Source organism: Saimiri boliviensis, chromosome 10 (genome assembly GCF_048565385.1).
Source record: "Saimiri boliviensis isolate mSaiBol1 chromosome 10, mSaiBol1.pri, whole genome shotgun sequence".
Lineage (NCBI taxonomy): Eukaryota > Metazoa > Chordata > Mammalia > Primates > Cebidae > Saimiri > Saimiri boliviensis.
Window position 1 is genome coordinate 92,650,653 of NC_133458.1, and position 143,423 is coordinate 92,794,075.

General features: G+C 42.9%; 4 protein-coding genes, 1 non-coding gene and 3 pseudogenes across 16 annotated transcripts in view; 5 read left to right on the forward strand and 3 right to left on the reverse strand.

Annotated features, from left to right (window-relative positions):
* The first annotated feature begins 2,996 nt into the window (after positions 1-2,996).
* Positions 2,997-4,189, forward strand: LOC101045184 (nucleoporin NUP35 pseudogene; annotated as a pseudogene).
* An 18,476-nt stretch (positions 4,190-22,665) lies between these two features.
* Positions 22,666-55,201, forward strand: NFE2L3 (NFE2 like bZIP transcription factor 3). Its single transcript, XM_039473046.2, has 4 exons — positions 22,666-23,521; positions 46,005-46,184; positions 51,296-51,379; positions 52,091-55,201. Exons 1-4 carry the CDS (start codon positions 22,952-22,954, stop codon positions 53,312-53,314), a joined length of 2,058 nt encoding a protein of 685 aa, XP_039328980.1. The 5' UTR covers positions 22,666-22,951; the 3' UTR covers positions 53,315-55,201.
* A 2,113-nt stretch (positions 55,202-57,314) lies between these two features.
* Positions 57,315-67,714, reverse strand: HNRNPA2B1 (heterogeneous nuclear ribonucleoprotein A2/B1). Of its 8 annotated transcripts, none has more exons than XR_745816.3 (13): positions 67,489-67,714; positions 64,861-64,896; positions 64,652-64,762; positions 64,345-64,491; positions 63,834-64,044; positions 63,589-63,690; positions 63,434-63,514; positions 62,892-62,954; positions 60,967-61,086; positions 60,589-60,711; positions 59,873-59,955; positions 58,437-58,509; positions 57,315-57,842 (listed from the first exon to the last, which is right to left on the reverse strand). XR_745816.3 is itself a non-coding variant. In XM_074379628.1 (12 exons), exons 1-11 carry the CDS (start codon positions 67,492-67,494, stop codon positions 59,894-59,896), a joined length of 1,062 nt encoding a protein of 353 aa, XP_074235729.1. In that variant the 5' UTR covers positions 67,495-67,714; the 3' UTR covers positions 57,315-57,842; positions 59,873-59,893. The 8 variants fall into 8 exon arrangements, 5 of the variants coding, with proteins under 5 accessions (XP_074235729.1, XP_003935192.1, XP_074235730.1 ...); XR_012512177.1 differs by having other exon boundaries at positions 58,437-59,716; XR_012512176.1 differs by having other exon boundaries at positions 58,374-59,716.
* A 693-nt stretch (positions 67,715-68,407) lies between these two features.
* On the forward strand, positions 68,408-82,370 carry CBX3 (chromobox 3). 4 transcript variants are annotated; one of them, XM_039473044.2, is made up of 6 exons: positions 68,408-68,495; positions 69,854-69,905; positions 72,897-73,039; positions 75,884-76,046; positions 79,981-80,075; positions 81,109-82,370. In XM_039473044.2, the coding sequence occupies exons 2-6, from the start codon at positions 69,882-69,884 to the stop codon at positions 81,233-81,235; spliced, it is 552 nt and encodes a 183-aa protein (XP_039328978.1). In that variant the 5' UTR covers positions 68,408-68,495; positions 69,854-69,881; the 3' UTR covers positions 81,236-82,370. The 4 variants fall into 4 exon arrangements, with proteins under 4 accessions (XP_039328978.1, XP_074235732.1, XP_003935193.1 ...); XM_003935144.4 differs by lacking the exon at positions 68,408-68,495 and adding an exon at positions 68,672-68,760; XM_074379630.1 differs by lacking the exon at positions 68,408-68,495 and adding an exon at positions 68,680-68,764.
* An 18,826-nt stretch (positions 82,371-101,196) lies between these two features.
* LOC101046759 (ufm1-specific protease 2-like) lies at positions 101,197-102,498 on the forward strand (annotated as a pseudogene).
* Positions 102,499-116,352: 13,854 nt separating this feature from the next.
* Positions 116,353-116,592, reverse strand: LOC120365356 (U6 snRNA-associated Sm-like protein LSm6 pseudogene; annotated as a pseudogene).
* An 11,853-nt stretch (positions 116,593-128,445) lies between these two features.
* LOC120365563 (U4 spliceosomal RNA) lies at positions 128,446-128,593 on the reverse strand. Its single transcript, XR_005580467.1, has one exon. It is a non-coding gene; the product is annotated as a U4 spliceosomal RNA (small nuclear RNA).
* A 2,175-nt stretch (positions 128,594-130,768) lies between these two features.
* Positions 130,769-143,423, forward strand: part of SNX10 (sorting nexin 10) — an 85,948-nt gene continuing 73,293 nt past the window's right edge. Inside the window, exon 1 of one of the 2 annotated variants that reach the window (XM_003935146.4) lies at positions 130,769-130,992. The gene's annotated coding sequence lies outside the window, so the exon portion shown is untranslated. Of the gene's footprint in view, positions 130,993-131,412; positions 132,065-143,423 lie in introns of those variants that run through there. The other variant, XM_074379633.1, reaches the window with a different exon arrangement.

Here is a 143,423-nt window from a genome sequence, read left to right on the forward strand (position 1 = left end):
CCAAGACCGGGCCATTGCACTCCAGCCTGGGCAACAAGAGTGAAACTCCATCTCAAAAAAAAAAAAAGAATGTTTCAGGTAGCAATTAACTGGGGCCAGTGGCACAAGGATAAAGGAATTTACCAAGACAGTCATAAGTAAAAAAGGCAGATTTATTAGAAGGTATAAAAACATGTTGCAAAGGTGCAATGGGCAGATCAGCAAGAGAGGAGCTGACTGCCAGGAGACAAAGGTTTGGTGGGGATTGTGCTGGAGAGGGCTGTGTGCTGTACTGAGGTTGCGGTGAGCTAACTTTCATTTTTCTATCGGCCGAGGGTCTGGTGATAAGTCAGTGCAAGAAAAGTGTGAGTTATTTGTGCAGGAGGACCACGTGTCCAGGACCGGGAAGAAAGGCAGGCTTACAGCTTTTCTTCTTTCCCTTTTTGCTTTCCCCTGCTCCCACCAGCCTAACTGCCTTTCCCTCATGAGGACTCCACATAAATAAAATGCTCGTAGTCAAGTGAACTTGGAAAATACAGAATCAAACAAAGCGAAATGGGCTTCTTTTTTTTTTTTTTTTTTTTTTTTTATTGCATTTTAGGTTTTGGGGTACATGTGATGAACATGCAAGATTGTTGCATAGGTACACACATGGCAGTGTGCTTTGCTGCCTCCCGTCCCCTCACCTGTATCTGTCATTTCTCCCCATGCTATCTCTTCCCACCTCCCCACCCCCCGCCCCTCCCCCATTTCCCCCCAACAGACCGCAGTGTGTAGTGCTCCCCTCCCTGTGTCCATGTGTTCTCATTGTTCAACACCCGCCTATGAGCGAGAATATACGGTGTTTGATTTTCTGCTCTTGTGTCAGTTTGCTGAGAATGATGGTTTCCAGGTTCATCCATGTCCCTATAAAGGACGTGAACTCATCGTTTTTGATGGCTGCATAATATTCCATGGTGTATATGTACCACATTTTCCCTATCCAGTCTATCATCGTTGGGCATTTGGGTTGGTTCCAGGTCTTTGCTATTGTAAACAGTGCTGCAATGAACATTCGTGTGCACGTGTCCTTGTAGTAGAATGATTTATAATCCTTTGGATATATACCCAGTAATGGGATTGCTGGGTCAAATGGGATTTCTATTTTTAAGTCCTTGAGGAATCGCCACACTGTCTTCCACAATGGTTGAATTAATTTACATTCCCACCAACAGTGTAAAAGTGTTAAGAAAGCAGAAACAGGACCCCTTCCTGACACCTTACACCAAAATTAACTCCAGATGGATTAAAGACTTAAACATCAGACCTATTACCATAAAAACCTTAGAAGAAAATCTAGGCAAAACCATTCAGGACATAGGTGTAGGCAAGGACTTCATGACCAAAACGCCAAAAGCAATGGCAACAAAAGCCAAAATAGACAAATGGGACCTAATCAAACTCCACAGCTTCTGCACGGCAAAAGAAACAGTCAGTAGAGTGAATCGGCAACCAACAGAATGGGAAAAAATTTTTGCAGTCTACCCATCTGACAAGGGGCTGATATCCAGAATTTACAAAGAACTAAAGCAGATCTACAAGAAAAAAACAAGCCCATTCAAAAATGGGCAAAGGATATGAACAGATACTTTACAAAAGAAGACATACAGGAGGCCAACAAACATATGAAAAAATGCTCTTCATCACTGGTCATCAGAGAAATGCAAATCAAAACCACATTGAGATACCATCTCACACCAGTTAGAATGGCGATCATGAAAAAATCGGGAAACAACAGATGCTGGAGAGGATGTGGAGAAATAGGAACACTTTTACACTGTTGGTGGAAATGGGCTTCTTTCCTGCAGAACCGCCCGGGGCAGTGGCTTTGGAGTCTGCGGCAAGAGGAGTCCATAACAGGCAGCTTTCTCCTCACTTTTTGGTCAACGATCCCCCTTCACCTCCACCCCCATTTTTTTCCCCTCAGAGAGTCCCATAAAGCAGCAAAACAGAGCTGCTTTAATGTTAACTAAAAGCAAAATGGTCAGAGCATCTCACCTCAATGAAAAGCATGCTGCTGGAACCCTACTGCAACAGGCAGTGACTGTCAATGGCAGCTAAAGCTGTTAGATGGAAAGTCCCACAGGGAACTTAATCATAAATGGATCAGGCTGATGCTAACTGAACCCACCCATCAGTCCTAACATCACAAAAAGAGAGGCAGCGAGGCAGGATGCCTCCAGATGGGATGCCATGAAAAGTTCCCAGCACCTCCTATGAGGTTTTCTTGCCAAAAAATCCCACCTGATTACACCTCTAGAGCTGACTACTGTCTGTAGGAAATATAGAGGGAAGTAAAACATAGTCACCAATGCCATGGGGAATGCATTCAACAAAATCCAAAAGCAGGGACATCTAAGGAACAAATGGCCAGGTTTCTTCAACAAATAAATGACAAAAAAGAAAGGCTGCCTGGCAAACATGGTGAAACCCTGATCTCTACCAAAAAATACAAAAATTGGCTGGGTGCGGTGGGCCAATAGTCCCAGCTACTTGGGAGGCTGAGATATGAGAATCGCTTGAACCCAGGAGGCCGAGGTTGCAGTGATCCAAGATCATGCCACTGTACTCCAGCCTAGGCGACAGAGTGAGACCCTGTCTCAAAAACAAACAAGCAAACAAAAGGACAGTAGGGTAAATAGTCAAGTTTAGTCTTTTTAGATTTATAAGACCTATTCAACCAAATGCAATATTTGAATCTTGATTTAAACAAATCGACAATTTAAAAAAACACATATTAATAAAACAACCAGGGAAATGTCATAACTGGCTGGATTTTTGGTGATATAAAGAAATTATAGTTAAACTTTTAGGTGTGATTTTGGTAATGCAAAAAGAGAAGATTTTATTTTTAGAGGTACCTACTGGAGCATTCATGGATAAAAAGATGTCTGGGATTTTCCTCAAAATAATTCAGTGTAAAGAAGGGAAAGAAAATGGATGGCGAGAGTTTCCACCATTTTTGAAAATTGGGAAGGTCCTGGTTTTTAACTGTAGTTGCCAACGCGATGGCAGCCTTTGCCATGGAACCCCAGGTGCCGGCGCTAGGATCTGAACCAATGATGCTGGGTTCACCCACATCTCCAAAGCCAGGAGTTAATGCCCAGTTCTTACCTGGATTTTTAATGGGGGATTTGCCAGCTCCGGTGACTCCACAACCTCGATCAATTAGTGGCCCTTCAGCAGGAGTAATGGAAATGAGATCACCTTTACTTTCGGGTGGGTCACCACCACAACCAGTTGTACCAGCTCCTAAAGATCAAAGTGACGCTCCACCACTTAGAAGTATATATGATGACATTTCTAGCCCAGGACTTGGATCAACACCTTTAACTTCAAGAAGACAGCCAAACATTTCAGTAATGCAGAGTCCTCTGGTTGGAGTTACATCTACTCCTGGAACAGGGCAAAGTATGTTTAGTCCAGCAAGTATTGGTCAGCCACGAAAGATGACATTATCTCCTGCCCAATTGGATCCTTTTTATACTCAAGGAGATTCTTTGACTTCAGAAGATCACCTTGATGACTCTTGGGTGACTGTGTTTGGGTCTCCTCAAGCATCTGCTTCCTACATATTGTTACAGTTTGCACAGTTTGGGAATATCTTAAAACATGTGATGTCTAACACAGGAAATTGGATGCATATTCATTATCAGTCTAAACTGCAGGCTCGGAAAGCCTTAAGCAAAAATGGGAGGATTTTTGAAGAATCCATCATGATTGGTGTGAAACCATGTATTGACAAAAGTGTTATGGAAAGCAATGACAGATGTGCTTTATCATCTCCATCTTTAACCTTTACACCACCAATCAAAACTCTAGGTACACCAACACAGCCTGGAAGTATTCCTAGGATTTCTACCATGAGACCTCTTGCTACAGCATACAAAGCTTCTACTAGTGAATGTCAGGTTATTTCTAACAGACAAACACCAAAAAAAGATGAAAGTCTTGTATCCAAAGCAATGGAGTACATGTTTGGCTGGTAGTAGAAGACCAAGGAGGAGGTTGCTACACTAAAACAGAGTTAGCCGAGTGCTGCTGGTTTCTTCAGTTCGTTATATAACCATTCCTGCAGTATTGGATGGCTATCTCATGCTGCTTTTAGAAAGAAGCCTTTTTCATTAAGGATACAGCCTATTTGTAGCTTGCACTTTAAAAGATGCTTGAGATACGTTTTAAAGAAAACTCAAAATCCCCGTAAATAGGATTTTATGCTTTCTTTAACAGTGCATGCTTCAGCACAGAAAACTCAGCATTGATTATTGTTAATTAAATAACTGAAATTGTGGTGAGGCTTCATTGTCTTCATGAAAAGACAGGGGTGAATTTCATGAAGGGGAACTATAGTTATTTCTACCAAGACACAAAGATTATAATTGGCAATTTGAATTATGGTCTTTTAATTTAGATAGTATTTAATATTTTAATTATCCTTGTTTGTATATATCCTGTCACAGAGTGTCCTCTTTGTGTATTCTAAAACCAACATTCTTTTAAAAAATCTACAAGTAAAGTTTCTTGATAATAAACATTGTCAATGATAAAAAAAAGAAAAGAAAAGAAAAAGAAATGGATGGCAGATAGAAGAAACAAGAATAGCCTTGAATTCATAATTGCTTGGAGCTGGCTGTTCTATCTAATTTTGTATTGAATTTGAAATTTTCCATACTAAGTTTAAACAAAAATACATTGCTGAGCAGCAAAATGTAGAGAAGGACCTAAAGTCTTGGACATATTAACTTTCTAATAATCCAACCTCTTATAGATGAAGGATGTTGGAATTCTGTTCTGTCAATTTTAGAAAAGACGATACCATTAGAAAAAGACAATGCCATTTATATAAAGTAGAATGCATAGCTCCTTTAGAGTCAAGGAAAAGTAAAAATTAAAGCTAGGCTTTCTTCAGTCCTCACTGTGTGTGATATATTGTGTTTTGTATGCATTAATTTCCTGTTTAAAATCCTCTAATAGCCTGAGCACACTGGCTTATGCCTATAATCCCAGCATTTTGGGAGACCATGGCAGGAGGACCACTTGAGGTCAGGAATTTGAGACCAGCCTGGCCAACATGGTGAATCCTTGTCTCTACTAAAAATAAAAAATAAAATTAACCAGATGTGGTGGAATGCATCTGTAGTCCCAGCTACTCAAGATCCTGAGACAGGAGAATAGCCTGAACCCAGAAGGCAGAGGTTGCAGTAAGCCGAGATCACACCACTGCACTCCAGCCTGGGTGGCAGAGCAAGATTGCATCTCAATAATAAAAAAAAAAAATAGATAAAAATAAAATCCTCTAATAGCATCCCACCCTTCTCAGAATGACATACAAATTCTTCACCATAGTCTGTGATTTTCAGTGTGACTTGGTATATAATACAGATTTCCTTCCTTCTACACTGGCCTCTCCCCGTTCTTCAAACATGGTTGCTACTCTCCTGCCTCAGGGCCTTTGTACTTGCTATTCACGCTACCCAAAATACTCTTTCCCCCACCAATAACTGTGTGACTTTCTCTCTCTTTCAGGACAGACATTCCCTGCCTACCTCCCTGTGTAACACAGGTAGATGATCCCATCCACACACCATCACTCTCCTCCCCTTCATTTTTTCCCCCTGCTTAATTTTTCTTTTCAGCACTTATTATCCCCTGGAGAAAAAAAAAAAAATCTGTTGTCTGCCTCTCCCAAGTGGTCTGGAGCTTAGTTTTATTCGTGGAACAATGTTCTCAGATCAATGCCTTAAATATAGCAGGTGCTCATGAAATATTTATCGAATTAATTAATTAACTTAGCACATACAAAAATCTGTTTGGTAAACATGCCCATGTATGTTTGGAGACTGGAATTATGTGTTTCCATGGTGGCCAAGATCCCCATAGATTAGCTGTACCTAGTTAAGCTGGGCTAAGATGTCTGCAGAGCAGCTGAATGCCATGCAGTGAAAGAGGACACACACTCCTGGTCTATTTAACCTAAGGGAGGGACAACTGGGGGAGCTGGCCTAGGGCCCTGGCTGAGGCTGGGATGACTGTTCTTTTCTTGGGAAAAGTGAGATTCGATGAAGGTCTAAATAAAGGGCGTCAGTATCTGTAGGAAATAAATTGGGAAGGAATGGCATAGCTAGATGGAGTATTTGAGGGCTTCAAGAATGTTGTGGAGTCAGACTCTACAGATGGTTTGAGGTTCCCAAATTAATTCATTTTCAGGGAAAGCTGGAAGAGACACAGACAGATAGAAATGCTGAGCGGCAAACATCCCACTGAGCAATACACTGTAGGAGGAAAAATGGGCCCTGAAAACTGTTTAATGCATCTTGAAGAATTTCACTCTGCTGAAGTCAAATGAAATATAGAGAAATCTCTGAAATTAAAATGTTTTATTTGGGAAGAAAGAATTGCAATTTGGGCCATATGCACAGACTGGGTGGTCTTCAGTATGTCTGAAGAACAAAGAGAAGGTCAGAAGTTTTCTTTAAAAGGACAAATGTGACATATTGCTCTTTGAGAAAGTTCATTGGCACTAGTCATGTTTTAGGAAGCTGGCAAGTTTTGATTAGCCAATGACAGCAACAGGTAAATGATTCTTAGAGACACAGGAGGTAGTTTCAGCAGCTGGTAGATAAAACTGATTTTAGGCTTCAGCAGGCAGTTTCAGCAGGCTTACAGAGAATTACACTCTTGGAGCAATGTTATGTGCCCTGAGGGCCATCTCCCCTTGACCTCTCAACTCTGTTTTAGTTGGGTAGAACAAAAATGACCCAGTTTATTGATCAACTTTCACAACTCCTACCTGAGATGACCTTTTGAATTATTCTTCAGGTTATTACTCAAAGGAATCTGAGTTTTCTCCAAAGGAATCCAGGTAGCTAAGCCCCTCCTTTGGAACTCAAGTCAGATAACTGACCATTCTCAGAAGCATGTTGAACACGCTTGCCTCCTAAAATGAAAGGCTATTGATGATAGGGGTGAGATACCAGCGTAGACCTGGGGACTGCAACACTCTGAGGTGCTGGACTGTGTGTTATGCTTCAGCCTGAAAACTGCATCAAAACTGTTTCCATCTGCAATAGGAGAAAGTATTTGCTTCAGAGAAAGCTTATTTGCTTCAGAGAAAGCATAGGTGAAACAATAAAACCATGAGAGGGGCCTTATGTTTTACCTATCAGTTGCTCACCTTCTAAAATGCTGTATAACAAAATAACTTGTTAACGATCTGAATGTTTAAATTGATTAGGTAATCCTGCTGATTAAAAGCTTCCTATGGGAAATAGTATGGTAAATAATCTCTAATTTATAGTTTTAAAAATGAAACACATTGTTATACTTCCAGTTTTCACATAGCAAAGCACCCCCTCACTCACTCCTTCCCTACTTCCCTCCTTTCCTCCCTCCCTTCCTCCCTCCTTTCCTTTCTTCCTTCCTTCTCTCCCTCCCTCTCTCACTTGCTTTCTTTCTGTTGGAGTCTCACTCTGTCTGGAGTGCAGCGGCGTGATCTTGGCGCACTGTAACCTCTGCCTCCCAAGTTCAAGCAATTCTCCTGCCTCAGCCTCCCAAGTAGCTAGGATTACAGGTGTCTACCACCATGCCCAGCTAATTTTTTGTATTTTTTCTGGAGATAGGGTTTCACCATGTTGGCCAGGCTGGTCTTGAACTCCTGACTTCAGGTGATCCACTCGCCTCAGCCTCCCAAAGTGCTGGGATTACAGGTGTGAGCCACCGTGCCCAGCCTATAAAGCCAGTTTTGGATCTGTAAGCCATCCTGCTGAATTCGTGTCAGTTATGCCAAATAATCATCTCTTGGCTGGGAAAAGATTTTCCAGCAGGCCCTCAAAGACAAGGACAGATGGCATTCTATTGGGGATACTCTTTGTTTTAACAAATATTGACACTTTTGTAGGAAACTGATCCAAATCCTGTTTCTTCCTAACTCATCTTGGCAATCTTGAAGGTTTGAAGAGGTATAGCTCAATAGAATTGTGAAGATGCACTTACCACTGGATTATAAAAAGACATACATCCTGAAGAATAGTGTTCATGGTTAATTGCTGCTTGTAAAAGTCACAAAGGAATAAATAATACTGGGACACTGTGATCACAGAGCACTTGAAAGCAGAAGTGAGACAGGAAAGAAAGGGAGAGAGGAGAGGACAGAAGAAAAATGCTTCCAAAAAATTCAAATTGCTACATGAAACTTTTTACATTTTTATTTTTATTGTTTTTGAGACAAGGTCAGCTGTCACCCAGGCTGGAGTGCATTGGTGCCATCTCGGCTCACTGCAACCTCTGTCTCCTGGGCTTAAGTGATCCTCCCACCTCAACCTTCTAAGTAGCTGGAACTACAAGTGCACATAACCATTCCTGGCTAAGTTTTGTATTTTTTGTAGAGATGGGTTTTTGCCATGTTGCCTACTGGTCTTGAACTCCTGGACTCAAGTGATCTGCCCACCTCAGCCTCCCAAAGTGCTGGGGTTATAGACATAAGCCATACCCCCAGCCTGAAACTTTTTTTAAAAGACTCTTTCTAACCTAGATGTTAGTAATATCAAGGTTATGGTAGTTTACCTAGAATCAGGGAATATTTACTGTAATTCAAAATTAGTATATACTATTTTGTTTGTTTGTTTGTTTTTGAGACTGAGTCTCACCCTGTCACCCAGGCTGTAATGCAGTGGTGCAATATCAGCTCACTACAATCTCCACCTCCCTGGTTCAAGTGATTCTCCTGCCTCAGCCTACTGAGTAATTGGGATTACAGGTACCTGCCACCATGCCTGGCTAATTTTTGTATTTTTAGTGGAGACAGGGTTTCATGTTGGCCAGGCTGCTCTTGAACCCCTGACCTCAAATGATCCACCCACCTCGGCCTCCCAGAGTGCTGAGATTACAGGCGTGAGCCATCATGCCTGCCCAATAACTTATAAAAGCCTTAGGTTCGTGTTTTGCTGCAGCCTTGTTGGGGGTGGGAGGAGAAGCATAAAATGAGGATGGTACAGGTCAACCTTGAAGGTGAGACAGGAATAGAAGAAAGGATGCAGGTGGTCTTCTCAGACAAGACCCCACTGTCAGTGCCAAACCATGTCCTGTGTTCCCACTGTGCTGGACAAGTGCTGGCCATGAGTGGCAGTGTCTCAATGCCCTGCTTCAGCAGTATGCCCTCCTTCACCTTTGCTTAAGGCTGTCTTGAACTCAGCAGCACCCAGAGTCTCCCTGTTTTTACTCAGGGAAAGAGTTCTTTTTTTTTTTTTTTTTTTCAGTTTTACTGAGGTAAAATTGACAAATAAAAATTATATATATTCAAGGTGTACAATATGACTTGATGTATGAATACATTGTGAGATGATTACCACATCAAATTAATGAACACATCCATCACCTAACTAATGGAGTTAGTTACCATTTATGTGTGTGAGTGTAGTGAAGACCTTAAAATCTAGTTTCATTGCAAATTTCAAGTTAACAATACAGTATTATTAACTATTTGTCATCATATTGTACATTAGATTCTCAGAACTTACTCATCCTATAACAAAGTTTGTACCCTTTAACCAATCTCCCAGGCCCTGGAAACCACTAATCCACTCTCTGCTTCTATGAGTTTGACTTTTTTTTTTTTTTCAAAGATTCAACACATTTAGTTGGGTGCAGTGATGCACACCAGTAGTCCTAGCTGCTCAGGAGGCTGAGGCAGGAGGATCGCTTTGGGCCCAGGCATTTGAGGCTGCAGTGAGCTATGACTGCACCACTGCACTCCAGCCTGGGCAATAGAGTAAGACCCTGTCACTAAAAAATTTTTTTAAATTCTACACATTAAGTGAGATCATACAGTATTTGTCTTTCTGTGTTTGGCTTATTTTACTTGGCATGATGTCCTCCAGATTCATCCATGTTCTGCCAAATAACATGATTTCCTTCTTTTTTGTGGCTGAATAATATTCCAAGACTGGACATGGTGGCTCACACCTGTAATCCCAGCATTTTGGGAAGCTGAGGCAGGAGGATCGCTTGAGCCCAGGAGTTGGAGACCAGCCTGGGTAAATAGCAAATCTTCATCTTTACCAAAAATACAAAAATTAGCCAGTGTGGTGGCATACACCTATAGTCCCAGCTACTTAGGAGGCTGAGGTGGGCCCAGGAGGCAGACGTTACCATGAACAATGGAAACCGCTCTATTGTCCTCCAACCTGGGTGACAGAGCCAGATCCTGTCTCAAAAAAATATAAAATATGTATGTACACACACACACATACATATTCCATAGAAACAGTTCTTATGTAACAAGAACAAAACAAAAAGGGAAGGAAAATAAAAAATATATCTGTGATAGTTTCCCTGGAATGCAATAATAAATGCCACAAACTTGGTTGCTTAAGACAACAGAAATGAGCCTGGCATAGTGGCTCATGCCTATAATCCCAGCACTTTGGGAAGCTGAGGCAGGTGGATCACCTGAGGTCAGGGGTTTGAGAACAGCCTGGGCAACATGGTGAAACCCTGTGTCTACTAAAAATACAAACAATTAGCCGGGCATGGTGGTGCACACCTATAATCTCAGCTACTCAGGAGGCTAAGGGAGGAGGATTGCTTGAACCCAAGAGGTGGAGGTTGCAGTCAGCCGAGATCACACCACTACACTCCAGCCTGGGCAACAGAGCAAGACTCCATCTTGGAGGGAAAAAAAAAAAAAAGACAACAGAAATGTATTCTGTCACAGTTCCAGGGCCCAGAAGTCTGAAGTCAAGGTGCTGGCAGGGCCATGATCCTCTGAAGGCTCTGGGGAGGATCCTTGCTTGCCTATTCCAATGTCTGGTGGCTCCTGGGATTCCTTGGCTTGGGACAGTATCATTCCAATCTCTTCCTCTATCTTCATATCACCTGCTCCTCTGTGTCTTTGTGTGAGTTTTTCTGTCTCTTATAAGGCACTCTCATTAGATTTGTGACCCACGCTAATCCAGTATGATCATATCTCCAGCCTTACGTTAGGATTATATCTGCAAAGACCCTATTTCCAAATAAGTTCACATTTTGAGGTTGAACTGGATGTGAATTTGGGGATGGGAGGTATATTCAACCCACTACAATAGCATGGACACAATTATTCAACAAATCAAAATTATGACTAGCATTTACCTTTTAAGAAAGCAGATAAAAGGCAGGCAGAGGTTGAGGGGGCTCAGAAGTCAGCCTAGATGGCTGAGTCCCACCTTCTGTTCTGTTGCCTTCTGACAATCAGAAGGCTGCTGTCTGGTTAAAATCAGATAGTGATTCCACAGAGCTGATGATAAAACTAGGAATTAGATAAAGACAGCAAGGACTAAGAAACAGTTGAAAAGAAATTGTTTAATGATGTGAATTACTGAAGACAATATTATAGTTGCTACCAAAAATATAAATGTGCTCAAGGGAGATGATTAAACAATTGAGAGAATTCAGGTGCTAAACTAATGGTCAATTCAAATATAAAAACCCATCAACTAGGCCGGGCGTGGTGGCTTGCTCCTGTAATCCCAGAACTTTGGGAGGCCGAGGTGGGTGAATCACCTGAGGTCAGAAGTTCGAGACCAGCCTGACCAACATGGTGAAACCCCATCTCTATTAAAAAAAAAAAAAAAGAAAAGAAAAAAGAAAAAACCATCAACTTTATTAAATACTGATCAGGGTCGCTGGCCTCAAAACTAAGGTTTTTTTCTAGCAAAAGAGCAATAATTAGGTCCTCTGTAGAATGTGCTTTTGTTAGTTTTCAGTTACTAGTGCTTGGGTCTTCTACTTTGTAAATAATCAGTGACTTTGTCCACAGTCCAGCTTACTTATGTACTCCTTTCCTACCATCAAATAGTGTGCAATTAGGGAATGCAGATCAATATCAGTGTCGTGCATTCACAATGTCAACAGGCAGATACAACATACAAAAAGAGTAAGATGCATCCCAAAACCAGAGAGAGGCCTTTCAGATTCTTCCTCCAGACGGAGATTTAATCAAGAGTAGAGTGAAATATCGTCTGTGTTTTTGTTTTGTGTTTTGAGACAGAGTCTTGCTCAGTCACCCGAGCTGAAGTGCAATGGCGTGATCTTGGCTCACTGCAACCTCCACTTCCTGGGTTCAAGCTATTCTCCTGCCTCAGCCTACCTGGTGGCTGGGATTACAGGCACCCACCACCATGCCTGGCTAATTTTTCTACTTTGAGTAGAGATGGGGCTTCACGACGTTGGCCAGGCTGGTCTCAAACTCCTGACCTCAGGTGATTCACCCACCTTGGCCTCCCAAAGTGCTGGGATGACAGGTGCGAGCCTCCGCACCTGGCTATATATTCTGCTTTCTTTTCCAAGTCTATATGGTAGTGCTTTTAGGGCTGAAAGCCACAGAGTTAAGCAAGAACACCACAGTTTGGTCATTATCCGGCATAATTCTTCACTTGTTGCCAGGGCTTTCAGAGACACTCAAAGTGTGAAGGGAACTTAGAAATCTGTCCAGCTCAAGTCCTCACTGTGAAGGTGAGTGGCTCTGAGGTCCAGAGATGTAGTAGGTGTCCCTTCTAAAATGACTTGCTTGTGCCAAACTAGTATGAGATGTAAACCCCAAGCTCTTTCCATGATATGCCCCACTTTGACCATCCTCACCAGGCAGCATTTCCTAAACACCTAGACTGTCAAGGTAAACTGCTGCTCTACCGTAAAGAAGTCACTGAGGTTTGTGTTAGCGTATTAATTCACTATGAGTGGCTAAAAGAGTCAAAAAAGAGCAAGATAGCCAGTAGTTGTTGAATAAGTGGTTTTCAAATAAATTGAATACAGAATAAAACCAAAGGTCAGTAACTTACCATGTGTGCAAAGATAGCCATCCACACTCTCTTCTTGGTCTTGGGCACAGCTGGGCCCTTCTTGCAGCCTCCCTTTTGAAGAGTCTGCAGCAACTTCAAATCTTGACTCCTCAGAATGCAACCGAGGGGGGCACAAGGCAGAGTGAGAGACTGAGGCAAGTTTTAAAGGGGGAATGAAAGTTTATTAAAAAGTTTTGGGGCAGGAATGCAAGGACATAAAATATACTTGGAAGAGGGCCAAGTGGACACCTTGAGAGATCAAGTGCATGGTTTGACCTTTGACTTCGAGTTTTCTGCGTTGGCATGCTTCTGGGGTCTTGCCGTTACTTCTCCCGATTCTTCCCTTGGGGTGGGCTGTCAGCATGTGCAGTGGTCTGCCAGCGCTTGGGAGGGGCCACACGAGCAGTGTTTACTGAAGTTGTATGCGTGCTCACTTGAGGCCTTCCTAGAGGAAGATCATATAGTAGTTAAATGCTGGCATTTTGCCTCTTAGCGTGCATGCGTGAGCCCACTCGCCCAACTCCTGAGATCTTATCGGGAAGCTGCTGATCACCAGTTTCAGGTTTTTTCTATCTGCTGGGAGATGGCCTTTCCCTGGTGTCGGCTGTAACCAATTATTATTTTAGAGAGACAGTTAACCATCACCTGACAGTCACCTGACATTTCTGGTGGGGAGTGGGAAGCCCTCTCCTGCCCTGTTCATATCTGACTAGCTACCTACTGTAACACCTCGCCATTTAGGTGTGGCCTTGTGGCCCGGTTCTGGCCAATGAAGTATGAAGTGCAAGTCTCGAGCACCACTTCCCAGCCTGACCCATACAATCCTCCTGTGCTTGATTTTCACTCGCTCCACCCACTGGCTGAATGGACAGGACTCTGAGGATCCAGAGGAGTCCAGAGCCACAATAAGAAAAGATACTTTGTCCTCAAATGACCTTAAAGGGCACTGTTTCCCTTTATCTTACACCCTTTTTCTGAACTGTAAAATAAGCAAGAGGCCAGGTGCAGCAGCTCACGCTTATAATATCAGCACTTTTGGAAAGCCAAGGCTGGAGGGTCACTTGAGCCCAGGAGTTCAAGACCGGCCTGGGCAACGCAGCATGACCTCATCTCTATTAAAAAATATAAAACTTAGCTTGGTGCAGTGGTGCACGCCTGTAGTCCCAGCTACTTGGGAGGCTAAGCTACTTGGGGGAGATGACTGGAGCCCGCAAGGTAGAGGTTGCAGTGAGTGAAGATCGTTCCACCGCATTCCATCCTGGGTGACAGAGCCAGACCCTGTCGGACTAAAGCACTGATATTTGGGGATTGTTATAGGGGCTATCCCATCCTGACTAGTGCACTACGCTTGCGTGGGTGGTTAAACAGAACCAGATCCAGCACTTTGGATCTCGTGGACAAGACAAAAGTTGGCAATGGTAGTTCCCCTTTGCCTCTAAATGTGTATGCCGTAATCCCCACTGATCGGCCTGACTCCAAAGTCCCCTAGACTCCCTTTTCATAATTCCCTTTCCATCCCTGTGCACACGTGTGAACACACACACACACACACACACACAGAGAGAGAGAGAGAGAGAAAGAGAGAGCACGCAATCACAAACCCTCGAACCTTAACCTGAGTATAAGAATTCGAATTCAGGGCCTGGCATGGTGGCTCACACCTGTAATCTCAGCACTTTGTGAGGCCGAGGCAGATGGATCACCTGAGGTCAAAACTTTGAGACCAGCCTAGGCAACATGGTAAAACCCCGTCTCTACTAAAAATTCAAAATTAGCCGGGCATGGTGGCACACACCTGTGATCCCAGCTACTCAGGAAGCTGAGGCAGGAGAATTGCTTGAACCCAGGAGGCATAGGTTGCGGTGAACTGAGATCGCACCATTGCACTCCAGCCTGGGCAACAAGAATGAAACTCTGTCTCAAAATAATAATAATAATAATAATAATAATTCCAATTCACACCAAAAAGACTAGGTGGGAGGTGGCAAGCCTACTTAGCTTGTGATTTCCTGGGATAGGCCTGGTCCTAAACATGTTTCTCATATGAGGAGTCCCAGACTCCTCAATCAGTGGTGTGCAATTCGCCATGTACACATCCTGCTTCCCTAATAAGACCACAAGCTCTTGCCTTGACACTGTTTGCATCCCAGGGACTATCACCCATGGATGCTTAAAATACGTCTTTGAGAGTAAACAAGGCTGGCATGAATCAATAGGAATCAAAAGTATGCAGGAACTACCAAAGAGCCAAGCAACAGGACAAAGTGCTGTCAACACAGTTGTTTTTGTGTGAAAGATCAAGAAATAGAGGCATCATATGAAGGGGCAAAATCCACTGCTTCATTTCTTCTGACACTTTGCAGAGAAGAGAAGTTGTTGGCAGATTTTACACTTGCCAAAGCTGTGGGAAGAATGCTTGATTGAAGAAGGGCATTCTCTCTGCAAAAGGAGGAGAACGAATCATAAATAAACATGCAAAACAGTGCAAAGGAATGGTGGACGGCAGCAGAAAGTTGACAGATTGTGGATTTCAGTTCTGACTCTGCTGTTTACTGAGGGCTTGTCCTTAGGCAGAGGGTGGCATGTCCCTGAGCCTCGGTGTCCTCATCTACACTATATCAAATGGAGATGATTTTAGGAGCTCTAGCTGGAGCTCCTAAAGTTACCCGTGTAACTTCCTGAGTAATAAGTGATAAAAAGCATCCCTTTTTTTTCTTTTTGAGGCGTAGTCTTGCTTTGTCACCAGCCTGGAACACAGTGGCACAATCTTGGCTCACTGCAACCTCCTCCTCCCAGGTTCAAGCAGTTCTCCTGTCTTAGCCTCCTGAGTAGCTAGGACTATAGGCAGATGCCACCACACCCAGCTAATTTTTGTATTTTTAGTGGAGACAGGGTTTCACCATGTTGACCAGGATGGTCTCGATCTCTTGACCTCGTGATCCACCCACCTTGGCCTCCCAAAGTGCTGGGATTTACAGGCATGAGCCACCGCGCCCGGCCAAAAGCATCTTTTGATATGATACTTGGTTTTTGTCCCTGGCTACCCTACTTTACAGAGATGCTGTAAGGAATAAATGCACAAAAAGGGCCCAGCACAGAGCAGGGTTCAGTGCGACATAGCTGCTATCGTGAGTGCTGCGTGCAAGAACTCAGTAATCATTGTAATAATGTCAAAAGCAACTTTAAAGTCAAACTTTTGGAATATTATAAACTAACAAGGAAAAAGCATAAACTCATCCTCTGCAATAAGTATCAGTTGATTCATCACCACCAATATCGGTATTACACAGCAAATCAGGTCATTCATAAAGATATTCTCTTTTGCAAAAGCCTTTGGCAAAAGGTCCGAAGAAATTTAATTCTCGTGATTATGCCTGCTTTAAAACTAGCTAGATGTAATTCTCTTTCCTAGATGATACAATTTATTTCTTAATTTATGTCTTGGACTTTAACAGGCTATTTTGTTTAATCCTGGAATTTCTACCACAAATTTAAATTTCCTGTGGCTAATATTAACAGGAACTTTCTTTAAAAAAAAAAAAGGATGTCAAGGTTTTGACCTGTTTTCTTTCTTGCTGATTTTGGATAGATGCTGTGCTCTTGTGATATAATGAGAAATATACCTTTGGCTAGGTGCAGTAAGCCAAGATTACACCACTGCACTCCAGCCTGGGTGACAGAGAGAAACCCTGTCTCAAAAGAAAAAAGAAAAAACTCAAACCCACCATTTATACATATGTCTTTGGTCTTTGTCTCTGGCTTATGGCCAGAGGGCCTAAAACCCTTGTACTTACAAGGTAATAAGATTGGGAAAGGAAAAGCACTAGAGATTGAATTCAGTCCCCAAAGGCTAATGGATTAATCAACGATGCCTACAGGCCTGGTGCAGTGGCTCACATCTGTAATCCCAGCACTTTGGGAGGCTGAGATGGGCAGATCACTTGAGGCCAGGAGTCCAAGACCAGCCTGGCCAATGCGGTGAAACGCTATCTGTACTTAAAAAAAAAAAAAAAAAAAAAATTAGCCAGGCATGATGATGGATGCCTGTAGTTCCAGCTACTCAGGAGGCTGAGGCATGAGAGAATTGCTTGAACCCAGGAGGTGGAGGTTACAGTGAGCCGAGATTGTGCCACCATACTCCAGCCTGGGCAGTAGAGCAAGATTCTGTTAAAAAAAAAAAAAAAATCATCCCTACATAATGAAAACTTCATAAAAAATAAACAAACAGCCTGGTGAGGTGGCTTATGCCTGTAATCCCAGCACTTTGGGAGGCCATGGCGAGCGGCTCATGAGGTCAGGAGTTCAAGACCAGCCTGGCAAAGAACCAGCCTGGCCAATATGGTGAAACTCTATCTCTACTAAAAATACAAAAATTAGCTGGGTGTGGTTGTGGGCGCCTATAATCCCAACTACTTGGGAGGCGGAGGCAGGAGAATTGCTTGAACCCAAGAGGTGGAGTTTGCAGTGAGCCAAAGATCATGCCATTGCCATTCAGCCTGGGCAATAGAATGAGACTCTGACTCATAAATAAATAAATGGACAGGGTTTGGAGACGATCTGGGTTGCTGCACTCATAGAGATGCTGGGAGGGTGGTGTACCCAGAGAAGGCATGGAAGCTCTGTGCGCCTTCCCCATACCTTGCCCAATGTGTCTCTTCCATGTATTGCATCTTTTATAATAAACCCGTAAACATGAGTAAATGTTTCCGAGTTTTGTGAGCCATTCTAGCAAATTATTGAACGTGAGAAGGGGGTCATGGGAACCCCCAACATGTGGCCCATCAGTCAGGAGTTCAGAAGGCACAGATGAGATTGGCATCTGAAGTGAGGTCTGATGCTAACTCCAGGCAGATAGTGTCAAAATTGAATTGAGCTGGAGGACACCCAGAGAATTGGAATCAAAGAATTGCTTGGTGTCAGAAACCTACACATTGGTTGTCAGAAGTGTTCTGTTAGCGTATAGAGAGGAGGAAACAAGTTTTTGCTATTTAGATGTCTACAAGAAATTTCCATATTGTGTTCATCTCACACCAGCTGGGATGGCCATGTTTTAGTAGTTACTATCTTTCATGGCAAGTTATAATTTTTTTTTTTTTTGAGACAGAGTCTTGCTCTGTCACCAGGCTGGAGTGCAGTGGTGTGATCTTAGCTCACTGCAACCTCCGCCTCCTAGGTTCAAGCAACTCTCCTGCATCAGCCTCCCAAATAGCTGGGACTACAGGCACATGCCACCACGCCCAGCTGATTTTTGTATTTTTAGTAGAAACGGGGTTTCACCATATTGGCCAGGCTGGTCTCGAACTCCTGACCTCATGATCCACCTGCCTCAGCCTCCCAAAGTGCTGGGATTACAGGCGTGAGCTACCACACCCAGCCAACAAGTTATAATTTTACATTTAAAGAGTTAAGCCCTTTAAATACATCTAGGGACTAGAAGGTACTACTGTAAAGTTACTTCCTAGTTACAAATTATTCATTGACTATATCATTAACTGTATAGCACAACGGCAGTTGCATTTTCAGCTCCTTCTACTTGACTGATGTCTACCTCTTTTTCTTTTTTAAATAGAAACAGGATCTCACTATTTTGCCCTGGCTGGTCTCGAACTCCTGGGCTCAACTGGATGTCCACCTCTGGCACAAGGTATACAAGTTATCTATGACTATGTAGCAAATTACCCAAAAATGTAGTGACGTCAAACAACATTTATTATCTTAGATTTATTTTTGGGTCAGGAATCCATGTGCAGTGTAGATATGTCCTTTTGCTCGGGGCCTTTCACAAAGCTGCAATCAAGGAGTTGGTGTGGGCTGCAAGCCAACTTGGTCACTTCAAGCCTCAACTGGGGAAGGATCAGCTTCTAAGTCCACTCAAGTGGCTGTTGGCAGGCATCAGCTTCTCTCTCACAGGATGTTGGCCTTGTCATATGAGCCTCTACATAAGACTTCTTAAAACATGATAGCTTCCCTGTGGACATGGTGGCTCATGCCTTTAATCCCAGCACTTTGGGAGGCCAAGGTGGGTGGATCACCTGAAGGCCAGGAGTTCAAGGCCAGCTTGGCCAACATGGTGAAACCCTGTCTCTTCTAAAAATACAAAAACTTAGCTGGGCATGGTGGTGGGCACCTGTAATCCCAATTACTCGGGAGGCTAAGGCAGGAGAATTGCTTGAACCTGGAAGGAGGAGGCTGCAGTGACTTGAAATCACACCACTGCACTCCAGCCTGGGCAACAAGAGCAAAACTTTGTATTTAAAAAAAAAAAAAAAAAAAAAGAAAACAAAACAAAACATGGTAACATGGTAGCTTCTTTCTCCAAGAGTGAGGGCTCTAAGAGGGAGAAAGTGGGAGAAAGGGTAAGCGCGATAAAAGCCACTCTGTGTTTTTGTAATCTAAACTCAGAAATGAATGAAAGCCCACCATGTTTGCCATATTTTGTTTGTTAGAAGCACATCACCTGGTCTAGCCCATGCTCGAGGGAAGGGAATAATCACTGGATGTTATCTTAGGAGTTGCCTACCCTACCAGGATGCCATTTAAGGCAGTGCTTCTCAAACTAACCCTGGTGAAGAACCAACTTAAAAAAAAAAAAAATTCAATTTGTTGCAAGACAATACTTTTGTAAAATAAAACAGAAATTCAAAGAAAAAATAGAAATTCATTTCTAGGCCTGGGCGCAGTGGCTCATGCCTGTAATCCCAGGTCTTTGGCAGGCCAATGTAGGTGGATCACAAGGTCAGGTGATTGAGACCATTCTGGCTACCAACATGAAACCTTGTCTCTACTAAAAATACAAAAAATTAGCTGGGCATGGTGGCATGTGCCTATAGTCCCAGCTACTCAGGAGACTGAGGCAGGAGAATTGCTTGAACCAGTGAGGTAGAGGTTATAGTGAGCCAAGATCATGCCACTGTACTCCAGTCTAGGCAACACAGCGAGACAATGTTTAAAAAAAAAAAAAAAAAAGGCCAGGCGCGGTGGCTCAAGCCTGTAATCCCAGCACTTTGGGAGGCCGAGGCGGGTGGATCACGAGGTCAAGAGATCCAGACCATACTGGTCAACATGGTGAAACCCCGTCTCTACCAAAAATACAAAAAAATCAGCTGGGCATGGTGGCGCGTGCCTGTAATCCCAGCTACTCAGGAGGCTGAGGCAGGAGAATTGCCTGAACCCAGGAGGCGGAGGTTGCGGTGAGCCGAGATTGCGCCATTGCACTCCAGCCTGGGTAACAAGAGTGAAACTCCGTCTCAAAAAAAAAAAAAAATTCATCTTTAGAAATATAAAATGAAATTACAAAGGTATTGTTTTAAAAACCCAAAACCATGGCTTATTTATTGATGTGGTAATGATGTCCAATTCCCATAAAAATTTCTTTAGGTTGGGCATGGTGGCTCATACCTGTAATCACAGCACTTAGGGAGGCTGAGGTAGGAGGATCGCTTGAGCCCAGGAGTTCAAGACAGGTCTGGGCAACACAGCCAGACTCCCTCTCTATGAAAAAAAAATTCTTTTATTCTCAATTCTATTACTTATCTTATTTGGATCAGAAACAAATGTTTTACGTATGGGCCCCAGTTTCCGGTCAACCTTTGAGTAGCACTGATTTCGGGATTTTATGAATGCAGATGACTTTTCAAGGCTTTTACAACACAATGGTTTGGACTTTTCACTTGGCTATCTCTAGATGGAAGATTCTAGAAATAAATCTAAATAGAAGTTTTTCCTTCTAATTTCATTCATCTCTCTCCATGCTCCTAAAAATGGGACTTTTTATTGTGAGTAAAGTCAAGGTTATGTAGGATTAACACGCTCCTCCAAGGTCTTTTAGGGACTTCGTTCCCACCAGTCAGAAGCCACAGAGTTAAGCCACCCTTTTGAAGTGTGTGGTCTGAAAGATATTTAACACAATGATTATCAATTCACCTTGTACAATAGTGAAGGGTCAGCCCACTTCCCAACCAATGTTAGAAGTTTGAATGCCCTTCCTATTCCTAGTCTATTCATATTATCAAAATACATCTCAAGTGTAACCTCTTCAATTCAACTAATAAATAGATTTTTTGAGCATCAACTGTGTGCAAGATTCTGGAGGGCACCACCTTGAAGAAGGAACTGCCTCTACTCTCAACTGGTTTATAGCACTCCCTATATAAACCTTGAAGTAATTTACATCTAAGTATTTTGGCAATTGAGTACATTATTTCTCTTGTTTCTTGGTGTTTCACAAATTTTTAATTCATCACCCTAATGAAACCATAAACTTAAGGAACAAAAGTACTCCATTTCCTATCCTTCCTGCCTCCAGCACAGCATCAGGCAGTCAGCAGATCCTCAGTAAAAAGCTGAAGGCAGCGTTTACTAGGCCAAGACTCCCCAAGAGTCCCCTGTTCAGAGACTAAATGCTGTCAGTGGGGTCTTGGTAACCTCACAATCACCTTTCTTCATCCTCTTTACCACCCCAACCCATCCTCCAAGGCTTAACACAGAAGAAGCAGCTTAAGAAGTCGGCTTCTGCTGCCCTGGCCCCTATTCTTCTTCTCTTCTTACTACGATAGTCCAGGAGAGAGAAGAGAAAGCCAGGTGGAGGAAGGGGCCTTTTAAAACAAGTCTTGCTCAACTTATTACACAACTGCCCACTCTCAGTTGGGGATCCCCTGGTATCCACTTTTCTTCCAAGGAAGGGAGCTAAAGTTAGCAAAACCTATCCTGGCAAGTCCCAGTGACGGGTACCGTGCATGCACAAAGGTGAACCAAACAGGTTCCTTGCCCTCAAGAATGTACAAATCAGACCGATTCTCATCTACAACACAGAGTAGAATGGGGCCAACTGTTACAATGTTGGCAAACGGAGAAAGCACTGTGGAACAGATGGGGGAGAGATTAATGCCAACTTGTGAAAATTCAGAGGATGTAGCTTTGGAACTAAGCCTTGAGGGTGAGTAATACAAACAACGGGTAACAGAGAGGACTTCCTACCTATGCAGTGCTGTGGTTGGTAGTCCACATGCATTATCTCATTTGGGGTTCACAAAAGGTCTGCTGGGGAGGTGTTATTATTAGTCTCATTTTATAGTGAGGAAACTGAGGCACAGAGACAAGGAGAGATTTGTCCAAAGTCCCCCCTCAAGTGGAGGGGGGACTTGAACTCACTCAGGGTAACTGTAGAGCTAGTGCTCTCAATCCTCAAGGAAACAATCGATAAGGAGCAAAGGATACCAGGAGATCTAGTAGTATGCAGAGCACGCCCAGAGAAGAGAGGTCTGTGAGGCTGGGACAGGGGTGTGCAGAAGGGTGGGGTGACTGATCCCAACGGCAACGGTGGAATTTATATGTGAAACTCCTAACTTAACACAAAATATTTCATCTGATCTCATCACATCCCTGTTTGACAGGGGCTATGATCCTCGTTTTACAGACAAGGGAACTGAGACAGAGCGGTTACTCTTGCCCACTGTGCCTGCCAAGTGTCCTCACGTGGGTGGAAGCCTTTGCAAGCTGCCAGGCGCCTCGCAGCTGCCCAGTCACTCTCCGCCCAGTCTACACATCCTGTCCCTTCCCACCCACCTAACCCCCCCATCGAGACCCCCACCCCAACTCCCGCCCTTGGCTTTCAGCTAGGATGATCCAGCTCACGGCCACAGGGTGGTAAGGGGCCACTTGGTGCCCAGAACAACTTCTGCTCCCAGAAAGCCTTGCGTTCCCTGGACATAAAGAAGCTTTGAGCTCGGGGAGCCCCGCCCCGCGCGGCCCCTCCCACGGGCACGAGCCCCGGGCAGCAGGGGGCGTGTTCCCGGAGGCAGCGCCCGCGGCCCGGGGCGGAGCTTGGCCGCAGTATAGGTCTGCGGGTGGCCGGGCGAGGCGCTCGGCTCGCAGGTGGCTCCTCCTTCGCTTTTCCCGATCCCCGGACGCGCCAGGCACCGTGCCGGGTGGCGCGGGAACGCCTTTGTGCCCGGTCTTGGGAACGCGCAACAGCAGCTGCGCGTCCCGGCTCATTGCTCCGCTTCTCCCGGTTCCCGGCAGGTGCGGACGGCGCGCGGGATCCGCACGTGTCACCGCCGCGGCTGGGGCGCGGGGACTCGCGGGCGCCTGCAGGGGCGTTCCGGGGAGCGCGGCGGGCTATGAAGCACCTGAAGCGGTGGTGGTCGGCCGGCGGCGGCCTCCTGCACCTCACCGTTCTGCTGAGCTTGGGGGTGCTTCGCGTGGACCTGGACCTCTACCTGCTGCTGCCGCCGCCCACCTTGCTCAGTGACCAGCTGCTGCTCCTGGGCGGCCCGGCCAGCTCCGCCTATGCGCTCAGCCCCCTCCCCGCCTCGGGAGGGTGGGGGCGCGCGGGCCAGCTGCACCCCAAGAGCCGGGACCTGGACCCCGCCGCGCCGCCCGAGGGCCAGCTGCTCCGGGAGGTCCGCGCGCTCGGGGTCCCCTTCATCCCCCGCACCCGGGTGGATGCCTGGCTGGTGCACAGCGTGGCGGCAGGGGACGCGGACGAGGCCCACGGACTTCTAGGCGCTGCCGCCGCCTCGTCCGCCGGAGAAGCCGGCGCCAACGTGGACGGCGGCGGCCAGGCTGTGCAGGGCGGCGGCGGGGACCCCCGAGAGGCTCGCAGTGGCCCCTTGGGCGCCGGGGAAGAGGAGACGGCACTCGCGGAACAGACGGCTCCGGTGCCGGACACCGGCGGTTGCGCGAGCGAGGTAGGTACAGAGCGGGACGCGAGCGAAGTGCGGCGTCTTCGCCGCCGGGAGACCCCGAGGCTTGTGTCGGACCTGGGCAGGGGGCACACCCGCTGTGTCCTGGCACCCTTAGCCCCTGAGCGTTGCGGGTTCGCAGACGCTGCTGCTCTGATTCCGAATGAAGAGCTACTAGTGTTGTCGCTGTGGATTTTAGGTTTTTAAGGAAGAAGTGGACGAAATCATCCGTTAACAACTTTCCTTGTGTTTGATGGCTGACAAGGGTCGTTCGGGGATGGGGAGGGGAGAAGCAATGCCCAGGGCCTTCGCTCAGCCCTTCGTGTACACTGGGATGTCGTTTTCTGGGACCCGTGCCCGACCGGACGATATGAAGGAGGCCTTGACTCTGGGAGGATGCACGTTTTTACGAACGACTCTCCCGGCCTAACACAAGGGCCCTTTCCCTGATTTCAACCCAGTTAGTGTTTGTTTTTGCTGCTTCCCTGGATTAAGGTGCCATGGTGAGGGTCTACTCAGAGGCCAGCTGGCAGGCGGTCCCCCTGTGACCTAACCATCCCCTCCCCCCGCCCCCCCCCCACACCTAGCAATCCTCCTTCCTGGAATTTGTGTAACCTCTTATTAGCATAAAGAAAACAGGTACTTTAACAGTCACCTAGTGACTAACAAGTTCCCTTTGGTTTATGGGTGCAGACCCTCCTCTGGCTTCACTTCTTTGTGAAACCAAGTTTACCTAGGTCTGTTGAAGTATCTGGTGCTCCCCATGGAGAGTTTGAGTTCAGTCTAACGACACTTTAACACCAATTTCTGCAAAACCATTTTATCCAAAGTTTCTTCCAGGAGACTTTTAAAATTCTTCCTTGGCTCAAACTTTAGTGTTTACAGCTGGTTTCGATCAACAAGTGGTGATCAACAAGTGTTCCTCCGGTGTTGTTTTTGTGGGGTGCATTCTTATGCAAAATGGGAATTGGGGCTGAACTGGTTCGTTTGCTGCTCTTGAGAATTGCTGTTTGTGTAGGCAGTTGCCCGACTAGCTTCTCCACCTTCTCCTGCAGGGGTCATTGTTTGGAAGTGCTTGGTGATTCACTGTTATGCTGATCTGAGCCCTTCCTCTTCCTGGGGACCAGAACTAATGGGGTGCGGGCCAGTGTGAGTCCTGGAGGGATCCTTCTGTGTTCAGAATATACAGTGGGAGTTTCTTTCCTGTTCACTCCTCCATTCTGGACCCTATGGGGTCTGTCTAACCTAAATGGTCTGCCCTCTAATAAGCGGGTACCTGCTGCACTACCACCTTTCCTGGTTCTGTAACACAGGGTTGAAATCTAGGGCTGGATGCTGTACCAGATGGCACCCTGCCTCCCATACCCGAATGCCAACCTGTGTGCAAAGTGTAAGGGACCTGGAGGGAAGAGAGAGGAAGCTGTTCAGTCCTCAGAAACTTCCCTCCTGGCATCACCTGGGAGACAAGGTGGCCTTCCTTCCCTTCGTTGTTTTTTGTTTGTTTTGAAGACAGGGCCTTGCTCTGTCACCCAGGCTGAAGTGCAAAGGCGAAATCACGACTCACTGCAGCCTCAACCTCTCCTGCTCCAGTGATCCCTCCACTTCGGTCTCCCAAGTAGCTGGTACAACAGGTGTGCACCACCACTCTGGCTAATTTTTTTGCAGAGACAAGTCGCACTGTGTTTCCTAGGCTGGTCTCAAACTCCCTGGCTCAAGCAGCCCTTCCACTTCAGCCTCCGAAAGTGCTAGGTTTACAGGCATGAGCTTACCAAGCATGGCCTAGACAGGCAGGCCTACTACCTTTGAGGCAGCTCTTGAGCCTGGGCCCGCCAAATCACCTTGGAGGCTCTTAGTCCAGCTTTCCTCAGGGAGAAAGTGAAGCTCCCCCAGAGCCACTCTCTTGGCAGTGCCTTCCTGGCCGGGCTGGCATGTGTGCACCATGTTCACTGCTGGGATAACCTGGTTACATGCAGTCTGGCAAAAATCAGCTGTCAGGCACTTGAAGTTCTCATGGCCAGTTCATCTTTCTTGCCTTTTACCTCAACCTTGTGTGGTGTGCTGGCCAGGCATCCTTAGATCCAATTTGTACCTAAGAAAAAGAGGACTGTGTGTGGTGGCTCACACCTGTTATCCCAGCACTTTGGGAGGCAGAGGTGGGCAGATCACTTGGGGTCAGGAGTTCGAGACCAGACTGGGCAACACGGCAAAACCCTGTCTTTACTAAAAATACAAAAATTAGTTGGGTGTGGTGGTGCGCACCTGTAGTCTCAGCTATTCCCAAGGCTGAGACATGAGAATCACTTGAACCTAGGAGGCAGAAGTTGCAGTGAGGTGAGATTGTGCTACTGAAATCCCGCCTGGGTGATGGAGTGAGACTCGGTCTCAAAAAGAAAAAGAAAAAAGAAAACTAGAAGCCCAGGTTAGGGATTTGGCAAAAGCCACATGTCAGTGCCAAAAGAGGGACCAGAGTCTGAGGCTCCTGACTCCCATCTAGTACCTACACTGTACTCAGGCTCTCTGGACATCTGGGACACCTCAGTGCATCTGGGATGAGGTAACTCAGTCTCCCACTGCCCAGGCTAACCACTCTCCAGTGCTAGACTGTGCCATTCATAATGAAGAGGTTGCAATTTGGAACCATGACTTCGAGAGAAAATGGGCTGGAAAAACATCAGTGGTCTTTGCAGTCTGCTAGACCTGGGTTTGGGAGCATCACTGGCTAGCATGCCCTCCCACAGGCTGCTTGAATCATTCCAAGCCTCAGTGTCTCATGTCAAGTGGGAGAGGAATGTGTGCTCCAGAGGGAGTTGTGCTGACTACGTGAGAAAAGCCCATGGGAAGGGCAGCACGGTGCCTGGATCGGTGCCTGGATCGTAGCTTCTCTCTTCTGCCCTCTGTCTTTTTTTTTTTTTTTTTTTCCTTTGAGACAGAGTCTTACTCTGTCACCAGGTGCCAGGCTGGAGTGCAGTGATGTGATCTCGGCTCACTGCACCTCCCGGGTTCAAGCAATTCTCCTGCCTCAGCCTCCTGTGTAGCTGGAACTATAGGCACGCGCCACAACACCCAGCTAATTTTTTTTTATTATTTTTTAGTAGAGACGGGGTTTCATCATGTTGGCCTGGATGGTCTTGATCTATTGACTTTGTGATCTGCCTGCCTCAGCTTCCCAAAGTGCTGGGATTACAGACGTGAGCTACCACGCCCGGCCTCTGCCCTCTGTCTTTAACCCACCCTCCTTCACCTGTCCCCCCTCACTGGATTCCTTTTTGCTTTTTTGCCTAAATATCTAGTTTGGTTGGTTATGAAAGGAGTGGGGTGTGCTGGAGCCAGACTGCCTGGTTTTGAATCCCAGCTCTGCCACTTCTGTGACCTTGGACAAGTTGCTTAATCTTTCTGAGCTTCATTCTCCTCCTCTGCACAATGGGAATCAGAAAGGTGCTTACCTCAGAGGGTTGATGTGAGAATTAAAAAGTACATTCCATGTAAAGGGCTTAGAACTTGCCTGTCACTTGAGTGCTTAGTGAATTTTAGCTACTGTTAACTTCAAAGAGAGGAAGTGCTTTGTTCCATAGGAACATAATTTTTTTAAAAAATAGATAATTCCAGTGGCTTACATTTGAGTTGCAGGAGCTGTTTCATACTATAATTTTCCATAATTTTTGTACATATGCAAAAATATTTTGGAGTAGGGGCTTTTCCAAGTATCAAAAGGAGTACTGCTGTGGTTTCACTTCTTACTGGGGCTTATCATTATCTGAAAACAGACTCTGGAATTCCCCAGGGCCAACAGGCTTCCCTTCATAACCACAGTTATTCACAATGGATGAAGCATGCATTCTTCAAAGTAACACACAGGTTCAACAAAGGAACAGTTTTTGTAGAACTGAATGTATAAAAGTACTTGAAGATGGAACAGCTACCTATAGCCAGCTTCAGTATTTCAGAGAGCTGTTGCCACTTTGAAACTGAGAGGGCTTATGGTCATTTTGATGTGGTTTTCTATCCTGGTATGGAGACTTTGTGCTGGGTGAGGGGTCTGCTAAGACCTCTTGATTAACTGCTTGAAGAAACTGTTGGGCTGGGCCGGGCGCAGTGGCACACACCTGTAATCCCAGCACCTTGGAAAGCTGAGGCAGGGTGATCACGAGGTCAGATCTAGACCATTCTGGCCAACACAGTGAAAGCTCGTCTCTACTAAAAGTACAAAAATTAGCTGGTCGTGGTAGCATGGGCCTGTAGTCCCAGCTACTCGGGAGGCAGAGACAGGAAAATCGCTTGAACCCAGGAGGCAGAGGTTGCAGTGAGCCAAGATCATGCCACTCCACACTGGGCAACAGAGTGAGACCCCACCTCAAAACAAAAAGAGAAACTGTTGGGCTGGTTTCTTCAGGGCCCAGAGAGAATCTGATCCAGTCAAAAAAAAAAAAAAAAAAAAAATATATATATATATATATATATATATATATATATATATATTTTTTTTTTTTTTTTTTTTTTTTTTTGAGGCAGGGTCTCACTTTGTCTTCTTGAATAGTGCCATCACAGCTCACTGTTACCTCAGCCTCCTGGGCTCAAACGATTCTCCCACCTAAGCGTCCCAAGTAGCTGGGACTACAGACCTATACTGCTGCTTCTGGCTAATTTATTTTTTTTAAATAGAAATGAGGTCTTTCTGTGTTGCCCAGACTGGTCTCAAACTCCTGGGCTTAAGTACGGGCATAAGCCATTGCACCTGGCTTCAGTATTTAATTCTAAGAGTAAAGGAAAAAGAAAGAAGGTCCTTGATTGTTAAAGTAAACATTGTTTTTCATTTCAGAATAAAAAGTAGTCTCAGCCGGGCGCGGTGGCTCAAGCCTGTAATCCCAGCACTTTGGGAGGCTGAGGCGGGTGGATCACGAGGTCGAGAGATCGAGACCATCCTGGTCAACATGGTGAAACCCTGTCTCTACTAAAGATACAAAAAAAAAAAAAAAAAAAAAAATTAGCTGGGCATGGTGGCACGTGCCTGTACTCAGGAGGCTGAGGCAGGAGAATTGCCTGAACCCAGGAGGCGGAGGTTGCGGTGAGCCGAGATCGCGCCATTGCACTCCAGCCTGGGTAACAAGAGCGAAACTCCGTCTCAAAAAAAAAAAAAAAAAAAAAAAAAAAGTAGTCTCTAATGCTTGGGCAATTGGACAAGAGATAAAATTTCAGACATTTACCTGTTTTTAACTCACAGCTATGTCACGGAAATAGTCTTATAATTACATACATTGCAGTTATGACAAGAGTTCACAGTGGGGATTTTCATTTTGTTTACTAAATGACGTTGTAAAGGAAAGGCTGTCATAAGTCATTGTAATAGTTTGCTAGGGCTGCTGTAAAAAGTACCTTAATACCAAAGTTGATGGATGGGTTGATCTATGCAATAAACCACCATGGCACACTTAAAAAAAAAAAAAAAAAAAAACGAAATTTGTTCTCTCACAGTTCTGGAGGCGAGAAGTCCAAGATCAAGGTGTGGCCAGAGTTGGCCCTTCTGTGGGTCATGAAGGAGAATGTGTTCCACAGCTCCCTCCTGCCTTTTGATGGTTTGCTGGCAATCTTTGGCATTCCTTGGTTTCTTCTCCATCACCTGATCTCTGCCTTCATCTTCACATGGGGTTCTCCCTATGTGCATGTCTGTATACAAATTTCCTTTTTTTGTTGTTGGGTGGTTGTTGTTTTGAGATGGAGTCTTGCTCTGTCTCCCAGGCTGGAATGCGATGGTTGCAATCTCGGCTCACTGCAACCTGTGCATTCAAGCAGATTCAGTGGGTTCAGAGGATTCTTCCGCCTCAGCTTCCTGAGTAACTGGGAGTACAGGCACCTGCCCCACCATGCCCAGCTAATTTTTTAAATTTTTGTAGAGACAGGGTTTGGCCATGTTGCCCAGGCTGGCCAAATTTTCCTTTTTATAAGGACATCAGCCAGTCATTGCATAAGGATCTACCCTCCTTCCTATCTCAACTTGCCTAATACCCTCCTATCTTAACCTGCCTAATTATCTGCAGTGGACTCAGTTTCCAAATAAGCTCACATTCTACGTACGGGGGTTAGGAGTTCAACATGAGTTTTGGGGACACAGTTCAATCTATAACAATCACCGTCTCCCTTCCATCAACTCTTGGGGTGTTCAGCTTGCTTATGATTAAAAGCTAAGTAAGCTGTTTCTGAAGGCAGCTGGTCTATATGGAGGATCATTTCATAGGACTTTGTATGTGCTCATGAGAGTCTGGGGTTTTGCTGGCTGGATGTACAACCCTGGGGAAGCTTCTCTCAAACCATCTTTTTCCAGTCAGTCTTTCCCCTCGATTAGTAGGTTAGAGAAATCATCTTTGCTAAGTATCCTTCTCCTGCTTTCCATGCTCCCTACTTCTCAACCTAGACAGTGGAAAATTAGCATGGAGGGCTCAAGCGCTGACTTGAGGAAGGCTGGTCTAGGGGGTCTTTGGTGCTGGCCCTACAGTCAGACTAGCTGGGAAGATCCCAGTGCCACACTGGTTGCGTGATCTGGGGCACGCTTCTTACTGCTCTGAGCCTTGGTTTCCTGATCTGTACAATGAAATGGTAAGAGCACCTTAGGAAGTGGTGAGGATTGAGTGAGGTAGTGCTAGTTGAGCAGGGTTGGTACGCTGTTAATCATTCAGGTGGGGCTTGTACTGCTTCCTCCCCAATGTACTCCCATCCATTGCATTGTCAAGTGCAGGTTTTCAAAGCACACCTTGGTTCATCTCTGCTTTGTATGGGATGCCTCCTCTAGCTCCCCATTGCCTACCTATTCAGTATTTTGTCATTCAGAGCCGCCCTTGTGGCTTATGTGACTCAACCCCCCAGCTGCCCTTGCTGGGCCTCTCCATGTAGCTTTCTTTCCAGCAGAAAACTTTCTCCATCCCTTTTCCCAAACAACCCCATGCTCTCCTGCCCTTTACTCTGTTCTTATGTTTGCCTGGGATGCCTTCTTTTCATTCCTCTTAAGTCTTTTACTGTTAAATTCTCAAACTCAGCTCAACTGTCACCTCATCCATAAAACATTTCCTATTCTTCCCTTTGAGCCCTATTGCACTCTGTAACATTTCTTCTGTAGGACTTAGCGTCCTCTCCTTTGAACTGCAGTGGCTGGAGTGTGGAGACTGGGTCTTGGCTCTCACCTGCAATAGCACCCAGGGACAGGGTTAGGAGCGGAGGTCAGTTCAGCCCGTGTCTGTCTGTTGAGCACTTAATCGTTCATCACATTGGCTCTGCAGAACTTCCAGAGATACCACAGGTGTGAAGGTGTGTTGGGTCCTTCAAGGCCTGAGTCTCAATTAGAAAGTAGGTCAGATCTGAAATCCTGATGGGCCATCTGACTATTTAATGCCAACTATCTGAATAGATGAGGGCAGTGGAAAGCAGACTTTCAGGCTGGCATTATAATTAATCAAGTGGTGAAACTTGGGATTGCCTAAAGTTATATAGCAAGTTAGTGACCTTGCTAGGAATAGAACAGGTCACTGTTGTTAAGCACTGAGTAAACCATACCTCCTGCTCACTATAAAACTTCAAAGGTAAAAACAAAAGTCTCTCCCATTCATGGCAGCCTTGTGGTAGGAAGAGTTTATTCTCAAACTCTTGTCTTTTTTCTTTTTCCTTTTTTTTTTTCTTCTTTTTTTTTTTTTTTTTTTTTTTTGAGAGAGTCTTGCTCTGTCACCCAGGCTGGAGTGTGCAGTGGTACAATCAGGTCTCACTGCAGCCTCAACCTCCGGGCACAAGCCAAGCCATCCTCCTGCCTAAGCCTCCCAAGTAGCTGGGACCACAAGCATGCACCACCGCACCTGGCTAATTTTTTGAAAATTTGTTTGCAGAGACAAGGTCTCACTATGCTGCTTAGGCTGGTCTCAAACTCCTGAGCTCAAGCTATCCTCCTGCCTCTCCTCCTAAAGCGCTGGGATTACATGTGTGAGCCACTGAGCCCACCTGGATCTATGTTAGTATTCAAATAAAATTCTGGGCAGCTGAAGCCTTCCTAGGCTGAGGTACATCCCTGAGTTTTTGGTGGAATTGAAGGTGGTTGGCAGAATGGGGACAAGTCACAGAGGCAAGATGGGGAGAACTGGGTTCCTATCTGTATCTGTCAGAGTTCTCCAGAAAAAACAGAATGAATAGAATATGAATAAATACATACATACAGATTTATTTCAAGGACTTGGATGACATAATTGGGAAGGCTGGCAAATCCAAACTTTCCAGAGCACCCAGAAACACTGAAGTCTCCACAGGAGCTGCGATGCTGCAGTCTCCAGGGAGAATTTCTCCTTTCTCAAGGAAACCTCAGTTTTGGTCTTAAAGCTCTTCAGTTAATTGCATGAGACCCATCCAGATTATTGAAGATAATCTCCTTTACTTACAGCCAGCTGGTTGATTGTAGATGCTAACCACATGTGCAGAATGCCTTCAGAGCAACACATGGGTTAGCATTTAATTGAATGACTAATAACAATAGCCTAGCTCATTTAAAATTGACCATCACACCATCTAGCTCCATCCCTATCTGGGAAACCATGGTTTTGGTAAATGGAGATTTACCAGATTGGTAAATGGAGAAAATTAACATCTTTCTTGAAGAGTCCTTGTGAGGATTAAACGACACTCTTATGTTTAAGGGCTGGTACAGTTCCTGGCATAGTAATAGATGGTCAACAGATGAATCCCTTTTACTGCTTCTGAGCTCCAGATCAAACCTCCATGATACCCCTGTCTTCTAGAGGAAATTACCGAAGACTGGAATCCACTCCAGCATGAAAGGAATCCTTTCCTCCCCAAGGGGTAAGTCATACTGGAAAGGGTTGAACAAACTAGGGCAGTTCCATGCTGAGGAGATCAGACTGAGGAAGGGTCATAATCACCAACTGCAGATATTTGAAGAGCTGTTATGTGAAGGAGGCCTTCGACTTGAGGAGGCAGAACGCCAATGCCAGCTAAAGTTCTGCTGAAGCTTAACCACAGGAAGAACTTCTTAATTTCTTAGCTTTTCTCTCTAGAGTTCTCTAAAGAAACCCGCCTTTCTTTAGAGTTTTTCCAATGCAGATTGCTGGGCCCACCCATCTACCACCAGGCTGACTGAATACCTCTGGAGTTTTCACAGCCCCAGGTGGTTCTCATGCCATCCCAAACTTAAGGTCCTCTGCCACAGCGCTCCTCCCCCAGGGCTCCTCAGTGTCCAACAAGACCTGAATGGGGAGGGAGTGTCTGGCTGAAAGCCCTTCTGTAAGGCCGAGAGCAGTTAAAAAATTGGTCCAAATTGATTTACCAGGTATTGCAAAGTCAAAACCCAGTTTCCCTAGCTCCTTTTATTATTGCCTCGTGTATTTTAAAGAACATCTCTCTGGATGGCGGTGGAACAGGGAATGGGAATTTAGCATTCAAAAACAGTGAAAGCAGAACTAGCTTGCACGTGTGTGCAGTTTAAAATTCATGTACTCTGGATGGGGGTGGAGGTAGGTTTCAGAATGGGGATCTAGCATGCAAAAACAATGAATACAGAACGAGCTTGCACATATGTGCAGTTTAACATTCATGCTTAAGGCCAGGAGCAGTGGCTTATGCCTCTAATACCAGCATTTTGGGAGGCCAAGGCGGGCGGATCACTTGAAGTCAAGAGTTCAAGACCAGCCTGGCCAACATGGCGAAACCCTGTCTCTACTAAAAATACAAAAATTAGCTGGGCATGGTGACATGCACATGTAATCCCAGGTACTTGGGAGGCCGAGGCACAAGAATCACTTGAACCTGGGAGGTATAGGTTGCAAAGTGAGCCGAGATCACGCCACTACACTCCAGCCTGGGGGACAGAGCTACACTTCTTAAAAGAAAAAAATTGTTGTTAAGCTCTAGAACAGACAAAGCTGAGCTAAAAGTATCAGCAGGAGAGAATTTTCTGAAATGTTCTGTATAATGGTTGGGGTGTCAGCTTTATGAGTGCCTCCATTTGTCAAAGTATACACATAAAGCTTCTGCATTTCTTCGTGCATAAATCCTACATAAAAACTATTAAGAATTGAGTGGGGAGGGGTGGAGGCATTGATGATAAAAGAGTGCTGATCATGGTTGCAACTGGGTAATAGTTACATGGAAAGTGCACTGTATGATTCTGTATTCTGTTTACATATGTTTGAAAATTTCTGTAATAAGGAAAAGTACAAAGACATCATGTATTTTGAGGACCACGTGGCCTATTCTGCCTGCTGGGATAATCTAGCACTAAATAAATGAATCATTAGTGATATTCTTTACTGCCGCCCCCATGCAACATGGGCCTCAGGTGTTAGCTTCAGCTACCTAGAGGATGTCTGCCAAGTTTTTCAGCTGTTTCCTTGCCTTTTCCAGGGGACCTTAGAAGTAAGTTTAGACTATTTCACTTTTATTTTTTTTGAGACAAGGTCTCACTCTGTTGCCCAGGCTGGAATGCAGTGGCATAATCAGAGCTCACAGCAGCTTTGACCTCCCAGGCTCAGGTGATCATCCCACCTCTGACTCCTGATTAGCTGGAACTACAGGTATTCACCACCATACCTGGCTCATGTATTTTTTGTAGAGATGGGTTTCACCATGTTGCCCAGGCTGGTCTCAAATTCCGTGACCCACGTGTTTTGGCCTCCCAAAGTGCTAGGATTACAGGCCCACATCACATTTCGTTATGGAAAATGTCAAGCATATATTACTAATGGAGAAAAATCAAGATGGATAATGACCCCCCTCCCCATCATGTAGCTTCAGCAGTTACTAATTCATGACCAATCGTTTCGTCTTTAACTCTCACTCCCTCTGTCCGTCCCTCTATTCTTTTGAAACACATCCCAGACATTTCTTATCAAGGAGAAAAGCCAAGCATTGTTCCTTTCTTACCATTCCACTACCTTTATTGACTCAAAACCTTCTGTAAATATTTCAGTCTATATCCTCAAATCATCAGGACTCTTCTAACCATAACCACAATCCCATTAGCACACCTAAAAGAAATTCACAAGGATTCTTTTTTGTTTGGTTGGTTTTTCTTTTTGGGATGGAGTTTCACTCTTGTTGCCCAGGCTGGAGTGCAATGGTGCTATCTTGGCTCACTGCAACCTCCTCCTCCCAGGTTCAAGCAATTCTTTTGCTTCAGCCTCCCGAGTAGCTGGGATTACAGATGTGTGCCACCACACCCAGCTAATTTTTGTATTTTTAGTAGAGACATGGTTTCACCATGTTGGCCAGGCTGGTCTCAAACACCTGACCTCAGGTGATCGACCCGCCTTGGCCTCCCAAAGTGCTGGGATTACAGGTGTCAGCCACCGCACCTGGCCAGGATTCTTTAATAGTCGTCACATATCCAGTCACTGTTCAAATTTCCTGTTATCTCATGAATAATTTTTCATAGTTGGTTTGTTTGAATCACATTCTGACAAGATCCATATCTTGCATTGTATCCTGCTGTTTTTGCATGATAAAGTAATAATATTCAAGCAGATAGAAGCTTCATTGGATGTGTATGCAGTCAGCTCCTGCCAGCACCACCTTTGTAATCTGTGTGATGCAGTGTGAATCGAGCTGTGGTGGGGGGTGGGGGTGGGGGTGGTAGCAGGAAGCAGAATTCACCCTGGATAGCTCAAAGGAAGAGACTTAAATGAATGACTTCTTAACAGCCATGTGGTCAGGGCAGACAGGGACATTGGAGTGCCCAGAGGCTCCCAGTAAAAAGGGGTGGAAGGAGTTGCTAGAGCCCAGGATGAGGGGCTGTCATTGTGGATCATGGAGGAAGTGCCCTGATCTCCCTGTTGGCTACCCCTGTGTTCTGCTCTAGCCTTCCCCTGGTGACCCAGCTGGACGCCAGCTAGCACAGGAGCCCTAGAGTTTCTTAGGGACACACATGGACCTGGAGGGGCAAACAAGAACCAGTACTGTGGTTAAGAGCTGGCTGTGAAATAAAAATGCCTGCCGCCAAATCCTGGTTCTGTCATTTACTAGCTCTGTGACTTAAGGAAAGCTGCTTAAGTCTCTGTGCCTCAGTTTCCTCCTCTGTAATAACAATACATACCTTACAGGGATGCTGAGCAACTTAAATGAGATAATGTACATAGGGCCTGGCTTATAGCCAGCGCTGAATCAACACAAGCTGGACTTATTATAAACTGCTATTAAACCACCCAGGCCAGGCAGGACACAGTCTCTCTTTATCTGGCTCCATGTTTCTCTCTAGCCCTGATGACTCCAGCTTGCCTCCAGCCTAGAGACAGGCCTCAGAGTGCTTTGGCCTCACCACTCTCCCTCTGATGTCATCCTTCTCACAGACCACACTGTTCTTTGTCTTTGAAGGTTCTTCCAACCCTAGAGGTCAAAGCAGGTCTCAGTCCTTCCTCCTCCAGATGAATAAATGAAAGGCCTAGCTAAGGCTGCTGAGGCTGTTCACAAAGGGTATTTTCAGGGGCAAACCCTCTACCATGTGACTCAGATCCCAGTACAGAATAAGCAGCACACTTGCCGGTTGACAGGGGCTTCAGAGGTTGCAAGGAGAAGAGAAAAGCCCAGCTTTGCTCCTTTCTTGCCCTTTCCACTGTGTTACTTGATTTAGAAAACCTTTGCGAAATACTCTTCAGCTCTGCTCCTTACATAGGTGGCAAAGGTGAATGGCTGGAGGGCAGGTTTCAGGTTTGCAGCTAGTAGGAAAGAAGAGACCCATATAATTTGTGATTTTAGATAGACGGGGATAAGTGCTGTAAGAAAAAAACCTAGAAGACATAGGATTTTAGAGACAGGAGAACCCAGTTTGGGTTAAAGGGCCCAAACTGAGAAGGTTCTGGATCTTTGCAGAGCATGGAGGAGTCAGTTCCCAGCACAGAGGGATGTGGTGGGGCAGGCCTTTCTACCAGGTGCCAGTTCTGTACAAGTCAGTAGGTTTTTAGTTGTGATAGCTGTGACTAAGGGCCCTAGCTCCGAAGTTTATGATAGCTTCCTGTGGCAGGTGTGAAAATGTACTTTTTCTTTTTTTTTTTTTTTAAATGTCCCAGCCCCACAAGAGGAAAAGTCACCTGCACACAAATAAAAAGTAACTTAATGATGGGTTTAACTTGCCTATTATTTAAATTAAGAGCATGAACTATAAACCTCAAGTATATACAACAGTACTTGTAAAACATACTCTGTATCTCGGCTCTATGTGATTGAGTTGAGAAGAAAAACAGGAAACAGAGCAGAGATAATAATTATTGGCTACCAGAGCTGGGCGGTTTGGCTTTCTCTTGAAATCCGGATTGAGTTATTGGCAGTTAATCATTAATCGTAAATCTTCAGGATCAAAAAGCAGTAGAAAGGAGTAAATTATGTTTATATAGCAGCTTACATATATGAAGGGGCTGTTTCTAACATGTATATCTGATTTTCTAATTTTTAATTAATTTTTTTAAATTTCCAAACAGGTGATGTTGGGTTACATGAGTAAGTTCTTGAGATGGTGATTTGTGAGATTTTGGTGCACCACCCAAGCAGTATACACTGAACCCAGTTTATCCCTAACTGCCTCCCACCCTTCCCCCTTCCCCCAAGTCCTTGAGGTCCACTGTGTCATTCTTGTCATTCCTTTTTTTTTTTTTTTTGAGATGGGATCTCACTCTGTCACCCAGGCTGGAGTGCAATAGTGTGATCTTAGCTCACTGCACCTCCACCTCCCGGGTTCAAGTGATTGTCCTGCCTCAGCCTCCCAAGTAGCTGGAACTACACACCACCACACCCGGGTAGTTTTTGTATTTTTAGTAGAGACAGGGTTTTAACAAGTCGCCCAGGCTGGTCTCAAACTCCTGACCTCAGGTGATCCACCGCCTCAGCCTCCTAAAGTGCTGGGATTATAGGCATGAGCCACCATGCCCGGCCATTCTTGTCATTCTTATGCCTTTGCATCCCCATAGCTTAGTTTTCACTTACAGGATAGTCTCTCTATGTAATTGTTAACCAAGTAGTTAAAATCCACCTCGAAAGTCATTTCAGTTTGTAACTAACTCTTCATTTATTTATATATTTATTTAGAGACAAAGTCTTGCTCTGTCACCCAGGCTGGAGTCCAGTGGGGCGATCTCGGCTCATTGCAACCTCTGCCTCCCGGGTTCAAGTGACTCTTAGGCCTCAGTCTCCCGAGTAGCTGGGATTATAGGTGCCCACCACAACGCCTGCCTGATTTTGTGGCATGAGTCACCATGCCTGGCTATTCTTGTCATTCTTATGCCTTTGCATCCCCATAGCTTAGCTTCCAATTATGAGTTGAGAACATAAGATGTTTGGTTTTCTGTTCCTGAATTACTTCACCTAGAATAATAGTCTCTAGTTCCATCCAGGTTGCTGTGAGTGCCATAAATTTGTTCTTTTTTATGGCTGAGTAGTAGTCCATCATATACAGTTACACATATATGTATATTTATTCCACAATTTCTTTATCCACTCATTGATCAATGGACATTTGTGCTGGTTCCATATTATTGCAAGTGTGAATTATGCTGCTATAAACATGCGTGTGCAAGTATCTTTTTGCTATAATGACTTCTTTTCCTCTGGGTAGATACCCAGTAGTGGGATTGCTGGATCAAATGGTAGTTCTACTTTTAGTTCTTTAAGGAATCTCCACACTGTTTTCCATAGTGGTTTATGTTCCCACCAGCAGTGCAGAAGTGTTCCTGAAGGGGCTATTGTCAACTAATTTCTTAAAATGTAAATCAGATATTATTATCTTCTCATTTCACAGATGGGGAAACTGAGGGTCAAAGAGGTTTAGCAACTGGCCCAATGTTACCCAGCTGTTGGGGTAGGCTAGGTCTTTTTACTCAGTTGTTTTGAATTTGGGCCCTCCTAGCCACTAGGCTGTTTTGGGCTTTGCAGACTGCACATTATATTACACTAGATTTTAGCCAAAAGGCCGAGAAGAGATTGCAAATTATACTACAAATTCCATAGGCCTTTTTCACCTTGTAAATATTACCATAGCAAATCCTTCACCCCTCTCTGCCTTGCGATTCTCCCTTTCTCCTCCTCCTCAAGGTAGAATAACTGCTAACTGTTACAAGTTGTATTCTCTGGGAAGCAGACTCTGAGACTGCCTTTAGTGTGCAGGACATTTATTGGGGGAGGCCCTTGGGATCAGTAACTGGAGACAAGCAGGATTAGACAGAAGCAGAAGGCAAATTGTGATGCAGGCTGGCAGTACCCAGCACACTGGGGCTGACATGGATGCATCAGACTTGTCCCACATTGGGCCAAGATGGCCTTGTCTCCCTACTCTTGGCTGACAGGTCTTGGCATGTGGGCACACTGGGATGGGTATGACCTTAGGTGAGGCTGCTCTCAGCTGCTGGAGGCTAGCCACCCACAGGTATCCAGGAATAGCCACAAGTCCTTCGTTGAAGGGGGACCTGGTTGCATATCTCCACATGCATCCCACTACTGCTGGGGGAACTTCTCATTTATCACTTATGATGCTTGTTGTGTTTATTATAGTACCCTTATAATAGGCTCCCAAGAAATAAAAGTTGAATGAATGCAGGAAGGACCATCTAAGAAGACACTTATTCAGTACCTAAGGCTGTGCAGGATAAAGCATTTCTCTTCCCTCAGTCTGGAATTCAGCCTGCCATCCACATTCTTGAGAGTGGCCAGGTGCAGTGGCTCATGCCTGTAATCCCAGTCCTTTGGGAGACCCAGGTGGGAGGATTGCTTGAGCCCAGGAGTTTTAAGACCAGCCTGGGCCACATGGCAAGATCCCATCTGTACCAAAAAAAAACAAAAAAAAACAAAAAACAAAAAAAACAAGCTTCTTGAGAGCTGTGCAATCTCTTCTTCCCCTGTGGCCTCAGGTGGGTCACCATATGGGATAGTTCTGGTTTATGCTTATTGCCCAGCCTAATTGTTAATAGCACCCTCTTACCCTCTCAGAAGTGGACAGGTTTGGTGATGAATTATACGGTCACTTATTCATAGACCTTTGGAGTGTCAGAGCCGGAAGGGGCCCTCTCAGGAAACTGGGTTTTCAACACTGAAGTGACATGGCCCCCACCTCTTGCTGTCTTCCTTTCCTGCCTCTCTCTACCCGGCTACAGAAGAAACACCCATAGGAGAAGACACTGCCTTCCTCCCTTGGCTCTTTCAGTTGCTCATCTTTAAAAGCAGGCAGGCACTCTCTAACATTCTGAATCTGTCCCCACCTCTGTCCAGAGTTGTGCCCCTCCTATCTTCATATTTACCACTCATTTCCTATATGCACTGATACCTGCAAGATTGTCCTGCTAATGAGATGTTTCTCACCTTTTAATTAGAAAATATTAAGAAACAAACAGGGTAGGTGGGGTGTGAGGAAGTGGGTATGCTCACATACCAGATGGCAGTGTAAGTTGGAACAGCCTTTTTGGATGTCTGTTGGTATAGCCCATGAAAGAAGTTTAAAAAGTTGTCAGAATAGTTTCTTCAGAAAAACAAAACTCCTGGCACTGAGAGAGTTCAAGGGAAATTCTTTCAAATATTCAAAGTATAAGGAATTCCAATGTTAAATAAAGCTTCCTAATTCTTTTTTCAAAACCAGGTTGACTGTGATACCAAGGCCTAAAAACGCACATCAGAGAAAACCATGAGTCACTCTTAGCCTGTGTGACTCCATCCTTTGGAAGGCTGAGTGGGGAGGATCGCTTAAGCCTAGAAGTTTTGAGACCAGCCTGGGCAAAATAGCAAGACCCTTATCTCTATAAAGTAAACATTAGCCAGGCATGATGGCATGCTTCTGTAGTCCCAGCAACTGGGGAAGCTGAGGGGTGAGAGGATCACTTGAGCCCAAGAGTTGGAGGCTGCAGTAAGCCATAAGCACCAGTTTTCATCTATCAGATTGGCACTTTTATCCATTGTTGGTAGGAATTTTAATTGGCACAAACTTTTTTAAAGTGCTTTTCAGTAGAATCCATCAAATTAAAAATATACATATCCATTGACCCAGCATAAAGTCTAGGAACGTATCCTACTTCATGTGTACAAGGAGGTATGGGTGAGGAGACTTTAATATCTGTTACAAGATTAGAAACAACTAAATATCTACTGTTAAGAGGCCAGATAGGGCCAAGTGCAGTGGCTTACGCCTGTAATCCCAGCACTTTGGGAGGCCATGGTGGGTGGATCATGATGTCAGGAGTTTGAGACCAGCCTGACCAACATGGCGAAACCCCATCTCTACTAAAAATACAAAAAATTAGCCAGGCATGGTGGCATGAGCCTGTAATCCTAGCTATTTGGGAGGCTGAGGCAGGAGAAGTGCTTGAACCTGGGAGGCAGAGGTTGCAGTGAGCTGAGATTGCACCACTGCACTCTAGCCTGGGTGACAGAGCTAGACTCTATCTTAAAAAAAAAAAAAAAAGGCGGGGGGGGGCCCAGGTAGGCTGGGTGCCACCACACCACGTGATTCATTACAAGTGATTCAATTACAGGTGATTCATGCCTATAATCCCAGCACTTGGGAGGCCGGTGGGTGGATCACCTGAAGTTAGGAGTTCGAGACTGCCTTGGTCAACATGGAGAAACATCGTCTAAAATTACAAAATATAAAATACAAAAATACTAAAAATACAAAAGCTATCTGGGCATGGTGGCAGACACCGGTAATCCCAGCTACTTGGGAGGCTGAGGCAGGAGAATCACTGGAACCCAGCAGGTGGAGGTTGCAGTGAGCCAAGATTGCACTATTGCACTCCAGCCTGGGTGACAAGAGCAAAACTCCATCTCAAAAGAAAAAAAAGCCAGTTAAATAAACTATGGTAAGAGGCAAATGAGTACTGTTTGGATATTGTCTATGCCTTGAATTCCTTTGTCTCCTTTTTTCACATAGCTAGCTCTCTTTCACTTACCATAACTTGGAGTTTTTCATTAGTTCACTTGTATTTTTGGTTCCCTCTCTTTAGAATGTGAGATCTGGCCAGGATTGATGGCCCACACCTATAATCCCGCCTTTGGGAGGCCAAGGCGGAAAGAATTGTTTGAGGCCAGGAGTTCAAGACTAGCCTGGGCAACATGGCAAGACCCCGTCTCTACACAAAAATAAAAATAGAATGTAAGCTGTGAAGGGGGCAGGGTCTGATTGTATTTTTCACTATCATATTCCCAGCACTAATGTTGTATTTGATACTCAATTTAAAATGACTGTGACTGTATCTTAAATACAAGTCATCCTTATTGGTGAAGCATTTTCATTAAATTCAGCAGCAAGAATATCAGTTATCACCATTATTTAGCATCAGTTGGGAAGCATAGCCAAAGCAATTGGACAAGAAAATGAAGTAAGAAATGTAAATATTAGAAAGAAGAGTTGCCAGGCTCAGCGGCACATGCTTGTAGTCCCAGTTACTCGGGAGGCTGAGGCAGGAGGATCGCTTGAGCTCAGGAGTTCTGAGCTGTAGTGTGCTATGCTGGTCGGGTGTCCACACTAAGAGTGGCATCAATATAGTGATCTCGCGGGAGTGGGGGAACATCAAGTTGCCTAACTAAGGAGGGGTGAACCAGCCCAGGTCAGAAACCAAGCAGGTCAAAAGTCCTGTGCTGATCAGTAGTGGGATCACACCTGTGAATAGTCACTGCACTCCAGCCTGGGCAACATAGTCAGATCCTGTCTCTTAAAAAGAGTTGAAAATAATTATTAAAGTTTTTATGTCTATACACTTGGGGGCAAAATACAGAGAAACAGAAAATTTAATGAGAGAACTGTTCTAGGCTAACCTTACTTTGCTGTTGCCTTGGCCAAAGTGATTGCTATGTAGGAATTTTTAGGTGAACCTTTAGCTAAATAAAATTTCAGACTTTTAAAAAGTGACAAATATGTATACCCTTTACCCAGATTTACCTATTTATGTCTTGCCTCATTTAGCCATGTTAATAACTATGTCTCTCTGTATACATGTCATTCTTTTTATTTTAAAACATTTACAAGTGAATTGAAGCCATCACACCCCTCAACACCCAGATACTTATTAGTGTATATTTCTTAAGAGCATCAATATTCTTTTCTATCTCCTGCTATCAAATCAGAACATTTAATATGAATGTAAGGCTACTATCTTAATCTATAGTCCATGTTCAGAATTTGTCAGTATGTATTTAGTTGTCAAGTCTCTCTCGTCATCTGTAAGAGTGTGGAAACAGTCCTCACTCTTGGTGTTTCTTCACCTTTAGGTTGTTGAACGGCATCAATCAGTTTTTTAAAATGACCCTCAATTTTGATTTATCTGATATTTCCTCAATGGTAAGATTGAGATGGTGAATTTTTGGTGAGAAAACCACAGAAATGATATTGTGTCCTCCATATCAGGAGACCACAATGTTGGTTTAACTCCATATTTTGACGATACAGTTGACCATTTGGTTATGATGGTGTCTGCCAGATTTCTCCTGTAGTATTATTAACTTTTCTTTCTGAATTAACAGGTAATCTGCAGAGAGATACTTTGAGATTACTTAAGTATCAGATTTCTCATGAAATTTTCACTCCATAAATTAAGCATCCATTGATGGTTTTCTAATTCATCATTCTCTTATGTTTATTGTTTGTATTCTATGAGAAAGAGATTTCCAGCCAGGCAAGGTGGCTCATGCCTGTAATCCCAGCACTTTGAGAGGCCGAGGCAGGCAGATCATGAGATCAGGATATGGAGACCATCCTGGCCATGGTGAAACCACTTCTTTACTAAAATACAAAAAGAAATTAGCCAGGTGTGGTGGCAAGTGCCTGTAGTCCCAGTTACTCAAGAGACTGAGGCTGGGGAATCACTTGAATCTGGGAGACAGAGGTTGCAGTGAGCTGAGATCGTGCCACTGCATTCCAGCCTGGCGAATGAGCAAGACTCCATCTCAAAAAAAAAAAAAAAAAAAAAAAAAAAAAAAAAAAATTTCCTTTTTCCTTCATTTTATTTGGTTGTTTATATTTGAGTGTACTCTTTGATTCTTTTATTCAACTCATTTTATTCAATGAGTTATGATCCATTATTATATGATAGGATTTTTAACCTAATTTTGGCTTCTTGCAGCGTGAATTTTGGTCATATAGAACTTCTCTGCCTTTAGTCCTTATCTTCCTGAGTTTTCAGACAAGTCATCTTATATACCTTTGTTACCAATTCGTTACACTCTTTAAAGTTTCCCCACAAAAAAAGCTTTCCCAGACGAAAGTCTGCTTGATCGATTACTTTATTGGCTTGATCTATATCAACCACTTGTTTCCCTCTGTTATTGTTTATGTAATATTATAGGTAACAATCTTGTGTTTGCGTGTTTCTCCATGTGTGTTGTATTAATGCACATATTACAGATTAAGGGGACTTTGTTTCATGATTCTAAAATAGATCATTAGATTTAGAGATTAAAAGTTTCTCTGTCTACCAACAGCAAATTTTTAAACAAAGTTAGGTGCCTCAGGTATCCAAAATTTTGAATTTGATAATCTTCAGGTTTAACAACAAAAAACCTTACCTTAGCAAAAGAGGAGAGGTAAAAAGTGATCAGTTACCTTTTCTTCCTTCCCCAGATTTAGATACTATTGTAGTTGCAGGAAAGAACAATGCATCAGAAGTAAGATCTCTATCAAAGTCTGAGGATATTGTGTCTAAGAGTTCAGCTATTCAACAAATATGTAGTAAGGGTCTGTTATGTGCCGGGACCTGGGTTAGGAAGTGACCATATAGCAGGAACCAAACAGACAGAGTCCTTGCCTTCAAAAAAACTAGCATTCTAGTAGGACAACAGCAAACCAACATGGTAATATATCAGCTGGTGCTAAATGCTATGGAGAAAAAAATAAAGCAAGATAAGGGAAATATGTCAACTGATCACAGGGAATAAAAGAAAAAAATAGATAAGGGAAGTAGTTATTGATGTACTTTCTGATATAGAGTGATTAAGAAAGAACAGTGAGATGGTAAATATTTGAAGAGACCTGGGGGCGGGAGGATAAGAGGGTTGAAAGAGTGTACAGGCAGAAAGGGCTGCAAATACAAGAGCTGTGAAGTGGGAGAGTGCTTAGTGGACCTGAGGACTGAGCCTTTGGGACATATTGCTGTGTTTAGGTATCAAAGGGATGAAGAATCAGCAAAGCAGAAGTTCCTGGCAAGGTAGGAGAATAGAGAGGTACTTGTTTGCCAGGTGAAGAAGCTGTTTCCAGGAGGTGGTGGTAACTAAGTCAAATTTTGCTGATGGGTAGAGAGAAAACACACTGAGTGCAGATAACTCTTTGGATGTTTTTGCTTTAAAGGGGAGCAGAAAAATGGGATGGGATCTGAAGATTAGTGTGGGACCAAGGGAGGTGTTTTTGAAGATGCGGGATATTCGTGTATGATAGGCTGATGGGAATTTTCCAGTAGATGAGAAACAACTGTTGATGCAGAAGAGACAGTAGCAGGGGCAGTATCTTAAACACACGAGCAGGGTTATAACAGAATGTACAAAGAGAGAGACTGATTGAGCTCTAAGACCAATCATCATCTACGTGTCTAGAGGGAAGGCACAGTGTCAGAGTTAGGCACAATCGGACAGAGAAGCCAGTAATGCAAGAAGGCCAGCAGAACATCAGCCCCCTTTTTTCCTTATCTTGCCTTGATTTTTCTCCTTTCTTCTCACATCTGTAAATTTCCATTTCTTTGACCTTCACTTAAAAAAAATTATTTTTTTCTGAGGTTTGGTGGGAAGGGAGTGTGCCAGTGTGTCTTGTTCCTGGAAGAAACAAATTGTGAAAAAGTTTGAGAAGCTTTGATGTTAGAGGGAAAAACATATCCAGAGAGATTTTAATATCATAGTTGAAAATATCTGAATATGTAGTATGCACTAAATGGTAACCATATTTGAATGTTTAGAAGAATTCTCTAGCCTTTTAATTATTTAGGTCTCCTTATTATAAAGTAAATTAAAAGGTAGAAGGATTTATCTGGGTAAATAAGTATAGATTTGTGGAGATGTTTTATATTTATCATTTTCCTGATTATAAAAGGAATGTTGGTTGTAAACAGTTACAGATATGTATAAAGTTAAATAATAAACTCTTTCCCACTGTTCCCAACCTTCCAGAGAACCACAATAAATAGTTTGTAATAATACTTTCCGTATTTATCAGTGTTTGCTTCCAACTTAGCTGTTTTTCAACAGAAAACTAAGTAAAAACTGCCCACTGGCAACATTAATTTCCAAATTAACTCATCAGTATTTTAAATTCAGGGGCCTTATAAGTGCATGTTAATTTAAACTGCACAGATTAGAACAGCCTGTCTCAGGACAGGATATAAAACTGACCTTTGTTTCTGAATTAAATGTTTCTTTGATACTGAAATAATGAAATGCCAGTCTTAGCTTTTGACTTGGGGGTTTTCATGGTCACTGAACAATAAGCACAATGCAGTTTTAAAGACGTTTGCTCATTTGATGAAATGCAGAGTTCTACTAAGCACAATATTTGGTACTTTCATAGGAGAATGAAGTACTAAGAGCAAAGCATGAAGGTGTGGATCATAGTTCCCAGCATGAGGAAAATGAAGAAAGGGCGTTAGCCCAGAAAGAGAACTCATTTCAGCAGAATAATGAAGATGAAAACAAAACAGCAGAGAAACCCGATTGGGAGGCAGAAAAGAGCACTGAACCTAGAAATGAGGTAATCTGTCAGAATATTCAAACCTTGCCATTTTGGTTTTAATGTAGATTTTGTGGCATTGACATTTTGTGTCAAGAATGATGTAAGTATGCCATACTATTAGCAAATCTCATATATGAAAATACCTATGTCTTTAAGTTATGGAAGTAATAATTTGATTCATAAACAAATTATCCCATACAATTGTTTTCTGTGGTTAGACTCAAGATTTTGTGTGCATGGCCGGGCATGGTGGCTCACGCCTGTAATCTCAGCATTTAGGGAGGCTGAGGCGCGCAGATCACCTGAAGTCGGGAGTTCAAGATCAGCCTGGCCAACATGGAGAAACCCTGTCTATTCTAAAAATGCACAAAATTAGCCGAGTGTGGTGCTGCATGCCCATAATCCCAGCTACTTGGGAGGCTGAGGCAGGTGAATCACTTGAACCCAGGAGGCAGAGGTTGTGGTAAGCCGAGATCACGTCATTGCACTCTGGCCTGGGCAAAAGTGAAACTCCACTTAAAAATATTTTGTGTGCGGCCAGGCACGGTGGCTCAAGCCTGTAATCCCAGCACTTTGGGAGGCCGAGGCGGGTGGATCACGAGGTCAACAGATCGAGACCATCCTGGTCAACATGGTGAAACCCTGTCTCTACTAAAAATACTAAAAATTAGCTGGGCATGGTGGCGTGTGCCTGTAATCCCAGCTATTCAGGAGGCTGAGGCAGGAGAATTGCCTGAACCCAGGAGGCGGAGGTTGCAGTGAGCCGAGATCGCACCATTGCACTCCAGCCTGGGCAACAAGACGAAACTCCCGTCTCCAAAAAAAAAAAAAAAAAAAAAAAAAATTTGTGTGCATATGCACACACCCTCCTCCAGGACCTTGCTAGCAGGTTTTACTAATTATGTTTGCCAAGGCAAGAGATGAAGAAATGGTGAACCTAGGAGTCCTCAACCAGCCACATGAACAGGCAGCCAGGCTGGGTTAGTCCAGGAGAGCAAGCCAAGGGCCAACCCTACAGCCAGGCATCCATGACATCACCTAAGGCTTAGGCTGAAATCTTTGTTGTCTCCTGGCAGCCTGGCTGAACCATTGGGATCCATGGTCCAGTCAGACTACCTCATTGTCTAACTTTACTTTTTTTGAGACACAGTTTTGCTCTTTTTGCCCAGACTGGAGTGCAGAGGTGCGATCTTGGCTCACCACAACCTCTGCCTCCTGAGTTAGCAGATTATACGCATGTGCTACCACACCCAGCTAATATTTTTAGTAGAGATGAGGTTTCTCCATGTTGGTCATGCTGGTCTTCAACTCCAAACCTCAGGTGTTCCACCCACTTTGGCCTCCCAAAGTGCTGGGATTACCGGCGTGAGCCACCATGCCCAGCTAACCTTACTCTTCAGCTGTAAGAAGTGTAGAAAGATGAACTCCAGGAGCCAGGCTGAAGGGATTGATTTTTCCTGCAATCTATGCTTCCCTCTCCTTTCATTTGGGCTGTTCTCTGTTTTTCAGCCCTGCTGAGGTCCTGCCCACAAGCAAGGCAAACAGATGCTCCAGAAATATCTAATAACCACATGGCACTTCTACCTGGAAGGCACACCCTTGCAGGTCTTGCCCTGATGGTTGTCACCCATCACCTGTTTTAGGGTTCTCTTTGCCCATCTTACCACTTCCTTGCCCCTCTAGTTTCCACCTAGAACCCCTTGGTGAAATCTAGGACAGGTCCCATAAATTCTAGATACTCATAAAAATCCATTTGGCTATCCCGGTGCAGCAATTGGTAAGAATAACCCAATTACCAATGTGGACATGTGCAGCTGCTTATGCCTATAATCACAGCACTTTGGGAGGGCAAAGCAGGCAGATGACTTGAGCCCAGGAGTTGGAGACAAGGCTGGACAACACGGTAAAAGCCAGCTTCACGAAAATTATAAAAATTAGCTGGGTGTGGTAATTTGTTCCTATAGTCTTAGCCACCCTGGAGGCTGAGATGGGAGGATCACCTAAGCCTGGGAGGTCAAGGCTGCAGTGAGCTGTCTCAAAAAAAAAAGTATGACCCAGTGTAGTTCTCCAGAACAGTGAACCAAAAATTAGCTAGGCATAGTGGTGTGTGCCTATGGTCCCAGCTACTTGCAGGCTGAGGTGGTATCACTTGAGCCAGGAAGTTGAGGCTGCAGTGAGCTGTCGTCATGCACTGCACTTCAGACTGGATGACAGAGCAAGACCCTGTCTCCAAAAAAAAAAAAAAAAAGGCACTGAGCTAAATTTCAGCTTCTTCCTTCAGTTTTTGTTTTTTGTTTTTTTTTTTTTTTTTGAGACGGAGTTTCGCTCTTGTTACCTAGGCTGGAGTGCAATGGTGCGATCTCGGCTCACCGCAACCTCTGCCTCCTGGGTTCAGGCAATTCTCCTGCCTCAGCCTCCCGAGTAGCTGGGATTACAGGCACGCGCCACCATGTCCAGCTAATTTTTAGTATTTTTAGTAGAGACAGGGTTTCACCATGTTGACCAGGATGGTCTCGATCTCTTGACCTCGTGATCCAGCTGCCTCAGCCTCCCAAAGTGCTGCGATTACAGGCTTGAGCCACCGCGCCCGGCCCTTCCTTCCGTTTTACGTGGCCTCCTGCCCTGATTTCTCTGGGGTTGACAGTATGTAGGAAATTGTTTCTCTTGACCATGTGATACATTTAGGTATTTTTTTACAACTCCTTGTCACATGGGCACTTTCTCACTGTACAGGTTTGTTGGGAGACTCCTGGCCCCACACCTGGGAGTATTTCCCTTCACAGGGGCAAATGTATCTCCACTGCAGCTGGTCCTTTAGGACTCTGATTGTTCAGTGGTACACATACATCTCACCTCTCCAGGTGGCTCTCTGAACCACTTGCTGGCCATCTCACACCTGAAAACATGCCCTTAGAATCTTTTTCAGTTCCCTAACTACAGCTCTTGAATGGTTTCACCTTTTTAAAACGACATTGCCATGAGTCAGCATATGTAAAAGTCAGGAGTCCTAGTCCTCTGAAAAAGACTAAAATCAGTGTTTAAATTGTTCACAAAGGAACAGTCTATAAAGCAAGAACAGACTATCATGAAAAAAGGAAAAGTAGATCTAGAAAAGAACACAAATGAAATTCTAGATATGAAAAAATGTACTCATTTTCATTGAAAATTCTGTGGAAGTGGTATGAACAGCTAAAGAAAAGGGCAAGTTACAAGACCTAAGAAAATTATCTAGTATATACCACAGAGAAGATGCACATTATGAAAGCAAAAATCTAAGTTACTTCTAATAGGAGTCCCAGAAGAAGCAACTATAAAATATGAAAGAGAAGCAATAGTTTATGGCAAAATATTTCCAGAAAAGTCCTCAAAGGACTACACAGAGCTCCTAACAATGTAAATGAAAACAAATTAAGTCCCAGACATGTCACATTGAAACATGAAGAACTAAGAAAAAAAAACTTTTAGATTACCTGAGATAGAAAAGGTTCATTATAAATTAGCACTGAGAACAAACTTACCAGCAGTAATAAATGCCTTACACAGAGTACTGACAGAAAACATTAAACCTGATACTTTTACCATCATTTTAGCATGAAGGCAAAATAATTCCATGCAGGCCAGGCATGGTGGCTCACGCCTGTAATCCCAATACTTTGAGGCCAAGGCAAGTGGATACCTGTGGTCAGTTCTGAGACAAGCCTGGCCAACATGGCAAAACCCCATCTCTACTCAAAGTATAAAAATTAGCTGGGCATAGTGGCACATGCCTATAGTCCCAGCTATTCAGGAGGCTAAGACACAAAAATCACTTGAACCTGGGAGGCAAAGACTGCAGTGAACTAAGATCCCAGCACTGCACTCCAGCCTGGAAAACAGGGTGAGACTGTCTCAAAATAGTAATTCCATGTGACAAAAACTGAGTCTTTCAGAATTTTGAGGAGTTACTTCAACTAGAAAGAAGCTATACCATGAAGACCAGGAGTGACAGATGATGCATAGATGAGTAATGGTTAAAGAAAAAGTAGGCCGGGCGTGGTGTCTCACACCTGTAATCCCAGCACTTTGGGAGGCCGAGGCAGGTGGATCAGGAGGTCAAGAGATCGAGACCATCCTGGTCAACATGGTGAAACCCCATCTCTACTAAAAAATACAAAAAATTAGCTGAGCATGGTGGCGCAAGCCTGTAATCCCAGCTACTCAGGAGGCTGAGGCAGGAGAATTGCCTGAACCGAGGAGGCGGAGGTTGCGCCACTGCACTCCAGCCTGGGTAACAAGAGAGGAACTGTCTCAAAAAAAAAGTTAAGTAGAGACCGTAAAAATTACTTTGAAACAAAACCTCATTCTGTTAGCCTGGAGCTGTCACTACTCACCGTACCCTCAACCTCCTGAACTCTGGCAATCCTCCTGCCTCAGTTTCCCCGAGTAGCTGGGTCCACAGGTGCACACTGCCACAGCCAGCTAATTTGTATTTGTAGAGATGGTCTTATTATGTTGCCCAGGCTGGTCAACTCCTGGGCTCCTGCTTTGGCCTTCCAAAGTGCTGATTACAAGCATGAGCCATCAAGCTGCCAAAATTACGTAATTGTGTAATACGGAGGGGCAAAATAAATTGAAACTAAAAATACTAGCCAAAAATTATATGTAAGATGTTTAGGGCAGGAACAGAGATACTAATTAGCTTTGGGGTTTAAGTATACATGTTGAAATATTGAGCACTGTAAGAGAAATAGGCTGGCTGCGGTTTACGTCTGTAACCCAGCACGCACTTTGGGAGGCTGAAGTGGATGGATCAGTGGAGGTCAGAAGTTTGAGACCAACCTGGCCAATATGGTGAGACCCTGCCTCTACTAAATACAAAAATTAGATGTGATGCATGCCTGTAATCCCTGCTACTCAGGAGGCTGAAGCAGGAGACTCCTTTTGAACCTGGGAGGTAGAGGTTATAGTGAGCAGATTGCCACTGCACTCCATTCTGGGCAACAGAGACCCCATCGCAAAAAATAAAATGTAAAACTTCCCAAGGAATACGGCTAAGAACCCAGTGTGGAGATAAGACCTGGTAATCCTTTAAAGATAAAGCCTAAAGCCCCAATCAGTTCAGTTTTTTATCCATCTTTGTTTCTCTGCAGATACATCTGAATGGCACAGATATTTCTCCCTCTCTGGAAGACTTACTCCAGTTGCTTTCATCACAGCCTGAAAATTCACTGGAGGTAATTGGAACCTTGGTTTTTATCCTCATAGGAACTTAACTTTTTAACCTGAATAACAAAGGAATGCTTATTTTTATGGAAGCACTTCAACCTAGAATTAACCAAGTAACCGAACACATACAGCATTCCTCTTCCTGAATAATCCCAAAGGTATCATCAAATATAGACCAGTCATGGTACAGTATGGAGGTTTATCAAAAAACCAAGTCAATTATGATGTGATCCCACTGTCAGGCATTTATCTACAGGAAACGAAATTCACATAAAGGGGCACCTGCACCCCCATTTATTGCAGCAATACTGCCAATAGCCTTACAGTGCTTTGTCTTTGAAACCTCTGCCTTTCAGACTACTTCACTGTAGCTTATTATCCCTAACCCTCCACACTGTGATTACCAATGGCTGGGATTCAAGTTGCATCTTACTATAAGGTAGTAAATTACAAGACCATAATATTAGATTCAATAACAAAATTCAGTCAGCTTTTATACTAATCAATCTTAATTTCTACATTATGCAGAATTATTTACTTCAAGTCTAAGTATTCTGATTAGGGCTCACATAACTGTATTGACTGTATTTTAACTCGGGAGTTAGTGTCAACAGCATATCCCTATTAAATACAGAGGAAATGACAAAAGTTGTTAGGTTATAGGACTGCTTCAGAAATAGAGCTATTTATGTTTAAAGTGTTTTTCCTTTGTTTTTCAGGGCATCTCACTGGGAGATACTCCTCTTCCGGGCAGTATCAGTGATGGCATGAATTCTTCAGCACATCATCATGTAACCTTCAGCCAGGCTATAAGCCAGGATGTGAATCTTCATGAGGCCATCTTGCTTTGTCCCAACAATACATTTATAAGAGATCCAGTAGCAAAGACTTCACAGCCACAAGAACCATTTCTGCATTCTCATACTACTAATCCTGAGCAGACCCTTCCTGGAACTAATTTGACAGGATTTCTCCCACCTGTTGACAATCCTATGAGGAATCTGACAAGCCAAGACCTTGACTTAAATATATTTGAGGAGATAGACCTAATGTCATTACTGGCCACAGAAAACGACCTGGATCAAATCGATATTTCTCAGCTTTTTGATGAACCGGATTCTGAATCTGGCCTTTCTTTGGATTCAAGTCACAACAGTACCTCTGTCACCAAATGTAATTCCTCTCCCTCTATGTGTGATGAAGGTGCTACAGGTTATAGTACTGACTATGACTTAGGTGCTGTAGGAGGCTACTACCAAGAACCCAATAAGCTTTGTCACGTGGATGACGACTCTGGTTTCCATGGGGATCTTACATTTCAACACGTATTTCATAACCACACTTACCACTTAAAGCCAAGTGCACCAGAATCTACTTCTGAACCTTTTTCATGGCCTGGGAAGTCACAGAAAATAAAGAGTGGGTACCTTGAAGATGCAGATAGAAACTTGAGCCGTGACGAACGGCATGCTAAAGCTTTGCATATCCCCTTTTCTGTAGATGAAATTGTCCGCATGCCTGTTGATTCTTTCAATAGCATATTAAGTAGGTACTATTTGACAGACCTACAAGTGTCACTCCTCCGCGACATCAGACGAAGAGGGAAAAATAAAGTTGCTGCTCAGAACTGTCGTAAACGCAAATTAGACATCATTTTGAATCTAGAATACGACGTATGTAACTTGCAAGCAAAGAAGGAAACGCTGAAGAGGGAGCGAGCACAATGTAACAAAGCTATTAACATAATGAAACAGAAACTGCAGGACCTTTATCGTGATGTTTTTAGTAGATTAAGAGATGACCAAGGTAGGCCAGTTAATCCAAACCTCTATGCTCTTCAGTGTAGCCATGATGGAAGTATCTTGGTAATACCCAAAGAACTGGTGGCCTCAGGCCACAAAAAGGAAACCCAAAAGGGAAAGAGAAAAGAGAGAAAAAACTGAAGATGGACTCTATGTCAACTACTCATGTTCAGAAACTGATTATTTGAATCAGAAACCGCTGAAACTTCGTATTATAGTACTGCTACTTGAATAACTCAGGCTGTTTTGAAGCTTACATGGACAAATGTTTAGGACTTCAAGATCACACCTGTGGGAAATCTGGGGGAACCACAACTTTTCACAAAATTGTCGTGAATACATTGTATACAAGATTCATCAACTTATGTTAATAAGATTTTCCACTTTGGCAGCCATCCTTTTTAGTAAGTCAATCACTTCAAAAAGAGCTAACACTGGGGGTGAAATTTTAAGAGTTGTTTCAGTTTTTAAAATGCAGAATAGCCTTACTACTTTGCTAGCACTATAGTGAGCTTTTCAAACACTTTTAATCTATTTAACTTATAAATTTTGCTTTGTGGAAATAAATGTATTTGTATTAAAAAATAACTTCCTATTTATACTGAAATCTAAAGCAGCAAATTTGCCTTTCATTCCCAAAATACCCACATTAAGGAATATGTGACAAACAGGCGTTGTAGTGATTTCCAAAACAAATTAAGTCAGACTCAAGCCAAACTGAAGTCACGTAGTATGCCCAAATAAGGCAGATCCACCCCCAAATACTTGACACACAGAGTACTATGTTGGAGTGCACTGAATACCAATAGTTGCTGGTAGTTTAAGCCACAGGCCTTCCTCCTGTAACCAGAGAATGGGCTACCTGCATAAACAGAACTCCTTAAGTGTATATTAAATGCATAAAATCTGACAGTAGTAAAGCTAGCCTGAAGGGATGGCCTCGTATCTTTGAATATTGAGATCTCACCAGACCATTAGAAGCCATATAAACAAAACAATAGTCAAGACAGTCAAACCATCTAAAAAACTGTTTAAAACAGGTAAAAGCTATTGGGGGGGGAAGACAGGTGAATTCGAAAAAATTCTAGAAATACTATCATCTGAAATGAAAACCTCACTTAAGTTCATTGGAACAGTGAACAGGAGATTGTGAATTTTGTGAAAACAATGACCTCAAGTTTGGGGAACATCAAAATTTTAATGTGTACTATTAGTCTAATGCTTACTGTCCAAATTTTAAAATGAAGGTTCTCAAGATATTTCTGCCACAGGAATTCTTGACAGTGTAGACTATTGTGTAAGTATCCTGGGCTAGGATGCAGTTTATACGGTCGGATTTTTATGATAAAATTTTGTTCCAAAGCCGCCATTTTGCCAGAAATGCTTCTAGATAAAAGTTTTTCCCCTTCAATGACTCAGGGTGTTCAATGATCATGTTTAGCATGCTGACAGGTTGGCTTTTTGCAAGGGAGTACTTTAGATGTCTTAAGCTTGATGTTTACAACTTAAGGACACACATAAAACATTTCAGTCCATAGCAGGAAGTTTTACAGTGCCAATTGTTTCAAACCTAAGTGCAGTCACATGAGCCCCTGCTTAACAGAGAGCATTCTTTAAGCCTCTATAAGGAACATACAGTACAGAAAATCTGTTTTCAGTCACTGGTTACTGAGGCTGAAATGCAGTGGTCTCAATCACAGATCTAGCCTTGAACTCCACCTGCCTGCCTCAGCTCCTAGCAGCTCAGATTATGAACCAAGCCAAGCCTTAAGTTTAAACCGTTAAGAAAACAAATACAGCACACACAGATTCAAGTAACTGCAAACAATATAAAGATGGTAGTGTCTGTACTGAACTTTGTCACTATATATAATATAGCATACTATTTACCCAGCTTTCTACTTTCTACCTGTATTGAGTAATACTATACACACACGTTATGAGATATGGTTAGATCATGTGGAAATACACGTTTCATACAAGGGGCTAGAGCATCCGTATTTTGGTATGGTGGTGGTTCTGGACGGATCCCCCCCCCCCCCCCCGAAAAAGGGACTTTAACTGATGCATTAGCAAGTCAGCTTCATAAGATCTAAATGACTACCGGCTGATTTCGCAATACAACCCCACCTTCACCTTAACATGCAGGATTCAAGGCATAAAAACTGGATGTGCTTGCTTTTCTATCATTGATAGTCCGGTTTTAAACATGAAATTCCACATTAAGTTTCTAGCGCAAACCAACTAGATGACAAAGCCAATGCCCAAAAGCTGACAAACTGCTGGCTAGGACTCTCCACATTACCTACCTAGTTGAGTAGTCTTGATTTTATGAGTAAGATAAAGACCCAAGTGGGACACTCTTTTCCAATTAAAATTCTCACTCGAGCATCTTCACAAGCATTATCAGATTTTAGGCCAATCGTATGAAACTCCAAGCAAACAAGGCCATCTAGATTTCTTGAGGTCCCCTGGTCTCAAAGCAGGCTTAGGTTCAGCAGAGCTTCAGAACACAAAACATCAGCAGCATACAAGTTTGTGATAACAATCTTCCATAAATGCACTCAAGTAGCTAGATCATTCTTTCCCCATCTAAATCTCTGAACCATTAAATTTGTTCTCTGGTAAATCCACACACGTCACTGGTTATCCCTCAAAGCCCCCCCAACACCCCCAAAAAACAATGTTAGTTTCATTACTAAAATAATGGAAATGTCAAAATTGTGTAGTCAACCATCCCAGTACATTAGTTCCAAATCTTAAGCAAATCTAAGCAACATGCACACTCCAGGTGTCCTGAAATAGATGCTTTCTACCTTTTGCACTTTTCGACCAACTTGTTGCCTTACTTTGTTAGCTCCCAATACCTAACGAGTATTAAGTCAAACTGATTTAAACCAATTTCTACCAAATTAGACTACATGGAAAACCTTACACAGTACATACAGTAGTCGTATCGTTTCACAGTAGTGCATAAAAACTTAGTAAGGGCACCTCGAGTGTGGTAGCCAGCATCTAACACAGTTCCTGATGATCCCTACCTGCTTGGTAATTATACCAGTGAATAGAACCCTCCCACCACATTCTGTAACCATAAAGGATGCAAGATGGCATGACTATATTTTAGTGTTCATTTTACAGCTTTTCTTGCTTGAGTCACTCAACAAGGGAAGCTGACAGCATTAAATTTTCACCCGTTAGTATGCCACTCTGGATAAAAAAATTCTACCAATTCGAGTTTTCGGTGATTGCAACCTTGAGGTTTACCGTGATTCAGTTAACTTGCTCCCAAACTGCTGACCCATAGATGAAGTCTGTTTCTCTAAACTGCTGTTAAAGTATTAAGTTGTTACACAGCCACAATATAAATCCCTAGGCAAAAGGCAACGTTTCTTCATTTAGGGCACTGTATCAAGGCTGTGTAAGAACTACCTTAAACTTCAAGAAACGGCTCAACACACAATACACACAAAAAATAAGCCTATGTTGAACATTCAACATTACCCTATGTTTCATTAAACCCTCCTTAAATCAATTCATTTCAGCCTATTGTCCATTACCTAATTCTCCCCTATTTGTCTGATATTCCCTTGACCCTGCTGGATCAGAGTTGCTATTTTGAGGTTGTGCATTATTAACTTGACGTATTTTCAACGTTCAACGTCTTTGTACATCACACCTTTTTAAACCTTCAAAATTAACTTTCTTGGAGTTGATCTACTTGTACAAGTCTAACTGATTAATTCCACTACTTCAAATACAAAGCTGCTTTATACTTGTTAGCTGCTGTTAGTTTGACTTACCTGTTAAGATACCTCAAATTATCAAACCCAAAAGAAATTACCATGGAATCAATTAACTTGGCCCTTATTTTAGTTTTCTTAATTCACATAAATGTCCAAATAAACAGCGTTATTTAAAAAGCCTTAAAAAAAAAAAAAAAAAACCCAGATACTCATATACAATAAAACTAATTGACATTTCACAATCTAGTACATATTTTAAGCCTCAGTGCCTTGCAAAGGCAGTTAATCTGGAACACTTAGGCAGGTTAATTCAAAATCCATGACTTTCAAACGCGAAGTACTGTTAAACGTACAAGGTAAAGCCAGGAACTTTGGGAGTACTCAAACGCTGAATATACAGTACATTAACGAACAGCATTTTATTGGGGACAGCCAATAATGTCCACAGTGCTCTTCTCATTTATCTGAAAATATTAAAAGAAAATATGCATAGCTTTGTGAAACTGCTTTAAAAATTTAGGGGATGGTGATCTTTTAGACAACCAAATGTTTATAGAACAAGATTCACACATTTTATGTGTAAACATTACACGAAATATTTGGATACAAAAGTATTTATTTTATAAACTTTAAAATAGAATTTTAATCTCTCTACTCACAAAACCTAATTTAAAAACATGATACATTTCTCTCTCTAGCCAAGTTGATGTTACTGTTTTACAAACAACACTCATTTTGTTACTGTTTTATATCAAGAACCTGAGCTAAATGTTTATCAGAAAACATTTCCCTTTTATTTTAAAGAGTGCTTTTTAAATGAAGGCACCAACAAGAACTACTTTCAGATGGTACAGAATTTCTTATTTCTTGAAGACTCTGTGGTTGACCACTTCTTCATTAGTTACCTGCAGCAAGACACCTTCCTGCCAAAGGAAAAAAAAATTATCTGAAGAAGTTTATATCATGTTTGTCCAAAAGAACCTAACAACTTCAGTGGTGGTCTTAGGATCAAAGAAGACTCACTGGTGCATATAGTAGAGTAAGCCCTGAATATCACATTCCTGTAAAGGCAATAAAGCCAGGCAATCAAATTGATAACTAAGCAATGAATCTTAACAGCCAACCTAAAACTTTCTCTTTAGGGTAAGACACTGAACTACAATGACCACATTTAACCCACCTATTTAGTACTGGATACATACAGGCTTCATAATGTAGACAGACACTTCACTCAAGTATGAACTATTATCTGAAAACAGATTCAACCATTTTGACGCTACCTTCTTTCAGTCTCATCCTGATAAGCAGTACAGCTAGAACCATAAATAGAACAAATGTCTTTAATAAAAACCCCTAGTTCATTCCAAATGTTTGATCCAAGAAATGTGAATACACAAAGGTGTAACGATGGGAAATCTCATATTTATTCAACTTGCAGCCTAACTTTTACCTACCATTTTACTACCAACACCACTGAAGGAACCAAGAAAAGCTTTATTAATGATCACTTGGCTTGCCTCAGCTGTTGAAATGAAGCACTTTACAGTCTTTGTGGCAGCAGAATATACTTGTCCATGGCTCATATCAATGCTAAAATTCCAGCAGGGAAAAAAATGATATGTTAAGCACCTGAATCTTCACATGGAGGGGGAGGGGGGGAAAGGAGGAAAAAAAGGGAAAAACAACCAAAATAATTTAAGTAAATGACAGATTGGAAAACAGGGTTTATAAAAATTCTCTTGAGTTTATAAATTGTTAAACTCAATTTATAGCTATGTTAAACTACTTAAGAACCACTATACTGAAAGACCATTGAAGAATATTAGTTTATCTTTTAGGGAGGAAAATTAAGAAAGGAAAAGTAAATAAGATCTTACCTAAAGAAGTTTAACTGAAGCTTAGAACTATTTTGCTCTACACCCTCAGCTTTCGTTGGCATCCTTATAAACTACTGTAGTTAAAGTTTTGTAGAAACAGCACAGTTTTTTAAGACTGGCTGAACTTAGTAGCCGTCAAGAGTTCTCTTGTACTAGACCTGTGTCCCTGAAGAGTACCTCGCTGGGGTTATTTCCTTTCCTTGCATTGAAGAAGCAGCATCTAAAAGATCTAAAAAGGTGTTTCTCCTTGCAGAGATATCCCTTAAGTTATCTACATAATTTAATCCTGATGAATTGCAGACAACACACTTACATCTGACCAGCATTTATCTTACACAAATATTAACAACAGCTTTGCAATGAACCTTAATTATACTACCCACTCCTTAACTTATTTAAAATAAAAAGTCTATAATTACACAATTTCCTTTAGAATTATTTTATTAAATCATAAATGTACAACAGCTTCTTAACTCTACACACGCACTTAAATTTTTTAAAGGAAAAACGTTATGTCTTATTACACCATGATCCTGGCTAATAGCTTTTCAAAACTTTGAGAAAAATCTTAAAAAAGGTTTCACATGTCACCTGAAACTTACAAATTTAACATTATCAAAGAAGGAATGCTTCTACACTCTTACAAAGACCACTAGAAAGAAACAACAATTAAAAAGCTAAGAAACTGTCTCAAAGGCATTTTTTTTTTTTACAATCCTTCCTCCACAGTAAGGTAATGTTATTAAATAATCCAATCCATTCACAAAATGGCTCTCTGCATCTGCTCTGGTGTCTTCTGCCATATCACTGCATATTTATGCATGACTGAGATAAGAGTTTCCTTAACATTGTTATTTCGATAACCTGAAGCTGTTCTGTTACCTCTGGGCTCTCATCCTCTCCTATTTATACAGTGAAGCCTGTTTCAACAGAAGTAAAGAGTAAAAAAAAAATAGGTTATGAAATTATCCATCTAACCAGATTTTAAGGAAAGATAACATGATCCTAAAAAGCTTTTACTCCTGCAGCTAGTTCTCCCAAGATAATAATAATTGTAAAACTCAAAAGCTACTTACCCATGGCAAAGAGGAAGAAGCTCAATATCGGCTCCTCCCACCATAACCCCCACTTCCTCCACTGCCTCCTGGACCATAGTTTCCTGTAATTGTTGGAACAGAAAGAGAAAACAAACTTAGATTTCCCGTATCGACCTACTACAGTTGAGTCTAAGACCTACTACAGTTGATTCTATTTTGTATCTATCAATTCTTTAAAACAAGCAGATCCTAACTTCTGCAGCCAGTTAGAATTACTTGGGAGATAAATTAGTCAGGTTTTTATTTTGTGGCTGACACTAGAGTGTCAACAAAGTGCTGGTCCTCTCACTATCGCTTGGACTGAGTAAGACTTTTTAAAAGTACATCAAGCACAACACAGAAAATGTATAGTCCTGCTAAAAATCTTAAGAGTACACTAAGCAATGGTTTGAATCATGGAGTATTTAACTTCAAAGACCCTCATACCATTTGCAATGCGGGTTGCATTTTTACTCGGCTGTTTATGAGGCCCTACCAGACACTCAGCTACTGAACATCTCCACCTCCAGCACCTCAATCCCAATTTGATGTTGTAATTGCTGGCTGAAGTATTTCTGGAGACTTATGCATTAAGACCAAACACGAAGCACTGCCCAAATACAAACTACTTAGTATGGTATCTTCCCTTTAAATCACGAAAGGCTAATTCTTTAACCACAAAAACGAACAATCTCAATTTTTTAATTATAAATTACCTCCACCATATGGTCCCCCCATGTTCCTGCTACCACCAAAGTTTCCACTCTTCATTGGACCATAGTTAGAAGGTTGCTGGTTATAATTTCCAAAATCATTGTAATTTCCACTTCCATAATTTCCTATAAAAAAAATTGGAATACTCGCATAATGGACCTCAGAACAATACAAACATTAAACCGATGATATATACCGACTATTCAGGCCAAAGCACCCACAAAAAGAAATAAAAGGAAACACTTATCTGTAACTTTTAAGGGCCTCCAGTGACAAATATTGAAATAAAAAACCAAGTGTTAAAAAACCATTAATTCCACCCCCAATTCCCAAATAAAGGATCTTATCAATTCCCAGATAATTGCCTGTGAATTTATTACCTCCTCCATAGTTGTCATAACCACCTCCGTAGCCCCCACCCTGGTTGCCATATCCAGGTCCTCCACCACCATATCCTCCTCTTCCTCCTCCATAACCAGGGCTACCTCCAAAATTGCCACCTATTATAAAATAAGCCTTTAAGTAATCACTTAATATTTTTAATGACATCCTTAACTGTCTCATCACATCAATTTACAGCTTTCTAAAAATACATGTTTGCATGTGTAATATACAGCGAGATCCCTCTAAAATAGCCTCAAGGGCTGAATACATAACCTTGGTAAACATTTGGTGGCTGGGGTGCCTACCCAGCCAAATGGATAACACCATGTCTACACTCTGAAAATACCTGTGTCGCCGCAGTTTTCCCTCAAAACCAAGTATCTTAAGGTTACCTTTTCAAAGTATCTTGAAACACTGCATGTATATTTTGGCTAACGATTGTGAGGCTAGACTAGCAGTGTGGGCTCAGGAAAAGTAATAAAGCACCTCCTCTTACTAGCCCAAAAGGTAAAAGTTTCTATTATGTCTACCTACAAATTACCCTATCTTTCTTAAAACAATGGGAAACTGAGGCAGGGGGATTTCTTGAGCCCATGAGCTCAAGACCAGTCATGGCAACATAACAACCCCCCCCTCCAAAAACAAAAAACAAAAAAAAAATTAGCCATAACGGTGGCACACCCTTGTAGTTCAGCTACTCAAGAGGCTGAGGTGAGAGGATGGCTTGAGGCCAGGAAGCCAAGGTTGCAGTGAGCCAAGATCACATCACTGCATTCCAGTCTGAGGAACAAGGCAAAACACCGTCTCAAAGAAGGGGAAAAAAAAAAAAAGACTCAACACTCCACTAAATATGTTCTTTACTGTATCCTAAATAGAAGTGGGTAAAGAAAAATTTACTTTCACGTAATGCAAAAGTTAAAAAAAAAAGCTTGGGGGCCGAGTCTCAAGTTACTTGTAGTTAAGTACAAGAATTCAATTTTCTCTAAAATTTTCATTATAAAAGGCAGGAACAGTGAGATACAGTGCTTAGTCATGCCTAATGAGTGGCAACACCAGAAATCCAGTTTATTACCAGTTTATAGTTTTAAATGTCCCTTTATTACTAAATCTGTCAGTGTGTATCACCCTTTTTTGTATGCCAGTAAAACTCAATTTTAACATATTACTTCACTCATGTTTAACAGTAGTTCACACTCGTATCTGCAGCCAGGAGCACACTAAATATTTTAGAAAACTTCCTCAGAAACCTATCCTGGGATGCTTGTCATCTAAGTGTTAAGAGTTATTTTGTATTTTTCTCCTAGATATATTCTCCCCCTTATGTTTTACTCTCAGTTAAATCCAGTATTCTGTATTTTTCCAGAGAAACATAGGACAATATATATATCTAAATCCTATTATTGCATATGAGACGTGGTATCGTTTTTTATTTAAAATGGCAATCTAAAGGCCAGGTGCAGTAGCTAACACCTGTAATCCCAGCCCTATGGGAGGCTGGGGTGGGCAGATCACTAGGTCAAGAGATCAAGAACATCCTGGCCAACATGGTGAAACCCCATCTCTACTAAACACAATTAGCTAAGCATGGTGGTGCACACCTGTAGTCCCAGCTACTCGGGAGGCTAAGACAGGAGAATTGCTTTAACTGGGAGGCCGAGGCTGCCATGAGCCAAGCACAGCACTGTACTCCAGCCTGAGAACAGATGGAAACTCCTTAAAAATAAGGGGGATGGGGGGCACTCTATTCCTTAGTAACTGCTGAGATAGCAAACTATAAAGAAAAAGAAATAATTGGACCACTATCACCCAAGCTGTTTATAAAGGATAACAGAAAATACTTAAAAACTGAAAGTATAAAGTGAACAAAACGTGCAACATGCTGAAGTATTAGTCACATAAACCAAAACGTAAAGGTACTGACCTCCAGGTCCTCCTCCATACCCATTGTAGCCATCCCCAAATCCACGTCCACTGCCATATCCATCTGTTAGGAGCCAAAAAACATGATTTACTATAAGCTATTCCGCATTACTGAACTTCTAATACTCATGTTTTCAGTTCTCTTAACTCCTCAGCACAGGAACCTCAGAAAAGCACACACTAGCGTCACCACTCTATTCACAAAACACGAAAGCATGTATCTCATTACCATCTAACTTTTGGACTCTTAACTGAACAAGTCTGAATTTTAGAGATTCCATTCCATTCATAACACCACTTGATGGGGCCAAAGCTTTTCTGATGACATTTTACAACATTAATCCAGATAAATACCATTAGAATTAATAAAAGCCTATTATTACCTTCTTTTTTAGCCAAGTCACAGTGGCTTGCCAGCATATAATCTATTCGAAGGGTCTTAGGGAAAATTTTGATTTAGGTTGCATTTCCTGTTTCTAATGAAAACCTATTATTTAAAATAAAAGCAATGTCATCCTTCAAACACTTCTAACTTGAACTTACCAGATCCTCCTCTAAAGTTACTTCCTGGTCCTGGTCCGAAATTTCCTCCGCCGCCACGAGAATCCCCAAAGCCAAAGTTGCCTACGATAAATGCCCCAGTTAAAGCAAGCACTTATATGAATAAAAAGCAAGAAAAAAAACAGAATTAAAATTACCTCCTCTTCCACTCCTGGAACTTTGAACTTCCTGCATTTCTTGTCTAGACAAAGCCTTTCTTACTTCTGCATTATGACCATTGATGGTATGGTATTTCTGCACTGGAATAAAAAATTGACTCCTTTTAAATTACATTGTAAAATCAAGAAACTCTAATAATAGTTTACCATTTAATCAAGTTACAGGTAACACACAAAATTGAAGACACGGTAAGAACGGTATATTTGTGGCTACAGACACTTACACACGATTTTATCCACTGGATCATGGTCATCAAAAGTAACAAAGCCAAAGCCTCTTTTCTTTCCAGACTGCCTATCAGTAATTATTTCAATGGTATCAATTTTTCCATATTCCTCAAAGTAATCTCTAAGGTGATGTTCCTCAGTATCTTCCTTAATTCCACCAACAAACAGCTTCTTCACAGTTACATGAGCCCCTGGTTTTCCAGATTCCTAAAACAGTGGTGGAATAAAAGTCAACCAGAGAAAACAAACATGATACAAAGCACCTGACCTTTGCACCACGCTTCACTTCTATCCATCTTATAATAAAATATCAGATACAAAGCAATAGCTTTTGGAGATCTAGTCTTTTGAAAAGTAAGTTAGCTTAAGAAGAAAATGGTCCAGAAACCCAAAACAGCTAACAAGTGGAAAAATCTTGAGTTAAAACTTAATTCAGGAATAGTTTCTGATGTTTAGCAGGGCAGCATTCTTCATGTTAATTGCACAACACAGTCATGGTTTGCTTACCTCTCTTGCTACAGCACGTTTTGGCTCAACGACTCTCCCATCAATTGAATGAGGTCTTGCAGCCATGGCAGCATCAACCTCAGCCATGGATGAGAAAGTTACAAAACCAAATCCTCTTGATCTTTTGCTTGCAGGATCCCTCATTACCTTTCAAAACAAAGGGGAAATTTTAGCATTTAATCTCATTATTGTAGTGAACATTCCTTGTATTATTTTTAATATGGTGATGTAAAGTTATTTCCTCCATGATTCACTTAACACACAGCTAGACGACTAGCATTTTGTCACAATTCAGTAATTGACGTACCACACAATCTGTAAGCTTCCCCCATTGTTCGTAGTAGTTCCTCAAACTTTCTTCTGTGGTTTCAAAGCTTAAGCCACCAATAAAGAGCTTACGGAACTGTTCCTTTTCTCTCTGCAAAGGAAAACAGCATTTCAATTTTTATTTACATTTTTCTCTTTGTATGCAGGAAATTAAATTCTTAAATATGAGGTGACCTGCTGGCAGAGTACCTTTTTCCTCTCCAAAGGAACAGTTTCTAAAGTTTTCTGGGGGGGAAAAAAAAAACTTACATCAAATTTAAACCATATGTTAAACTGCATATTAGTTGTGTTACACCAAAAAATTGCCTCAGCTCATCTACACAAGTTTCAAAGTCATTAATGCTTGATCTAAATTTACTCAACATTATCTTATTTTTAAAAACTTTCTAAGGAGAAATGAACAAATGTAGACCGTGTTTATCAAAAGATTAGAGCTTCTTTACCCAAAAATTTCAACCCTATTACCTAGAAACGCAGATTTCTATTTTAAAACAGCAGAAAATAACTCTTGGATCCTTGCTTATGAACCAAATTCACGACTCAAGTGTCTGAAAAGTACCATTTATTTTCCTTTAACTGCCCCCTCTGGTGGCGATTCTAAGTATCTCAGCCAAAAAAAAAAAAAACCTAAGACAAATTTTAGGTTTCTCCACATTATGCTGTTACAAAACATTTAAGCAGTCAAGATATGCATTAGAAATAACCTTAAAAATTACTCAATACATTCACCTGGCATAAACTCTAAGCAGTTTTTTAAAGATACTGAGAGGTGACGCTTACTGAACTTGATTGGCCATGTAGGAAGACACGGCACAAAACAATTTTCCGAGTTAAAAGGAAAAATCTCAGAGTTGAAATATGTTAATACCTGCAAACAAACAAATATGCTGTAGTACACAGCATTGTATTTTGGGCAGTTAAGGAAGAACGTTCAGTAAACCTGTCTTAAAAGGTAACTAGGTTAAAGACCTCATGCGAGAAAGTCATATATATCCAAGACCAATTGCTATGAATGCATAATGCAAACTTAAGAGTCACTTATTTTGAGTCAAGAATTTTTTGTTCCTAACAAGCATTTATTGCTGCTCTCATCCCAGTTCTACAGAGCTCTCCCTCCATCCACATGGTCCCAATTGCTTAAATTGGGTGGGGGAAAAAAACGTGATAAAAGCCAGTTTAGATCTTTTTCCCGTAGTTTTGTCTTCAGGACTCGTAATAATTAAATTAAAAAAAAATTAACTGAAAGTATCGAACTAGCTCCTATAAGACACATCTTTGAAATAGTTACTTGCCAAGATACATATTTCGATTTTTTTCAGCTAGCTTTTGTTAGTACATGTGTCTCTCAAAGTCAATTAATAATGCACATCTATAACAAGTCTTACAAATCACTAACAAAAAGCAAAAACTCATTACTTACCTCACAATTTTTCCAAACTTACCTGATGTCCACTATCGGTTATTAACAATGTTATTTTATAAACGTGCTTAGAGTCAAAGAAAATAACCAGGTAGACCCCCTTCGCTTGAGACCTTATGCTTATCAATGTAATGTTCAACCAAGATTGCAAACATAAATGAGAAAAGCAAGTAACAAGTTCAAATACAGAGCGGCCCAGGCCCAATACAATTTTGCACATCAATACACACGCATTACAGCAAGGAGCCTCTGAAGCCATGTTTTAACCGGTACGACTAGACAAAACAGTTTTCACTTTCCTCGTAATCGTTAATCTTCTATAAAGGTCCGTGGACTGGCCCCGTAAAGATTAAACTTTTCAGTAAAAATATCTTTTAAATGACTGAGTTCTACAATTTAAGTGGAATTCTTAAAGGGAGTAAAGGATTCTGACGCGAATATCCCTCCCCCTCCCCGAAAACCACCATTTTCCCTGCCACTCGTGGCCGAGGGCTTCCAATTTGTGTCTACTTCGCTGGGATTCATCTGCCTTATTAGTAACCGAAGACCCACATAAAACTATCACTCAAAGGAGAAGGGAAAAAAAAAAGGAAAAACATAAAATGGCTTATTTGTCCTATGGCTGGCGTTGAACCCGGCCCGATGCTCTGAGTGGTGATACCTTCTCTGAAACCCGGCCTGCGAACCCGGCACCACCCCCCCCCCACGCGCCCCGCTCTTCCGTGTGGCTTCCGAACGCAATGGCGCCATTTCATCGAGGGGAAGGCTGAGCGCCTTTAATGAGGTGCGCAGGACTCTAAAGATCCAAACTCAGAAAACACTCCAAATCCACCTCGAAACGATATGAAAACAACCCGAGAAGAGAGAGAAATAGTTAACCACTGCTAAGTCTTGATAAAGAAATCACACTAGGAGAATTAAGCGAGTTAAAAGAAAAACGCTAAGAGGAAGGCAAGCCATGAAAATGGCGGCCGCCAAATCCGGTTCCCCGGAGAGAGGGGGAGGGGAAGCTCCGCAGCCTCGCTCACGAGGACCCGCTGCCCGCCGAAACGCTCGCCGCGGAAACGCCGGAGCCCCCGAAGCAGCGTGCTTTAAAAAGGGAATAAGAATTCCCGCCTCCGCGCCCCACTTTCACTCCAGCGGGGCAGCGTCCGCCATGTGAAAGTTTCCCATCCCCCACCCCCCGTGAAGGGAAATGGCGCCGGGAGGCTGAGGGTGGGGAAGCTGTTTGTACGCTCAGGCCTCCGTCGAGACTGTTCAAAAACCTACAGCCCCACTGATACTGAAGCGGTCCAATTCCCGCCGCTCTCCCACGGAGGCGGCTGGCCGACTTCCACTGAGGCGCCAACGGCCTCGCCATGCCCTTTCCAATAACTCATTGATTTCAAACCCGTTACCTCCATCGCGGACTCAGTCGCTTCAGCCCGATTTCCCGCAGCCGAGCGAGATGAGAGAGATCTCCGCGGACGAACACGAACCGGACTCGTCCTGGCGCTGTAGTGAGAACTGCCGCTGCTCGAGAAACAACACCGCTAGAGGAACCTCCGCACGGGACCCGGCGCTGCTGCTACTGCCGCTAGAGCCGCTGCCGCCGCTTTTCTAGAACCTTCCCCCCCGACTAACGCGTCTTCCTCTACGTCAGGCCGTTGCGTAAACGCCCTAACCGCCGCCAATGGCGGGAAGGCTCTGCGCCCCGCCTTACGCCAAATGCGTGCTCCTCCCCACCTCGCGGCTAGCGACAGTGCCCGACGCTACTTCCGTAAATGCGCTCAGTGAATTGCGGAAGGCTCGAGGCGTCCGTGCTATTACCTCTCAGAATAGGGTCCCGCCCCCCCGCCCCGCCCCGCCCCGCCCCGCCCCGCCTTGGCGCAAGGCAGGTGAGAAACGGTCGCGCAGTTTGAAATTAACGCCGACGGGAGGAGCTTAATCCGCAGCCCGGAGGTCCAGCCCTCTCAACCCGGGAGGTGGTCTCTGCAGCTACGCCTTTGATACCCTCCTCCCTTCTCCCGCCATAAAAGTCTTAGTAGCTTTCCCTATTCGTTTTCCGTGCCCCGACTTAGCCCCTTCCGGAAACACCCGAATCAACTTATAATCAAATTACTGTTCTCGCCGCGCCGACCTAACCCTGGCCCGCTCCTATGGGGCTGACCCCTGGGGTACAGGAGGAGTCTCTGCCAAAAGTGGTCCCAAAGCGAGTACTAGTTTCTAGACTCCCAACTCCCCCTCCCCCAGCGTCTGGAGTATTCCACACCCCAGGGGCGAGGAAGTAGGCGGAGTCTGGTTTTGGCGCCAGCCGCAGACGCTGCGAAGCTGAAAAGCCACCGCCGAGAGACTCGGGTCACTGTCCTCGCCCCTCCTTCCCTCTCCCTCCCCTCGGGGGACCACCAGGAGCCAGCCGCCGACAGTAAGTGCCGCGGTCGTCGCGGCCGCTGTCGCCACCTTGGGCCCCAGTTCCCAGCGGGCGCGGCGCACGGCCCCTCCCCCCCGCCGGGCGCGCGCCCGCCGCCCCGCCTTTCGTGGCCGCCCGGCGTGGGCGGTGCCACCCCTCCCCCCGGCAGCCCCGCGCGCAGCTCCCGGCTCCCTCCCCCCTTGGATGTGGCTGGAGCTGCAGGCGCGCAGGGCCGAAGACGCCGCAGACCCGCGACCCGGAGCAGCTCGGAGGCGGTGAAGTCGGTGGTTTTCCTTTTCTCTAGCCCTCGTTCGGTGGTGGTGTTTCAGATACCACACACACTCCGGGGGCCTGGTTCCTTGCTCCGCTCCCCTTCGATCCCCGCCGGACCCCGCACCTGGAGCTGCGGGAAGGGGTGGAGGGTCGGGCGGCGGCCTCGCGGCTAGCTTGGCGCGGGCCGGTTCCTGCAGTTAATTTGGGGGACTGCTCTGCCCTCGAGGGGGTAGAGAGTTGTGGCGACGGTCACTCTTATTTCGAGACAAAGCGCATTTCTCCTCCCCTCCCCCACCAGCGTTCTAGCGGAGGGGCCCCCTCCCCTGGCCGCCACGCGGGGCTGGGCCGAGACTTGGGCCTCAGGGAGGGCGGCGCGCGGCCCCGTTACGTGGCCGCCGCGGTGGTTGCGCGGGCGGTGTGGCGCAGTGCCCTTGAGCCCGTGCGACGCGGCCTTTGTTTCTCCCCGCGGATGAGCTGACCACGAGGCCCGCGCTCCCGGGTGGGGGCGAGCGCCCGCGCTTAGGCCTCGGGACGCCGGGCCCGGGGGGCGGGGGCGGAGGGGGAGAGGGTGTGTGAAAGAGGTGATTGCTTCTTCGGAGTGTCACGGAACGGGGACTGAAGCAGCATCTTAAGTTTTTTTCCTTTAGTTATTTACGGGTTGGAATGAGGGAGGGTTTCTGAGCAGAAACCAAGTTAAGATTGCAGAGCACAGAGAAGATTCACAGTGGTTTGCCGTTGTGAGTTGCTGGTAATTGTGCCTGGTTTTAAACCGAAAGGATTGTCCTTTAAAAATGGGACATGGACTTTATTATAAATGGGACTTCGATTGGAAAAGACGCTTGTCCCCTATTTTAAGCCATGTAAAGCTGTCTTAGGTACCAAGATCCCCAGTAGTCTTTCTAGACTCACTTGCTTAGAAGACATACTTAGGCATGTGCACCAAAAGCAATTTAGATAGGAGCGCAAATCTACTCTAGAATTGGTATCCACGTTTGAAATGTGCGCTCCCTACTTTGGGGTTGGAATCCAAACAGAACTTGTGTTTAACTACTCCTTTGTGTGTCATGCAAACATCTTTTAACTGTCATGCATTTTTCTAGTAATAGCTCTTCAAGTCTGCAATAAAAAATGGCCTCCAATAAAACTACATTGGTAAGTTAATGAAGAACTAAAATATGTAAGGATTTAACTAAGGTTTTTTTCGGCAAAAAAGTGTAACTTTGCATCTCTGTAGTTGAGAAATTTACATCCACATATTTTCCCAGCTCTCCCAGCATAATTATAGGGGAAAATTAGGAACAAAATGAAATTATTACATAGAGATACTGACTTGACTTAATAGTGTCTTAACTAGTTTAAAAAAGGCTAATCTTCGAAGGACAATGCAATGTGGATTTTGCTGACGATTTTTATCTTCAAATAGAAATACACAAATTTTTGCAACGTGCAAAAATGTTGCATAAAATGATAAAGCCCTCTTTGGTTGACGTAATCCTTAAATCCACTGAATTGTAGAGAAGTATTTTCGTTAAAGCCCAATTTAAAGAACCAGGTACCCTGTGCGCCTAGATTGGAGCAAAAGTCAATAAACCTTTGAAATTCCTTTGGTCACTTTATCTTGTTTTAACTTACTCTAAATTATATAAGAATCATAAATTTAATTCACTGCAGTGATCTGTTATATGAACACAAAGTGACTGAAATCGCAAAAATGACCCAGGAGGGAGAAAACACTAGATCTTCTGTATCTTTTGACCAACATTTTTCTCTCTAGCAGTTTAAGACATACATATATTTAGCCATGTCAAGTTTGAAGTTTTTTAAAACGCTGGAATAGACATAAAAATCACGAAATTCACAGTTCTAATTCTCACAACATTTATTTCTAACATTGCACTACTCATAAGTGTGTAAAGGTGAGCGTTAAATGTCTCCTAAGTAAAGCAAAGCATTTGTTTTTGGTCTGTATATGCGCTCTCTGGGTTTCACACTAAAACGGGCACTTTGGTATTTTTTAATTTAGATTGTACATTAAGTCAGATAACTTGGAAGACAGATTGAGATAAGTAATGTAAAACCTGTCTGGTAAGTCTGTGGTGCAAATGCTTCTCATGTACTGTATTGTACGTAGAGATGAGAACCATCAGTGGCTCCTTGACCTTCAGATTCTATAATCGGTAAACCAAAGTGTAGGTAATTGCCTTAAGTTATTTGTATTCTACTTCAAGTATTAGATGGGAAAGGAACTAGCTATGAGGCTTTAAGGCTGAATATAGATACAGAAAGCAAACATAGATGTTCCCATTAAAATTAAGTTGTTTTGCAAACAGTTGATAGCCTTTGGAATCTTATTTATTAGTATTTAAATATTTTGTGAAGGGTCTCAAGTTGACCACTTTAAAAGTTTTTAGCTAACTTTTCATTTTAAAAATTCATGAGTGTTTTGAGATGTGTGTGCTGTAATTTAAATGGGAAATACTGAGGTAATTTCATTTAAATAATGCGAAATCTATTGTGACTCAAATTCACCTTTGGAAAAAACTGCTGGGTTAAGAAAAAATGGTAAGCATTTGAAACTAGCTTATGAATGCCACAGTAGTAAGTACTGGATGGCATTTTGTCTGCCTTTTTTTTTTTTTAATCTTAGTGTGTATCCTTTTTGTTTTCTGTATTTATTTTTGACTTCCTCTTCATTTTGTTAGCCTTCTCCCTTCGTGGCAGTAGCTGTTTTGTTTTTCATCTAGCATAGGTATCTAACACACTTCTCTCTACTGCAGTTTGTCTCTACTCCTCCCACTATTATTACCTTTTTTTACTGTACAGAGGTAGAAAGCTATTTGGGCCCAGTACTCAAGTATCTTTACTAATGAGAATTGTAAGACCTGACTTGGAAATGACATTAAAAAAAGTCAGGTGTTTGCTGCACTTTTTTGCATTCTAGGGGACTTTTAATTCCCGTGTGTGTGTGTGTGTGTGTGTGTGTGTGTGTGTGTGTACACACACACGCTTGCATAGCTTGAAATGTCCTTTTGCAGTCTTGAGGCCTTTCTTACATATGTGTCTGCACACTCCATATGCTTGCGTAGCTTAAAATGTCCTTTTGTAGACTTGAGGTGTTGCTCTTTTTTTTGTGCTGCGGTGCTTTAGTTGTGGGATGGCTTTAGTGACTGGGCAGTGGAGGTTTATATTTTTTTTAATAGCATTTGTTTTAGGGTGAAATTTTAAGATTTCTTCTCAGCCCGTAGTATCTTTTGATTAACCATTTCAGGTTTTTGAAATTTTCCCCATTTTTAATCTTCTCATAACATGTCTTGAGTTACTGGAAAGAACCGGTTGAAGTTGGTCTCCTACAGTGTTACACCAAAAAAAAAAAAAAAAAAAAAGCCCCAAATGCCAGTTTAAAGTGAATTTGGTTGGCTACCTGTTAAGATTTTCTCTTGAGAAACCAGGAAATAATGATTTTTTTCACATTAGGGAATTAAAATGAATCTGCCATTTTGGCCTCTTGAAGTGACAGCTTTATAGGTTTGTTCTAAGTGGTAAGAAATAGCTACAGAGATTACGGAAAAATAGTCTTGTCCTTTAACCCCCTTGTGGTCTCCATAGTTGACCCTGCATTTGTTATCAGGATTTTGAACCATATTTTCATTCTGCTGTTACCTTTTCTCTGTATCGTTGGAGCTTTTGACATTAATATTTGAATTGAGAAGGAGGCTCTTACCGTCTAGGGGTGTCTATAAGGTCTGTCTTGGGTTCACCGAAGACCTGTCACTACTGCTTTCTTACCTGTATCACCCTTTAAGTACTTCCTACACAGTTGTTCCTGTATTGTTAAAATGAGTGAAAACTCTAGTAAACTTGGTCTTATCAGACTACCTAGAGATAAGACTGAGAAAAGATAACTATTTTCCAGATAGTGTTTTTGATTGTGTTATTTTGGGTGGTGGGTCATAAGTGTCAGCTAAATCAACAGAATAAAGCATTCTTTTATTGTCTGTTGACTTTTAATCTTTCCAAAAGGTGTCTGCCCTGGGATATAGAAGTAAATTTTTGTTGAATGTAATAATATAAGCAGTTTAGCCTTGAAAATGTGCTTAAAATTCAAAAAGAATGTTTCTTAATTTCTCTTTTGTTTTATTTTAGCAAAAAATGGGAAAGAAACAGAATGGAAAGAGTAAAAAAGTTGAAGAGGCAGAGCCTGAAGAATTTGTGGTGGAAAAAGTACTAGATCGACGTGTAGTAAATGGGAAAGTGGAGTATTTCCTGAAGTGGAAGGGATTTACAGAGTAAGAAACCTTGGTGCTTCTTTACTGTATGTTTAACTGCAGCTGAGTAGTTTTAAAATCTGTTTTTAATCTGGCTTTTACCTGCTTTCCCGTAGACATCTTTAAACGTAAAGACCCCTTTAATTTAGGTGTCTTAGAGTAAGAAACCTTAGTGCTGCTTTATTGTATGTTTAACTGCAGCTAGGTGGTTTTAAAATCTGTTTTTAACCTGGCTTTTACCTGCTTTCCCATAGACATCTTTAAATATAAAGACCCATTAAATTTAGGTATCTTACTTTAAAAAGAACCAAGATTTCATTGTACAGTTGAAGACGAGCAGACTAGAGACTATTACCCTGGGGAGTCAAATTTAAAAAATTACAGAGAGTAGTTTACTATGTAATATATTTTAATTTGGTTACGTATTATACTAATTAGAATAATTTGCATTATTTTCCTCCACACAGAGGGTACTAAAAGACAGTGAAGCTATACAATATAGGCTAGTGGGTCTCATACAGGAGTACTCATAATCTAGGGTTTATACTAGGTTTATTATATCCTAATACCTAAGAAGTAGAGCCTGGGCTTTTTTGTGATGGGGTCTCACTATATTGTCCAGGCTGGAGTGCAGTGGCTATTCACAGGAACATTCCCACTACTGATCATCACAGGAGTTTTGACCTGTTCCGTTTCCTACCTGGGCCGGTTCACCCCTCTTTAGGCAACCTGGTGGTCACCCACTTCCAAGAGGTCACCATATTGATGCCAGACTTAGTGCGGACCCCTGATCAGCGTAGTACACTACAGCCCAGAAGTCTTGGGCTCAAGCAGTCCTCCCACCTCTGCCTCCCAAGTAGGGGACTACAGGCATGCACCACCGCGCCGTCAAACCTGGGCATTTTTTAATCTCTCTGGTTCCTTGTGTTCTTTGTTATGAATTGCTCTCATTATTCTTGATAATGTTAGTCATTCACAAAATGTGAATAACTTGAACATGCAGAAATTACATACTTTTAACAGTTGTGTATGTTGTGCTTATCTGCTTGGTATCTTCCCCCTTACACCACAAAGCTCCATAGGCAGTGACAATTAAAAATGGATAGGTGGAGATCAATTTCCTGAGCATGCTAGAGATGGAGCATATGATAGTCAAATAATTGGGCTTCGCATATCTGCTATCTCCTGCTTCCCCTGCTCTTCATATTTAATGCATGGCAGTTTGGGAATATGAGTTGAATGGGAGATTTAAGTTTGCCTGTTTTATCCTTCAGTATTCTTAGTTGAATTTAGTATGTATCATAAGTTTGTACTTTTTTAAGCCCATGAAACATGGAAAATTATTTTTACCCATCAGAACATTTGGAAACGGATGTGTTCTTGCCTCTTCTCCCAAAACTTCAGGCCACTAGCATGATTATACTGCACATGCCATGTGCAATGTAATAGGTAATGTAGAAGACTGTTTACTTTGTTTGTTTGTTTTTTTAATGAGACAGGCATCTCACTGTGTTGCCCAGGCTAGAGTGCAGTGGCGCCATCTCAGCGCACTGCAGCCTCCGCCTCCCAAGTTGAAGCAATTCTACTGCCTCAGCCTCCTGAGCAGCTTCGATTACAGGCACCCACCCCCATGCCCAGCTAATTTTTGTAATTTTTTTTAGTAGAGGTGTTGATCAGGCTGGTCCCAATCCCCTGACCTCATGATCCAGCCACCTCAGCTTTCCTAAAATTACTAACTTCATCACACCCAGTTCTCTAAAGGTTTTTTGGACCAGAGCACAAAGTTGGCGAGCCGGTTGCTGGTGCAGGGTGATCTTACTTTCGCATCTATTAATTGATATTCTTTTTTTTTTTTTTTTTTTTAAACAGCAGTTTTTAAAAATCCATAGAAATAGTTGTCTCAGTCTTAAATTGTATCAGGGGTTAGCAACCTTTCCCCCTAAAGTGTCATATAGTAATTATTTTCTGCTTTGTGGGCCACAGGTCTCTTGTCTCTACATCTCTGCTTGTCTAAACGAATGAGCGTGGATGTGTTCCAATGATATTTCATTTGTGGGCCCTAAAATTCAAATGATGTATAATTTAGTTTGAAATATTTTTACAACCATTTAAAAATGGAAAAATATTTTTAGTTTGCAAACCATACAAAAGACTGGATTTAGCTTTTGGTTTACCAGCCCACTCTATACCATTTCCCAATTTGAGCACCCAGCAAAAAGTGAAAATGTTTAATGCTTTGGAATCATAAATTATGTCTTAAAACATGAAATTGGAGGTCCCAACCCTAGACATGATATGACATACTTGGTAATTTTGGGTAGGAATTGGGAATTTGCATTTGTTCAGCCGTTTCAATTATTCTCTTACAGTAAGGTTTACTTAACTTGGAGATAAAATAGCAGATTTCTCTCAAAAGACTGTGAAGCCTGGATGCAGTGGCTAACAACTGTAATTCTGGCACTTTGGGAGTCCAGGACTGGAGGATTACATGAGACCAGGAATTCAAGACCAGCCTAGCCAACAAAGCGAGAGACCCCTTCTCTCTCTCTTTTTTTTAAGTTAGCTGGGTATGGTGGTGCATGCCTGTAGTCCCAGCTACTGGGTGAGTGGGGAGAGGGAGCTGAAGCAGAGAATCGCTTGACCCAGGAGTTGAAGTCTTCACACATCACTGCAATCCAGTCTGGGCAACAAAGCAAGACCCTGTCTCTAGGGTGTGGAGAAATAAAATGTAGGGAAGGAGGAAATGATTAGTATCTGCAGTACAGAGGACTTTTTATTTCCCCAGGTGTCTATGAAAATGAATGTGGATAATGGTGATGAATCATGTTTAATTGAATCTACTTTTTTTTCTTTTTTTTTTAACAGTGCTGACAATACTTGGGAACCTGAAGAAAATTTAGATTGTCCAGAGTTGATTGAAGCATTTCTTAATTCTCAAAAAGCTGGCAAAGAAAAAGATGGTACAAAAAGAAAATCATTATCTGACAGTGAATCTGATGACAGCAAATCAAAGAAGAAAAGAGATGCTGTAAGTATACAGTATTGCCCAGCAGCTTGTCCTTTCGTAAAAGGTTGATGGCTTGATTGATTGATTTTGTTGCCCAGGCTGGAGTGCAGTGACACAATCTTGGCTCACTGCAACCACCCCCTCCGGTGCAAACTCCTGACCTCAGGTGATCCACCAGCCTCGGAAAGTGCTGGGATTATAGGCGTGAGCCACTGTGCCCATCTCATGGTTTAATTTTTAAAATCTCAGGCCAGACACAGTGGCTCAAGCCTGTAATCCCAACACTTTGGGAGGTCAAGGCGGGTGGATCACAAGGTCAGGAGTTCAAGACCAGCCTGACCAACATGGTGAAACTTCATCTCTACTAAAAATATAAAAGCCAGGCGTGGTGGCACATGCCTGTAATCCCAGCTACTCAGGAGGCTGAGGCAGGAGAATTGCTTGAACCCGGCAGGTGGAGGTTGCAGGGAGCTAAGATTGTGCCACTGGGTGACAGAGTGAGACTCTGTCTCAAAATAAAAAAAACCTCAAATACTTTTCTAAAAAGCCTCTTAATTTAAATATTTTAATACTTAGGACAATAAGGATAGGTGTGGTTTAGTCTACATTGTATAAATGTGCAGTAAGTGCTTATGCCACTTAACTGTACTTAGGCAATTTTTCTTAGTTTTATGGAGTTCATCCCTGATCCAACCAATTACCTATCCAAGGCTAGCAATCTTTAGTACAAACAATATTAAGATTGGATTATTGAAAGCCTTTGCATTACAGTAAGAACAATGCAAATAGAACTTTCTGATTATAGTTCATTAATGGCATTGACCATCAAAAAGTACTTGCATGTCATTTTGTATTGCCAAACAATGCACTGACTTTGAAGTATATAATCTTCGATAATAAAAACTGTTACACACATTCTTGGCATGAATTGAGATATTTAGTTCCTTCAGTATACGTATGCTTTGGTCCAATCTTTGCTTCACTTATATTTCTGTGGCTTCAGGAAGTCAGATAACTTCTTTCTTTGACCCTTGACGGTAAAAGTAGATTATACTTGTCTTGCCTGCTAACCTAGTATGGCAATTTGGGGAGACATCTTGGTGCTAAACAAGATTCTGGGCTCTGGCACTAAACAGACAATACATATTAATTGGTAAGGACTTGGGATTTGAAACTTGAGCATTTGAACTAGAAGCCAAGAGGTCCAACCTTCATGACAGCTCATTGTATAAGGTCATAGGTATAGTCACTATTTTACAGATGAAGAAACGAGATTGACTAAATAATTGGGTTCTGAAAGTAAATCACATGCTCAACAGAAGGCACAGTTCTGGCCAGGCACAATGGCTCACGCCTGTAATCCCAGCACCTTGGGAAACCAAAGCAGGAACATCGCTTGAGCCCAGGAGTTGGAGGCCAGTTTGGGCAACCTAGTAAGACCCCATCTCTACAAAGAGAAAAATAGATCAGTCAGATGTGGTGGATGCTTTGTCTAAGTTACTTGGAAGGCTGTTACTTGGAAGAAGTATTGCTTGAGCCTGGGAGATCAAGGTGCAGTGAGCAGTGATCATGCCAGTGCACTTTGGCCTGGGCAACAGAGCAAGACCTTGTTTCAAAAAATTATTAGATAATCAAGCACAACTTTAGCAATACTTTTTGAGCCGTTACCATTTGCCATACTGTGTTCCAAATCATTTGCATTTCATGTGCTGTGAAATACCTATGTAGTATTTTATTAACTTTACCACAAAGAGGTTAATTAACTTGCCCAAAGTCGCACAGCTCATGAGCAGGGTAGGCCCGTCATTATGACCCAGGCAGTGTGACTCCAGAGCCTGTCACATTGATACAAAACTTTGATAGGGGCAGGGCATGGTAGCTAACACCTGAAATACCAGCACTTTGGGAGGCCAAGGTGTGCAGAACATCTGAGGTTGGGAGTTCGACATCAGCCTGACAAACATGGAGAAACCCTGTCTCTATTAAAAATAAAAAATTAGCAGTGTATGGTGGCGCACACCTGTAATCCCAGCTACTTGGGAGGCTGAGGCAGGAGAATCACTTGAACCTGGAAGGCTGAGTTTGCACTGAGCCAAGATCACACCATTGCACTCCAGCCTGAGCGACAAAAGCAAAACTTTCTCAAAAACAAAACAAAAAAAAATGACAGGGGCTGGGTACAGTGGCTCACGCCTGTAATCCCAGCACTTTGGGAGGCTGAGGTGGGCAGATCACGAGGTCAGGAGATGGAGACCATCCCGGTCAACATGGTGAAACAAACCCGGTCTCTACTAAAAATACAAAAAGTAGCTGGGCATGGTGGCTCGCACCTGTAGTCCCAGCTACTCCAGGAGGCTGAGGCAGGAGAATTGATTGAACCTGGGAGGCAGAGGTTGCGGTGAGCCAAGATGGCGCTATTGCACTCCAGCCTGGGCAACAAGAACGAATCTCCGTCTAAAAAAAAATGATAGGAATAAAGTATTTATTAGTATCAGTTCTCAAACTTTTTGGTCTCAAGTCCTCATTATACGCTAGAAAATTACTGGGGATCCACAGAGGGTTTTTTTCTTTCCCTTTTTTTTTTTCTTTCATTCTTTTTTTTTTTTTTTTTAAAGAGATGGGGTCTCCCTTTGTCGTCCAGGCTGGAGTGCAGTGGCTGTTCACAGGCAGGATCCCACTACTGATGAGCATGGGAGTTTTGACCTGTTCGTTTCCAACCTGAGCCAGTTTCACCCCTCCTTAGGCAACTTCGTGGTCCCTCACTTTCAGGAGGTCACCATATTGATGCCGAACTTAGTGCGGACACCCGATCAGCGTAGCACACTACAGCCCAGAACTCCTAGGCTCAAGTGATCCTCCCACCTCAGCCACCCAAGTAGCTGGGACTACAGGCAGAGAGTTTTTGTTTATACAGGTTATAACTATCAGTAGTAACAGTAGAAATTAAAACAAATTTTGGAAGCCTTCATGTATTCAATTAATAATAAAAACATTGCTTTTAATAATTTTCTGTGAAAAATGACTTTACTAAAACAAGAAGTTGATAAATAGCATTTTACATTTTTACAAGTCTCTTAAATGTGTGCCTTAACAGAAGGCAGTTTTAAACACATTTGATTGCTATGGTATATCATTTTGGTGGAGGTATATGAAGACAATCCAAAGTCACAGATAGATGAAAAAGGGGACCTTACACAACCCCCTCCCAAAAAGGTCTCTGGAATCCCCAATTAATCTGTAGACCACATTTTGCAAGCCACATTAGAAAGTATTTATTTATTAAGGATGTTCAATCTTGTGGCTGCTCTGGGGCCCTGGGCGACGTTAGGAGAATTGTCGAGGGCCACACATAAAATAGACTTGGTAACACCAATGATAGCTAATGAGCTTAAGAAAAAAAAAATTCCAAAACAGTTTCAGTGTTTTAAGAAAATACTCAAATTTGTGTTGGGCCGTGTTCAAACCCATCTTGGACCAAGGGTTAAACAGATTTGTTCAAACATTTAGAATGTGATTACAAATCACTGGTATGAGTTTTAACATTTTTAATATTTCCTAGTTTTGTATTTTGTTCATACTTTTAAAATATGTCAGCAATTAAGACTAATTCCTGGAAGTAATTCGAAATATATTAACTTTCAAGATTTTATTATTACCAGAAATAAAGGGATTAGTTTTTTTGTATCCTCACACAATTCTGCCCTTGGCTTCAACGCAGTAATTTTCTTGGCTTTTGATTCTGAATGTTTTTGGAAATTTTAAGTATTCTTTGTTGAGTATCAAACTCCGGTGGTTTTTCTGCTTGTAAAATTAGTGGAAATCAGATGTTTTTAATTACCAAATATAAGCTCTGCTCTAATCATTTCTGTCCTGTTGGAACGTTTTAATTTAGAATATGCCATGAAAACAATTTAATACTCTGAGTTTGCCCTATGAAAAAATGTCTTCTCAACAGGCTGACAAACCAAGAGGATTCGCCAGAGGTCTTGATCCTGAAAGAATAATTGGTGCCACAGACAGCAGTGGAGAATTGATGTTTCTCATGAAATGGTGAGTGTGCAGGTATTGTTATATTTGAAAATAAGAATAGACTTTCTTAAATTAGTTATCTACTGAGAGGGTGATTCTGGTAACTTTTACTAGTAGTGTTTTAAAGCAAGGGTCAGCAAACTGGCCTGTTTTGGAAAACAGAGTGTATTAGAACATAGCAACAAGTAACATATAATCCTTCTGGAGCACTTAGATACCTTTTGTTTAGACTGTTTCTTTTTTTTTGCCTTTCTTTATTTTTTTTCTTCCTTTTCTTGTGTGTGTGTGCGCGCGCATGTGCGCACGCGCGAGACAAGGCTGTTTTATTTCGTGTTTGGGTGCAAGCGGGCTGAATTCGAGAAAGGACAGGCAAAGGGAGAAGAGTGGGAATTGGTTTTATAGGTTGGGACAATTTTGAGGGGGGAGCCAGGGGTATTACAGAGTAAGATCAGTTACAGTGGTGAGGGTAGGGGCAAGGAGTATACATTACCGTAAGTTCAGTTACGAAGGCAGGTGGCGTAAAGTGTAAGAATAGTTAAGGTAGTAGGGTGGAATGGTGGGATATTTACAGAGCAACAACAGTTAAGATGGCAGGGAAGGGTGAGAAGCTTAATGTTCGTTTGGAAGCTCCCCTGGATGATCAGGGATAATGGTGAATGCAGGTGGGGGTTAGGGGAGCGATCAGCTGAGGCAGCAGGAATTCAGACTTTCTGAGTCTAGGCTTGCACATGGAGGCCTGACAACTTTCTATCTTCAAATGTATCCAAAACAGAAGAGCAGAAAAAGCAGCTCCCAATTCCTGGGGTTTATCCAGCATCTCATGTCTCTTCATATTCCAAGGCTCTTTTTCTCACTCCAGACAGGTGACCAGGTCTGGCTTTGAGACAGCCATACCATTTCTAGGCTTTAGGAAGTCCCGGCATCTTAGCTGTGAATCTTCCAATACCTGCAGGTTGCGAAGCCACAGAGAGCTATTTGGACTATTTCTTAAATGAATGATTGTCAATTGACATGAACAATTTAGACTCCTGAGTTTTTCTTTTTCTTAAAACAGGAAAGATTCAGATGAGGCAGACTTGGTGCTGGCGAAAGAGGCAAATATGAAGTGTCCTCAAATTGTAATTGCTTTTTATGAAGAAAGACTAACTTGGCATTCTTGTCCAGAAGATGAAGCTCAATAATTGTTCACTTTTTTTATATATATTTATATATATATATAAAATTTGGGTCTTGTTTTTGGTTTACTAGTGTGACGAAATAACTACATCCAATGAAAATCAAGTTTGATATGTTCGTTTTGAAAGTAGTGTTGGAAGAGTTGTTGGGGGGTTTTTTGCATCCATAGCACTGGTTACTTTGAACCAATCAATAAAAGCTTTCTGTAATTGCTTCCTTGATCAGAAAAGAACATTTGATACCATGGTATATTATTTTCTCTGCATTAAAGAACAGCTTTTCTAAGTGTTAGGGGAAACGTCCATAGTCATTACTAAATCAAAACTTGTGTTCTCATAAGCCTAAGGACCATTCTGGGTTTTTTTATGTTTTTTTGGTGTGTGTATGTGTATACATAAAATGCATATGTAAATTTTGTTTGTTTGTTTTTAAACATTCACCAAAAAGTCAACAAGTAAACCCATGTTTCTGAGATGCCATTGTTCTGAGCAAAATAAGAGCTAATCACTTCAAGTTAAATTAAAATTTTTCCTGAAGCCATACATTTCAAGTATGTGAAGAAATAAGTGATTTTAATTAATAACACAGTTTAAATTGGATAATTTTAAAGTATCTATATAAATGCAGTTTTTTGTTTGCAAAATTTCTAAAAGGAAAACTTACCACTACCATTACAGGAGGTTTCCCCATCCATATGAGGAAACTAGACAAGTGCTAGTGTGTTTTCGTTAACTAAATAAAACTAAGTTAAATGAACATTGAAAAATTTGCTAGAAGGCCATTCCTTAACAAACTGTTGAAATCCCTGTTGCTACATTGACTAAAAGGTCATGATTCATGGAACATCTTAAGACTTGGTTCATAGAAACCTAATCAGATAGAGATGTTGGCAGTTTATGACTTGCTGACATAAATGTATGAACAACCTTTTGTAATCTAACCTGTTGACCTGCATGTTTTTTCTTTACTCCAACTCATTCCTTACATGTAGGCTCAGTCTTTCAGTTACTTGCTTTACTGGTTCAACAAAAGCCAGGAAAAACAACTTTGTAGTAATCAGAATGTTATCCAACTGTATATTGTTTACTTTATTGTAAATACTGGTGAACAGTGGTTAATAAATAGTTTTATATTCCTTTATGCAATTAGACTTTTTTTCTTCTTTGTCCCATTGCCCTCACAATAGAAATAGGAATGCCCACCCTCACTGGATTATCTTTGTGAATTGGATGATACTGGTAAGGCATTGATGAACATACCGTAGATCTTTTTAGCTTAAGAGTTTTAAATTTAACTAGAAATATGTATTTCCACAGAAATAATGTGTTTCCACAGTTGGGAGATAAAAATTAGTTTCATGTGACCACTGGGGGGGTATTGTCTCGTTAAAGTGAGATTTTAAAATCTGGTTTGTTGTAACTGTCTTTTAAAGAACGTAAGTATTCTGATAGGGCTGGGAGAGGATAGACACATTTTAGTTGATTTCCAAAATTCATACAGAGAAAGGGAAACAACTGCTGTTAATATTAAGTACCTCTTTACACACCTCCCACTGCTCCCAGCAGTGGAGTTCGCAGATGACAGAGAACTTTGTATTAATATTAGTAGTTGGCCCTACATTCAGTTTTAGTAAGGGCATTTCTCAAAACACTATATTGTCCTTTGCCATGCATGGTGGCTTACACCTGTAATCCCAGCACTTTGGGAGGCCAAGGCAGGTGGATCATGAGGTCAGGAGTTCCAAGGCCAGCCTGGCCAACATGGTGAAACCCCAGCTCTACTAAAACTACAAAAATTAGACAGGCATGGTGGCACACACCTGTAATGCCAACTCCTCAGGAGGCTGAGGCAGGAATATTGCTTGAACCCGGAAGGTGGAGGTTGCAGTGAGCCTAGATAACACCACTGCACTCCAGCCTGTGTGACAAGGTAAGACTCCATCACAAAGAAAGAAGAATCCTCTAAAAGATCTCTGATTGTCCTGACTTGCATCAGATGCCCTCCCTGTAACTGTCAAGCGTGAGGAGATGTGTGGAGTACCGTGATTACATCAGTTGCTACAGGATTGCTTTCCAGGAAAATTGTGGATGTTTGCTTTATATAAACAAGTGTGTAAGATAATTCCAGCCAATTTGAAAATGTCTTACTTGGTTTTTTTTGAGACGGTTTCACTCTGTCACCCAGGCTGGAGTGCAGTTACTGCAACTTCCACTTCCTGGGTTCAAGTGATTCTTGTACCTCAGCCTCCCAAGTAGCTGGGATTACAGGCGCCCACCACCATACCCAGCTAATTTTTGTATTTATTTAGTAGAGAGGTGATTTTGCGATGTTGGCCGGGCTAGTCTCAAACTCCTGAACTCAAGCCATTCACCTGCCTTGGCCTCACAGTGTTGGGATTACAGGCGTGAGCCACTATGCCTGGCCTAAAATTTAGCCTTCCTAAAAAATTGTTCTTAACTTTTTGAAGCATTTTTTATTTTATTTTTTTGAGGTGGAGTCTTGCACTGTCGCCCAGGTTTGAGTGCAGTGGTGCGATCTCGGCTCACCGCAACCTCTGCTTCCCAGGTTCAAGCAATTCTTCTGCCTCAGTCTCCAGAGCAGCTGAGATTACGGACGCCTGCCACCACGCCTGGCTTTTTTGTTTTTAATAGAAACAGGGTTTCACTATGTTGGCAGGCTGGTTTCAAATTCCTGACCTTTTGGTCCGCCTGCCTCAGTCTCCCAGTGTGCTGGAATTACAGGCATTAGCCACTGTGCCCAGCCTAGAAGCCTTTTGTTTTCTTTTCAGATGTTCTTGCTCTGTCACCAGGCTGGAGGGCAATGGCATGATCACAGCTCACTGCAGCCTCAACTTCACAGGCTCAGGCAGTCCTCCCATTTCAACCTCCCAAGCAGGTGGGACTACAGGCACACACCTCCCAAGTAGCTGGGACTACGGCTAATTTTGTTTATTATTTTGTAGAACAAGGTCTCACTATGTTACCCAGTCTAGTCTCAAACTCCTGGGCTTAAACAATCCTCCCGCCTTGGACTCCCAGAGTGCTGGGGTTACAGGCGTGAGCCACTGCACCTGGCCACTTTCTAGAAAACAAGACCATAGACTCCCTTTTATCTTTATTCAGAGTTCTGCATCTTAGCTACTTAAAGGGGAAAATAATATAGCACTGAATCTAATATTAAATAATCTTTCATACCAACCTTGTTCCTTATATTTCAATTTTGTTTTTTTTGTTTTTTTTTTGAGATGGAGTTTTGCTATTCTCATCCAGGCTGGAGTGCAGTGACACGATCTCAGTTCACAGCAACCCCCGCCTCCTGGGTTCAAGCGATTCTCCTGTCTCAGCCTCTCGGGTGGCTGGGATTATAGGCATGTGCCACCATGCCCAGCTAATTTTTGTATTTTTAGTAGAGTTGGGGTTTCATCATGTTGGCCCAGGCTGGTCCCAAACTTTTGACCTCGTGATCCACCTGCCTCAGCCTCTCAAAGTGCTGGGATTACAGGCATGAGCCACCACTACTGGTCGTATTTCAATTTCTACTATAAGGATCAGTCGCCTGGGCACGGTGGCTCATGCCTGTAATCCTAGCACTTTGGCCGAGGTGGGTGGATCACCTGAGGTCAGGATTTCAAGACTAGCCTGGCCATCATAGTAAAACCCCATCTTAAAAAAAAAAAAGTTAAAAAAATAAAAAAATATATAAAATTTTAAAAAAGGATCAGTCAAGCTCAGTGGTACCCAACAACTACGTATTTCCCCGATGCATTTATTGGACACTAATATCCTAATTTAATATTCTGAATTGATCATTCTTGTATATTAAGCTAATATTTTTAGTGCTCTAAAGCCACTTTTAGTGTCTATGTTCTTACTCATTTTGATGAGAGTAGGAGAGATTGGAGTGAAATGAATAAAGAAAAATGAGGGACAGACATCAAGGAGAAAAGTAGGTGAGAATGGTCATTAGGAAATTTAAGAATAAAATTAAGACACCAAAGTAGATATGTTCAACATGCATGGCATCAACTTAACAACGTCTTTTTGGTATTTCAGTAACTGAACACCTTTGGATAGACCCCAGGATGGACACATTTTAAAGGGAATTCATCCTTCTAGCAAACAGTGTTGCAGTAAGGTTTCTCCCTCTTAATTCTCTAGTCTCTCTATTTAGCTTTCATGAATACCTGATTTTGCCCCAAGAAAACTTTCTGAGTAATATTGTAGAAACTTACCTCTGACATGATGAAAAGCATAAAAGTTGGGACATTTTGCAGAGAGAATGCTGTAGCCTTCTTGCAGTTCATTACATAGAGTGGCAATACAACAAAAAACTTGAATTCACTCTGAAATCTCAGTTGTTCTCCACAGAAAGCCATAGTCAACCATTTTCTAGCACCAAAACATGACGTCTAATATAGGACAGGATTCTTAAAACAAATAATGCTGCTCCTTTGTAGTATCATGAAAAAATAAGATCCTGATCTTTCCACAGGTGGTAGTTACGCAAACCAGGGCAGAGGAGGACTGATTCTTTTGCTTTCTCCTCTTCTAGAACATGGGAACAAGTACTTGTCTTTTTCACTGCTTTTATGCCTAGCACCTGGAAGAGGACCTAGTATCTATTTGGGGAAAGGAGTGTTGAAGGAAGGGTGCTAGATTTAAATTTGGGCGTGGCTGGGCATGGTGGCTTATGCCTGTAATCCCAGCACTTTGGGAGGCCGAGGAGGGCGGATCACAAGGTCAAGTGAGACCATCCTGGCCGACATGGTGAAACCCGGTCTCTGCTAAAAAATACGAAAATTAGCTGGGTGTGGTGGTGCGCACCTGTAGTCCCAGCTACTTGGGAGGCTGAGGCAGGAGAATTGTTTGAACCTGGGAGGCGGAAGTTGTACTGAGCCGAGATTGCACCACTGCACTCCAGCCTGGCGCCTGGTGGCAGAGCCAGACTCCGTCTCAAAAAAAATGGGGCTTCAAGTATAATGGTTCTACATTTTTTTTCTTTTCTTTTTTTTTTTTTTTTTTTTGAGACGGAGTCTTGCTCTGTCACACAGGCTGGAGTGCAGCGGAGCAATCTAGGCTCACTGCAACCTCTGCCTCCCAGGTTCAAGCAATTCTGCCTCAGCCTCCCGAGTAGCTGAGATTATTACAAAACAAGTTTTAACCATTCGCTCTGTACTGAGCTGGTACTGCACTAGGTGTTGGACCCAGGTCTACTCTACACAGACATAATTATTTTCCTGAGGCATTTACATTTTAAGATGGACACTGGTGAGAACACTCAATCAGACGAGATTGAAATACAGGAGTGAGTAAAGCAGACATAAGCAACTGGGACACCTTGTTCAGCCAGCCAAAAGAAAGAACATGCCACATTCAAGTCATGCCTCTGGTTGCACAAGCTTTAAACTAAGGTATTTAATTGTACATTTTAAATGGGTAAATAGTATGGTATGTGAAGCATATTTAAATAATTCGGTGCTTAAAAAGAAACAGCTGGCCAGGCAAGGTGGCTCATGCCTATAATCCCAGCACTTTAGGAGGCCGAGGTGTGTGGAACACCTGAGGTCAGAAGTTTGAGACCACCCTGGCCAACATGACGAAACTCCATCTCCACTAAAAATACAAAAAAATTAGCCTGACATGGTGGCGTGTGCCTATAATCCCAACTACTGGGGAGGCTGAGGCAAGAGAATCACTAGAACCTGGGAGGCGGAGGTTGCAGTGAGCCAAGATTGTACCACCACACTCCAGCCTGGGCGACAGAGCTAGACTCTGTTTCAAAAGAAAAGAGAAAAAGCTGCAGCATGAGAAGGCACTTAGCTGAAAAAATACTTTTAAAAATCATTTTTTAATCTGGTTATTTTTTTTCTTGCTATTGAGTTGTTTTGAGTTTCTTCTGTATTTTGGACATTAACCCCTTATCCGATGTATGGTTTGCAAATATTTTCTCCCATACCAAATGGACAAGAGTTATATAAAAAAAATTTCAACATCATTAATCATCAGGGAAATGCAAATGAAACCACAATCAGCTATCACTGCATATTTGTGAACAATGGCTACTAGCACAAAAACAAAAGATATTAAGTGCTGGCAAGGATGTGGAGAAAAAGAAACCCTTGCACGTTGTTGGCGGGAATGTAAATTAGTACAGCTATTATGGAAAACAGAATGGTGGTTCCTCAGAAAACTAAAAATAAAATCACCATATGATCCAGCGATCATATTTCCGAATATATATATATATATATATATGTGTGTGTAAAGAAAATGAAATGAGTGTGTTGAGATAGCTGCACTCCCCATGTTTATTGCAACATTATTAACAATAGCCAAGATACAGAATCAACCTAAGTGTCAGATGAATGGGCAAAGAAAATGTTATATATCTATGTATATATACATAAACACACACACAATGGCCTTTAAAAAGAAGGAAATGACGTCATTTGTGACAACATGGATAAACCTGGAGGACATGATGCTAAGTGGAAAAAATCAGGCACAGAAAGAAATATTGCATGTCTTCACTCATGTGGAATCTGCAAAGGTTGACCTCGTAGAAGCAGCTTAGAGCTGGGTGTGATGGCATGTTCCTGTAATCCCAGTTACTCAAGAAGCTGAGGGAAAAGGATCACTTGAGCCCAGAAATTTAGGGCTATAGTGCTCTATGGCCACTGCACTCCAGTCTTGGCAACATAGCAAGACTCTGTCTCTAAAGAAAACAAAAGTAACAGCAGAGAGTAGAATGGGGGTAAAGTGGTTATATCAAAAAGTTACAATTGAGGCCTCACACCTGTGATCCCAGCATCTGGGAGGCCCAGGTAGGTGGATAGCCTGAGCCCAGGAGTTCAAGACCAGTGTGGGCAACATGGTAAGACCCCTGTCTCCACACAAATACAGAAAAATTAACCAGGCATGGTGGTGCATGCCTGTAGTCTCAGCTACCAGGGAGGCTAAGGTGGGAAAATTTATTGAGCCTGATGAATCAGGCTGCAGTGAACTATGATCCCACCACTGCACTCCAGCCTGGGTGACAGAGAGAGACCCTGTCTCAAAAAAAAAAAAAAAAATCACATTGAACATTGTAAATTTATATACTTTTTGTCACTTTTGCCTTATAAAGCTGGGGGAACTAAAAAATAAAATTAAACTGACTTTAAAATGTCATGCCTCTATTTTCCTCCATTATTTTTTTATTTCATCATGCCATCATTTTCTGTCACCTTGCAACTTTCTCTCCTACTTTTACCTTCATGTCTTTCTTTGCTCCCACTCCTATGGTGTGATATCAATTTAGAAAGTCATATTATGCATCTTACAGTGTTAACAGGGAGATTATGAAAGTGTTGGTATACAATGGCCTGAACTAGGTAAACACCTGAATCTTGGAATGCCCAACACCCACAAAGCTGGGCTGGGGCTTCTTACAGGTAGATTTTCCTAGTCAACCATCAGGGAAATTAGCTAGGTGTGGTGGAGTGTGCCTGTAATTCCAGCTATTTGGGAGGCTGATACAGGAGAATCCCTTGAGCGCAGGAGTTACAGACCAGCTTGGGCAACATAGTGACACCCTCTATTAGTATGTTCTCACGCTGCTAATAAAAAACATACCTGATGCCGGGCGCGGTGGCTCGGGCCTGTGGTCCCAGCGCTTTGGGAGGCCAAGGCGGGTGGATCACGAGGTCGAGAGATCGAGACCATCCTGGTCAACATGGTGAAACCCCGTCTCTACTAAAAATACAAAAAACTAGCTGGGCATGGTGGCACGTGCCTGTAATCCCAGCTACTTAGGAGGCTGAGACAGGAGAATTGCCTGAGCCCAGGAGGCGGAGGTTGCGGTGAGCCGAGATCGCGCCATTGCACTCCAGCCTGGGTAACAAGAGCGAAAACTCCGTCTCAAAAAAAAAAAACATACCTGAGACTGTGTAATTTATAAAGAAAAAAAGGCTGAATGGACTCACAGTTCCACATGGCTGAGGAGGCCTCTCAATCATAGTGGAAGGTGAAGGAAGAGTAAAGCCATGTCTTCAATGGTGGCAGGCAAGAGAGCATGTGCAGGGCAACTACCTTCATAAAACCATCAGATGTCTTGAAAATTACTATCACTAGAACAGCATGGGAAAACCCATTCTCATGATTCAATTTCCTCCCACTGGGTCCCTCAATTCAAGATGAGATTTGGGTGGGAACACAGCCAAACCATATCACACCCCATCTCAAAAAAAAAAAAAAACTATTGGGGAAATGTATTTTGTGCTGTGTGATGGCTTATAACGCAGAAAACCCGGATGCTAATGTGTAAGTGCTGGCCAGTGGACTCCGAATTTTGTTCCACATTCTGCCACATCCTCAGCTACTGCCCTTGGTATTCATTACCATGACTTCCATGTTAAGTCTCGGGGGGTCCCTCATACATTGTTCTCACTCTACTGTGGTTGCAGTGATTTTCTATAGACTAGACACACAAGTGTCAGTCAAGAGAAACTAATCAGGATAAAATGTAGCTCCCAGACAATTCCTGAACTTTGGCTGACTCTCCAACTTTCTGACAGAAAGCAGTTATAACCCCTTTTTTTTTTTTACTATTTGCTTACTGGTTGATTCTTATCAGTTTGTCCCTGCCCCCTAGAAAATATATTCTTTATTTCAAAATAAAATGCAAAGATACCTGTAAGGTAACCCAAATGAAGATAAGTTCTAAATTAAATTACTTCCGAGCTGGTGGGTTTTTAGAAAAATTTTTCCTACCATGTCAAGTAAACTATTAATTGTTAACTTGTTTTTATTCAGCAAAAAGCCAGCATTTTAATACTCAAAAAAAGGAAACAAATATCTTTAAGATTAAGACTCTTATTAGAAGACTGTAAATCAGGCCAGGCGTGGTGGCTCACTCCCAGCACTTTGGGAAGTCAAGGCAGATGGATCACCTGAGGTGAGGAGTTTGAGACCTGTCTGGCCAACATGGTGAAATCTCATCTCTACTAAAAATACAAAAATTAACTGGGCATGGTGGCAAGTGCCTGTAATCCCCGTTACTAGAGGGGCTGAGGCAGGAGGATCACTTGAACCTGGGAGGCGGAGGTTACAGTGAGCCAAGATCATGCCACTGCATTCCAGCCTGGGCAACAGAGCAAGACTCCATCTCAAAAAAAAAAAAAAAAGACTGTAAATCAGTGGCTTGTGCCTGTAATTCTAATACATTGGGAGGACAAGATGAGAGAATCACTTGAGCCCAGAGGTTGAGGCTGCAGTGAGCTGAAATCGCACCAGTACACTCGAGCCTGAGCAGCACAGCAAGACCTTGTGTTAAAAAAATTGAAGAAAAAAAAAAAAAAAAAAAAAACTCTTTAGAATTTGATCGAAGTTTTCCTGAGAAAAATAAAACAAAAACAAACAAATTTTTTTAAAAAGAAGTTTTCCTGAGAAGCCTAACATTTCATGCTCATAGAAGGGATTCTTGGACTATAGTGGTCAAGTAAATATTAGGAGAAAAACAAAACCTTATGTAATCATCACGGTAGCATACAAGATGCTAAAGATGCTTAAATAAATGACTACCCTAGTTGTATAGCAGAATGGCTATAAGATCCCACCAGTCAACAGACAACTACACTAAGGGTATAAAAGATAGGATGGGAAAAATATAAAATTATATCCCCCCAATAGGGGAAGAACTTTTTCCAGGAGAAAAGAAAAAAAAAATTTATCTCAATTTTCATATCATTTTCTCCTGTACTTTAAATAAGGTATCCTAGATTAATAATTTATGTGCAGACTTATGACATACTTTAAATTGTCTTAGCTTTAGTGATAAGCTTCCTAAGAATATTTTTTCTTTTTTTAAATAGGGTCTTTCTGTGTCACTTAGGCTAGAATGCAGTGGTGACATCATAGCTCACTATAACCTTGAATTCCTGGGCTCAAGTGGTCCTCCCACCTCAGCCTCCTGAGTAGCTGGGATTCAGGAGCATGCCACCATGCCCAGCTTTGATGGTTAATACTGAGTGTCAAACTGATTGGATTGAAGGATACAAAGTATTGCTCCTGGATGTGTCTGAGGGTGTTGCCAAAAGAGATTAACATTTGAGTCAGTGGCTGGGAAAGGCAGACCCACCCTTAATCCGGGTGGGCACCATCTAATCAGCTGCCAGCATATTAGAATATAAAGCAGGCAGAAAAATGTGAAAAGAGAGACTGGTCTAGCCTCCCAGGCTACATCTTACTCCTGTGGTGGATGCTTTGGAAGTCTCAAACATCGGACTCCAAGTTCTTCAGTTTTGAGACTTGGACTGGCTTCCTTGCTCCTCAGCCTGTAGATGGCCTATTGTGGGACCTTGTGATTATGTGAGTTAACACTTAATAAACTCCCTTTTATATATATATATATATATATATATATATATATGGGATATGTATGTGTGTATATATATATATATATATATATATATATATGTCCTTAGAAAGCCAGCCTCTCTTTCTCTCTCTATATATATACACACACACACACGCACATACACATGTATATATATGTGTACATCTATAAGCTGGCTTCCTAATATATATGTGTGCCTATGTGTATGTGTGTACACACACACACACACACACACACACATACATATATTCCATTAGTTCTGTTCCTCTAAAGAACCCCGACGAATACACCAGGTAATTTTTTTTTATTTTTCACTTTTTGTAGAGAAGAGGTCTTGCTATGTGGCCCAGGCTGGCTTCCTAAGGATCAATATATATGTCATACGTAGGTGAGATCTTTTTACAAAATGTTTGTCCTCCAAGTGATGTATAAGAAATGAACTAATCTGTTTTTATGAGAATAGTTTTTTCCTTGAAATAACTCACACTATCACTTAGGTCTTTTGATGCCCACTAGCTTTATCGTAATACAGAGGTTGGCAAACATCTTCTGTAAAGGGCCACATGGTGATATTTTCGGTTTCGGTGGGCCTTAAGGTTTCTGTTATAACTACCAATTCTGCCACTAGCCCAAAAGCACCACAGATGAATGAGCATGGCTGTGTTCCAATAAAACTTCACTGACACTGAAATTGGAATTTTATACAATTTTCATATGTCATGAAATCTTATTCTGTTATTTATATTTTTCAGCCATTTAAAAATTTAAAGACCCTTTTTAGTTTTTGGATCACAATAAAACAGGCAGCTGGTCATATAGAAATAGGCAGAGGGCTGATTTGGCCTGAAAACTATATTCTGACATTGTTCTATAGCAGGGTACCCCCCGCAAACCCAGGGCCGCAGACTGATACCAGTCTGTGGGTACCAGTCTGAGGCCTATTAGGAACTGGGCTGCACAGCTGGAGGTGAGCAGCAGGAGAGAGAGCATTACTGCTTGAGCTCTGCCTCCTGTCAGATCAGTAGCAGCACTAGATTCTCATAGGAGCAAGAACCCAATTGGGAACTGCTCATGCAAGGGATCTAGGTTGTGAACTCCTTATGAGAATCTAATGCCTGATAATATGATGTACTGATGAACAGTTTCATCCCGAAACCTTCCTCCCCCTCTGCCAACTCCACGTCCATGGAAAAATTGTCTTCCACAAAACGAGTGCCTGGTGCCAAAAAAGTTGGGGATTAAGTTGTGCAGGTAAACCTTTTCTCTAAAAGCATCTCTACCTGGCTGGGTGTGGTGGCTCAAACCTATAATCCTAACACTTTGGAAGGAGGAAGACTCTACAATACGGCATACCTACCTTTTTGGTTTTGTTTTGTTCTTTTTTCCTTCAACTTTTAAGTTTAGGGGTATGTGAGCAGGACATGTAGGTTTGTTACATAGGGAAACGTGTGCCATGGTGGTTTGCTGCATGGATCATCTCATCACCTATGTATTAAGCCCAGTATCCATTAGCTATTCTTCCTGATGCTCTCCTTCACCCAACAACCTGCCTCCAAAGGGCCTCACTGTGTATTATTTCCCCCATGTCTCTATGTGTTCTCATCATTCAGCTCCCACTTGTAAGTGAGAACATGTGGTCTTTGGTTTTCTGTTCCTGAGTTAGTCTGCTGAGGATGCTGGCTTCCAACTCCATCCATGTCCCTGCAAAGGACATGATTTTATTCCTCTTTATGGCTGCATAGTATTCCATGGTGTATATGTACAACATTTTCTTTATCTAGTCTATCATTGATGGGCATTTAGGTTGATTCCATGTCTTTGTGTATGTTCATTGCAGCAATATTCACAATGGCATATCTACTTTTTATCATAGTATGTACCATTACCTTCCAGGGCCAATAGTTGAAAAACTGTGAAACTTCTTTTTTAGTTCCTCCTCTCTTCCAGAGATTTCCTTTTCCCTCTCTGGTTTCCCTATAGCTGTCTAGGGTCGTCTCCTCACATAACATTCCACTGGGCACTATCTACACCTATACTTCAAAACAAGAGTTCTTAACCTGATGCAAGAGGCCCCATGAATTTAATGCAAAACTTTGGGGGAGAAATTTCAAGAGAAATGATCCAAAATTGCAACATACTCTCAAATAATTAATTCATGACAAAAGGTTGTCCTAAAACTAAAGACCTGTTTTAGGTCTTTTCTGCAGTTTGTTTTTTTCTTTTTTGAGAGCGAGAGTCTCACTGTTACCTAGGCTGGTGTGCAGTGGTGTGATCTTGGTTCCCTCTAACCTCCAACTCCTGGGTTCAAGCAATTCTTGTGCCTCAGTCTCTTGAGTAGCTAGGATTACAGGCATGCACCACCACGCCTGGCTACGTTTTGCATTTTTAGTTTCACCATGTTGGCCAGGCTGGTCTTGAACTCCTGATCTCAAGCTATTCGCCCGCCTTGGTCTCCCAAAGTGCTGGGATTACAGGCGTGAGCCACTGCACCTGGCCTTCTCCAGTATTCTTTAAACCCACCTGCCCTATTTCCCACTCCTCAGAACCATGGATTCTGCTTTCCAAGGTGAAATCAGTAAGCTAAGAAATTACTTTGCCCTCCTTCCTTTCCCATCGTTTTAATATATATGCACTCTAATAGTGTCCTAAAAGTGATGCTCAAACACAAAGTTTCACTGTTGAAATTATAGGCCTTCTGGTTGGCAGAAGTTTTCCTGGTGCCCCTCAGAATGCTCATGTACAGTCCTTCAACATGCCCTGCCATTCTATGATCTCTCCTTTCTTCTACCTACCTCTTCCATTTCTTACCAACCTCCTCCTGATTGCAATTACCCTCTCTGCTAATTTACATTTTTCCCCCGAAAGAAGTTTATGAGTTAGGCCTCCTCCCATGAGCTTCTGTCTCTACCCCACCACCTCTTCCCTTGCAGTACTGTGATTGCTAGCTAATTGGCCTGACTTCCCCTGACAAGCTCCTGGCACTGTGTTTTGTTCACTGTTTTAGCCTCTGTGCCTAGCATACATACATTTAGATTAACCATTCTATGAGGATAGGAATAAAATCTAGTTTAAATTAACCATTCTATGAGGATATGAATAAAATCTCAACCAGTTGGCTGGGTGCAGTGGCTCACACCTGTAATCCTAGCACTTTGGGAGGCCAAGGTGGGTGGATCACCTGAGATCAGGAGTTCAAGACCAGCCTGGCCAACATGGTGAAACTCTGTCTCTACTAAAAATACAGAAATTAGTTGGGCATGATGGCTGGTACCTGTAATCCCAGCTACTCAGGAGGCTGAGGTAGGAGAATTGCTTGAACTCACTTTGAGACCAGCCTGGGCAACAAGGCAAAACCCTGTCTCTACTAAAATACAAAAATTAGTCAGGCATGGTGGTGTGTACATGTAATCCCAGCTACTCGGGAGGCTGAAGTGGGAGGATCACTTGAACCTGGGAGGCAGAGGTTGAAGTAAGCCAAGTTGGCACCATTGCACTCCAGCCTGGACCACAGAGCGAGACTCACCCTCAAATAAAATAAATAAATAAAATTTATATTAACATAGAGCATATACTCTACCACACATATATCTAAAACTAAAGTTTTACCAAACAATACTTCTATATATTTTCTAGTCTTTCTTATCTTTTATTATTATGATTGCTTGGCCGTTGCTATTTTTGCTGGTCCCAGACCACCACTAATTTCACGCACAACCTACAAATAAATCAGAAGCTGCAATTTGAACAACGCAGGCATGCAGCAGCTTCAGTCCTGCCCAAGCTGCTCCTGATTCTCAGTCAGTAGACGCTTCCACCAAGGTGAAGGTGGTAGGGAAAAAGAGCAGACTCTGTAGGCAGAGTCTTGAATGCAAACACTAGTTCCATCCAGGGAGCTAGGGAAAATAACTTAGTCCCAGTTTTCTGGAAAAGGAAACTGAGGAAAGGAACAGCCTCTTTATCTGGAAAAGGAGGTTATCAGATCTTTATGGGGTTTTTATAAAGACTAAATAAGACTGGTCATGGTGGCTTATGCCTGTAATCCCAGCACTTTGGTGGGCAGATAGCTAGAAGTCAGCAGTTTGAGACCAGCCTGGCCAACATGGTGAAACCCCTTCTCTACTAAAAATACACAAATTAGCCAGGCATGGTGGTGCATGCTTGTAGTCCCAGCTACTTGGGAGGCTGGCAGGAAAATGACTTGAACCCGGGAGTCGGAGGTTGCAGTGAGCCGAGATTGCCCGCCACTGCACTCCATCCTGGGCAACAGAGCAAGAGGCACTGTCTCAAAAAAAAAAAAAAAAAAAAAAAAAAAAAAAAAAAAAGACTAAATGAGAGGCATATAAACAGGGTATCTCAACGTTGGAACTATTAACATTTTGAGTTGAAGAATGTTTTGTGTGGAGACTGTCCTGTGGACTGTACAAAGTTAAACAGTATTCCTGGCCTCTATCCATTAGATGCCAGTAGCACTCCCTCCAGTTGTGACAATCAAAACCATCTCTTGGCATTGCTAAATCTCCACTGGGAGACAAAATCACCCCAGATTGAGAGTCACTGGTATCTGTAAAGCATCTGCCACAGTCCTTGGCCACTAGTATTACCCTAATTCTTCTTGCTTTGAAGAAACTAGAATTGAGTCTAGGGGAGAGGACGTACAGGAAGCACAGTGCCAAGCTGTGCCCACCATCATAAGAGAGGACATGAACACTGTAGTGGCAGAACGATAGGCGTGAACTGTGTCAGCGTGGCCATCATGAGGGGCCACAGACCAAATCTGGAGCTGGAGGAACATGATATGGCCAGAACTCTATGGAGGAAGGTGCATCACAATGGGGACTGTGGGAAGAGGAAATGAAGAAAGGAATGGGTAAGCAGAAGTGGGGCCTGCTGATGACTGAATGCAGAAGGCAAAAGAGACTAGAACAAAAGCCCAGCAGGCATCCCTACCGGGCATAACTTGAATGGGGACAGTAGGAATGGGGTAGCAGAAGAAAGGCTTAAAGTTGATGATAAGCGTGCTAGGTGTGGAAGTGACACATTCCTGGCTAGAAGGCAGAACTCCAGACCTAGGACACAGCTCATAGTTTCCAAGGATATCAGAAGTCATTTCTTCATCTGCAGAAAGGTGGAGGAAGGAATCTCTTGAGTCCTGCAACAATGGGTGTATTTCCTTAAAGAGTAAGCAGTAATATTTGAGTTGTGCAAAAATATTGGTAAGGGAAAGATGAGCAAACTAAACCATAAATCAAATAAAATTATTTTTATGTATAGTTCTTTTATACATGATTTGAGATGGAGTTTTGCTCTTGTTGCCCAGGCTGGAGTACAATGGCCTGATCTCAGCTCACTGCAACCTCCACCTCCCAGGTTTAAGCAATTCTCCTGCCTTAGCCTCTCAAATAGCTAGGATTACAGGCACCTGCCACCACACCTGGCTTTTTTTGTATTTTGAGTAGAGATGGAGTTTCACCATGATGGCCAGCCTTGTCTTGAACTCCAGACATCAGGTGATCCACCCGCCTCGGCCTCCCAAAGTGCTAGGATTATAGGCATGAACCACTAGTGCCTGGCCTAAAACTTTTTTCTTTATAAATTTCCCAGTCTCAGGTATTTCTTTATAGCATTATGAGAACAGATTAATACATACGTATGTCTTTTCTAATACATGCTGAAGTATGTGAATTTAAGCCCAAAGTAACACAAAGACTATGAAAAGGTATTATAATTATTAAGTTGGCCACCCTCAGGGGAAAAAAAAGCATTTAATATAAAAAGCACCCGTAATTTTATAGAGAACTGGTGGAATTTTATATAAAGTTAGTTACTTCGATGGGGAAATGAAGACCTATTATGAAGACCAGACAAACACACAGAAAATGTGGCAAAATGCTAATTAAATATCACTGAGAAAGCAAAGAAGTTTCCACTCCCTCCAACATATGCCTCTATAAACCAAACAGGACTTGGCAAACCATGGGTAAGTTTACAGTTCCCAGATTGACTAAGCACGAAACTCATTGTTTAAGCGTGAAATTGTGTTTCCCTGTTTCTGCTGATCCTCAGGAGGTAAGAGTGGGTTGCAGAGGCAGTAGGGCTTGGCTGAATGCTGTGATAGCCAGCTTCCAAGATCTCCCTCAGTGATTCTGCCTCTAGGTATTCACAGCTGTGGGTAGTCCTTTCTCACATTGTACCAGGCTTGGTCTCCGTGACCAAAAACATACAGCAGAAAAGATGGTATGTCATTGTTCCAAGAATGGGTTATAAAAGATTGCAGCGCCTGTAATCCCAGCACTTTGGGAGGCTGAGGCGGGTGGATCATGAGGTCAAGAGATCGAGACCATCCTGGTCAGCATGGTGAAACCCCGTCTCTACTAAAAATACAAAAAATTAGCTGGGCATGGTGGCGCAAGCCTGTAATCCCAGCTACTCAGGAGGCTGAGACAGAAGAATTGCCTGCACCCAGGAGATGGAGGTTGCGGTGAGCCGAGATCGTGTCATTGCACTCCAGCCTGGGTAACAAGAGCTAAACTCCGTCTCAAAAAAAAAAAAAAAAAAAAAAAAGATTGCAGCTTCTGTTGTGCGTGTTCGCCCCACTTCCACTCCTAACCTCAGATCACTTGCTCTGGGGGGAGGCAAGCTGCCATGAGGTAAGCAGTCTTATGAGAGCTCTACCTATTGAAGAAATGAAGGCTCCAGCCAGCAGGCACCGAACAAACCATGCCTGCCAACAACTGTGTGAGTGAGCCTGGAAGCTGATTCCCCAGCCTCAGTCAAGCCTTGAGGTGACTGCAGCTCCAGCCAATAGCCTGACTCGTCAAAAATACTCAGAACCACCCAACTAACCCACCCCTGGATTCCTGGTTCTGAGAAACTGTGTGAAATAACACGTTTCTTGTTTTATTCTTCTAATTTTTTTGTTTGTTTGAGACAGTCTCTCGCTCTGTCACCCAGACTTGAGTGCAGTGGTGTGATCTTGGCTCACTGCAGTCTCTGCCTCTTGGGTTCAAGGGATTCTTCTGCCTCAGCCTTCCAAGTAGCTGGGACTACATGCGCATGCCACCACGCCCAGCTAATTTTTGTATTTTTAGTAGAGACGGGGTTTCACCATGTTGGCCAGATGGTCTCAATCTCTTGATCTAGTGATCCACCCGCTTCAGCCTCCCAAAGTGTTGGGATTACAGGCGTGAGCCACCAAGCCCAACTTAATCTGCTAAATTTGGGGGTAACTTATTATCTAGCCATAGGCAATTAATACATATACCTTCTGCAATGCAATGAATGTTTCTGACCCCACTCCCAAAATTCGTATGTTGAAATTCTAACCTTCAAGGTGATGATATTAGGATATGGGGCTTTGAGAGATGATTAGGTGATGGGGGCAGAGGCTTTATGAAAGGGTTAGTGTCCTTACAAAAGAGGCCCCATATAGCTCACTAGCTGCTTCCCCCATGTAAGGTTACAGCCACAGGATGGCCATCCATGAACCAAGAAGCCAGCCTTCACCAGACACCAAATCAGCCTTAACTTCCCACCTCCACAACTGTGAGAAATAAATTTCTGTTGTTTGTAAATTACCCAGTTTACGGTATTTTATTATAGCAGACTGAATGGACTAAGATGGCTTGTCTTTCAGAGAGAGAATGCTTCAAAAAAAACAAAACAAAACAAAACAAAACAAAACAAAACAAAAACTGGATGAATCTAGTTTTGTTAATCTGACAGACCATCAGCATGGGGGTGGGAGAAACAGGAGAGAAAATCAAGCAAATGAATAATTCTTCCAGGAGAACTGGTACCTCATTAGATGGCTCCTATAGTGCTTATCCCTTTATTAATGAAGAATTAACATCCATGTCAATCTTCAAAAGATTCTAATAGCCCTGTAACTCTGAGAACTTTAGGGTGTCTGCTGAGACAGAAGAGAGAAAACCCTTAAGCAACTCCTCTCAACTATCTTTGGGGGTTGATGACTTGGTCAACAACTGTCCATTGAACTACTTCTCTAAACCTATAAATGATGTATAAAAATTAAGTCCAAATGGCACACACCCAGCAAAATGCTCAACACCAGGAAAATGGTAAACCTGGGAGGTAGAGGCTACAGTGAGCTGAGATTGCACCACTGCACTCCAGCCTGGGCAACAGAGTGAGACTGGGTCTCAGAAACAAAACAAAACCCTTCCATTAGGCAGCTTGGTTTTTTTGGGTTTCACTCTGTTGTCTAGGCTGGAGTGCAGAGGTACAACTTTGGCTCACTGTAGACTTGACCTCCCTGGTTCAAGCAATTCTCATGCCTCAGCCTCCCAAGTAGCTGGGATTACAGGCTCGCACTGCCACATCCAGCTAATTTTTGTATTTTTGTCAGAGGCCAAGTTTCACCGTGTTGTTCAGGCTGGTCTTGAACTCCTGACCTCAAGTCATTTACCTGCCTTAGCCCCACAAAGTGCTGAGATTATAGGCATGAGCCACCGGGCCTGAAATTTTTTTTTTTTTTCAAACAGGATCTCACTCTGTTGCTCGAGCTGGAGTACAATGGCATGATCAAGGCTCACTGCACCCTCAACCTCCCTGGGCTCAATCTATCCTTCTACCTCAGCCTATAAAGTAGCTGGGACTACAGGCACACATATCTTTTTGTACAGATGGGACTTCACCACATTGCCCAGGCTATTATGAGGCATCTTGATGGGCATTTTTGTTTGCTTCTTTAGTATACATTCCTTCAAGTAGAATTGCTACCATCATGTAGTATGCACATTTTTAAGGATTTTGAAACATAATGTCAAATTATGTTTGTACATATTGTTGGAATTTACACTTCCATCATCAGTGTAAACTCCTATTATTTATTAACTCCACACAATATGTTTTTGTCTTTCAAAATAGAAATAAGAAATCATAAAATTGATGTACGTATGTTAATGGTTAAAAAAAAAAAGAAAGAAAGAAAGAAAGAAAAAGACAAAAGAAATCAAGCTGTACCAAAGTGTAAACCAGTAGAAAGTAAAAGCCATGTTTCTCCCAATCCGCTCCTCACTTTTTTGTCAGCATCTTTCCAGGGCTTATTCAGATAAAAAGGCAGAGATAGATGGTAGATGGATTTTTTTCTTTTTTTCTTTTTTTTTTTTTTTGGTAGATGGATTTTTAAAAAGCGCACACTCGCAAAAAAGTGCAGTAGACACAGAGATACATATTTTTTAGAACAAAAATAAAAAAATATATGTTATTTTATAACTTCTGTATTATTATTAATATTTTTGGCCAGAGCCTATCTTTGTCACCCAGGCTGGAGTGCAATGATGTGATCTGGGGTCACTGCAACCTCTGCCTCCCAGGCTCAAGTGATCCTCCCACCTCAGCCCTTGAGTAGCTGGGACCAAAAGCAGGCACCACTACACCTAGCTAATTTTTGTATTTTTGGTAGAGACTGGGTTTTGTAATGTTAACCAGGCTGGTTTCAAACTCCTGAGCTCAAGAGATCCGCCCACGAACATCTTTACGAAAAATAAGGTTGCAGTGAGCCGAGATTGTACCACTGCACTCCAGCCTGGGCAACAAGAGCGAAACTCCGTCTCCAAAAATATATATATATAATGAAACTTCATGAGAAAGAAAGACAAAAAGTTATCAGACATGCATCAAATAGTAAATATAGATCTTACGCTGGAAATGTCAACCTCCTTGGCAGCTGTAACGCCCATCATTGAAAGGGAAAGCGGAGGACATCATTATGTTAATGTGACTTTACCTGTTGATGCAGTTGTATCTGTTGGTCCAGAGGAAACATGGGGAAAAGTTCATAAACTTCTATTTGATGCAATTCATAATTGACAAACTGATATGGAAAAATGCATTTTGAAATATATGAAAGGAAGATCTATTGTGGTCCCTGAGTCACTGCAATTTTTATTACAGGAGAAAAAATTCTTTTTTTTTTTTTTTTTGAGACAGAGTTTCGCTCTTGTTACCCAGGCTGGAGTGCAGTGGCATGATCTCGGCTCACTGCAACATCCGCCTCCTGGGTTCAAGCAATTCTCCTGCCTCAGCCTCCGAGAAGCTGGGACTACAGGCTGGCACCACCATGCCCAGTTAATTTTTGTATTTTTAGTAGAGACAGGGTTTCACCATGTTGACCAGGATGGTCTCGACCTCTTGACCTCATGATCCACACGCCTCGGCCTCCCAAAGTACTAGGATTATAGGCGTGACCCACTGCGCCCAGCTCAGAAAAAAATTCTTGTCACTATTTCACATCCTTCAGGAATACCAGATGGTCAGCTGCAGGCTTATAGAAAGGAGTTACATGATCTCTTCAATCTGCCTCATGACAGACCCTATTTCAAAAGGTCTAATGCTTATCACTTTCCAGATGAGCCATACAAAGATGGTTACATTAGAAATCCACATACTTTATCCACCTAACATGGAGACTGGTACGATTTATGTGGTCAGGACATATATGTTTATCATCATTACACGCAGGACTGGATAGGTGACAGTGGCTGGGGCTATGCTTAATGATTTCTGCAGATTATCTGCTCTTGGTTCAAACATCAGGAATACACAGAGAAGTCCATTCCAACACATAGAGGAATTCAGCAGGCTCTAGTTGATGCTGGTGATAAACCAGCAACATTTGTTGGATCACTGCAGTGGATTGGATCTATTGAGGTAGAGCTGGCACTAAGCCAATTGACTGGTATAAATTCAAAAATACTGTTTGTCAGCCAAGGTTCAGAAATGGCCTTTCAAGGACAGGAACTGGCTAGCTAATCATTTCCAAAGCGAAGAAACTTCAGTTATAATCGGGGGAGGAGTTTTGGCCCAAACAATACTAGGAGTTGCATGGGATAAGATTATAGGGCAGATAAAGTTTCTGATTCTAGATCCACATTATACAGGCACTGAAGACTTGCAAGTTATTTTGGAAAAGGACTGATGTGGATGAAAGGGCCCAGACTTTTGGAACAAGTATGCTTACTATAACTTATGTCTTCCTCAGTGACCAAATATGATTTAAAATATCTTGGAGTCAAAGACTGCAGTAGAGTGGTATTATAAATTTGTGAATGAAGAATCAGTTTAATTTCACATTAAAAAAAAAAGTGACACATAATAGTTTAGAAGGCAAGTAAACTTGTTTTACCAGCTGTTTAGGCGTATTTTGTGCCCCCTTCTTGATTTGGAGGGTTTGATCTTCTCCTAATTATATTCCTTAAAACCAGCCCTTACCATCTTACCTGCCCACCTCTTCTGCAATAGTCCCTGGGCCTAGAGGGAGGCAGCTTGCAGAGTCTTAGCAGCAGAGCGTTAGCAGTGAAACAGATCCCTGGGGTCAGCAGGATGCCAAATGAGGGAAGTTGACATCTCTGGTCTTCAGAATACTGTGATTTTGGTTTCCTTGGAAGTAAAACAAGGAGAGATAAATAACACTTATAGTTTGACAGTTATGAGAGCAATTTACATGATAGAACAGAAAAAGGAACCTATTCCATTAGGGTACCAACTAAAAATCTGAAAAAAAATTATAATTTGGTACTTTCTAGAGGGTTATTGTATCCAAGAAACAATGATTTAATCTGCACTTAAAAAGTTAGGGCTAAAATCTAGTATTAAGTGTTACACTTTTCCCTTAAAACAATAATTATTAACTATCATTGAACTCATGCAGACAGCTATACTATTATAAAATTACAATCTGGATTTTGGAGAATTCAGAAAGGTAAATTTGCTTACCTAAACATACTTCACCCAGATAAAATATTTTTTGACCCTCCTTTAACCAGAGCACTTGCTTTTAAAACAAGATTTTTTTTTTTACCTTGGAAATGCCATTTTTTAAACATACAGCTCATGGGAGCTATTTGGCACTGCAGCTTCTCACAGTTAGTCCCAGAAAAAGGCTCTTGGCTTATTAGGTAGGAAGATTTCATGTAAACCATTTTTATTTATCATGGAACTTGTTGGGAAACATTGTTTCTATGAGTAGAGGGGTAGCTTCAGTTAATATTCCATGGCAAGGCAACAAATGCCCCACCAAGTAGAACTGCTCTAGCTCAGTCCTTACTATTGAAAAGTACTCAGTTTTTGCCATCAGCCCCTATAAATGCTCCACACAAAAGGCTATGCAGTGGGGAATTTACATAAGCAGATTTACATGTCTTCAGTTTTTTTTTTGTTTCTGTTTTTGTTCTAGAGGTGGAGTCTCACTCTGTCACCCAGGCTGGAGTGCAAGGGTGAGATCTTGGCTCACTGCAACCTCTGCCTTCTGGGTTCAAGCGATTCTCCTGCCTTAGTCTCCTAAGTACCTGGGATTACAGTTGCGTGCCACCACACCCGGCTAATTTTTTGTATTTTTTAGTAGAGACAGGGTTTTACTCTGTTAGCCAGGTTGATGTCAGTCTCTTGACCTAATGTCTGACTATAGGCCTCCCAAAGTGCTGGAATTACAGGCGTAAGCCACTACACCTGGCCTTTTGTTTCCATTTTCTAAAAATCTTACCACAGGCAATTGTCAGCTAAGTAGCCTTAAATTTTCAAGTTAAAGGTAATTCAGGTGAAAACCAGATAGAAAAATTTACAATGTAAGGTATGAAGAGAAAGTCTGGTGTGCCAGAGGGAAATTAAAACGGATTCTGGCAGGGCTCAGTGGCTCACGCCTGTAATCCCAACACTTTGGGAGACTGACGTGGGTGGATCACCTGAGGTCAGGATCAAGACGAGCCTGGCCAATATGGTAAAACCTCGTTTTTACTAAAAATACAAAAATTAGCTGGGCCTGATGGCGGGCACCTGTAGTCCCAGCTACTCAGGAGGCTGAGGCACAAGATCGATTGAACCTGGGAGGCAAAGGTTGCAGTGAACCCAGATCACGCCACTGCACACTCCAGTCTGGGCAACACAGTGAGACTCAGTGTCCAAAAAAACACCCAAAAAAACAAATGAAACAACGGATTCAATTGCCAATTGAACATAAAATTATAGAAGTCTATTATAAAGGCCTTTAAATATATACACACACATTCACACACAAAGTTCCCATAGCTATTACTTCAGTACTTTAGCCATGAAATAAATACAACTTAGCTTGCAAAACATACCGTTAGAGCCATTTGGTGGTTTTTATCTCAGTAGAAAAGTTAACAGCAGATTAAAGCAGGCAGAAAAAAAAAATAAAACCTAAGTACTTTATACAGCAGGCGTCCCCAAACTATGGCCCACGGGCTGCATGCAGCCCCCTGAGGCCATTTATCTGGCCACCACCTGCAGCACTTCAGGAAGGGGCACCTCTTTCATTGGTGGTCAGTGAGAGGAGCACAGTATGTCGCGGCCCTCCAACGATCTGAGGGACAGCGAACTGGCCCCCTGTGTAAAAAGTTTGAGGACACCTGCTATACAGGTATTGATCGACTTACGACGTGTGCAACTTACGACCATTCGACTTTACGACCGCAATCGCTAGCCACGACTGCTCCACGTCTGGCAGCGGAAACGTTGCCCAGTTGGGCAGAAGACAGCGCGGACCAGCTTCCGGCAGCACTACCATCTCCGCGTGCACCATTTCAACTGTTATCCCAGACTCGGTACAGCAATTTGTGTTTTGTACATGTTTATATATTTTGATATGTTTTGCAATTGGGAAAATGTTTCCTATGGTGTTTTTACACCTGTATTTTGTATTTTTGTCTGCAGCTGTGTTTTGTAATTTTGCATGTTTTGCAAATATTAAACCAGTTGTACTGGTAATGCAGTGTTTTACTTAAACCTGACATATGTAAAAATAAGAAACAAAATGGTGTAGAGATGATACAAATGGCTTAAAATGAACAAAGAAAATTATGATATATAACAATAATGAAAGAAAATTATGATAAAATATGACTTAAAGATTTTTATAACATCATTTCACAGTACTGTACATATAGCCTACTCAACTTATGACCAAATCGTGTTACGACCGGTCTGTCGGAACCAATCGTGGTTGTAAGCTGAGCACTAGCTTTAGTTTGCAGGTCGATTTTAGGATTTTTTTTCCTTAATGTAAATGTGTACAAAGACCATATTACTTCCCTTTTATATAAACCCTGGCAAGTAGTGGTGTCATAAAACCTTATGGAGTCCTCAGAAGGGGGCCATTCTCCTCGTTTTCTCCTTATTTGATTTGTTTCCTGCCCTTTTTTTTTTCTTAAAAGGAGGGACTGGGCTGGGCGCGGTGGCTCAAGCCTGGAATCCCAGCACTTTGGGAGGCCGAGGCGGGTGGATCACGAGGTCAAGAGATCGAGACCATTCTGGTCAACATGGTGAAACCCCGTCTCTACTAAAAATACAAAAAAGTAGCTGGGCATGGTGAGACATGACTGTAATCCCAGCTACTCAGGAGGCTGAGGCAGGAGAATTGCCTGAACCCAGGAGGCGGAGGTTGCGGTGAGCCGAGATCGCGCCATTGCACTCCAGCCTGGGTAACAAGAGTGAAAGTCCGTCCCAAAAAAAAAAAAAAAAAAAAGGAGGAGGAACTGAGCTCTATCCTAGGGTTTTGTGTGCTGGATGAAGTGCTGCTTGTGGGACTCCACAGTGTGTCACCACTGAGTTGTTTCCACCTTCTTACAGGTCTCAGTTTCTCTCTTCAGGGGTCTATGACCTCTAAGAGGGCTCAAAACGCTGGGTGATCAGCCCTTATATACGTTTCCTGGATGAGTCATTTTAAAATTAATTTTGGGGGGAATTTCCCTGCAGGGTTACTGTACATCTCAGGTGGTCCACCCCCTAGATACTTCCACAAGTCCCCGGTCACCCAAGGGTGCCTTTCACTGGGAGGAGCAAATGCCCTTTCTCTTTGGAGCTGAAAAACTCAGTCTCTCTTTTGTCTATGAAAACAACAGTTCAGTTCCTCACGCAAATGCACACAGGCAAACCAAATCAGGATACATTTTAGGAGAAAAAGTAATAGAGAATTCCATTTAGAATGAGTCTCTGAACTAGAATTAGGATCCATAAACAACAACTTCCTAGGAGAAAACCAGCTCAGAATAAATCAAGGACCGTCAACCAAAGGGGAAACTCCATCTGGGGCTGGGGAGGACAAGCTTGAACTCAGTAGGGCAGGCGTCCCCAAACTTTTTACACAGGGGGCCAGTTCACTGTCCCTCAGACCGTTGGAGGGCCGCCACATACTGTGCTCCTCTCACTGACCACCAATGAAAGAAGTGCCCCTTCCTAAAGTGCGGTGGGGGGCCGGATAAATGACCTCAGGGGGCCGCAGTTTGGGGACGCCTGCAGTAGGGCTTCAGTGGGCGCCTGCTGGTACCTTAGCTCTGGTTTTGGGCAACCCCTTTGGGATCCTGAGTCTTCTCTGAGGCCCCACATATTTGGATGCCAAAATATTTTCAACCAAGAGTCAAACTCTGTAAAATATTTTAAGAGATTTACTTTGAGCCAAATATGAGTGACCACAGCCTGTCACACAGCCCTCAGGAGGTCCTGAGAACATGTGCCCAAACTTGGTTTTATATATATCAGGGAGGCGTGAGACATCAGTCAAATATACTTAAATACATTGACTTGTTCAGAAAAGCAGGACTCCTCAAAGCAGGGGTTCCAGGCCAGGCTATATGTAAATTTAAAAATTTTCTGGTTGACAATTGAATTTGTCTAAAGACCTGGGATCAATAGATAGGAATGTCCGGGTTAAGATAAAGGGTTGTGGAGACCAAGTTTTATTGTGCAGAGGAATCTCTCAGATAGCAGACTTCAGAGAGAAAGCAGGTTGTAAAATGTGTCTTATCGGACCTAAATGGGTGCCTGGCTCTTAGCTGATTGTCTCCTGGATCCCGAAAGCAAAGAAAGAAAACAAAGGAGAAAGAGGCTTCTCTATAGAATGTGGATTTTTCCCACATGAGACTTTACAGGGCAATTTCAAGGTATGGCCGGGAACTATATTTTGGGATTAAATATTTTGATTCTTTTGCTTTCTCATAATGTTATGCCAGAGTCAGATTGGAAAGTAAGTCATGATATACAGCATTAAATGAAACGTATCTGATGAGAATTTATGGTTTGTAGGGCATGACTCCCTAAACCCCTTAGGTAGAAATTTGGGCAAGTTTTAAAAATCAGAGCTGAGTTCTCATCCTCTTGGCCCTTGCAGTTCTCCCTCTACCTCCCTGGTAGAGAACTGAGAAGCCACCAGAACATCAAAACAAGCCTGAATAGACTGAGAACAACTTAAGGATATCATTTTCTTCCCTGAGTACACGTGTTGGGTCTACACTGCTATGGAGAAAAATCTGACCAGATGTTGGAATGTGGAAAGAGACACAAAGAGGGACACAAGCAGAGTGACACTGGGAGAAAAGACACAGTTGCCCACCTTTCCTTTCTTCCCTAGCCCACTTTCTCTCCTGTGTTTCCATGTCAAGATCAACCCCACGTTTACCCTGACTCGGTGCCTACTGCCCTTCCTCTTTCAACAGCTGCCCCCCTTCAAGGACTGGTAGAAATTAACCTCAGCCTTGAAAGAGTCTGCCAGCTTGGTTCTTAGGGTTCTGTCTCACAATACTATGTCATGTGGCCACTGTGCTGGGCTGAGAACTGTTAAATGTGTGCTCTGAATGAAGAGGCCCCCCAAACAGGATTTGTGTGAGCAACATGGCTGTTGGTTCACCAGGGTGAAGGCAGGCTGAGTCCGAAAAGAGGGTCAGCAGAGGGCGGTGGGATTGGAGTTGGTTTTATAGGTTTGGGGGTAGGTAGTGGAAAGTTACAAAAGTTACAGTTTAGGGCAGTTTTTGCAAGCTGGGAGGGAGTGGTAGGGTCTAGTTACAAAGTTCTATTGCTTTATGGATTGAGGCAGGAATAAGGAATAAGAGAAGAAAGTCTCAAGTTGATTAGGCACCACAGGGATTGATCATTCTTCCCCTTTTCGTGGTCTTCTAGTTACTTCAGACTTTCTAGTTCCAAGAACTCATCTGGAATTTCTATGCAGGTCACAGAGGTTACCGTGGTGTCCATGGTGCCGTCAGTCAGCCTAAAAGACCTTACAAGAACCAGCAACAGCACAGCTCTGAGGCTGGAAGGGTTGTTACTACCTTCTGCCCTTCCAAATGGCATTTTTAGGACATGACTCTGTCTTGAAATTTTTTTTCTTTCTGTTTCTGAAATGTATCACCTTTCCTGGATCTTAAGGGAAGGGGGATGACAATGTATCAGACTTAGCTAGGTTTACTCATGTTATCCTACCAACCATCCCCCAAAGAGTGTTGTTCTAGCCACTGTGAAATCATTAGTGGAAACATTTGAGGTGTTCAGGAGGTAGTGAGAGAAGAGGGTTCCTCTGAAAGTCATGTAATGGAAATGAAGAATTCCCTGTGTCAGAGGCCTGTGAACCAGAGCAACTCCATCCTTAACAGGAGTTGTGTAAAATGAGTCTGAAACCTATTGAGCTGCATTCCCAGATGAGTGAGGCATTCTAAGTCACAGGATGAGATAAAAGGTCAGCACAAAATACAGGTCATGAAGACAGTTTGCTGGATCTGGTGTGGTGGCTCACGCCTGTAATCCCAGAACTTCGGGAGGCTGAAGGGGACAGATCATGAGGTCAGGAGTTCGAGACCAGCCTGGCCAACCTGGTGAAACCCCATCTCTACTAAAAATACAAAAATTAGCCAGGCATGGTGGCATGTGCCTGTAGCCGCAGCTACTCCGGAGGCTGAGGCAGAAGAATTACTTGAACCTGGGAGACAGAGGTTGCAGTAAGCTGAGATCATGCCACTGCACTCCACCTTGGGTGACAGAGTGAGAATCCATCTCAAAAAAAAAAAAAAAAGAAAAGAAAACAGTTTGCAGTAAACGGGCTGGCCAAAACCCACCAAAACCAAAATGATCAAGAGAGTGACCTCTTTTCGTCCTCGCTACTACACTTCCAGCAGCGCAATGACGGTTTACAAATGCCATGGCAACGTCAGGAAGTTACCCTACAGAGTCTAAAAAGGGGAGGCATAAATAATCCACCCCTTGTTTAGCATATCATCAAAAAAATAAAAGGGCAACCAGCAGCCCTATCCATTCTTTTATTTTTTATTCCTTTCTTTCTTTTTTTCTTATTTACTTTTCTTCTTTTCTTTCCTTTTTTGTTTTGAGATGGAGTCTTACTCTGTTGTCTAGGCTGGAGTGCAGTGACGCGATCTCGGCTCACTGCAACCTCTGCCTCCTAGGTTCAAGCAGTTCTTCTGTCTCAACCTCCTGAGTAGCTGGGGAAGCTACAAGCTATGCCTGCTGGGTTCAAGCGATTCTCCTGTCCCAGCCCCTCCCGAGTAGCAGGGACTACAGGCATGTGACACTACGCCAGGCTAATGTTTGTATTTTTAGTAGAGATAGGGTTTCACCATGTTGGCCAGGCTGGTCTGGAACTCCTGACCTCAAGTGATCTTCCTGCCTCTGCTTCCCAAAGCGCTACGATTACAGGTGTGAACCACCATGTCTAGCCAAAAGCTAGTTTGTTGACTGTTTAAAAAGTCAAGATATGTCTTGCACATCTGAGTTTATAGAGTGACATTAACATGAGTTACTTATAAATAAATTAAACCTCAGAGAAGTTAAATAACAAGTCCAAAACTACACAGCTAACAAGGAGCAAGAGATGAAATTTGAATATACTTTTGCTTCTACAACCCAGGCTTTTCCCATTCGAACTTGTTACCTCTTAAGCATTATGAGAATAATATTCTTCTTCTCTGAAATTACTGCCAATTCACTATGAGCACCTGATGGGGCAAATAAATAAATAAATAAATAAATAAAATTACTGTTGGGTAAACCACTTACAGTTAACCACAGCCATCAATCTTGCCTTCTAAACACTTCTTAAAACTTCCAATGTTCTTCATACTCAATGCCAACACCCTACGCCAATTACCGTCATCTCTTACTCAAATATTTGTCATTGCTCTGTAGTCTTATATTCACTCTTCTTCTAAATCCTACTCAAGGCCAGGTGCAGTGTCTCAAGCCTGCAATTCCAGCACTTTGGGAGCCCAAGACAGGCGAATCATGAGGTCAGGAGTTCAAGAGCAGCATGGCCAACATGGTGAAACCCCGTCTCTACAAAAAATTAGCCAGGCATGGTGGCAGGTGCCTTGTAATCCCAGCTACTTGGGAGGCTGAGGCAGGTGAATCGCTTGAACCTGGGAGGTGGAGGTTGCAGTGAACCGAGTTAGCACCACTGTACTCCAGACAGGTCGACAGAGTGAGACTCTGTCTCAAAACATATATATATATAATCCTATTCAAGCTGAGCACAGTGGCTCAGTATAATAGCAGCACTTCGGGAGGTTGAGGCAGGAGGATCGCTTGAGCCCAGGAGTCAAGACCAGTCTGGGCAACATAGAGAGACCCTGTAACAAATATTCTTCTGAGTGATCTTCTCAAAATGGAAATCTGATCGTATTCCTATTCTATCTAAAACTCCTTACTGGCTTCATGATGTTTTGGGATTTAGTCCAAAATCCCTAACCTGGCTGTAAGTCCTTGTGAACATTTTTGCAGCTTCATCTCCTATAACTACGTTTGCAGTTTTTTCTCCAGTGATCCTCCCAAGCTCTGTGCTTCAGCAACAGGGCCCTTGAACATGTGATTCCAAATGCCGGAAACATCAGATGTCACTCTCCAATCTCTTTTCTCAGTGAAACCTTTCCTGATTCTTCTAGATAAGGTTGGTTCTGTCAGATTTTACCTTAATAACACTTAGTACTTTTTCTTCATAGCACTTAAAGCAGATTATACTTAATTATTTTTGTGGTTACTGGATTAAAATCCATCTTTCCTAATAGATTGTTAGCTTCATGAGGACAGGGATGATGTCTATTGAAAAAGCTGACTTGCGGGCTGACACAAAGTAGATGCTCAGTAAGTACCTGTTGAATGAATGAACAAACTTTAAGAAGATAAACATAAACCAAAGCAGGGGCTAAGGAGAGATTATGATGGTCTGTGCTTCTGGGTTTAGTTTTGTGAACCTCAGAAAATCTGATAGGTCTCAGTTAATTTAGAAAATTTAGGCTGGGCATGGTGGCTCATGCCTGTAATTCCAACACTTTGGGAGGCCAAGGCAGGCAGCTCACAAGGCCAAGAGATCAAGACCATCCTGGCCAACATGGTAAAACCTCATCTCTACTAAAAATACAAAAATTAGCTGGCCATGATGGCCTGTGCCTGTAGTCCCAGCTACTTGGAGGGGTGAGGCAGGAGAATTGCTTGAATCTGGGAGGCAGAGGTTACAGTGAACAGAGATCGTACCACTGCACTTCAGCCTGGTAACAGAGTGAGACTTCGTCTCAAAAAAAAAAAAAAAAAAAAAAAATTTATTTTGCCAAGGTTGAAGATGCACCTGTGACACAGACTCAGGAGGTCCTGACAACATGTGCCCAAGGTGGTTGGGTTGAAGCTTGGTTTTATACATTTTAGGGAGACATGAGACATCAATCAAGTGCATTTAAGAAATACATTGGTTTCATCCAGAAAGGCAGGACAAATCAAAGTTGGGTGGAGGGGGCTTCCAGTCTATAGGTAAATGTCAACGTTTTCTGGTTGACAATTAGCTCAGTTTGTCTACAGACCTGGGATCAGTAAAAAGTAATGTTTGGGTGATAAGAAGTTGTGGAGACCAAAGTTTTATCATGCTGGAGTGCAGTGGCATGATCTCTGCTCACTGCAATCTCTGCCTCCTGGGATCAAGTGATTCCCCTGCTTCAGCCTCCCAAGTAGCTGGGACGACAGGCGCTCACCACCACGCCTGGCTAATGTTTTGTATGTTAGTAGAGATGGGGTTTCACCATGTTGGCCAGGATAGTCTCAATCTCCTGATCTTGTGATCCACCCACCTCAGCCTCCCAAAATGCTGGGATTACAGGCATGAACCACCGCACCTGGCCACAGATGAAGCTTTTAGCTAGCAGGTTTCAAAGAGAACCAGCTATAAAATGCTTCTTATCAAACTTAAAGTCCGTGTTGATGTGAATGGCAGAGAGGCATAACGAGGCATGTCAGACCCCCACTTCCCTTCATGGCCTGAACCAGTCCTTCACGTTACATTTTAAGAGCCCTGGCTGAGGAGCAAGTCCATTTAGATGGTTGGGGGAGCCTTAGAATTTTATTTTTGGTTTATGCTTTGATGGCTTTTCTTACATAGAAATAATTGCAGAAAAAAATAACCAGGTACTTCAACATTGTTTTTAAAACAAGTAGGTATGGCAGGATGTTTTACATTAAAGTTTTGTTGTACAGCTGAAGTACATTAATTTCTGTACAGGAAATACTCCAGGGCAGCTCATGACTGGCTTCATTTGGTTCACCCAAACTTCCAAGAAAAGTGAATCACAGACAGTGAGACTGTCCAGATGAGCCATGCGAACAGGATGGACTGTAATTCACTTTGTCTTATTGTTGCCTCACACAATTAAATGCTACTTGGTATTGATAACAAAGGAATGGAATGTTTTCTTTTTGTTGTTATTCTTGTTGTTTTTGTTTTTGAGACAGGGTCTCCCTTCGTCACCCAAATTGGAATGCAGTGGTGTGAACATGGCTTATTGCAGCCTCGAGCCCCTCCTGGGTCCAAGTGATCCTCCTACCCCTCCCACCTCAGTCTCCTGAGTAGCTGGGCTTACAAGCACATGCCACCGAACCCTACTAATTTTTTTGATTTTTTGTAGAGGTGGGGGTTTGCCACGTTGCGCAGACTGGTCTCTGTAAGAGTTAAAGAAAGAAGAAAGAAACATGAAAAGCATCTCAACAGTCAAAGACAGGTTTATTTTGGAGAATAAACCTGAGAGGGGCTTCTGACCAATTTCAGTTAGGAGCACACTCTCTTACAGACTAAGAGTATTTAAGGGTTTTAGGACGAGAGAGCTTATCACAGGCTTGAAATGTTTCTGTGTGAAGTTTATTGCAGGGTTGGAATGTCTCTGGTCAGCAGTTATCTTGGGGTGGCATGTCTCTGGTTGAGGAGGGATTTATCTTAGGGTTGGAATGCTTCTGGTGGGAGATGTCATTTGTGATTTATGGTCATGCTGACATTAGCCATTAGGCTGATGCCCTTTGGATTTAGGCGGTTTTCAATCAAGGAGAACTTTAAAATGGCAATGCTTGTTGAAGATGGCAATGCTCTGGCTCTGTTAGTCTTGAACTCCTGGGCTCAAGTGATCCACCTGCCTTTCCTCCCAAAGTGCTGGGATTGCAGGTGTAAACCGCTGCACTTGGCCTAGAAATGAAATATTTCTATCGTTAATCTTATTGCCAACTGGAAACTCAGTCTCTCTTGATAGTGAAAGTTAAAAATGTTTCAGAATGAAGGTATAATCTTTTTAGGACTTCTCCAAGGTGTTCCTGGGGAGGAAAAGAAGCAATACCTCTATTTGGATGCTTGAAGCAAAGATATGGGCTATTTTCTTCTAATATTTGTCTTTTTCTTTGCAAGTTTCTTTTTGCTTTATGCAACAGATATTACAGGGAAATCTACGTATCCTGTCTCTTTTCTTCACACAATTTTGTTCTTTAGTTAGGGATTTCTTTCTTTCTTTCTTTCTTTCTTTTTTTTTTTTTTTTTTTTTTTTTTTTTTTTTTTTTTTTTTGAGATGGAGTCTTACTCTGTCACCAGGCTGGAGTGCAGCGGTGCAATCTTGGCTCACTGCAACCTCCGCCTCCTGGGTTCAAGCGATTCTTCCACCTCAGCCCCCCGAGTAGCTGGGACCACAGGCACGTACCACCACGCCTGACTAATTTTTGTATTTTTAGTAGAGACGGGGTTTCACCATGATGGCCAGGATGGTCTCAATTTCTTCACCTCATGATCTGCCCACCTTGGCCTCCCAAAGTGCTGGGATTACAGGCGTGAGCCACCACGCCCGGCCAAGGGATTTATTTCTAAACAAAAAGTTGGAGCCAGGTGTAGGGGCTCACACTTGTAATCCCAGCACTTTGGGAGGCTAAGGCGGGTAGGTCACTTGAGCCTAGGAGTTTGAGACCAGCCTGGGCAACATGGTGAAACTCGTTCTCTACAAAAAAATTTTAAAAATTAGCTGGATGTGGTGGCATGGGCCCATGGTCCAAGCTACTAGCAAGGCTGAGGTGGGAGGATCGCTGGAGCCCAGGATGTGAAGGCTTTGGTGAGCTGTGATTGCACCACTGCACTCCTGCCTGGGCAACAGGGTGAGACCCTGTCTCAAAAAAAATAACAAAACAAAACAAGTTGCCCTTAGGATTAGCCAATAGGGGCACTTTTAGCAAGATTTTTTAAAGAATGTTCTTTACAGTTTGCTTTCTGCTTTCTTTCCTGCCTCTCCCATCGTTATGACTTTATTGAGGCTCTAGAGCCCGTGTTAGGAGTCTAGAGGCAGCCCAGTTCCTGCCTTCAGGAAGCTCATAATCTGATGGGGAAGATGGACAGCCTTGCAGTGGTATTGGGGTTTAGGAGATCTTTTCAGACTTGCTTTTCAAAAAGATTTTCTCTTTCCTTTCTGATATCATGATGTCTGCCTCAAACATGTCCTGTTCCCTTCTGTTTTATGGGCTACCAGATAGCCCAGAATTGCAGTAAATAAGAGGAAAAGAGGGCTAACTGTGAGTTTTAATGGTCTCCCTACATGTGAAGTGTTGGGTTTTAGTAACAGTTTTAGTGTTGGGTCTTATAATAATCATGGTTATGAACTTTGTTGCAGACAATTGTACTGACCAGAATCCTCTAGGTGAGCAGGAGTGTTACTCTCTTTTTTAAAAATCTTATCTAAAAATGTGTAACATTTTATTCTCTAGCAATGTCAAACAAAGGGGTTATTGCAGGGGTAAAGTAACATATAACAAGCAATGCCTATATTTCCCCTATTAAATATTTTGTACTTTGGCCACTTGCAAATGGCAGGGCTATTGGAGGATTAAGTAAGATGATAACAAGAATGCCTGGGACATGGGGCACCAATTCATGGCAGCTGTTATCAAAACTGATGCATTTTCTCAGCAACACCTGCTCTCACTGAGGGCCAAACCTGTGACTACCTGAAGAATCCTCTGAGGCCAGGTGCGGTGGCTCATGCCTATAATCCCAACACTTTGGGAGGCTGAGGTGGAAAGATTGCTTGAGTCCAGGTTTTTGAGGTCAGTCTGGGCAACATAGTGAGATCCCATCTCTACCAAAAAAAAATATATATATATATATACACACACACACAAGTTTAGCTGGGCATAGTGGCATGCACCTGTGGTCCCAGCTACTTAGGAGGCTGAGGTAGGAAGATTGCTTGAGCTCAGGAATTTGAGGCTGCAGTGAGCTATGATTGTGCCACTACACTCCAGCCTGGGCAAAAAAAACCGAGACCCTGTGTCTAAATAAATAAATAAAATGAATCCTTTGAGAGGAACTTGCTGCTTCCAGTTTTCAGATTTTTATGGTTCCTGCTTTCCCAGATTTCTGGATTTTTTTTTTTAAGTTAAATAATCTTGTAGAAGAGATATATTTTGGTTTTTTAAAATTCTTTTAGCATTCTGTACACTGACAAGAGGTAAAAGAAAATGACTGAAACTTAAATGTGAAAGAACACTTCACAATTAAATCCACAATTGTAAACATGTGTCTTACTCACATGTCAGTGAAAAATCACCAATCGTTATAAAAACAGGACAAATTACATCACAAAAGAAGCAAAAATTAGAAAAAAATTCATAAAAAATATATCCAGCTATGAAAACTGTTGCTCTCTTGGTGTCTTCACATCTTTCTCTTCTGTGTACTGATGTACAGCGCATTGCTTCCTCGGATAAATGCATCCCCATACTTAGTCTTCAGTTGTCCATTTACATATTCCTCTGTCTGCTCCAGGGCTATATTCATGTAGCCATCCAGGCAAGCCAAGACTCCTCAATAATCTACTCCAGAATTTAATTTTACCACAACTGGTCGTCCGATGATTTGCTTTAAGTCACTAGGGGTTTGCTTCTGAAGACTCATTTTAACAATCCTCGCCGGTGGGATCCAGAACCCTCACTACAGGTACTCCAAGAGCCTGGCCTCCGTGGACTTCATCGAATCAAAACCCTGGATTTGTTTTTTTGTTTGCTTGTTTGTAAGTCTGTTTGTTTGTAAAGACCGGGTCTTGCCCTGTCCCCCAAGTTGGAGGGCAGTGGCCATCATAGCTTACTTCAGCCTCAAACTCCTGGGCTCAAATGATCCTTCCGTCTCAGCCTCCTGAATAGCTGCGACTACAGGAACACAACACCACACTTGGCTAAATTTTTAAATAGTGTATAGGGACAGAGTCTCACTATGCTGCCCGCACTGGCAGATTTCTGGTTTTTATCCTTTCAATATATATGTTACATAAATTCAACTAATGTCATTGTGAAAAACATGAGAAGAAAAGCTCAGAACCATTTCTCTATGCACTTGCCTTTTCTAGACATTTTATATAGCTGGAATCATATAATATGTGGTCCTTATGACTGGCTTCTTTCATTTAGCATAATGTTGTAAAGGTTTGTTAATTTTTTTTTCTTTTTGAGATGGAGTTTCATTCTTGTTGCCTAGGCTGGAATTCAATGGCACAATCTCGGCTCACCACAATCTCTGCCTCCTAGGTTTAAGAGATTCTCCTGCCTCAGCCTCCTGAGCAGCTGGAATTACAGGTGTCCACCACCATGCCTGGCAAAGTTTTTGTATTTTTATTAGAGATGGGATTTCACCAGGCTGGTCTCAAACTCCTGACCTCAGGTGATCCACCCACCTCGGCCTCCCAGAGTGCTGGGATTACAGGCGTGAGCCACCGCACCCAGCCAGTATTTCTTTTTCTTTCTTTCTTTCTTTTTTTTTTTTTTTTTTTTGAGACAAAGTTTCATTCTTGTTACCCATGGTGGAGTGCAATGGTGCCATCTAGGCTCACTGCAACCTCTGTCTCCTGAGTTCAAGTGATTCTCCTGCCTCAGCCTCTTGAGTAGCTGGAATTACAGGCACCTGCCACCATGTCTGGCTAATTTCTGTATTTTTAGTAGAGATGGAGTTTCACCATGTTGGCCAGGCTAGTCTCAAACTCCTGACCTCAGGTGATCCACCCTCAGCCTCCCAAAGTACAGGGATTATAGGTGTGAGCCACCGCACCTGGTCAGTATTTCTTTTTTTTTTTTTGAGATGGAGTTTCGCTCTTGTTACCCAGGCTGGAGTGCAATGGCGCGATCTCGGCTCACCACAACCTCCGCCTCCTGGGTTCAGGCAATTCTCCTGCCTCAGCCTCCTGAGTAGCTGGGATTACAAGCACACGCCACCATGCCCAGCTAATTTTTTGTATTCCCAGTAGAGACGGGGTTTCACCATGTTGACCGGGATGCTCTCGATCTCTTGACCTCGTGATCCACCCGCCTCGGCCTCCCAAAGTGCTGGGATTACAGGCTTGAGCCACCGCGCCCGGCCCAGTATTTCTAAAATAATAAGACTTGATAGTCAAAATGCCTCCTTGACCCGTGGGCTGAAGAATAGATGTTGGGTTCATAAGCTTAAGACAACATTAATCATCTTGTACATCTTCATCAGAGCTCTTGGGTAACCAGGTACATTGTCAATAAGCAGTAATATTTTGAAACGAAATCTTTATTCCTGAGAAGTATGTGTCAACAGTGGATTTACAATACTCAGTAAACCATGTTGTAAACAGATATGCTGTGATCCAAACTTCGTTGTTTAATTTATACAGCATAGGCAGAGTAGATTCAGCACAATTCCTAAAGACCCTCAGATTTCTGAAGTGGAAACTAAGCACTGGTTTCAACTTAAAGTCACCAGCTGCAATAACTTCTAACAAGAGGGCCAGCCTGTCCTTAGAAGCTAGTCATTGCCTCCTCTTTAGCTATGAAAGTCCTAGATGGCATTTTCTTCCATCTAAATGGTTTCATCTAAACTGAAAATCTGTTTGATCTAAATTGAAAACCTGTTGTTCAGTGTACCCTCATCAATTACCTTAGCTAGATCTTCTGAATAACTTTCTGGAGCTTCTCCATCAGCACTTGCTCCTTCACCTTGCACTTTCTTTGTTTAATTTTGTTTTGTTTTGTTTTCTTTTTCTTTTCTTTTTTTTTTTTTTTTTTGAGACGGAGTTTCGCTCTTGTTACCCAGGCTGGAGTGCAATGGTGCAATCTGGGCTCACCGCAACCTCCGCCTCCTGGGTTCAGGCAATTCTCCTGCCTCAGTCTCCTGAGTAGCTGAGATTACAGGCACGCACCACCATGCCCAGCTAATTTTTTGTATTTTCAGTACAGATGGGGTTTCACCATGTTGACCAGGATGGTCTTGATCTCTTGACCTCGTGATCCACCCACCTCGGCCTCCCAAAGTGCTGGGATTACAGGCTTGAGCACCGTGCCTGGCCTCTGACAGCTTTTTTAATGCCAGCTAATTGCAACTAATATTGAGCTTTCGACATGACATATTTTCATAAAGAAAAAATATCAAACTATGACATTTCAGTTTCCTTTTTCATAAAAGGACTGAGTCATATACACAAAAGACATTCTCACTGTATCCCACCCCAAACCATGTCTTGTTCCATCCTACATTCTTTTCCTTTTGAAGAGTTCCAAAAAGCTGCTTTCACTGCTGCCCATAGTAATAATAAATGAATAATATTCAAGATGAGATTTGGGTGAAAGGAAATAAATAAATCTAAATATATATAAACAAATAAATGAATAATAATGATGATGCCTCCATAACCCATGTGTGGGTGTCATCAATTGTATCTCTGAATCATAAGCCAGGGTGGCTTGGCAGCAGCTCCAGAAACTGCATAGGGGATGTGTTCCGTGAGAAAAATGCACTGTGCAGTAATCAATGCAATGGTGGCATCTAGTTGGGATGGCAGAAAATTTCCTCAAGAAGGGCATTTGTTCCACTTTGATGGAGTCAGTCAAATAAAATCATCCATTGTTGGCTCAATCATCCTTTACAGGGCGGTGAAGTCAGGTGATGCTGGCCCAGGAAAAGTCCATCTGTGGTGAGTAAAGACCCTCAGGGAAGTCATATTGCTCAAATTTTTGTTGTAGTTCATGCTGATGTAAATGTTGAGCAGAGAACTCTTTGAAGCTCCACGTGTATTTTCTATGATGCTTCTCAGGATACTTGAGAGGCAGTGAAAAGAAACTTGCCAAACAGTGAAGCAATAAAAGCATAGTCTCATAAGGCGGAGGCCAAGACCATCGTCAGGTCCAGCAGAACCGCAGACTTAACCTCTGTAGTGATTCTAGGGTGTTCTGTATATTTTGTAATTTATATCCTCTTTGTTGTTTGGCTTCTTTCACTAAACATCATGCTTATGAGTCATCCACATTATTGTGTAAAGCAATAGGTGTAAGTTTACTCCTAGTGTTGTGTGAATATTCCGCAATTTACTTATCTCTTCTGATGTTGATGGTCATTTTCGTCATTGATAGTTTGGTATGCATATTGTTGCTAGGAACATTCTTACACATGCTATTTAGAAATATATGAGTGTAGGCTGGGTGTGATCACTCACACCTGTAATCCCAGTACTTTGGGAGGCTGAGGCTGGTGGATCACCAGAGGTTAGGTGTTCAAGACCAGCCTGGCCTACATGGCATATCCCTGTATCTAATAAAAATATAAAAATTAGCCGGGCATGGTGGTGTGTGCCTTTTATATTTTTATAAAAATATAAAAATTATCCCCAGCTGCTCAGGAGGCTGAGACAGGAGAATCATTTGAAACTGAAAAGTAGAGGTTACATTGAGCCAAGATTGTGCCACTGCATTCCAGCCAAGGTGACAGAGTGAGACTATCTCAAAAATAAAATAATAGGCCAGGTCTGGTGGCCCATGCCTGTAATCCCAGCACTTTGGGAGGCTGAGGCAGGCAGATATCAAGGTCAGGAGTTCAAGACCAGCCAGGCCAATATGGTGAAACCCTGACTCTACTAATAATGCAAAAAAATTAGCCGGGCATGGTGGCATGTGTCTCTAGTCCCAGTTACTCAGGAGGCTGAGAGAGAAGAATTGTTTGAACTTGGGAGGCGGAGGTTGCAGTGACCCGAAATGGTGCCATTGCACTCCAGCCTGGGTAACAAAATGAGACTCTGTCTCAAAATAAATAAATAAATAAATAATAAAGAAAATTGGGCCGGGCGCGGTGGCTCAAGCCTGTAATCCCAGCACTTTGGGAGGCCGAGGCGGGTGGATCACGAGGTCGAGAGATCGAGACCATCCCGGTCAACATAGTGAAACCCCGTCTGTACTAAAAATACAAAAAATTAGCTGGGCATAGTGGCACGTGCCTGTAATCCCAGCTACTCGGGAGGCTGAGGCAGAAGAATTGCCTGAACCCAGGAGGCAGAGGTTGCGGTGAGCCGAGATCGCGCCACTGCACTCCAGCCTGGGTAACAAGAGCGAAACTCTGTCTCAAAAAAAAAAAAAAAGAAAATTGATTTTCCAATTTACACTAATGAGCAAAGCATGAAACTATCTGTTGCCGATATGTGATATTCTTTTTTTTTTTTTTTTTTTTTTTTTTTTGTTAGACAGGGTTTCTCTCTTGTTACCCAGGTTGGAGTGCAATGGCGCGATCTCGACTCACCACAACCTCCGCCTCCTGGGTTCAGGCAATTCTCCTGCCTCAGCCTCCTGAGGAGCTGGGATTACAGGCACGCGCCACCATGCCCAGCTAATTTTTTGTATTTTTATTAGAGACGGGGTTTCACCATGTTGACCAGGATGGTCTCGATCTCTCGACCTCGTGATCCACCCGCCTCGGCCTCCCAAAGTGCTGGGATTACAGTGATATTCTTAATGCAAAATTTTTTGACTTGACTGGGTGTGGTGGCTTATTCCTATAATGCCAGTGCTTTGGGAGGCTGAGGTGTTGAAGACTAGCCTGGGCAACATAGTGAGACCTTATCTCTGTGAAAGAAAATTTTTTAAAAAGTTAAAAAAAAATTTGGGGGGGCTGGGGTAGGTGGCTTACATTGTAATCCTGGCATTTTGGGAGGGTGAAGTGAGCAGATTGCTTGAGCCCAGGAGTTTGAGATCAGCCTGGGCAACATGGTAAAACCCATCTCTATTAAAAATACAAAAAATTAGCCAAATGTGGTGGTGTGCACCTGTAGTTCCAGCTACCCAAGAGACAGATGGGAGAGTCACCTGAACCTGGGAGGCTGAGGCTACAGTGAGCCATGATTATACCACTGCACTGCAGCCTGGGCAACAGAGACAGAGTAAGACCCTGTCTCAAAAAGAAAGAAGTTTTTTTTTTTTTTTTCCACTAAACTATTGAGAAATGGATTCTCCTTTATGTTTATTAGTTATTGGTACTTCCTCTTCTGTGAGTTGTCTGTTTATATCGGAGAAATTAAGAATATAACACCCCTGGCTGGGTGTAGAGGCTCATGTCTGTAAGCCAAACACTTTGGGAGGCCAAGGCTGGAGGAACACTTGAGCCCAGGAGTTCAAGACCAGCCTCAGCTACCTGGCAAGACCCCATCTTTATGGAAAAAAAAAAATTATCTGTGCATGGTGATTTGTGCCTGGAGTCCCAGCAACTTGGGAGGCCAAGGTAGGAGAATCACCTGGGCCTGGGAAGTCAAGGAGCCATAATTGTGCCACTGCACTCTAGTCTGAGCAACAAAGACCCTGTCTCAAAGAAAAAAAAAAAAAAAAAAAAAAAAAAAGAAAGGGAGAGAATATGACCTTCATTCTGTTTCTTAAAAGCAGGACATGAAATTCCCATGTGAAAGATGCAGCATTTTTTTGGGAGGCTGAGGCTGAGGTGGGAGGATCGTTTGAATACAGCCTGGCGAACATAGCAAGATCTTGTCTCCAAACAAGCAAACAAAACTCCCCCCCATCAAAACTCAAACCATTTTTAACGAGGCTGTAAAGATGAGACTGAGAAACTTCTGTGCAGACCTTGTTAAAATAACTCTAACTGCTTCTGGGTCTTCATTTTCTTATGGGGGCTCCCATGCCATGAAAAATTTGTATTAAATAAACTTGTATGATTTTCTCCTGTTCATCTGTCTTATGTCAATTTAATTCTCCAGCCCAGCCTAAAAAGGACAGAGGTGGAGTTTTGCTGCCTCTACAATACCTTCAGTGCTTGTCTCTTTGTGTATGTAGAGAGAGAGATATATATATTTATATATATAAATAAAATATTTATAAATATTTATATACTATACTCTTTTCTATATAAATACATAGAAAATGTATAAATATCTTATAAATATATAAAAATATATTTATATATAGCATATATAGTGTATATATAAATATATATATGTGTGTGTGTGTGTGTGTGTGTGTGTGTGTATATATTTTTTTTCTTGACAGTATCTTACTCTGTCACCCGGGCTGGAGTGCAGTGGCACGATCATAGCTCACTGCAGCCTCCACCTCCTGGGTTCAAGCAATCCTCCCAATTCAGCCTCCTGAGAAGCTAGGATCACAGGTGTGCACCACTGTGCTTGGCTTTTTTTTTTTTTTTAATTTATTTTTTGCAGAGATAAGGTCTCACTAGGCTGCTAAAGCTAGTCTTGAATTCCTGGGTTCAGGTGATCCTCTGGCCTTGGCCTCCCAAAATGCTGGGATTACAAGAATGAGCCACCAAGACTGGCCTGTTTATATATTGTTGAATGTACTCCACATAACATTTGAATGGTTCAAAAGGATGTAGATCAAAAAGCAAACTTCCTCCCATGTTTGCCCCTACATCCTTATTTCTCCTAACCAAAGTTTATCCTTTCAGAGGAATTTCATACACATATATAGGTTGGTTGTTTAAAAAAATTTAGTCCTATGTATGTCCATTCACAGAAAATTGTAAAAATGAGTACAAGCACACTTTCTTCTGCAAAAGGTGTCATAATGAGATTTGGATATTATGCGACCATTTAATGAGGAAAGATGAGATGTGCACTAAAGACAACAACATCAAAATCATGTTTATGAAGCTCTTTCCTACTCTGTTGCAGTCCTGGACTTATTTATTTATTTATTTATTTATTTATTTGAGACGGAGTTTCGCTCTTGTTACCCAGGCTGGAGTGCAGTGGCGCGGTCTCGGCTCACTGCAACCTCCGCCTCCTGGGTTCAAGCAATTCTCCTGCCTCAGCCTCCTGAGTAGCTGGGATTACAGGCACGTGCCACCATGCCCAGCTAATTTTTTTTTTTGTATCTTTAGTAGAGACGGGGTTTCACCATGTTAACCAGGATGGTCTCGATCTCTTGACCTCGTGATCCACCCGCCTCGGCCTCCCAAAGTGCTGGGATTACAGGCTTCAGCCACCACGCCCGGCTTATTTATTTATTGAGACGAGTCTCGCTCTGTCACCCAAGCTGGAGTGCCGTGACACGATCTCTGCTCACTGCAACCTATGCCTCCTAGGTTCAAGTGATTCTCCTGCCTCAACCTCCTGAGTACCTGGGATTACAGGTGCCCCCCTCCACCACATCCGGCTAATTTTTGTACTTTTAGTAGAGATGTTGGTCAGACTGGTCTCCAACTCCGGGTCTCAGGTGATCCACCTTCCTCGGCCTCCCAAAGTTCTGGGATTTCAGGTGTGAGCCATCACACTCAGGCAGTAATTTATATCTATTACTTCCTAATGACAACCCTGTTGGGTAGGTACTACTTCACAGATAAGAAAACTGAGTGCTTAGAGATGTGAAATGACTTGCCCAAAGAATCTGGGGATTAGAACAAGATTTTTGGCGCTGGACCCTGAGCCTTAACCACTGTACTCTACTACCTCCACATGGTTATAGACTATAATGCATCCAATATCCAGAACTAGTGCCATGTGTACAGGTACTCATGCAGAGCACTGAGAAAACCCAACCCAACCCAACCAAAACAAAACAAAACAAAAAACCTCCTTCAAGCAAGAAGCTCCTTCAAGCAAGAAGATGGCTTCTCTACTGGTCTTTCTGGTTGAGTGTTGGTGCCAGTTATATCATACTGCAATTTATATCAAAGGCTTAGAAATTAGATGATTGGGACTGGGTTTATGTTTGAGATGCTCAGTAATGCTAAGCTTTGTTTTGTTTTTGTCAGTTTTAATCAACCAATTTATTTTTAGTTTATAATAATAAAATAAAATTCGCCATTGAAACCAATGCTTTTAAAATGCAGCTTTTTTATTTATTTTTTTTAATTTTTTTGAGTCAGAGTCTTGCTCTGTCATCCGGGCTGGAGTGCACTGGCTGATCTCAGCTTACAGCAACCTTTGCCTCTGCCTCTCGGGTTCAAGTGAGTCTCTTGCCTCAGCTGCCAGAGTAGCTGGGGCTACAGCTGTGCACCGCCACTCCTGGCTGATTTTTATATTTTTAGTAGAGATGGAGTTTTGACATGTTGGCCAACCTGGTCTTGAACTCCTTACCTTAAGTAATCTGCCCACCTCGGCCTCCCAAAATGTTGGGATTACAGGTGTGAGCCACTGTACCCGGCCTTGAAATACAGCTTTTGATAATGCAAATCCTCTTTTTTTGTTTTTGTTTTCTCTTTCCCAGGAATGAAATTACTTTGGTAGAGCAGAATGAGCAGGACTTCACTACAGAGCATCCCTTGGTGGTCCTGGGGAATATTGCACAAGGTGCCTACCTTTGCCTGGGTGTGTGCTCCTGTCGGTTGTGTAAAGCCAAATGAACATGAAGCAGATTGTGTGGTGATAATTCATATTATAGACACTTTAGCATTTATAGTAAGGATTGGTCTTCTTACTTGCAACTTCTGCTAGTGATAAAATGTGAGGATGTGAGATACCCTTAGTGCTTTAACTTTGAAACAAAAATTTAAACTATTCCTTTTTCAAACTTCTGAATTGTTACCATTTGCAAATACTTCTCTGAGTAGATTAGAATTTAGGTAATATTAAGCAATCAAATAGAGGGGGTAAATGGGATGTTGACCCTGATAGGAGATTCCAATGATCTTTCACAAATCCCTGATTTGAAATCTTGGTGTTCAGCAAAACAGCTTCCAATGGTCATTGATTTCTTTATAATTAGCAAAAGCTACAAAATTGAATTCATCAAATAAATGTATAGTAATGGAATCGTGTTTTACTTTGTTTTATAAATGAGGTTCATTTGAAGAAAGAGTTCAGTTGCTAAAGGCATTTGAAAAACCAGTGAATTGGATCACTGCAGAGAGGCTACTGAAGGATTCTGAGAGTTCAGAGTGTCTACAGGAGAATGGAACACAGACGGTGCGTTCCACCATGATCTGGCTGAGATGAAATGTATGGATCTTGGACCTGAGTAGATTAAAGGAAGGAATTGGGTCAAAGGAAGTGCCAAAGTTAGCGTGTTTGGAGTGTTATCTGGGAACACATTAATTCACTAATAAGAATAAGGAGGTGGGTGGATGGATGAGAAGTTAAATCCCTTCATCCGGAAGGCAGGCTTACGTTACATATTTTGACGAACTGTATTAGATTGATATTTGAGAGTGGTTATTTTAGTCACCATTAATCTATATTTCATCTTTTTGAAAAAAATGGTAATTATGATCACAAGATCACAAATCCAAATCCAAATTATTTGTCATTTATTTAAATTTTTTCTTAAATCCCATTATTAGTTATTTCAGAAAAGGTAAAAATCATCTTCCCTTCATTGCAAATATTTCCTGTGACAGTGTTTCCCAAGAAGGCAGGACCATTCACGAACACTTAAAGGTAAAGTGTTTCTTAATACAGTGTTATGTATATTATCAGTTAATTATAATTTCTGAACACCAAGTCCAGGCAACGTCCATTTTTACTATCTGTGGATTTTGCAATTTTTCCAAGAGATGGAGGAAGGACAGGGGGTGGAGATGACTTTCTTTAATCTGTGTAATTAAGTGTACTTAGCTTGGAGACAGGAGAGATTGGAGAAGAGGATCAAGTTATAATAATAGCTAAAATTTACTGAAAACTTGCTGTTTACCCAGCACAAAAGCTTTACCTGGGTTATTTCATTTAAACTCTACAACAACCCTGTGAAGGTGGTGCTGTGGTACATCTACCACAAATATAACAGGAAAGTGAGGAGTTTCTCAAATGCTCCCATTACAGCCCTAATTACAAAGAACTGAGAAGATATGCCATGAGACACAGAATAAAATACCTTTCTCCATTACACCAAGAGAGGCAGAAATGGTCATAATTGTTTCTTTTTTTTCTTTTTCTTTTCTTTCTTTTTTTTGAGACAGAGTTTTGCTCTGTTGCCCAGGTGGGAGTGGAGAGGCATGATCTCGGCTCACTGCAACTTCCCCCTCCAGGTTCAAGTGATTCTCCTGCCTCAGGCTTTGAGCAGCTGGGACTACAGGTATGCACCACCGCACCTGGCTAATTTTTTGTATTTTTAGTAGAGACGGGGTTTCACCATGTTGGCCAGGCTGGTCTTGATCTCCTGACCTCAGGCAATCTGTCCGCCTTGGCCTCCTTCCAAAGTTCTAGGATTACAGGCTTGAGCCATCATTCCCAGCCTGGTCATAAATGTTTGTGTGTGTGTGTGTGTGTGTGTGTGTGCGTGTGTGTGTGCGTGTGCACTCGTGCACACTTCCAAGAGTAGTTCTTGTGCACAGAAAATATAATTTTGATGCTATTTTTAGAATGTGTGATTTGTTAAAATTACAAGTTAAGAGTATAATTATTCCTTAGTTTTTAAAGTTTGCCTAACTGTGTGGAAAAACAGTTTTTCCTCTGGTCTCACTTCACAGTCAACATGGAAGGCTTCTTTGACTAAGATGTGGAGGTTTCTCCCCACACACCAAGCAATCAGTTAATTCTGCAGCGGTCACCAGCTGGGTGTCCTCCAACCCAATTCAATTCCTTTTTTTTTTCTTGAGATGGCCTCTCACTGTTGCCCAGGCTGGAGTGCAGTGGCGCAATCTTGGCTCACTGCCACCTCCACCTCCCAAGTAGCTGGGATTACAGGCATGGGCCATCATGACCAGCTAATTTTTGTATTTTTAGTAGAGACGGGGTTTCACCTTGTTGGCCAGACTGGTCCCAAACTCCTGACCTCAAGTTATCCAATTGCCTCTGCCTCCCAAAGTGCTGGGATTACAGGCGTGAGTCACCGCGCCCGGCCCCAATTCAATTCTGTTACCAGCTACCTGGAGACATCCAACAGGTTGAAGGCTCAGTCTCACAAGATTGCCTCCCCCGACTTCTGATGACAATTGCAAGCTCTGCCCAGGCTATTTACCTATGCTTCTGACCCATCAGCTCTAAATTGGGGATTCCATAACCCCATCCTTAGGTTCAAATATTTGCTAGAATAGCTCACAGAACTGTGGGAAACACATAAATTTATTAGAAAGATGGTACAAAGAATACAGATGAAGTGATGCATAGAGCAAGGCATGGGGGGAGGGGCATAGAACTTCCATGCCTTTCTCTGGTGGACCACCCTCCAGACACCTGCACGTGTTCAGCCACCCCGAAGCTCTCTGAACCCTGTCCTTTTGTGCGTTTATGGAGGCTTCATTATGTAGGCATGATTGATTAAACCTTTGTTCATTGGTGATCAACTCAACCTTCAGCCCTTCCCCACCCCAGAGAAGTTGGGGAATGGGGCTAGAAGTTGCAACCCTCTAATCATGTGTGGTCTTTCCAGTGACCAGCCTCTTCCTGAAGCTACCTAGGAGCTGCCAGCCACCAGTCAACTCATTAGCATACAGAAAGACATCACTTTGAGGATTCTAAGGATTTTAGGAGTTTTATACCAGGAAATGGGGATGATGACCAAATATATATTTTACAGTATCACACTTAAATTTATTCCATTTATTTATTTATTTATTCATTTATTTATTATTAAGTCTCCGTAGAGACTGTCAAAAATTGCCGATGCCAACTGTGTTGCAAGTCATCACAGTTGCCTGTGATGACTTGGGAAAAGTTTTCAATTTGCAGTAATTGCGCCTTGGATAAACCACATTGGCTATGATACTGCCACTGTGCAAAGCTATCTTATTCCATTTATAACTCTAGCAAACTTAACCCAAAATGCATTTGATTAATGTTCTATACCATTAACTTAATCGCCTCTAAACATTTTTAACTTCATTCATGAATTTAATATATTTGTTTCATTTGTAAAGATCTTTAATTGTCTGATTAGCAAGTAACTCAACATCTAATAAATTAAATTTTAAATATGGTAAATCTTAAGTTCTAGTGAGTGTTCCAATACTGTTTATTAATTTAATAAGACTATTTTCAGCTCATTAATATCACCATCTTGGACAGGCTAGTCTTGAACTCCTCACCTAAAGTGATCCACACGCCTTGGCCTCTCAAAGTGCTGGGATTACAGGGGTGAGCCACCTCACCTGGCTTGATATTTCTTTTTAAAAGCAATGTTGGCGGGGCTCGGTGGCTCACCCCTGTAATCCCAGCACTTTGGGAGGCCAAGGTGGGCAGATCACGATGTCAAGAGATGGAGACCATCCTGGCCCACGTGGTGAAACCCCGTCTCTACTAAAAATACAAAGATTAGCTGGACATGGTGGCACGCGCCTGTAGTCCCAGCTACTGGGGAGGCTGGGGCAGGAGAATTGCTTGAACCCGGGAGGCAAAGGTTGCAGTGAGCCGAGATCTCGCCATTGCATTCCAGCCTGGCTCCTGGCGACAGAGGGAGACTCTGTCTCAAAAAAAAAAAGAAAAGAAAAAGAAAAAAAAAGAAAAGCAATGTTTATGGTCTTCTCAGTAGGGCAGGTTTTTTTTTTTTTTTTTTTGAGAGATAGAGTCTCACTCTGTCACCCAGGGTGGAATGCAGTTGCGAGATCCTGGCTCACTGCAACCTCCGCCTCCAGGTACAAGCGATTCTCATGTCTCAGCTCCCCCAAGCAGCTGGGATTACAGACATGTGCCACCACGCCCAGCTAATTTTTGTATTTTAGTAGATATAGGGCTTCTCCATGTTGGCCAGGCTGGTCTCTGACACCTGGTGATTCACCTCACTTGGCCTTCCAAAGTGCTGGGATTACAGGCATGAGCCACCAGCCTGGCCACTAGGCAGGGTTTCTTAACCACTGTAGAGTCCTAGTTTTTACCCCACCCTACCGATGGTTTAACAAAACTGCCACAATCTAAAAAGGTGACCGTCACTTAAGTCAGTTTCCTGGATTCAGATTGCAAGTTACCATTCTTAATAGGGTCATAATTCTAACAGATATTTAAATGACTTTCAGTAGACTCTCCAAGGGTTTGCTGCTGCTGTCTACAGCTGTAAAGTTATGATCTTGACAATACGTTCAGAAAGATTTTAATTTTACAGAATCTCTTAGGATCTTAGGTATATGCTGCATTTTGTTTTCTACTCAATGCTTTTCTTTGTGGAGCATAGGGACAAAAATTTAAAAACTGCACTTTAATTTGATTTTCAAAAGTGACCATGGTTGCATTCACTTGTGTGTTATGACTGGTGCAATTTTGGAAATTAAATACCAGTGACTGAGGGTTCAGCAATATAACTTCAAGATCCAAGATGTTAAGACGCAACATTATATATTTATAAGTTTTTTTAGGGAGTTAACGTAGGTGTGGCGGGAACAGATGCATTTTCAGGTGGGACTGGAAGGGTCCCTGGAGGATGAACAGCAACAAGCTGGGTCTAATGAGAAAATTCATGCTTGAAAAATGAAATATTAGGCTATGTTTATTATTTTGTGTCGTTCAGTCACTTATTAGCAGTTCAAGTGATGATTGCGGTTTTCTGGAGACCCAACCTCAGGTGCCATTTGGGAAATGCCTTCCTGAGTCAGGTCCCTTGGCAGATCTCATAGCTTTCCTCCCAAATGTTTTCTTAAGAGACATTTCAAACATATACAAAAGTTGAAATAATTTTATACAAACACCCATAAGCCCACAGCCTAGATGCTATGAACATTCTGCCATTCTTCTATCACGTTATTTGTCCGTCCCTCTCCCCATCGGCAATCCTCCCCGTAACTGTGGGGTCGGGGTTAGGAAGCTTAAGGTTACTCAGGTGGCGATTCCGAAGGGTGCTGCTGGATCACCTCCAGCTTCAGCGTCCGGGCTAACGGGGACATTTCCTCTCTAACCGAATTCCAGGCAGGAGGCCGGCTCCGCAGGGCGGGGGGACACCTGGGCTGGGCTAAGCAAGTGAGAGGAAGCAGGAGGAGCGGCAGTCACAGGCGGACCGCTGGCGCTGAGCGCGGGCGCGGGGCCGCTACGTGCGCGGGGTGCGCGGGGCTGCGCTCGTGCGCTCGTGCGCTCGTGCGCTCGTGTGCGCTCCCGCCTCCGCCGCCGCCACCGCCACCGCCGCGCGCCTTTGAGTCAGCAAACTCCGCGGCCCGCAAGCCTTGCCTGGCCCTGCCCTGCTCTGCCCAGAGGAGTCGCCCGTAAGTGAGAAGAGACCCGCTGAGGGGGCTTCCCCTGCGCCGCCTGGGTGGGGACAGCGGCCTTTCTTTCCAGAGGCGCTGGCCCTTCCCCCTGCACCCAAGTGCCTGCACCCTTGCGGGCTGGGAAGAGGTTTGGGTCCCCTGGGCTTGGAGCAGAGGAGCCACCTCCTTTTCAGCCGAGATGTGCCAGGCAGGGAGAAATGGTCAGCTGGCTGCTAGGGCGGGGAGACGGAGCGTGAGGATCCAGGGGTTCTAGCCTAAAAAGACATCCCGGGGAGAAGGTGGGGCAGAGGTGAATTCTAGATTACGGAAGAAGTGCTGTGGCACCTTACAGCAGGCCGGGTTGGGCGGAGGTGGGGTGCCCGGGGGGAGGGACTTTTTTTTTTTTTTTTTTTTAAATTCATGAACGGGTAGCTTTGAGTTGAGGAATTGGGAGGGGTAGGCAGGTTTACTCGTGGGATTGTGGCATTGCGGGAGAAGGCCCGAGGGAAAATCCATATTGACTGATTATCAGATTTGGTGACCAGGAAAGCAACAGCCTGTTTTTCAGTTCCGATGTATCATACTTTTCCCAAATTACACGGATTATTCAGGGGGCTGGTCATAGAATGGGGAGCAACGTGTCCTGCTGAAAGGAAGGGCTTCTATCTCTGCACTACACGTTAAGAATGGTTGAATTAGAAAATTGGAACGGGGAGGAGGCTTGCACATGATCTCCATCAAACCTTTCATTTTACAGACAGGGAGCCAAAGGCCGGGGGAGGCCGAGTATTGTGGCCAGGATCATTCAGCCAGATGGGAGCAGAACCAGGCCTGCAAGCTGGCGGGCTTCTGACTTCCACCCCAGTTACATCCACCTTTGGGGCCTGGGAACTGGGTTTGGATTGCGTAAACTCCTCCTCGTCTCCTGGGAGGGGGCTGGGCTGGAGGGCTGATGCCTTCACCAGGAAGAAGGGAGCACTGCTTGGATAGTTGACCAGCCTCTGCCGGGCTCCTCAATGGGATAATGGAGGTGAGGTCAGGGACTCCTGCCTCACCTCTGCCATCACTTCCAGTGATGCCTGTTCCTAAGGTAGGTACATAGCTGGACCTTTATTATTATTATTATTTTTTAAGACGAAGTTTCACCATGTTGGTCAGGCTGGTCTTGAACTCCCAACCTCAGGTGATCTGCCTGCCTTGGCCTCCAAAGTGCTTGGATTACAGGCGTGAGCCACCACGCCCGGCCTATTATTCTTAATATTATTTTCTTTTTTTCTTTTTCTTTCGAGACAGGGTCTTAGTCTGTTAGGCAGGCTGGAGCTCAGCTGTGCGATCTTGGCTCTCTGCAAACTCCACTTCCGAGGCTTAAGTGGTCCTCCCACATCAGCCTTCCTAGTAGCTAGGACCACAGGTGCAGCCACCACACCCCTGACTAATTTTTGTATTTTATTTTAGAGACAGGGTTTTGCCATGTTGCCCAGGCAGGTCTGGAACTCCTGAGCTCAAGCGATCCACCTGCCTTGGCCTCCCAAAGTACTAGGATTACAGGGTTGAGCCACCATGCTCAGCCTTTTATTACTATTTTTTAAAGGAAGGGTAGACTTGAGATTGACTTAAAGGGCAGTTTTTAATAAAAATACAAAAATAAAATACATTTAGAAGAAACTGTAAAGATGTGAAATATCAGTGATTAGCATGGACTCAACTGGTTGTCCTGTTTCTTCTGCCACTCCATTTCATTTTCACTTTTGATTACGATTTAGCTGGGGAGGACATCAGTGTTGACAGTGGAACTTGCTCAAGCTGACACTTTGCCTCTCCAGGGAGTCTCCCCTCCAGGCTGGTACACACTTCCTCTTAATTTACTAATGGGAAGAACCCCTGAGTTAGGGAACCTAAAATAATAGAAATAAACACGTTCATTAAAAAAAGAAAAAGTGTGTTAATGAAAGAGTAACATTAGTGTACTGCTACAGCAGTTCTGCTTGGCTCTGGAGCACTGGATATCTTTTCTCAGCCCTAGGATCACTACTTTAATTTTAAGGCTTCATTTTGCTCCTTCAGCTATTGGGGAAAATGACTTCTTTTTTCCGTTTTTGGTGTCAGGGCTGTGGTTTCACAACCACTTGATGAAAGACAACTGGTTGAGAACAGAGTCCAGTCTATGCAGATTTTCATTTCCTAGCATGGCGGATAAGCTTTTGGCCAAGCTCATAGTTGACCCTGTGGGGAATCTCCCAAATTTAGCACTGTTATCTCCAAACATATTTCTCTTAGTAACCTAGTAGGTATGAATTAGCTCTTCTGTTCTCTAAGCCCTATTCAAAGAGGAGGGTATATAGTGTAGTGGTTAGAACTTGTGATTCCAGACCCATCTTAGTTCAAATCTTGATATAATAATTTTCTAAGCATAGTTTTGTTGGCAGGGCACTTAGCACTCTCTGAGTTGTCTATTATTCAGAAGTAAAAAAGGGTGATGGTAATCTTTGCCTCCCAGAACTGTTAATACAACAGCTGACATTTATTGAGCACTTACGTGCCAGGCATTGTGAAAAGAGTTTTTATCTGATTCTCTCATTAAGCCTTGAAACATTGTCCTCAGTTTACGTCTGGGGAAACTAAGGCATTGAAGTATTTATGATTTCTCTAAACTCCTCAGCTTACAGTTTTAACTACTCAGCAAATGTGTGTCAGATTTTTTTGTTTGTTTGAGACAGATTCTTGCTCTGTCATCAAGCTGAAGTGCAGTGGCGTGATCTTGGCTCATTGCAACCTCCACCTCCTGGGTTCAAGCGATTCTTCTGCCTTAGCCTCCTGAGTAGCTGGGACTACAGGTGCAAACCACCATACCCAGCTAATTTTTGTATTTTTAGTAGAGACAGGGTTTCACCATATTGGCCAGGATAGTCTCCATCTCTTGACCTTGTGATCCACCCGCCTGGGCCTCTCAAAGTGCTGAGATTACAGGCATGGGTCACCATGTCCAGCCCAGATTTCTATTATAAACTAATAGCTATCTAGGGCTTACTGTGGCAGGCCCTGTTACAAGGGTCCTAGGTACCTTAACAACCCTTAAGATAGGTATTTTTTTCTCCCCTCCTTTTTACAGATGCAGAAACTGAGGCACAAAGCCTAAGGTCAAACAGCTAGTAATTCTAGAGCCAAGATTTGAACTAGGATCCTGGGTCTAGAATCAGTAGTAACTCTCAGCCACCCCCCTGCAAATGTAAAAGGCTTAGCCAGGCTTCTACCAAGGGAAACTCCTATTGATACTTCCATTTATTTTTCGCTAAGTAACTATTCCTTGCTCTCAGTTTCTGCAGAAGAGATGCTTTTAGTTCTATAAATGATTCAACTTTACTCAAGGCTTTGTGATTCTGCATGTATTTCTATTGTAGTCTCTGTTATTTTTAAAAGCTTGTGCTAGGCCTCAGTAATCTTGCCTCTGGGGATAGGGAAATAGTCTGTCAGCTCTGTGAACCCCTCTCAAATATATAATTCGTTTTTACTTTTTTTTGGGGGGGTACTTTTGTAGAGATGGGGTTTTGCCATGCTGCCCAGGCTGGTTTTGAACTCCTGAGCTTAAGCAATCCACCTACCTCAGCCTGGGATTACAGGCTGAGGGTTGTGCTGGGATTACAGATGTGAGCTGCTGCACCCAGCCTGATTTCATATTCATGTGCAAAAGTGCATTATTCTGGGGGAGAGAATCTATAGCTTTCTTCAGATTCTTATGTGGTCATGCATGGGGGAAAGACAATCATTACTGATCATTGTATTCTAATAATCTCATTTTACAAATGAGACCATCAAGGCCCAATGGAGAGGCGGAATAATTTAATCTGAACTACACAGCTAATTAGGGGCAAAAAGGGGACTCAAACTCAAGTCCCTGCACTTCTAGTCTCATATTCTTTGCATTATAGCCTGATAGTTCTCTGTGGATTAAGTGGTGCCAGATCAATAAATTATGAATTACCAGAGACCCCCCAGCTCTCTCACCCGGCTGCGCAGTGCACAAGGCCAACAAAGCTGCCTGGAAGTGCCTGTGAACATACGACATGGTTTGGCATGTGATCCTGTTAGCTGGGCCACTTTACTCTGATCTGGTATGAGAATCTACAACTCTGAGAGATGTGAGCCAGGAAAAGAAAAGCTGTTTGGAGAAAAGAAGAGGATTGTTGTATGCATGCATTGGTTGAGGCACAAGGCAGCCACTCAGACCTCTCGGTAGAATTGGCGTATTGGAAGGTTTTTGCTGAGATATTTAGAAATTCAAACAAAATTCCCTGGGCCGGGTGTGGTGGCACATACCTGTAGTCCCAGCTACGCAAGAGGCTGAGGTGGGAGGATTGCTTGAGACCAGAAGGTTGAGGCTGCAGTGAGCTGTGACTGCGCCACTGTACTGCAGCCTGGGCAACAGAATGAGACTCTGTTTCAAAAATAAATAAATAAAAATAAACCCCCAGTCCCCTGAAGTCTGAAATTTCTGCATAGTTTGTGGCTCACTGGGAAGTAAGGCTGTCTCCTGGCTGAAGGTTGATGCTCCAACAATTAAAGAAGACTACAAGAGTTGGGGTATGGTGGCTCACACCTGTAATCCCAGTGACTCAGGAGGCTGAGGTGGGAGGATTGCTTGAGGTCAGGACTTCGAGACCAGCTTAGGCAAAATCTGGGTGTGGTGGCACACACCTGTAGTCCTAGCTTCTTGGGAGGCTGAGGTAGGAGGATCTCTTGAGTTCAGGACCTGGAGGCTGCAATGAGCCATGATCTCACCAGTATATTCCAGCCTGGGGCGACAGACCGAGACTTCAACTCTAGAAAGAAATAATAATAATAACAAAATAGGCTGGGTGCAGTGGCTCATACCTGTAATCTCAGCACTTTGGGAGGTCGAGGTGGGGGGATCATGAGGTCAGGAGTTCGAGACCAGCCTGGCCAACATAGTGAAACCCGATCTCTACTAAAAATGTAAAAAAATTAGCCAGACATGGTGGTGGGTGCCTGTAATCCCAGCTACTTAAGAGGCTGAGACAAGGAGAATTGCTTGAGCCTGGGAGATAGAGGTTGCAGTGAGCCGAGATTATGCCACTGCACACCAGCCTGAGCAACAGTATGAGACTCCGTCCCAAATAAATAAATAAATAAATAAGAAGAAAAGAAGCCTAAAAGGTCATGAGACCTTTAATAGTTTAGGTCAGCCTTTTGACATGACTTAAATTTTACAAACTGATAATAATAAAGCTTACCTGGGAAATAGATTTGTACCAGTAAAGAATACATTTTTGAAGAAGAATATTGAGGAGAGGCTTGTTCAGTCAGCTACAAAAATATATCACCTGGGAGTGGGATGTGGTGGCTCACACCTGTAATCTTAGTGCTTTGGGAGGCCAAGGTGGAGGATTGCATGAGACCAGGAGTTCAAACCAAGCCTGGGCAACATAGTGAGACTCCATGTCTATAAAAATTAAAAATAATATATATCATCTGGGACTAGGAATTGAAAGTCAAGAAATGGTTCCATTGTAAAGACAGGAATTGAATGTATGATAATATGGACTGTTATTAAGTCTGTTGGGAAAATTGGCTGTTGATTTGGAAAAGATTAGATCCCTGCCTCATACCATTCACAAAAGTAAATGCCTTTTTTTCCCTTTTTTCTGAGATGGAGTTTTGCTATTGTCGCCCAGGCCGAAGTGCAATGGTGTGATCTGAGCTCACCACAACCTCCGCCTCCTGGGTTCAAGCAATTCTCCTGCCTCAACCTCCTGAGTAGCTGGGATTACAGGCGTGTGCCACCATGCCCAGCTAATTTTGTATTTTTAGTACAGATGGGTTTCTCCATGTTGGCCAGGATAGTCTCGAACAAGTAAATTTCATTTAAAGATTAAATATCACAACCAAAATTATAAATATTAAAATATATATACATGTAGAAGATGGTTTTTAGAAATAACTTTGGGGTAGGAAAGACCTCAAGTTTAATAAAACTTAGAAACCATAAAGGAAAATATTGATAGACCTAATTTCATGAAAGATTATACTTCATGTCTAGCAGTTGTTTTAAACATGACCTTTGGCTACATTTCCCATCTTCACAGCTGAGGCACCCCAGACCTGTCCTTCCCTACTGCAGAGTGGCAGGTGGGATTTCCCCCAGGTCACCCTCCTTCCTTCTTTCCTCACATCATTCTCCCTCTGCAGGAAACAGATTTTCAGGACCGTCTATGCCTGCCCCTTTGTCTCTCCTTTGTTATAAGTAATATTTTTAGAAATACATGTAAAATACCAAGAGATAATGGCTGTACCTCTGCCACCTATGTCTCATCTCTTATTTCACAAAGCTGGCTCGTTATGTTGCTTTACATGCCTTAGTATATGTTTATGGAGATTATATATATTATAGATATATATGTAACCCATTTTTTTAATGGTAAGGAAAAATATATTAATACCATAAACAAAGTTAGAAGGCAGATGACAGGGCTGGGCGAGGTGCCTCACGCTTGTAGTCTTAGCACTTCGGGAGGCCAAGTTGGCAGATCACCTAAGGTCAGGAGTTCGAGACCAGCCTGGCCAACATGGTAAAACCCTGTCTCTACTAAAAATGTAAAAATTAGCTGGACGTGGTGGCGGGCACCTATACTCCCAGTTACTCGGTTGGCTGAGGCAGGAGAATCACTTGAACTCGGGAGGCGGAGGTTGCAGTGAGCCGAGATGGCACCATTGTATTCCAGTTTAGGCGTCGGAGCAAGACTCAGGCTCAAAAAAAAGGCAAGTGACAAAGGGGTAAAGCAAATAGTTGTAATATCTATATATCTATAACAGGCATGAACTCAGAAATCAATAGGAAAAAATTAGTAGGAATATGGGCAAAGGCTATTAATAGATAATTCACAATGGTATGCAAAAATGCTTAACCTCATTAATAATCAGGTAAGGGTGGATTAAAAACCATGAAACCATTTTTACTTAGGTTTGTAATATCCAGTGTTGATCAAGGTGTGGAAAAATAGATGGTCACTTTATATGGCAGAGAGTGTAAATTGGCACCATCTCTTGGAAAGCCATGTTAGCAGTATTTATCACATTATTTTTTATTTTTTATTTTTTTATTTTTTTGAGATGGAGTTTCGCTCTCGTTACCCAGGCTGGAGTGCAATGGCGCGATCTCGGCTCACCGCAACCTCCGCCTCCTGGGTTCAGGCAATTCTCCTGCCTCAGCCTCCTGAGTAGCTGGGATGACAGGCACGCGCCACCATGCCCAGCTAATTTTTTGTATTTTTAGTAGAGATGGGGTTTCACCATGTTGACCAGGACGGTCTCGATCTCTTGACCTCATGATCCACCCACCTCGGCCTCCCAAAGTGCTGGGATTACAGGCTTGAGCCACCGCGCCCGGCATAGTATTTATCACATTTTAACGTTTGCATACTTTCTGAGCAGTGCTTCCACTTCTGGGACCTTATCTCTCTGAAATACTTGCTTACTTGAAAAAAGGAAGTTGCTCTAAATGAGCCCAAATGGAAGATGTTCATTGTGCGTTATATGAGTCTGTTTGGGCTGCCATAACAAAATGCCATAGACTGGGCGGCTTAAACAGCAGAACTTTTTCCTTAAGGTTTTGGAGCTGGGAAGTGCAGGCTGATTTGGTTCCTGCTGAGAGTTCTCTCCCTGGCTTGCAGACAGCCGCCTTCCTGCTGCGTCCTCATGTGGCGGAAAGGGAGAAAAAGAGAACAAGCCCTTGGTGTCTCTGCTTATAAGGACACCGGTCCCATTGTGAGGGCCTCACCCTTTTAATCTCATCTGAACCTAATCACCCGTCAGAGGCCCTGTCTCCAAATACCAACACATTGGGGGTTCGGGCTTTACTGTATGAATTTTGGCAGGACACAGTTCATCCTATATTAAGTAATGAAAGCAAAGTGTAAGAACAATGGGAGAAGTACAGTCTCATTTTTTTGAAAACATAAAGCCTGGAAGGATGTGGTATGCCTCTAATTGTAGACAGCCATTACTTATGGAGAGTAAGATTAGAAAGGGGATGGCAGTAAGGAGAATTCCAACAATATGTTCCTATTTTGTTTTTCGGTTCACTGCAACCTCTGCTTTCCAAGTTCAAGCAATTCTTCTGCTTTAACCTCCTGAGTAGCTGGGATTCCAGGTGTGTGCCACCATACCCCGCTAATTTTTGTATTTTTAGTAGAGATGGGGTTTCACTGTGTTGGCCAGGCTGGTCTAGAACTCCTGGCCTCGTGATCTACCTGCCTTGGCCTCCCAAAGGGCTGGGATTACAGGCGTCAGCCACTGCATCCAGCCTGTGTTCCTTTTTTTTTTTTTCTTTTTTTTTTACCCCAAACTTTGAAATAATTTTAAACTTACAGAAAGTACAGGCTAGGTGCAGTGGCTCACACTTATAATCTTAGCCCTTTGGGTGGCCGAGGTGTGAGGATTGCTTGAGCCCAGGAATTTGAAATTAGCCTAGGCAACATAGTGAGACCCTGTCTTTGTCTTCAAAAAACCTTTTAGAAAGAAAAAAGAAGTGCCGAAGTAATAAACTTTTGACCAAGTGTGGTGGTTCATGCCTTTAATCCACAAGGCGGATCACAAGGTCAAGAGAGTGAGACCATCCTGGCCAACATGGTGAAACCCCGTTTTTACCAAAAATACAAAAATTTACTGGGCATGGTGGCGTGAGCCTGTAGTCCCAGCTACTCGGGAGGCTGAGGCAGGAGAATCACTTGAACCCAGGAAGTGGAGGTTACAATGAGCTGAGATCAGGCCACTGCACTCCAGCCTGGTGACAGAGTGAGACTCCATCTCCAAAAAAAAAAAAAAAAAAAAAAGGGAGGGAGGGGAGAGTAGACACTGGGTCTTGCTGTGTTGCCCAGGCTGATCTCAAACTCCTGGCCTCAAGTGATTCTCCTGCCTTGGCTCCCAAAGGGCTACACAGGCATGAGCCACCACATCTAGTCCTAAGTCTTTTATTTTTTTAAAGATAATGAGTATGTAATACTGAAATAAATAGAAATAATCCATAAAACCTGTGGAAAAAAATAACAAAATGATTTGAAGTGTTAACAGGGCCCTCCTGCCTAGAGCCTCCCAGTTGAACTGCCTGGGGAGTGGGTGGTCTCTGCTAGAGTGGAGGACCCGGTCCTCTGGATTTCCAGGTGAATGTTCCCAGCTGCCTTTTCTGCTACTAATTTTAAAAGGTTTATCCCAGCCTCTACCTCTGAAGGCAGGAGTTACATGCAGCAAGAATATTGCTTGATTCAGAAGGGTGATTAACCTGGATTTCATTAAGGTACTTAAAAAAAAATTAGGCTGAGCACTGTGGCTCTCATCTGCAATCTCAGCACTTTGGAGGCCGAGGTGGGTAGATCACTTGAGCTCAGGAGTTCAAGACCAGCCTGGCCAACATGGTGAAACGCTGTCTCTACTAAAAATACAAAAATTAGCCGAGTATGGTGGCGGGCGCGTGTAGTCCCAGCTACTCGGGAGGCTGCAGTGGTAGAATCGCTTGAGTCGGGAAGGTGGAGGTACAGTGATTTGAGATTGCACCACTGCACTGCAGCCTGGGTGACAGAGTGATACTCTGTCTCAGAAAAAAAAACCCCAAACAAACAAAATTAGCAGTCATCTCTCAGTTTATTTGCGTTTCCTGAGTATAGCTTAAAACTAGTTCTGTTGCCGGGCACGGTGGCTCAAGCCTGTAATCCCAGCACTTTGGGAGGCCGAGGCGGGTGGATCACGAGGTCAAGAGATCGAGACCATCCTGGTCAACATGGTGAAACCCCGTCTCTACTAAAAATACAAAAAATTAGCTGGGCATGGTGGCACGTGCCTGTAATCCCAGCTCCTCAGGAGGCTGAGGCAGGAGAATTGCCTGAACCCAGGAGGCGGAGGTTGCGGTGAGCCGAGATCGCGCCATTGCACTCCAGCCTGGTAACAAGAGCGAAACTCCGTCTCAAAAAAAAAAACTAGTTCTGTTACTTCATCATTGGTGTTTTCTCAGCATAACCACTTCCTAAATCCCCCCTAAAAGCACACACACGGTGTGTCTAACCAGGCTTTCTGTCATTAACAAATCCAGATCTTATGTTACTCATTTGTGTAATTAAATGTGTATATTCTCTTGTGCCCAAGAAATCTGGCTGGTTAAGCAGAATTTATAATGAACTACGAATGTCATATCCTTGATTTTTATTTTCCCCATTCTGTCTGAATCCCTTAGGAAGATATGAAAGGGAAGTCTTGAGCCCTTTTTCATATTCAGGCTGGAAATGCCTAATAAATTCCTAATAGCTTCCAAGGTGCTATGCATTAAGAAACCTTAGATTCCTGGAGATGGGAAAAAATAAAAAATAGGGTGAAGGGAACCAAAGCGGGCACCAAAGGCCAAAGACAGACTTCACCCAGGACAGGTGCTGTGTCCAAGGAGCGTGACAAGGCTTTCTGACTTGCCTCCAGGAACATTTTGTGTTTTTTTGGCATGACACGTTTTAGGAAAGAAATGGAAACGTCTATTCAGTATTCACCGTGTATCACACACTGTCCTGGGTACTTCAGTTTACATTATCTCATTTAATCCGGTGATACAGGATTTGCTACAGCCATTTTTGATGATTCAGAGGTATTTTATGGCTTGAACACGTGGAGGAGACAGGATTTGAACCAACAGCTGTTCCCGTACCATTTTTTTTCAGTACTCTATCTTAAGAGTCCCACCATTGTGTTTGCTTTTAGAGCCAGGGTGGCACTCTCTCTGATTTAAAAGTTTTTTATTAAGGAAAGAATTGAAAAGTCATAGTGGGTACATCATTAGGCATAGGACTCTGAGGTTTCCACTTCTGATCTTCAAACATAATCCATGTAGGTTGTAAAAGGCTGTAACCTGGGGACTGGGTTATACATTTTTTCACTTACACCATAGACAACCAGTGCTTTATAAATGCCTCAGAGCATTTTACTTTGACGTCATTGGTGTGAGGTTATTTTCATCTCCTTTTTTTCCAGCCTCCTTTCCCATTTTCCATCTCAGGTGTGCATTTTTTTTCTTTGCACCTTTTTATGCTTCCTTGATTCTGCAAAGTCCCCTTTAGCATGTGGCCAAAGTTCTCTGGGTCTCAGAGAAACGGAAAGACCCATCTCAAGCTGTGTGGGCCCAGAATCTGCACAGCTCTTACTAGTATAGGGCACTTGCCCCGATGTGACCTTGAGAGCCAACTCCTTTGCAGGCAGGAGACAGACCCTACCCAGCCTGACACCAGCAGTGACAATAGGGGCCACTCTACAGCCCCAAGACAACCCCACCTTAGCACTGTGTTTCCATTCATGTGGCCTCCCTCTGTGTGCAGCAAGCTTCCTCTTTCATATTTTTGCACACTTCTCTCTGAAGCCCAGTGCGCCTCAGCCTGGCCTATGTGCAGCCCGGGACCCTTGGGTAAGGTCTTGCCCATCTTGTGTGTTGTGCACCCTTATCCTTTCTTTTCACCATCATGGCTGCTTTCTGCAGTGTGCACCTTTGGTTTCTGTCACTCCCTGCTCCCTCGTTCCCGTGACCACTTTTGCTGCATACCCACAAAGGCTGAGCTTGGAGTCCTGACCCCAGTTTTGCCATCTCTAAGCAAAATCTATTTCTGGCCGGGCACGGTGGCCCATGTCTGTAATCCCAGCACTTTGGGAGGCCAAGGTAGGCAGATCACCTGATGTCAGGAGTTTGAGACCAGCATGGCGAACACGGAGAAACCCTGTCTGTACTAAAAGTACAAAAAATCAGTTGGCATGGTGGTGCGTGCCTGTAATCTCAGCTACTTAGGAGGCTGAGGTGGAAGAATCGCTTGAACCGGGAGGTGGAGGTTTCGGTGAGCCGAGACTGCACCACTGTACTCCAGCCTGGGTGACAGAGCGAGACTCTGTCTCAAAAAAAAAAAAAAATCTATTTCTGATAGTCTCAGAAATGAGACAGAGTTGGGGGGTGGTGGAGAGAGAGAGAGAGAGACAAAGAGTGAATGAACTCTAAAGGAAGCGAGATCAGAGGTAGCACACTGATTGAGAATTCAGCAGCTAAAATCAGCTACTGAGAATTAGAATGCATTAGCTTCAGCTCTGTTGGTGGCAGATTCCCCAAAGACTTTGAAAGGCTTTGCCATGATTCTTTCAAAATTTACAGTATTCTTGTGAATTCTTTCCTTTCTGCTTCAGCTGCTGCTGGTTTTAAAGAAGAGAAACCCCTGTAAGTTAGCATTGGAGTTGGGGGCTTAATGTTAAGGATACTACAGACAACTCAAAGGCAACTGCTTTGAACTGGAAAGTCAAAAACTGAAGTCGCCTTTTCACTCCTCTCCCAAGGGTGCGAGTCCTCTAACTCCCCTTGCCTGTTTCTCTGGCTGGGGCTTCTCTACTTGCACAACGTTCAGTGTGGCCTGCCCGGCCCTGCCTGCACA

Excerpts from the sequence above, each read along its gene's own strand:
- NFE2L3 (XM_039473046.2), top strand. The coding sequence starts at position 22,952 with ATGAAGCACCTGAAGCGGTGGTGGTCGGCCGGCGGCGGCCTCCTGCAC. Across the intron at positions 46,185-51,295 it reads GCACTGAACCTAGAAATGAG|ATACATCTGAATGGCACAGA; the intron begins GTAATCTGTCAG and ends GTTTCTCTGCAG. Across the intron at positions 51,380-52,090 it reads AGCCTGAAAATTCACTGGAG|GGCATCTCACTGGGAGATAC; the intron begins GTAATTGGAACC and ends TTTGTTTTTCAG.
- HNRNPA2B1 (XM_074379628.1), bottom strand. Across the intron at positions 64,492-64,651 it reads GGAAGCTTACAGATTGTGTG|GTAATGAGGGATCCTGCAAG; the intron begins GTACGTCAATTA and ends TTGTTTTGAAAG. Across the intron at positions 62,955-63,433 it reads TAACTTTAGAGGAGGATCTG|ATGGATATGGCAGTGGACGT; the intron begins GTAAGTTCAAGT and ends GGCTCCTAACAG.
- CBX3 (XM_039473044.2), top strand. The coding sequence starts at position 69,882 with ATGGCCTCCAATAAAACTACATTG. Across the intron at positions 69,906-72,896 it reads CCTCCAATAAAACTACATTG|CAAAAAATGGGAAAGAAACA; the intron begins GTAAGTTAATGA and ends GTTTTATTTTAG. Across the intron at positions 76,047-79,980 it reads CAAAGAAGAAAAGAGATGCT|GCTGACAAACCAAGAGGATT; the intron begins GTAAGTATACAG and ends TCTTCTCAACAG.